Here is a 144179-nt window from a genome sequence, read left to right as displayed (position 1 = left end):
ATTGATGGTATGGCAAGAGATCTTCCTTCTTTACCTCGTAACTCCCCAAAAGTTGGTTGATGATCAGCTTAGAGTCGTCGTAGATCTCCAACTGTAGAATCTTCATGTCTAATGCCATTTCGAGACCCACGATCAAATCTTGGTATTCTGCGACATTGTTGGAGCATGTTTCACCTAAAACAAAGGAGAATGGCAAGACTTGTCTTTCTGGAGAGATAAACACAACACATGCTCCCACACTGTTACAACGTGCAGATCCATCAAAGAACATTGTCCATGGTGTCAGTTCTTCAATGAACAAACGTCTTCATCTGGAAACTCATCCAAAAGTTCCCATTCCGCCAGAAGAGGGTGATCAGCCAGAAAATTGGCTAGTGCTTGTCCTTTCACAGCCTTTTAAGGTGTGTATGTGATCTCGTATTGGTTAAACAATATGGACCATCTTGCTAGGCTTCCAGAAAGAACAGGTCGAGTCATTACGAACTTCACGAGATCTACTCGAGATATGAGTTTGATGGTGTATGCTTCAAAATAATGCCTTAGCTTTTTTATCGCATAAAGTAACGCTAAGCATATTTTCTCAACATGCGTATAGTTCAACTTAGCTCCTATTAGAGTTCGATTAAGGTAGTACAAGGCTTGTTCCTTTCCTTCCTCATTCTCTTGAGCAAGTAGTGCTCCAAGTGAACGTTCTTGTGTCGCGATGTAAAGTATTAATGGCTTCCCAAGCATTGGCGCCCCTAACATAGGTGGATTCAACAAGTATTTTTGATGCTTTCAAAAGCATTTTGACATGACTGATCCCAATGAAAAGGGATATCCTTCCTCAATAGGTGACTTAAGGGTTGACACCGTCCGACCAGATTAGAGATGAACCTCCAGATGAATACTAAATTTCCTTGAAGACTTCGAAGCTCCCTCAAGTTCTTTGGCTTGGGCATTTTCTAGATGGCGTCAATCTTTGTATGATCAACTTCAATTCCACGATGACGCACAATGAAGCCAAGAAACATTCCTAAGGTAACTCCAAATACACACTTGAGTGGATTCATCTTCAGGTCGAATTTTCTTAACCTTTCGAAAACAATTCGAAGGTCTTCAAGGTGGTAGTTCCTACTCTTCATCTTCACCTCCAAGTCATCGACGTAGAATTCAACCTTCTTATGAAGCATGTCATCAAAGATGTTTTGCATCGCACGTTGGTAGGTGGCACCAACATTCTTCAGACCGAAGGGCATCACCTTGTAGCAATATATCCCTTTTGGAGTTCGAAAAGCAGTACACTCTTCATCTTTTGGGGACATTCTGATTTGATTGTATCCAGAAGACTAATCCATGAATGACATACTTCATGCCCTGTTATAGCATCGACCATGAGTTCAATAATTGGTAGCGGAAAGTCATCTTTCGGACATGCCTTGTTTAGTTCTCGAAAGTCAACACAAATACGTATTTGACCATTCTTCTTCTTGATAGGTACACTATTTGATATCCATGATGGGTACTTCACCTTTCGAATAAATCCCGCCTCGATAAGCTTGTTGACTTCGACTTCAATTTGTGGTACTAGCTCAGGTAGGAGCATGTGTTGCGACTGCTTCACAAGGCGTGTTCCACTTTTGATCCCCAAATGATGAACGACTACCTTAGGACTAAGACCAGGAATTTCTTTATACAACCAACCGAAGACATCTTTGTACTCAGCCAATAACTTGGAGTATTCCTCCTCTTCCTGAGGCGTAAGAAGTGCACTAATGAAGATGAGGCGTGGATCTTCCGGAGTACCTAAATTGAGTTCCTTAAGCTTATTTATAGTCGATTGTCCTCCATCTTCTAGTTGAGGGGGAGCCTCATGTACTTCATCATCAACGTCAAGGCATGGGCTATCTTCCACAGTTATGTGATAGGATGTTTCCACAAAGTCTGACTTTTCTGTTTGACTTCCTTGGATAGTCGGCATGGCTTCTTTCTCTTTCTCTACTTCTTTACGAGCCTGGAAAGTGTAAACAATGGTTCTCCTTTGCGCCTTCAGTGGACCATCTGTGGATATTGACAAAATAGACTTCCTCTTAATACGTGATGGGAAAGCACTACAGATTTCTTTGTTAGCAACAACTTCAAAATGATCCCGCTCCTCATGGACTTGATCCTTATGTTTTGCCAGTATCTTTCTAGATGGTGACTTCCTTGTGGTTCCCAAGCGATAAAAGACGAAGGTCTTTGAGGTAGTGAAAACTTCCTTTAGATGTTTGGAAGATACACGTTCACCTTTGTGACTTAGCCTTTCAAACACCGAGACCCGAGGGGTTGAGCCTCCAATACGATCGAACACTGAAGTCCGTTGTTTTATTTTCTTGCCATTAACTTCCTTCATATCCTCTACCTAGGTGTATTGTGATGAAGCTATATCTTTGCTTCTCTTAGATGAAATTCTAAGAGGCTCTGCCAAACTAAATCCCAACCCATACTTTGGAGTGGCGACGTAGTGCCCTTGCTTTCTCAACTTTATTTGGGACTCATTGAGCCCATGTATCTTTTCACCAGTGACTTAATCTTTGAGTTCTCCTAGTCTTGATGGATTGGAGAAGTCGTAACCAGACTTTTCAAGCAGTATGAAGGCCTTAGAATCAAAGTGCCCTTTTATCTTATCAGCTTGGAGATTGCCTTTAGTAAACTTGCAATTCACAGATAGGATTTGTGCAATTGGGACAGTCATATGCTCCTTCAAATCTTGTATCGCTATGTCACTCATTTTCTTCTTTACAGTACATTCTTCTAACAGGGGTTGTCCTTTCTTTCGACGCTCACATGGAACATAGCGAGAAACTAGATGCTCCTTATCAATCTTTGTTTGTATGTCACCTTCAGATGATAATAGCTTAATGGAGACTTCTTCAGTTCTCTTCTTAGACAGCTTGGCGGCAGTCCATTGAGCCTCATTTTCTTCTTCAGAATTGACATCAGCTTCGTCGACTGATGATGGTCTCTCTACTTTTGGTTCACAATAATCTAAGTAGAATTTTGCGTCTGCAAAGTATGACTCCGTCTCAGTGAAAGGCTTGATGTCTGCATCAATTTTGATTATCTCTCCATCCCTTCTATACTTCAGACATTGATGCAAAGTAGATGATACCACCCCATTCTCATGAATCCAAGGACGTCCAAGTAATAAGTTGTATGATGTTTTAGCATCTATGACGTGAATCAGGGCGTTCGACTTCATCTCACCAATGGATAATCCCACGTGGATCATACCTATCGCTCGTTGTCCTCCTTGGTTGAAACCTTGGATTGTTAAGTTACTTTTGGATAGCTCATCGATAGAGATCTCAAGCTTTTTTAGCACCATCTTTGGAATGATGTTGAAAGCCAAACTATAATCAATAAGTATGCGATTGAGATGTTGTTACCGAATGGCTCCTATAATGAACAAAGGTCTGTTATGTGGCTTAGACCCCAACAACAAGTCATCATCTGTGAAGGAAATTGTTGCACAACATGTGACAACTTTTCCGTTATCATGATGTTCTTGTGTTTTCATTTGAGCAAGCTCATCGTTGCTTTCCTTTGTTTCATCAGTACTAGAAACTACATGAGTTGCACTAACGTGACCTCCATGAAAGAATTTTCCCGGAAAGAATTCATGCAATGTGATGGGCTTTCGGAACTTCGGCGATAAAGCACCATTAATCTTCTTGCTAATGGAAGATTTGATAATTCTTGGTGGTTGTAGCCTATCCACATCGCTTATTTTTTCTCTTGGCTTAGGAAGTGGTAGCCTTAGAACTTCTTGATGACTTCGTTTCTTGTGAGTGACTAGAGTCCAACCCTCATTGTCTTTGTCTTTGGACTGAGTGTCCAGCTCTAGTGAACCTTCAAGAGTTTTCCTTGGAATATCAACTTCAACAGGCTCGAAATTTCCAAATTGTAAGAAGGCAGTGCTTGACGCGTTCTGCAACTTTGAACACCCCTTTTCTTTGAGCGCGATACTTGCATGATTTGCTTCTGTTGTTTTATCCATGTCTATGATCATTTTTTCTTCACTTACAAGAGTCATGATTTTCTTCTTCAAGATGAAGCATTTCTCTGTAGGATGGCTAATGATGCAATGAAACTCGCAGTATTTCGGGTCGCCAACTTTACCAATTTCCTCTGGTCTTTTTGATTCAGGGAGATCGATAACTTTCTTGGCGAGCAATTCATCAAGGATTGTGGGTACATCTGAATCTGGAAATGGATAAACCTTCGCCTATAATTCCTTCAAGGTGGGACGACGTTTCTCCTCTTTGGGATATTGACTTTGTGTCTTATCCTCCTTCACCTTTTGCTTGGTTGTGACTTTCACGGAAGTTGCTTTCACCGCCATAGATTCTTTGATTTGGTTCTTTGATGCAACATTTTTCTTGAATTCCTTCTGATCAGCAAATGGAGATGCCTTTCCATGACTTGTGATTCTTAACTCCATGTCGTGATCCCGCGTTGCAAGTTCTTCAAAAGTTCGTAGTTTGATCCCTTGTAGGATATACAAAAGGCCCTAGTGCATTCCTTGAATGCACATATCCACATCAGATATTTCTGAAAGACGATCCTTGCAGTCCAAACTTAACGCCCTCCAACGATTAATGTAATCCACTAGGGGCTCGTCCTTCCTTTGCTTAGTTCCTGTCAACTCTATCATGTTTACAGTTCTCCGGGTACTGTAAAAACGATTGAGGAATTCCTTCTCAAGTTGCTCCCGGCTATCAATAGACTCAGGCTCCAAGTCAATATACCAGTCAAATGTGTTCCCTTTTAGAGAACGAATAAATTGTTTTACCAAAAGGTCACCATGCATTCCAGGATTGCTACAAGTCTCGACAAAGTGGGCAATATATTGCCTTGGGTTCCCTTTGCCATCAAATTGATGCAGCTTTGGTGGTTGATAATTGGTTGGCATGGTTAGATAGTCAATCCTCTTAGTATAAGGCTTAGAGTAGTACAACGAACTTTGCGATGGTTCGCCATATTGAGCTCTGATGGTGTTTATTATTATGTCTTGCAATTGTTGGACAGATAACGCCGCAACTGAAGTGGATTGCTTTTCCTTTTGAATGTTGAACTTGGCAAGTGATTCCTCAATAGCCGTTTTTGGCGAGGTGAAGACAGGTGAACGGGGAGGGACGTGGCTTGACTCTCTAGGTGCATAGGCCTCCAATTTGTTCATGAGTTGAGCGATTTGAAGGTCTTTGTCTTCAACAGATTTTTTCAAGACTTTTATAGTCTGTTCCATCTGTCACACCTCCTTTTTACACACCCGAGGGGTATATGGGGAGTTTTTCTAATTTAAGTGACATTATTCGAAATGAGATTATTTTATTTAATTCAGAGTCGCCACTTGAAATATTTTAATTGGTGTCCCAAGTCACCAGTTCAAATCCCCAATCGAGGAAACAATTGACTTTGTTTAACAGTCCGCAAACCAGAAATCCGGGTAAAGAATTCTGTTAACCCAGAAGAAGGTGTTAGGCATTCCCGAGTTCCGTGGTTCTAGCACGGTCGCTCAACTATTATTATTGGCCTAATTATCTGATTTTCAAACATTTTTCAAACTTGTGTGCATTCTTCAACTATTAAATTGCTTTTTAAATCGCTTAATTTATTCATAAATAAAAAATTGAGTTACGCGTACGTATACTCTTTCCCTTTGGTGTGTCAAAAATCATGTCACGCGAACGTGTCCACAATTAATAACGCTTTGTTCATTTATTTAAGAAAAATTTGATTGAGGTTGCACAAACGCATCCCTCGAGTCTTTTTAGAGTTAAATTTGCAATTATGTTACACGAACGTATACATAATCACAATATTAATCTAGATCCAGCCTAAAGCAAACTACGAATATTATAATTCTCCTTCTAAATTTCCGAAAATGTGAAATAAAAGGGGCGACAAAAAAATCATATAATAATATCAGACGCGGATGGAACATTACTAAGGATGTAATTCTTTTCCTTATCGAAGTTGATGGTATATTTGTTTTAGGCTTCTTTTAGTATTAGTAACTCCATTAGCTGAATTTCTATATTTATTTCATACCCGAACCAGCAATCCCTAGATTCCTTATATATATATATATATTATTTTTATTTTTATTTTAAAAAAAAATCACTTGCTACCATGAAAATCTTCAATTTGACATATAAAGGAAGAGCCACTGAGTTTGTGAATAAACCTGAAATTCTTGTTGATGAAAATACAAAACAATACCAAGTAGACCATTCAAATCAAAAATAACAAACCATATGTTTCAACAAAAATACTTTCGCAAAAAAAAAAAAAAAACCTTCAACCTTCATCAACTAGTGATAAAATTTAGATGCATTTGGCGTGGAATAAAAGTAGACATGTATCATCTTTATTAAACTTAGACCAATTTCATATCCCACAACTCGTTTCGTCCTAAAGCTAATTTGAGATTGTTTGTTGCGAGCATACAAATATGAGCTAAAAAAAACTAATAGTTGACTAATGAAGATGAATAAGCTAAATGATTAAGGGCTAATCTCAATTAAACAAATAACAACAAATTCTCATTTAGATACATGAGATGGGCAGTCAAGTAGCTTAATGCAAATACCAAATCATGGTTATTACTATAAATTTCAAATAAAACAAGAGGTGTTGTAGTACTTCCCCATTCTTGAACTACACAATGAGCTCCTTTCTTTTAAACTAATAAACTCAAATAACTTGAATATTCCCATGGATACTTTATGCATAAGCACACTTAAAAATAGTAGGCTTTTAATTAATTACAATTTCCGATGACATATGACGTATTACTACTTAATAAACATTTGATCTACCAAGGCTATAAGAATAAATAAGCACTCAGTTCTTAGTAAATTATTCAAGGCACAAACTGCCAACTAGACATTTCACCCTTGGATTTTACTTAATACATCACAAACAAACCAAACAAATACATTGAGATCCAAATGTACTCAACAGGCCATCTGTTCTTACCCCCCCCCCCCTTTTTAAAAAAAAAATATCCAAGATTCTATCTTTACTAACAAAATTCCATATACATTGCACTTTTAAGGAAAAACTTTCAATTACTATAACTTTAATGAACATCCACAGCCTTCAGTAATGATAATGATCAAAACGAAACCGCATGGTAAAGTTCTGCTAAACAATCCATACATCCAAGTTTATTATGCATAATTTAAATTATAGAGTTCGAGCGAACAATTCCCAATCTATCACAATCCTAAATTAAACGCACTAATAGAAACTTATACATTTCGAGCTAAACCTGACTAACTAATACAGTACGTCACATTTAACAAACAAAATTGAAACGATATTACACAAATCGTCCTAAACTGAGTTTATGCTTTAAGACAACTTCTCATTTTTATTCTGCAAATCCATTACCAACTAAGGTTCAAGAATGTGTACCTGATGATAGCACAGAAAATACCAAAGAAAATGAAGGCTCAGCAGTCAGCAGAAACAAGAAAAACAGCCCAGTTTTAACAAAGAGAAATCAGACTGTTTCAAAATGTCAAAAAACCTCCAGATTCAAAGGAAGATCAATGGAACAGTAGTTCCTTTGTAGTATGCTGTATTTTCTAGGAATTTTTAACTCTCTCAAAATCTCTTCAGTATTTTTTTTAGTATTTTCAGAAAATGTTCTTCTTCATTTCCAGTATTTTTAGAATCTCTCTTGTTTTTGAACTCAGTGTATGTGTCTCTCCGAATGTCTTCCTTCTGTGATTTTCAACCCTCTTAAATGGGCATTTAATTAGTGCATTTTCCACTACAACTTATCTTCTCCATATTTTAAACCCAAATCAAATAAGAAAAACTCAAAATTTTTTGGTCCCCTCCCTTTTCCTCGAAAATCCTCCTTATCTCTCAAAGTGTTGTTCCCCACTTTCTCTTTTTCTATTCTTTTTTTTCCCGTATTTATATCGTGTGTGTATATATCTTGCACAAAAAGCAAAAGATAGGAAGAATTGTGTGAACCACATGTGCTTATACTATTGTCCATTCATGTGCACTGTATTTTTAATTAAATATGTATGTTTGGAATGTGTGGACCCCTCTAGATTGTTGTTGGAATTCCACAAACACACGAAGATAACTTGGAAAGGAACACTTTGAAATTTCATTTCCTAGCATTTCTGCTTTGTGCTTCGTTACTCTTTTTTCAATTTTTATTGTTTTTCTTATTTTGTTTCGTCTCTTTTTTTATTTTATTTATTTTTTGGTTAAAGATAGACCAACATACTAATTATTTAAATAGTAAGAAATAATTAAAAATGAAAATAAAATAGCCATAAAGAATTTTAAAAACTACTCAATACTTATTAAAGGCTTTCAATTTTAAACTAAACTAAGTATATATATATATATATATATATATATATATATATATATATATATATATATATATATATATATATTTTTTTTTTTGAAATCCTTCTTTTAATGCAAAGACTATTTTTATATTTTTCAATTTTATGAAAGGTAAGAAAACATTAAAAGTTTGATATTAAAACCCAATTAGCTAAAATAATATTAATTAACTTTAAATAATAATTATCATAAATAATTAAATACTAAATTAAAAGAAAAATCACACAATTTGACTAAAAATACAAAAATATGTTATTTTTTTTGAATTTTCATTTTTGTAAAACAAAAATTTACTTAATTAATCTAAAAATGTAAAACTAAATTCTAAATGTAGATGCTATATTTTTATATTTTCAATGCATTAATAAAATTAAATATGCACAAAATATGCAAACATTCAAGCAAATTGCACAGTAATTTCTAATAAAAAAAATCTAATTTTGGAAATTCTTTTTGGAGTAATTCATGTGAGGCAAAAATCACGTGCTCACAGCTGTCCCTCTTTGTCCGGAAACACGAAGAGTTTTCGTGCAAAGATAAAGTGAGCGGATACGAGCGATTTTTGCCTGTTTGAATACTCCGTGGGATTCATTTTTTGAAATATTTGACCGAACATCTGCTTCAAAGGTTTACTACATATGCTTGGCTACAAAGGAATCAGGTCAATGTAGTTCGGAAAGTTTTGGTAGCTGGGACTACCATGAAGCTGCGGTTTTACTGTTACTGTTGTTGCTGTTGCTGATACTACCTACTGACCTCCTTATTACACCATGACAAAAATGAAGAAGCTAAATTAAGCTATAATCTATGCTTTACAAAGATTTATTTTCAAACTTGATCTTGTGACTGATGTTGCCTCGTTGACTTGTATTTTCCTTAGAAGTTCCTTTGTGGCTGACTTGAATGGTATTTTTTTTGAAATGCTTTCCCTTCTTCTCCAGGCGGGCACCTGATTGCTGAACCTTTTAAATGTCTTCCTTTGACTATTGTTTCCTTTCCTCTGTTCTCCAGGTGGGCTCCTGGTTATTTGAAATTTGAATTGTATTCCCTTGCTCTCCAGGTAGGTGCCTGATTGCCGAAACTTGAAGTGTATTCCCTTGCTCTCCAGGTGGGCGCCTGACTGCTGAAGCTTGAATTGTATTCCCTTGTTCTTCAGGTGGGCTCCTGACTGCTGAAACTTGAAATGTATTCCCTTGTTCTCCAGGTGGGCTCCTGATTGCTGAAACTTGAAATGTATTCCCTTGTTCTCCAGGTGGGCTCCTGATTGCTGAAACTTGAATGTATTCCCTTATTCTCCAGGTGGTCTCCTAACTGCTGAAGCTTGAATTGCATTCCCTTGTTCTTCAGGTGGGCTCCTGACTGCTGAAACTTGAAATGTATTTCCTTGTTCTCCACGTGGGCTCCTGATTGCTGAAACTTGAAATGTATTCCCTTGTTCTCCAGGTGGGATCCTGATTGCTGAAACTTGAATGTATTCCCTTGTTCTCCAGGTGGGCTCCTGACTTCAACAAAATAGACAAAACAAAGAAAATTTTCTGCCCCAGTTTGGTAGCTGGGCACATATGTGAACGTTAACCCGTCTCATATTACCAAATATCAATAAGAACTTGAGGGTTGAAACTGGAATTGTACTCCCTTGCTTTCCAGGTGGGCGCCTGATTGCTGAAACTTGAATCGTTGTTCCTTGTTCTCCAGGTGGACGCTTGATTGCTGAATCTTCAACTGTTGTTCCTTGTTCTCCGGGTGGACGCCTGATTGCTGATATTTGAATTGCTTTTCCTTGTTCTCCAGGTGGATGCCTGACCGCTGAATCTTTAACTGCTTTTCCTTTGGCTTGTTTTCCCTTGTTCCTCCAGGTGGGTGCCTGATTACCAATACTTGTGCCAATCTTCCTTGAAACTTGATTTGTTTTCCCTTGTTCTCCAGGTGGTCTCCTGATTACTTGATCCTGAACTGCTTTTAATCCTTAACATCCGTGTTGTTCTTCCCTCTTCTTCAGATGCGCACCTGACTTCAACAAAATAGACAAAACAAAGAAAAATTTCTACCCCAGTTTGGTAGCTGGGCACATATGTGAGGGTAAACTGAATCATGTTACCAAATATTACTAAGAATTTGAAAGTTAGGTCCCATTATCCAGGGGGTTTTGACAACTCTTAACTACGACAATTTTAAATCTAAGTTATATTTTCTAAAGGTGTGACTTCCGCTAAATCTTGTTATCTAAGAGGGTCTTAAACTATTCCCCGTTATCCATGAGGGTCCTGAAAATCGAAAGTCAAGTTTTATCCAAAGAGTGACGTTTCTTTACAGCTGAACTATATTACCCTATAACAGAACTTACGCTAAATTTCGTTATCTAATGGCAATCTTAAAACTAGGTCCCATTATTCAGGAAGGTCCTGACAACTCTTAATTAAACGACAATTTTTAATCTAAATTATATCTTCTAAAGGTATTACTTCCGCTACATCTTGTTATCTAACATCAATCTTAAAGCTAAGTCCCATTATTCATGAGGGTCCTGAAAACTCCTAATTGAATCCTATCTCCAACATGCGAACTTTAAAACCATCTTATATTCCTTGGGGTATATTTATGCTAGATTTTACTACTCATGACTGTTTTAAATTTTAAACTAGGTCCCATTTTCCAGGAGGGTCCTGAGAATTCTACGATCAAACCTGCATGGTACTTGCTTTCCTTACAGGGTGCTTCCTGAAGCAAATGCCATATTTGCCCCTGTTTCAAATAAAATGTGGCGATTAGTTGTGGCATTCTTGCTGGGGGTGGTTTTCTCTTTGCTAGGCTTTGCTTCGTTCCGACTGCCTTGAACATGGTCGAAGGATTGTTTTGACCTTCTGACTGATCCTTAACTGCAAGATCCCCAACTGTTGTTCTCCATTTCTAACCTTTCTGTTTGAACTCATATATATCCCATGACATTACTGAACCATTCCACTGATTCAACTTTTGCTTACACCCTATGTCTCATTTTTCATCATATTATCTCTGGCATGTCCTAGCCGCATCTTGCTTTGTGCAATTTCGAAACTGGTAGTAAACTTTGAAATTCCTTCTTATTTGTTGAAACAAGGCTAAACTTGGAAGAGCTTTAGAGGAGTAAAATTAACAACAATGAAATGCAATGATTTTGAGAATTAAGAATAAAGAAGAGAATCCAAATTTGGATGACTGTTGGAGATAGGAAAAAGGAACTTATCTGAGTGGAGTCACTGGCACCAATGATCATGGTATGCATTTTGGATTAATCAGCCCAGTCTATTTAACCAATCTCCTTTCCAATTGTTTTACTTTGTTCTCCAAGATTTCCACAACCCAATTTTACTTTCCGCCAACTTACGGACCTTGTTCGACTTGCAGTGCCCTGAAGGGTTTTCACCGACAAACCTCTCTCATTCGTTTGTTCCTCAATTCCTTGTCGCCTCATGGTGCCCGTGAAGGTTTTTTCCGATAAGACTCTCTTATTTTTACTTTCTCTCAGCTTTCGTCGCCTCATGGTGCCCATAAGGGTTTTCAACAATATGACTCTCTTGTTTTCATTACTTTTCATGCTTGGACCAGAGTGTTACCCTGATATGAATCACCTCTATTTGCTCAGCTCGACATCTCTCGAAGACTGATCGTAAGGTCTTTCTTTGGACCGTAATGTGGGATTTTGGATGGGGTTAGAAAGAAAGGGTATCAAAGGCTCAAAACAATTTGACATGGGTTTAAAATTACAACTTTTGGAATCACATTTCTTATTACAAATCACAACTTCTGCCCCAGTTTCTTGCTTGGGGATCTTTTGATATTTTATTTTACTATGACCGAACCATGAGGCTGCCTACGTATCCTTAACAGGAATCAGGTCAAATGTAGTTCACACATGAATTTCCTTGTTGTTCTACTTTTTTTCTTTTCTCTTTTTCTTTTCTTTCTTTTTCTCTTTTTTTTGTTATTGATTCCAAAAGAGGGGTATGAAAGAAATAAATAAATATCAAAAGGGGGAACAAAAGGTAAAGTGTTTAGTTAGTAGAACGAATTGCCTTCGTCATTTCAATCTTCAAAACAATGCCCGGTACAAACAATCAACAATTATAACAAAGAAATCATACATAATATCTCTTGACTGCATCGGAATTGATGGCCATGTCTATGCATTTTCCTTCGATATCTGTTAAACATAGAGCACCATTGGACAATACTCTGGTTACAATAAATGGCCCTTGCCAATTCGGGGCGAACTTGCCTTTTGCTTCAACCTGATGTGGAAGGATACGTTTCAGCACTTGCTGACCCACTTCAAACTTTCGAGGACGCACCCTTTTGTTGTATGCTGTTGCCATTCTCTTTTGATATAACTGGCCATGACATACTGCTGCCAATCTTTTTTCATCAATCAAGTCCAACTGCTCCAAACGGGTTTTGACCCACTCATCATCATCAATCTTAGCCTCAGCGACAATTCGAAGGGAAGGGATTTCAACTTCTGCAGGTATTACTGCTTCAGTGCCATATACCAACAAATAAGGAGTTGCACCTATCAAAGTACGGACAGTAGTGCGATATCCCAACAACGCAAATGGTAATTTTTCATGCCATTGCCTCGAACCTTCTACCATTTCCCGAAGTATCTTCTTTATGTTTTTGTTGGCTGCCTCGACTGCTCCATTCGCCTTGGGACGATATGGGATAGAATTGCGATATGTAATCTTAAACTGTTGACATACCTCTTCCATCAAGTTACTATTAAGATTAGCACCATTATCTGTGATGATAACCTTTGGGATTCCGAATCGACAGATGATATTTGAGTGAACAAAATCGACCACTGCTTTCTTGATCACCGATTTGAAAGTTTTGGCATAAACCCACTTGGTGAAATAATCAATGGCTACCAGAATGAACTTGTGCCCGTTGGATGCTGCTGGCTCAATTGGTCCAATGATATCCATGCCCCAAGCAACAAAGGGCCATGGTGCCGACATTGTGTGCAATTCCGATGGTGAAGAATGAATCAAATCTCTGTGTATCTGGCACTGGTGACATTTGCGCACAAAATTGATACAATCTCGCTCCATGGTAAGCCAATAATAGCTTGCTCGGAGAATTTTTTTTGCCAGCACATATCTGCTCATATGTGGTCCGTAGACTCCCGAATGTACTTCGGACATGACAGTCGTAGCTTGTCTAGCATCTATGCATCTTAATAATCCAAGGTTTGGTGTTCTCTTATACAAAACTCCTCCACTAAAGAAGAATCCATTTGCCAACCGTCGAATTGTTCTTTTTTGATACCCCGTGGCTTGCACTGGATATATCCCCATTCTAATGTACTCCTTGATATCGTGGAACCATGGTTCGTCATCAAGTTCTTCTTCAATCATGTTACAATAAGCATGCTGATCTCGGACTTGAATATGCAGAGGATCGACATAAGCTTTGTCCGGATGGTGCAACATTGATGCCAGGGTAGCCAAAGCATCAGCGACCTCATTATGGACCCTTGGAATATGCCTGAACTCCACTGATCGAAACCGTTGACAAAGATTATGCAAGCATTGTCGGTACGGTATGAGCTTCAAATCTCGCGTTTCCCATTCTCCTTGAATTTGATGTACCAGAAGATCTGAGTCTCCCAAGACCAAGACTTCCTGGATATCCATGTCTGCAGCTAGCCTTAGACCCAAAATACAGGCTTCATACTCAGCCATATTGTTGGTGCAATAAAACCGAAGCTAAGCTGTAACAGGATAGTGATGCCCTGTTTTAGAAATAAGCACAGCTCTTATTCCAACTCATTTCATGTTGGCAGCCCCATCAAAGAAAAGTTTCCAGCCTAGTTTTTCAATTTGCTCCAGTTCATCGATATGCATCACTTTTTCATCGGGAAAATAAGTTCTCAATGGCTCGTAATCTTTATCGACCGGGTTTTTGACCAAATGATCGACCAATGCTTGGGCTTTCATCGCAGTCTGAGTCACATAGATGATGTCAAACTCTGTGAGCAAGATTTGCCACTTCGCAAGTCTTCCTGTCGGCATAGGCTTTTGAAAGATATACTTCAATGGATCCAAGCGTGAAATGAGGTAAGTAGTGTAGGATGACAAATAATGTTTCAATTTCTGAGCCACCCAAGTTAGGGCACAACATGTCCTTTCCAGATGAGTGTACTTAACCTCATAAGCCGTGAACTTCTTGCTAAGATAGTAGATGGTATGTTCCTTTCTGCCGGTGATGTCATGTTGCCCCAGTACACAACCAAATGAATTTTCCAAGACTGTCAAGTAAAGAATCAAAGGTTTCCTGGTTCTGGCAGAACCTTGACAAGTATCCTTTTATCTTATCAAATGCTTCTTGACACTCATCAGTCCACTTGACCGCAACATCCTTCTTCAGCAATTTGAAAATAGACTCACAAGTTGTCGTGAGCTGAGAAATAAACTTGCTGATGTAGTTCAACCTCCCTAACAGACTCATCACTTCAGTCTTATTCCTCGGAGGTGGCAATTCTTGGATGACTTTGATCTTTGATGGGTCCAACTCGATGCCTCGCCGGCTGACTATAAATCCCAACAGCTTTCCGGATGGAATACCAAATGCGCACTTCGCAGGGTTAAGCTTGAGGTTGTACCTGCGAAGTCTCAAGAAGAATTTCCTCAAATCCCCAACGTGGTCGGCTTGACGCTTTGACTTTATGATCACATCATCCATGTATACCTCAATATCCTTATGTATCATATCATGAAACACTGTAGTCATTGCTCTCATGTAAGTTGCCCCGGCGTTCTTCAAATCAAATGGCATTATCCGGTAGCAATAAGTTCCCCATGGCGTGATGAATGCCGACTTTTCTGCATCTTCTTCATCCATTAGAATCTGATGATACCCGGCATAGCAATCCACAAAAGATCCTATCTCATGCTTGGCACAATTATCGATCAAAATGTGGATATTGGGTAGTGGGAAGTTGTCCTTCGGACTTGCTTTGTTGAGATTGCGATAATCGACGCATACTCTGATCTTGCCGTCTTTCTTTGGCACAGGCACGACATTAGCCAACCAAACAGGATATCGAGTGACCCGAATGACCTTTGCATCCAACTGTTTGGTGATTTCTTCTTTAATTTTCACACTCATATCAGTTTTGAATTTCCTCAACTTTTGCTTGACGGGAGGAAACACTGGATCAATGGGCAATTTGTGGACCACTAAATCAGTGCTCAAACTCGGCATGTCGTTATATGACCATGCAAAAACATCTTTGAATTCGATGAGTGCTTTGATTAACTCTTCCCGGATCTTTGGCTCGAGGTGGACACTTATTTTAGTCTCTCGGATATTATCTATGTCTCCTAAATTGACGGCTTCTGTATCATTCAGGTTGGGTTTGGGTTTTTCTTCGAAGTGAATTAACTCCTTACTAATCTCTTCGAAGGCCTCATCCTCATCGTATTTTGATTCGTAATCACAATCTACTTCTTGAACTATTATTTTGGAATCAGATTGATTTTTATGATTGGGCTGAGAATCCCTTATACATGCCATATCATTAGATCCAGCGTAAAAAGAACTGTACAGAAAAAAAAAGCAAAAGAAAAACTATCAGGAATGATAAAGAAAGGGAAACTGCATTTCATTGAATGATGAAAGATAAAAAGGTTTGCACACTTCAAACATACTGAAAGATAAAAATTTGGATTACAACCCTGGAATAATCCAGACAAACTGAAGGAAAATCAAAATAAACTACCAAGACTCCTTTCGAATGGGGAGAGGAGCGGCTTTCCAATTATTAAGCTTTGTTTCTGGCCCAAGAAATTGAATTTCTGCGTTGCTAGGACCTTCACCACTTTCCACCATGTTCACACCATCAAACAACTTTTCAAATATTTCAATTAACTCCTCATCAGGATTAATCATAAAACTGGGAATTGTTGTTACTGGGCGACTTCTGGTACCGGACTTGACAAATGATTTGGAAAGACGTGGGACTCGCTTTGGAAGGACCCATGTCTTCTGTTTTAGATTTTTGGCCTTTCTTATGTCTGCGACAGTGGGCTTGAATCCCAGACCAAACGTTCCCAAGTTTTCAGGAAGGGACACCGGCTATATGATGCCTTGCAAAGATGAGCCCAAACTTTTACTGAGTACAAAACCATTCTTCAAGCTACCATGACTGATGCGGCAGTTATCTTTGGATTTAGAATGTATTTCCCCTTCGAAACTTTCTCTACTAATATCATGTTAGAAACCTAGTAGACCCATGGTCCCTGGTCATCTTTCACTTCAATGACCGGTACAATGGCATTGCTGCGAGCACATAAACTATCTTCCCCATGCACCACTATTTCTTGTCTATCCCATTCAAATTTGACTACCTGGTGTAGTGTTGATGGGACTGCTTTAGCTACATAGATCCATGGTCGACCCAACAGCAAATTATAGGAAACAGCTATATCCAGCACCTAAAACTCCATTGTGAACTCAACTGGCCCTATCGTCAGCTCTAGGACTATGTCCCCAACCGAATCTTTACCTCCGCCGTCAAATCCCCGCACACAAATATTGTTCTTATGGATCCTCTCATCTTCTATTTTCATCTTGCTTAGAGTGGAGAGAGGACAGATGTTTGCGCTTGACCCGTTGTCAACCAATACCCGGGTCACCACAGAGTTCTCATATTTTAATGTGAGGTAAAAAGCTCTGTTGTGCTCAGTACCTTCTACAGGCAATTCATCATCGGAAAATGTGACTCTGTTTACTTCGAAGATTTTGTTGGCTATTTTTTCTAAGTGATTCACAGAGATCTTATTGAGAACGTGTGCCTCATTCAAGATCTTCATTAAAGCTTGACGGTGTCATCCGAATGGATCAATAATGACAATAGGGAAATTTGAGCAGGCGTCTTTCTTAATTGTTCCACGATAGAGTAGTCATGTAGCTTCATCATCCTCAAGAATTCTTCTACTTCTTCTTCAGTTACGGCTTTTTTACTAGCGCTGGATTATTTTTATCTCTTCTTAACTCCTCGGAAGTAAAACACCTTCCCAAGTGAGTCAAACCTTGTACTTCACAGATTTCTTCTTTGACTTCCTTCCCTTTGTACATCACTGTTACCCGTTCGTAATTCCATGGAATAGTCTTGTTGTTGATTATTGGTAACTGGGTTACCGACTTGATGATAACATGGTCTGCATGAGCACCTTCCACGATTATGACGGGTTTGTTGGTCGCTCCTTGTACAATCACCTTCGCCCCTTCCTGTTTTGTCGCAACTTTGCTTAAAGACCCATTTTCAACTGCCAGAGATGGCTCAACACTCTTTTTTCTTGGCTTGATCTCCAACTTTTCACTTGTTGATTGTTCATCTATCTTGACTCCACTAGACCGAATCATCATGACGGTCTGTGATAGCTTCTTGGGCTCTCCCTCCGCATGCACTATTTCGATCATATTTGCCTCCTGGTGGGCTGACATTGGATTCTTGTTAATATTGGGCACCTCGGGAGCTTGAACTTCAATTATATTGGTATCAATAAGCTCATGTATCGCACTTTTCAAGTGCCAGCATTTTTCTATATTATGACCCGGAGTACCAGAACAATACTCATAGCTGACAGTATAGTCAAGATTCTTTGGAGGAGGATTTGGCAGTTTGGACTGTATCGGCCTTAGCATATCTAGCTGTTTTAGCATGTGGAATGGACTGGTGTATGATTCTCCCAACAGAGTAAAGGTTTTCTTTTTCTGCAACCTTTCACCCTTGAATGCTTGACTAGGCCAGAAACTTGGTCCGGGAGTGCTTTGGTAGGCTCATGGATGTGGATAAGTATTTTGTAGGACGGGAGTACGCCATTGAGTGTGGTCAGGAGGTTGGTTGCATGCTTGTGCATGGTGGACGGAAAAATGAGGTCTGGTGGGGAACAGTAGTGTTGGGATGGATTGTGGTGATAAGTTTGTTGGTAGGATCGAGGTTGATTGTAGTGGTAAGGCGAACCTCTGGATCCGGACCAAGTTCCTGAATCAACCATTGCTGCTTCATCTCTCTTCTTCTTCCGAATCCCTCTTATGCCGCCCTGAATAGCCTAAGTAGTCACTTTGATAGCCAAATAGCTCATGATTTTATTTGACTTGAGGCCTTCTTCTACCATGCCCCCCATCTTTACTACTTCGTTGAATCACTTTCCCACAGCTGAGACCAAATGGCCATAGTAAGTAGGTTCCAAAGCCTGTAGGAAGTAATCTACCATCTCACTTTCCTTCATTTGGGAATCTACTCTTGCTGCTTGCTCCCTCCATCGAAAACCATATTCTCTGAAGCTTTCATTGTGCTTCTTCTCAAGTTTAGTCAAGGGCAGTCGATCTGGAATGATCTCAAGATTGTATTGGAAGTGACAAGCAAATGCTTGCACCAGATCATCCCATGTGTACCATCTCCCATGGTCTTGGCGGGTATACCATTCCAATGCTGATCCACTCAAACTCTGACTGAAGTAAGCCATTAACAATTCATCTTTTCCTCCAGCTCCCCTCATCTTGCTGCAAAAACCCCTCAAGTGGGCTACTGGATCACCGTGCCCGTTATATAGATCGAACTTGGGCATCTTGAAACCTGCCGGTAATTGCACATTCGGGAACATACATAGGTCCTTGTAGGCCACACTGACTTGCCCTCCCAACCCCCGCATGTCTCTGAATGATTGTTCTAAGCTTTTAACTTTCCTGAACATCTCCTCATGTTCGGTATTTTTGACTGGTTTATCAGCTTCTATCGGGAAGTCAAAGCGAGGAGTATAGGAATGGGTTTCTGGAGCTTTGAAAGTGGGCTCCGGGGGGTAGTATTGATTGTTCTGGGCCTGGAACATAGGCTCGCTAGGAGATTTGTGGAGTATAGCTGGTGGAGGTGCTACGAAGACAGGAGTTACTGGTGGAGGAGGGTATGGAATTGGTTTAGGAGGTGGAGATTGTGGTGTATGAGAAGTGGTGCCCCGGTAGTGTTGGTAAATGGGCAAGCTCAGGGATAGATCGGTAGTTGGATGATCCTGAGTTTGAGCCGGTGGTGGAGTGAAGGTAGGGTTAGCCGAGTAAGCGAATGGTGGTTGTCCTTTAGCCCAAGCCTGATACATTTCAGCCATTTGTTGTTTTAATTTGTACATCTCTTCTTTTATGGCGTTAACGTCCAACTCTTCTCCTTCAATGACACTGGTGTCTACATCTGGGATAGACATGATTATTTCTCCTTTGGATCTAGTTTGGTAGGGGTGGGTTGCCAGTATGCTTAGGTGTACTAACTGCTTGAATTCTGAATAACAACAACCAAACTTGTTAGTGATCAGAGTTTTAACAAATAAACAACCACACATAGGGATGCAATGCACCTAGGCAATTAGTCATTTCTACCATGCATTTGCTCGGTTGCTTGTGTTATCCCAACTTTTCCCGACCTTTCCCTTTTATTGTCACTCACGCCTATCTTTTATTTCCCTCCCCTTTTTTCATTTTATTCCTTTCTTTTGGTTGTGGTCGAATCTTATGAAGATTGCCTACGTATCATGACCCTGCATGAATCAGACCGAGCGTAGTTCTGGTGGAAACAATTATTATTATCTCTATTTATTTTAACAAACAAAACAGTACAATGACAGAAATGACATTACATTTGGACAACACTTTAAGAAAATGGTTTAAAAGACTCGACATGGACTCAAACTAAAACATGACTATTATATGAAAAGTTCCAACAACTATGACTACGCTTCACTCCACAATCTTTTGCTTTCAATCACTGGAACATCTGCTCACGGTGGGGCTTGACCCGGCTGTCCTCCTAGTGTACGGTACATCCTCTCTAACTCCATTGCAAGATGACGGGCAAAAATAGGTGCATGCTCTAAAAACCTTTCATAATCCATCCCTTGGCAGTTTACATAACTTTGAGAGGTGTAAACAGCCAAATCATGGATTTGTGCTCTGAAGTCCTGGAGATTTTGGTCTTGATTTTGTAACTGTTGTTGGCGAGTGGTGGCTATATCTCTTATGTGGACCTCGCGATCTAAAGTCAACTCCAATTGAGCCCGAAGTCTGGCCTGATCGAGTCTTGCTTGTGCTCTCTCCCTGTCAATATCTGTATGCTGATATTCTCTATTGTACCTTCTCATTTCTTCCAACTGTGCATGGAGTTGAACTTCTGAATTATGACGACCCGAACCGTCGTCTCATGAGTTACTGTCTCGTTCATCCCATTTTCTGCTTCCTCATGTTTCATTATCAGTATTGGGTGCATTAGAATTTATTTGGAGCGATTTTGATAAGAAATGAGACATTTAGTCTCTTTTAAGAAGGTTTAAGTTGGAAAAGTCAACCGGATGTTGACTTATGAGTTAGAGGGCCCGGATATGAATTTCGACAGTTTGGTTAGTTCCGGGAGGTAATTTGTGACTTAGGAGCAGGACCGAAAGTAATTTTGGAGGTCCGGTGTTGAATTAGGCTTGAATTGGCGAAGTTAGTATTTTGGCGAATTCTGGTTGATAGGTGAGATTTTGATCCGGGTGTCGGAATGAAATTCCGAGAGTTGTTGTAGCTTCATTGTGTCATTTGGGATATATGTGCAAAATTTCAAGTCATTCGGACATCTTTTGGTCGGGTTTTTGATCGAATATGTGTTTTAGAAGTTTTAAAAGAACTTAGGCATGAATTCGATATAATTTGATGATTTTGGCATTAGTTGAGGTGTTTTGACTATTGGAGCAAGTTTGGATAATGTTTTAAGACATGTTGGTGCTTTTGGTTGAGGTCTCGGGGGCCTCGGGTGTATTTCGGAAGGTTAACAGATCGATTTAGGCACGAAAAACAATAAAGTTGCTGCATTTTTTTACAGCACTGTGAACAGTAGTTATGAACAGTACCGATGAACAGTACCCATGAACATTGCCCCGTAACAGTATCCGTGAACAATGCCATGAATAGTACTCCGTAACAGTATCCGTGAATAGTGCCGTGAACAGTACCCCGTAACAATATCTGTGAATAGTGCCGTGAACAGTACTCCGTAACAGTATCCGTGAACAGTACCCGTAACAGTATCCGTGAACAGTAACACGAGGTGAACAGTAATTCCGAAAAATTCTGGGCAGAATGTTTACATTTCATTCGCGAAAAACACCCTATTTCTCCACCATTTTTAGTCATTTTGAGAGCTTTTGGACGGGGATTGAAGGGAGTTTCAACTAAGATCGATTGGAGGTAAGTTTTATGAGTTAAATACATGATTTTATTGAAGAATCATCCTAGAAATCCATGAAAACATAGCCAAATTATAAGAAATTAGGGCTTGAGATTGAAATTCTAAATTTGGGATTTGAGGGGTCAAATGGACTCCGATTCTTGTGAATTTGGTATGTATAGACTCGTGGCGAGATAAGGAACATTTAGATGTAAAAATTTCTAGATTTCAAGACGTGGGCCCGGGGCTCAAATTTTGCAAATTTCGTGATTTTTGATATTTTTCGAGTCTTTTCGATTGGGTTATATTCCCTTAGCCTATTGTGATGTATTAGTTGTGGTTTTGACCAGATTCGACGTGCGAGGAGGTCGATACGAAAGGAAAGGGCATCGCGGAGTAGTATTTGGCCAACTAGAGGTGAGTAATAGATGTAAATGATGTCCTGAGGGTTTGAAACCCCGGAATTTCATATCGTAACGCTATATTGAGGTGACTTACATGCCAGATAACGGGCGTGGGGTAGAGCACCATTGGGGATTGTGACTTGGTTCGTCCCGAGAGATATTTTACTACATTTTTGGTTGAGACGTATACTTTATTATTGTGAATTGGGCTTGTTGCCATGCTTGGGGCCTTGTGCCGACCTGTAGAACCCTTAGGGGATTTTTGACTGGTTTTCCTCACTTATTTTGTTAAAGAATTTATATCCTCAGTCATGTTTCCAATTGTAGGCTTCTTGCCAATTATTTGAATCCTTCAGGGATTGATATCACTGCTTTCGCATATTTTGCATATCATTTGACCTCAGTCCAAGGTTTTAAATACTGTTTTGCAAACTCAGCCATCTTTCTAAGATTTGAAAACTTAAATGATATTTCTAAATGATATTTCGGGCTGAGAACTACTGTTTTACAAATGCCCAAGGGGCTTATGATGATTTCTGGACTGAGCATGGATCGGGCTGCGCGCCGCAGCAGTGTTATATTGATATTGAGGCCGAGAGCCTGGTTGATTACATTGATATTGAGGCCGAGAGCCTGGTTGATTACATTGATATTGAGGCTGAGAGCCTGGGTGATTATACTGAGATTGATATGAGGTCGAGGGCCTAGATTTGATGCCAGGAGATGACTTGATATTGCGCTTGGGCTGTAGGAGCCCCTCTGGAGTCTGTACACACCCCCAGTGAGCGCCGTCGACGATAAATAAATATGGATGGCTCGGGCTGCACGCCGCAGTGGGTACCAGAGGGTACCGTCATATGCATTGCATTGCACTCATGCATTTATTCTTTATCTGCATTATCTGCCATAATAATTATGTGCTCTTATTTCATTGACTGGTTGCTTTATACTGTTCTGAGCCTGAGGGGCTGATACTGTTCTGAGATACTGAGCCCGAGGGGCAGATTTCTACTTATTATTTTGATACTGAGCCCGAGGGGCAGATTTCTAATTATTATTTTGATACTGAGCCCGAGGGGCAGATTTCTACTTATTATTTTGATACTGAGCTCGAGGGGCAGATTTCTAGTTATTATTTTGATACTGAGCCCGAGGGGCAGATTTCTACTTGTTGTTTTGATATTGAGCCCGAGGGGCAGATTTCTACTCGTCATTTTACTGCCAAATTACCTGTTTTACTGGTTTAAAAGAAATTTCACATGATGTTTCACTGAATTGTTATTTTAAATGATTTCACTGCTTCTGTATAGAATGTTGTGTGCTTTAATGTGTTTTCTTACCTTCAGTCATTATTTATATTTATTACTCACTGGGTCGGAGTACTCACATTACTCCTTGCACCATGTGTGCAGGTACAGGTATTCCTGAGGCATAGAGCGAGTTTTCTGTTATTCAGTTTTCATCGGAGTTATCGAGGTAGCTGCATGGCGTTCACAGACCCGTTTTCTCCCTTATCTTCTGTTATTTATGATATCTTTAGACTTTGTTCCTAATTCCATACTTTGTAGAATTTTAGTAAACTCTGTAGTAGCTCATGACTTGTGACACCCCGGTTAGGGCTGAGTTGGGTTAGATTTCCGTATTTTATCTATACTTTCCGCTATTGGATATTATTAAACCATGCTTATACTATAATTGTGTTAATTAATTGTCTTAAAAGGATGAATTGGGTTGAATGGCTGACCTTGTCTTCATGAGAGGCGTCATCACGACCAGGTTCGGGAATTGGGTCGTGACATGAATGTATCCAATGGTCCTTCTCTCTCTAGAATTGAGCCATTTCTTCTTCAAATCTCATTACTTGGCGTTCCTCACTAGATTTGGCCTCCTCATTTAACTGTATGCTTTTTTTCTTAGCTTTGTCTAACGTCTTTTCAGTCTTTGTCAAGATGGAGTCATAATCTTGCATTTTTTCCATTAGATTGGCAATGATTCTCTGATCTTTTCGACTTCTTACTGGCGCTTCGGAGGCTTTCTTCATCTGTTGAAGCTGAGCATGGAGAGTTTTATTCTCGCAAATCAGAATCTTCTTTTCGCCTTCTGCTTCTTGTGCTTGTAAGTCTTTCTCAAAATTGAGGTTCCTCAGGCTTTTTTCTAAGGCATGAATAGTCGCTTTGTACCCCTTTTCTTTTTCACCCCAAGCCAACCGTTCTTGGATTTTGTCATCAAAGACTTGGATATGCGGTCTTTTTATGGGCCTTCTGGGATCGGGTTCTGGCTCATTATCCACACGAGATCTTTTCTCAAACCACCTAGCATAACCTGGATCTACCTCACCTTTTGCAGGATCTAGAACTTGGGTATCATCTTTCAAGTATCGACAACCATTCCAAATCCGCTGGATTAAAGCCTCAGGGAGTGTGGCTTTGGGGTGTAGCTCAATCACTTGCACACTCAAATCTTCATCATCAGGCACTACTTGGTATCTCCCTAGCTGTCTTAGAACTCTCTGTGGCGCATACGGCTGGACACTTCTTAAACCCAACAACAGCAAATAACTCTTTAAGGTTGACATGTGTATCACCTCTTTTACCGGGAGCCATCCCAAAGTCCACTCAATTTGACTTGCCATTAAAGATCTTAAATGGGATATCCAGGCTTCCACCCCTTCTGGAGATTTATAATCTTTTATTCTTTCTTCATAACTCTCGATGAAATTATCTTTGCTTGGACCATACTGCATGAACTTGGGTTGATGTTGGAGATGTTCAGTCAACCACATTTGCAACAAAATATTGCAGACTTACACAAAGTCAACGCCCGATAAATGTCTGAGAGAATGATCGGGGCAAGAGTGTGATGTTCCTTGGTAGTGAGAACTTGTACGACTCTAGCTATGCGCATATCAATCGTCCGCTCTTTGTTTGGGAAGACCATGATTCCCAGAAAAGCCACAATGAAAGCGAAACGACGGTGAATCTGCCAGGTGTCCTTGTTTTGTTTGTTAGTAAGGCCTTTTTCATGAATTTCAAACCCATCCGGCTTTCTGAACCTTGAATATAGGAAGTTGAAAGAACAACACCCTTTGACAACATTGCTTTTTCTGATTTGATTACTGATATCCAGAAGACCAAAGAATCGGTGTACAAAGGGAGCTTTTGGGAATATAAGATTCTGGTTTCTCAAATCTCCGTCAAAACTGGAATATCCAGCTATTTCTTCTAAAGTGGGAGTAAGCTCGAAATCAGAGAAGCGAAAGACATTGTGAACAGGGTCCCAAAAAGTCACTAGTGCTGTAATCAAATCATCACGTGGTTTAACTTTCATAATATCTGTGAGAGCTCCCAAATACTTAATGACCCATTCCTGACCATCTCCTCCTAATTCATACCACCACATCTGGAGTCGAAATAGAAACTCATCTACATCTGTGAATGGTGGGTTCTTAATGGTGCTCATTTTATACCTGTGAGTGATTTTAATTTTAAAAACAAAAATCAAGACTCATTTTGACTTTAAAAAAATTAAAAAAAATCATCACTATAAAAAAAATTCATAAAAATATCCGGCTTTGTCAATACGGCCTTTCAGCACTTCGATGAAGAAGATTTAAAGGTTGTATTTGCTAACCGACCTGAAGTTTTGGGGAAAAAAATGACCAAAGGCGGCTGTTCTTGCAAAAACGGCCTTCCGGCGCCCTTTTGGGGACATTCGACATATTTTGGACAAGAATGGCATCGCCTTACTTATGACAAAACGACGATATTTATGTATCCACATCTTTTGTGATTATTATTTTTATTTATTTCTTTTCCCCTCTTATTTTCAAAAATAGCTGGGCCCGATGTAGGTTGCCTACGTATCTCACATCTGGTGAGAATCAAACTTACGTAGTTCGTAAAAAGACCACTCTTAAAAGAAACACATTTTTTTAAAAAAAATCGCCAGAATTTCAATATTATTTTGGAAATTGTTTTTTTTTTCAAAAACAGACAATTTTCTCTCTCGGTTCTCACATTGATTTTCCTTCTCTAACTTTCCCCATATAAGCCGGTCAACATGCAAATCCGAAACAAATGAATGCACAAATAGCAAGTAAGATGCATCAGGATGGTCTTTTTGTTTCCGGTACACCTGTCCTAGACAGACCCAGCCCCTGTATTGAGTCTCCAAAGTCAAATGCACATGATGCAATCAAACGTTCCTACTAGGGATCCGACATGAAGTTGAGTTATTCTAAGTGTAAAACCTGGGGTACATTGTTCTAAACCCGACTTACCCAAGCGGACAGCTTGAGCCGAAGTAGGGGCAACGTACCGGGAGCACAAAAGTCTACCTGGCCTAGTTACTTGACCCAACCTCATTCTATTTGGTATGACTTCTAACAGAAAAGTGGGCCACGCGCACGTGTGCACCATAAATTCATAAAACTCAGAAAGAAGAAGGGTTTCGTAGCAGTTTATATATACAGTTAAGATAATATTAAAGCGGTAAAAAGCAACGTTTAGTACATTAGGCCCAAACATGTAAAAAGCAGATAATAAACAAAGCCAAATATAACAATTTATCCAAGCTCAAATTCTTGAACCCTGAACCAGAGATTCTGGGTTCGTTCCCCAGCAGAGTCGCCAGAGTTGTCACACCTCCTTTTTACACACCCGAGGGGTATATGGAGAGGTTTTCCAATTTAAATGACATTATTCGAAATGAGATTATTTTATTTAATTCAGAGTCGCCACTTGGAATATTTTAATTGGTGTCCCAAGTCACCAGTTCAAATCCCGAATCGAGGAAACAATTGACTCTGTTTAATAGTCCGCAAACTAGAAATTCGGGTAAAGAATTCTGTTAACCCAGGAGAAGGTGTTAGGCATTTCCGAGTTCCGTGGTTCTAGCACGGTCGCTCAACTATTATTATTGGCCTAATTATCTGATTTTCAAACATTTTTCAAACTTGTGTGCATTCTTCAACTATTAAACCGCTTAATTTATTCATAAATAAAAAATTGAGTTACGCGTACGTATACTCTTTCCCTTTGGCGTGTCAAAAATCATGTCACGCGAACGTGTCCACAATTAATAATGTTTTGTTCATTTATTTAAGAAAAATTTGATTGAGGTTGCGCAAACGCATCCCTCGAGTCTTTTTAGAGTTAAATTTGCAATTATGTTACACGAACGTATACATAATCACAATGCTAATCTAGATCGAGCCTAAAGCAAACTACAAATATTATAATTCTCCTTCTAAATTTCGGACAATGTGAAATAAAAGGGGCGAAAAAAAAATCATATAATAATATCATACGCGGATGGAACATTACTAAGGATGTAATTCTTTTCCTTATCGAAGTTGATGGTATATTTTTTTAGGCTTCTTTTAGTATTAGTAACTCCATTAGCTGAATTTCTATATTTATTTCATACCCGAACCAGCAATCCCTAGATTCCTTTATATATATATATATATATATATATATAATATTATTTTTTATTTTTTAAAAAAAATCACTTGCTACCATGAAAATCTTCAATATTTGATATATAAAGGAAGAGCCATTGAGTTTGTGAATAAACCTGGAATTCTTGTTGATAAAAATACAAAACAATACAAAGTAGACCATTCAAATCAAAAATATCAAACCATATGTTTCAACCAAAATACTTTCGCAAAAAAAAAAAAATCTTCAACCTTCATCAACTAGTGATAAAATTTAGATGCATTTGGCGTGGAATAAAAGTAGACATGTATCATCTTTAATAAACTTAGACCAATTTCATATCCCACAACTCGTTTCGTCCTAAAGCTAATTTGAGATTGTTTGTTGCGAGCATACAAATATGAGCTGAAAAAAAAACTAATAGTTGACTAATGAAGATGAATAAGATAAATGATTAAGGGCTAATCTCAATTAAACAAATAACAACAAATTCTCATTTAGATACATGAGAAGGGCAGTCAAGTAGCTTAATGCAAATACCAAATCATGGTTATTACTATAAATTTCAAATAAAACAAGAGGTGTTGTAGTACTTCCCCATTCTTGAACTACACAATGAGCTCCTTTCTTTTAAACTAATAAACTCAAATAACTTGAATCTTCCCATGGATACTTTATGCATAAGCACACTTAAAAATAGTAGGCTTTTAATTAATTATAATTTTCGATGACATATGACGCATTACTATTAATAAACATTTGATCTACCAAGGCTATAAGAATAAAGAAGCACTCAGTTCTTAGTAAATTATTCAAGACACATACTACCAATTGGACATTTCACCCTTGGATTTTACTTAATACATCACGAACAAACCAAACAAATGCCTTGAGATCCAAATGTACTAAACAGGCCATCTATTCTTACCCCCTCTTTTTTTTAAAAAAACAATATCCAAGATTCCATCTTTACTAACAAAATTCCATATACACTGCACTTTTAAGGAAAAACTTTCAATTACTATAACTTTAATGAACATCCACAACCTTCAGTAATGATAATGATCAAGACGAAACCGCATGGTAAAGTTCTGCTAAACAATCCATACATCCAAGTTTATTATGCATAATTTAAATTACAGAGTTCGAGCGAACAATTCCCAATCTATCACAATCCTAAATTAAACACACTAATAGAAACTTATACATTTCGAGCTAAACCTGACTAACTAATACAGTACATCACATTTAACAAACAAAATTGAAACGATATTACACAAGTCGTCCTAAACTGAGTTTATGCTTTAAGACAACTTCTCATTTTTATTCTGCAAATCCATTACATAAACCAACTAAGGTTCAAGAATGTGTACCTGATGATAGCACAAAAAATACCAAAGAAAATGAAGGCTCAACAGTCAGCAGAAACAAGAAAAACATCCCAGTTTTGACAAAAAGAAATTAGATTGTTTCAAAATGTCAAAAAACCTCCAGATTCAAAGGAAGATCAATGGAACAGTAGTTCCTTTGTAGTATATTGTATTTTCTGGGAATTTTTAACTCTCTCAAAATCTCTTCAGTATTTTTTTAGTATTTTTCAGAAAATGTTCTTCTTCATTTCCAGTATTTTCAGAATCTCTCTTGTTTTTGAACTCAATGTATGTGTCTCTCTGAATGTCCTCCTTCTGTGATTTTCAGCCCCCTTAAATGGACATTTAGTTAGTGCATTTTCCACTACAACTTATCTTCTCCATATTTTAAACCCAAATCAAATAAGAAAAACTCAAAATATTTTGGTCCCCTCCTTTTTCCCCGAAAATCCTCCTTATCTCTCAAAGTGTTGTTCCCCACTTTCTCTTTTTCTATTCTTTTTTTTTTCCGCATCTATATCATGTGTGTATATATCTTGCACAAAAAGCAAAAGATATGAAGAATTGTGTGAACCACATGTGCTTGTACTATTGTCCATTTATGTGCACTGTATTTTTAATTAAATATGTATGTTTGGAATGTGTGGACCCCTCTAGATTGTTGTTGGAATATTTCCACAAACACACGAAGATAACTTGGAAAGGAACACTTTGAAATTTCATTTCCTAGCATTTCTGCTTTGTGCTTCGTTACTCTTTTTTCAATTTTCATTGTTTTTCTTATTTTGTTTTGTCTCTTCTTTTATTTTATTTATTTTTTGGTTAAAGATAGACCAACATACTAATTATTTAAATAGTAAGAAATAATTAAAAATGAAAATAAAATAGCCATAAAGAATTTTAAAAACTACTCAATACTTATTAAAGGCTTTCAATTTTAAACTAAACTAAGTATATATATATATATATATATATTTGAAATCCTTCTTTTAATCTTTTTGGAAATTAAAATGCAAAGACTATTTTTATATTTTTCAATTTTATGAAAGGAAAGAAAACATTAAAAGCTTGATATTAAAACCCAATTAGCTAAAATAATATTAATTAACTTTAAATAATAATTATCATAAATAATTAAATACTAAATTAAAATAAAAATCACACAATTTGACTAAAAATACAAAAATATGTTATTTTTTGTGAATTTTCATTTTTGTAAAACAAAAATTTACTTAATTAATCTAAAAATGTAAAACTAAATTCTATATGCAGATGCTATATTTTTGTATTTTCAATACATTAATAAAATTAAATATGCACAAAATATGCAAACACTCAAGCAAATTGCACAGTAATTCCTAATAAAAAAATCTAATTTTGGAAATTCTTTTTGGAGTAATTTATGTGAGGAAAAAATCACGTGCTCACACCATCATGACAAGCTTCTTATCCACGTTAGTTGCGTCAGTCATTAAGGCGTTGACTTTCGTTGAAACTGGAGAATCCACCAAATCCTCAAATTCCCCAAGGTTGGAGGCTGTTTGAGAAAATTCATCAAACAACAAGAATGGGGTGTTGCCCCCAAAGATTGCGGTTGCAAACGTCATGTGAGATCTGCTCTTCTTTGCCACCTCCAAGGAGGCAAAGTATTCGGTTCTATCCAAGCCACTAGCCTTGAACTTGCTTCGAGTGATTGGGCCAACATGACTGAGCTCAGCAGATACAACAACAATAGCATCTTTGCATGAAACATCACACTTGCGGAAGGCCATTGTAGCAGTAGATTTGAAGTTTGTAGTTTTCAACTTGCAAGAAGGAGAGATGGAGAGCAGAATTGGTCCCACTGGGCGTGCCAAAATTTGTTCGCAATAAATTTTTGTAGTATGAAAAACAAACTGCAACAAAAATTATATAAAGAAAAAGGGATTTTATTGAAAAATATTCATGAGTACAATTCTATGTATCCCTTGATTCTCCTCTCTAAAATTCTCCGTGATTTGAGAGCTTGAGAAACGTCTTTCTCGAATGTAGGATGATGCAGACCTTCTTGTGATGTATTTAATTGCCAAGAACGTCGAGCAGTACTTTGTTGTTTCGGTTTGATCTCCGGGAAGAACTCTGTTGACCACTCCTTTATAGAAGAACTTTGCACTTGATGATTGATCTCTCTGTTTGCGGATGCCTTCACCAATTGCGGAATGCTCTCCTCCAACTCTGAATGTCCTCTAGAGAGTTATGTAACCCCTCTATTTATAATGGTAGAGGATGGACAGTCCAGCTACATATGAACTCTCTTGCTTGATTCTGATTGGTTCATGTGAGTTATCAAACTTATCACATAAGCTGTGTGATAAGCTTGCTTGTGATTGGCCAAGACATGTCATTTTAGACACTTGGCAACTCTTGATTGGTCACTGTTTCAGACTGGGATTGCCACATCATTTCACACGTGACATCATCTTGTTGGCTTTGAGTTGACTGGACATGTCATGTCACTTGACACATGGCATGAGCTTGGGTCTTAAGATGAAATGGACCTTGGGCTTGAAATTGATAAAACGGGCTAATTTAATTTGTAAATTTCAAATTAATTATTTAACCCAATTGAATTTAATTCAAATTTTGTATGAATTAGACCCAATAAATTTTATATGTCTACAACATGGTTATTACTTTATCATATAGTGTAGTGCAAACCTTTATTTTGATAAGTCGAGTAGGGAATCATTTTTTTTCCCTCAAGCAAGGAATTGGCTACGCATCATCTTCTTCATCAATCAAAAATATGATGACCCGGTAAACCTGCTGTGCGGAGGGACAAAAGAATTGAATGTTAAACATGCAGCATCTACATATCAGATTGTGTGTGCAGCAGAAAAATAAATAAAAACGTTGTGTGTGCATGTGCGTTAGGAATATGGCTACCCTTTAATACAATATAATGTTAAATATAAATATAATATAAAGTAAGGAGTAAAGTGAAAATAGTCGTTCTGTTATGAAACTATTATATTGTGGATGCCCATTTATTACTCCTCTATAGATAATCTTTTGGAAGAAGATTATCCATTTAGTATTTTGTTAAAGTTTATCTATAAGCAGCTGATGCAGGCAGGTTGCAAGCAACTCAATAAAATGATTTGCAGCAGCTTCTTATTAAGCAGGCAGGTTGCAAGCAGCTCATGCAGACAGCTGACAAGCAGCTGAAGAAAAGTCTCGCAGCTGCTTCCTGAAAATCCTCGTAGCTGCTTCATTTCTTCTATAAATAGAAGAGTTTTCAGTTCATTATGTACATCAGTTTGAATTCGAATAATATATCAGTTTCTCTCTATACTTGTCTTTACTTTATAGTCTTTATTTTATAACACGTTATCAGCACGAGACTCTGTCATTTTGAGCACTTACTTCGAATTTGATTTTCCTATCTCAGGTGAATGGTAGAGCTTTAAAATTAAGTAAGTTCTAACCAACTGAGGTGTTGAGATGCTGGCAGTAACGTCCCTCCCAGTTGAAGATATGTGTTCCAACTAAAGTCACGCTCTTGGTTACGATGATTTCATGAGCATCATCATCTACCATGTATAAAACACAAGCACCACTTTAAAAGCATTTCATGCTTATCACGTAAGGTTTTTACCTTATATTGAAGTCCTATAACTTGATTATAAAGGCGAGCAAAGACAATAAATTTGCTTGCAACTCTGGTAGAGTTTGAAAGTAATATACAACTACCAGAAATTGTATATGCATATTGTGAGCACGTAATTTTTGCCTTACGAAAACTACTCCTAAAATAAATCAAAAAATAAAATAAATTTCTTTCACTATGTAATTTTTTGAATTTGCGTGATGTTAAATATTTGTGTTATGTCCGTAAATGTTTATTTTATCATAATAAAATGAAAAAATACATGTTTCATGCATATCTAGGATTTAAGTACGCATTTAAGAGATAATTTAAATAAAATCACAAAAAATATGCATTCGTTCTATTTTTAAATGTGTTACTGTGTGATTAAGGTTTTGACTATGTGTTAAATAGTTGTTATAGATTAATCAATATATTTTTGTGAAGTTAAAATTGTTTTATAATTAAAATTGAAATTTAAATTAGAAAAATAAATTAGTTGAAAAAGGAATAAAAAATCGGACCTAGATTTAAATCTAGGCCCAATTACCCCAACAGCCCAATCCAACATCCCCTGTCCGGTCCAATTTAGACCAGACCAAACGACGTCGCTTCTGGATTTTTAATCTGGGCCGTTGATTCATGTCAATCAAACGGTCCAGTTCAGCCCCTTCACAAAAGGAACGACGACGTTTAGGGCAATCAAATCTGAACCGTTCATCCATCCTGATCCTACGGCCTCAAAAACTCACCGAGACCCGATCCATTTCACCCCCGGGTTGACCCCTTTCCCCAACTTAAACCAAACGATGTCGTTTGGTTAAGTGGATTGATCCTAGCCATCCATTCTACTTGATCCAACGGACGATACTAACCCACCCCACCCCTATATAAGTCCCCAAGCCTTACCCGGCCCCCAACTGAACACCCCCCTCCTACACTGTTCATCATCGTCCCCCAGACCCCCCACTCCTAACCCTAGCCGCCTTAGGATTCCACCGCCTGAAACCCGGCGGCATCAACGCCGTCGGTCACCACCTTGACACCCCAGAACCCTCTGAACACCCTCTATCCGTATATGTTACCTGCTTGGTTCGAATCTCCCTGGAGGTTCTCGAATCTTCATTTGAAGATTCGAGCCAAGTTCAGACTTGAACCAATCAACTCCAAATTAACACCATGGCTTCCCCTAACAACCCTTGTTATGGATCTGAAGATAGTTTGGCTCGAATCACTTCAGAGCTTCTCGAATCTTCTTTTGAAGATTCGAGTCAAACAAAAATTACCCAGATCTGTTCCAAAGTGACACCAAATAACCCCTAGGCTTCCCTCACCCTTGTGTCGTACTTGGTTTCTCTCGAATCTAACCAGAAATGATTAGATCCCAAATCGAGCCTTCAGGAAACCTAGAAATACCAAATTTCTGGATTTTTTGTCCAAATTGATTAAAGGATTGAGGTTTAATCGACCTTAGTCGAAGTATTTTCAGTGGAAAATACTTCGACTAAGGTCTGTTTGATTTCAAACAAAAATCCGAAGCTGAATCGAGATCGAGTCTGATTAAAGATTCAGAGGTATTTTTTCTATTTCTTTTGTGTATTCTACGTGTATTGTTGTCTGTTTTAATAGCTTTTTAATTTTTCATATTTGTTTTGATCAATTCTGTCATTTCTGTCTCCTACCTATTTACTTGATCCGAATGTGAATAGTTTCTATTGTTTGTGATTGTTTACAATGTGTGTAATCGACTCGATTAAGTTCGTCGATTAGTTATATTACGAATTTTTCGTTTCTAAAAATGTTGACTGAAACAGTCTGATTCTATTGTTTGGACTAATTATTGACAAATGTTGTAAATAGTCAATTATTTAATGCTCGTCAATTAAATCATGATTGTCTGTGAATCAGTGAATTCAAATGTATGTTGTATATATTATTGTCTGAACATTAAAAGTTTTAGGGCATTGTCAGTATTGACAGTGATCCTGTGTGTGTTTGATTTTGGTTTAACGTTAAGTCCAGTCTGAATGATTTTGATAATTTCAGAAATATGCTGTTATGATGTTAGTTCTGAATTCAGTGTTGTAATGTCCAGTTTGAATTCCAGTTTACAAAAGTTGGTCAAATACAATTGTGTTTAGGAGGTTAATAGGATTGATTTAGCTGTAAATCAGAAAGATAACTGAGTCTGTACAGATTTTAGAATATGTTTTGCTGAAGGTTCTGATTTTTCAGTAATAACATTAAGATTTCAGGGGCACTTATGGGAATGAAACAGTAAAAACAGGGTGTTAGTACTAGTATATTATAATGTAATGTTAGTTGCTATTAGTTAATAATACTAATGGGGAACAAGGGATAATGGGCTGCTGAAAATCAGGGAAAAGGTTTTACATAATGGGATTTTCTGTTTTTAAAAAGAAGAAGGGGGTCCAAGAAGCACTTAAATTGCCTAGGACCAGCCCTGTATAAATACAGGAGCTGGACAGACAGAAAGGGATCAGTTTCAGAAGAGAGGGAAATCAGCTTTTCATAATAGAGGGCAGTCAGTTTTTTTAAGATCAGTTTTAGGAGAGTTGGAGAGACTTGAAGGGATTTTAAGAGAAGAAATCAGATTTAAAAAGGGAAATTTACTCAGATTTTAAGGACTGCGATTTTTTTTTAAGAAAAGGAAAGAGAGGAAGAAAACAGAAAAAGAAATAGTAATCTGAAGCAGATACAAAAGCAGAAACAGAAAAATCAGAAATAGGAATTTGAAACAGATAGAGGAAAGAAACTGAAATCTGAAAAATGTTATTTTTCTAGAATCTGTCCATTGTTTGCTTGTGAATATTGTTCGGTTCAAATCTGAAATTTTTCTCAAGTTTCTGTCACTATTCATCTGGGTTCCTCGGGTCTTATTATTGCTCAAATCTGTGGAAAAACTGGTATTCTGCTGATTTTGTTACTGCTGCTACTGCTGAAATTTTCTCCTTCTGCCTTCGTTTTCCAGGTACATGTCTTTTAAAATCATGTGGTGAAAAGCACCAACATGATGAATAGATGAAGTTTGAGAATTATAATTTTGTCTTCCACGTGTTTAAATTCAGTAGTTCAAACTTCTGTTTTGCTTCGTGTAGGTTAATATGACAATATGCTTGATACGATAACTATTAGCTAATTATTTCCTTTTGAAGTTTTGTATAAATATTGTAACAAAGTTATTTATTTCGAATTTTCATTCAGTATAAGTTGTATTTTAATCATCAAAATAGGGAACATGGCAGAAAACTGGCCATTAATCGCATCTCTTAAAATTGCTAGTATAGACTAGTATGGAAATTTCAAGATAACAGCATTACTAGTCTATGTTGTTAAACATCTGATTTTTAAGGCTAAGATAGTATTGATTGTGTCTTGTTCATATTTAGCATAATAATGTTCATGTTCATAATCAATAGCCGAAAAGATGCATCGATAAAATCTGTTATATTCACGATATTGGCATATGGTGAATGGTGTAGGGGTATATTCATGTTATATGTGATATTGTCTTCTTAAGTCAACGATTTTTTTATGTCGGCCAAATAACTCGTATAGGTTGAGAATAAAAATTGGGTTGATTAAGTATATTTCGAATTCAATCAATAGCAATTAATCAAAAATAATTAGGCCTATCAAATTAAGAACAAGCAATGTAGAAAGAGATTAGATTTATAATGTATAACAAGTTTAAGAGTGTAAATAGTAGCATTCGTTGCAAAAAGAATATTGAGAACTCTTCGAAAATATCATTCCCTTTCAAGAATTGAAATTTTTTTAGTTTCATACGTTATTCACATTTTAGTATACATATGTTGTATTTACTAAAAATAGTGTTAATCATATGTTTATTCTTTTCTTTAAATTTGAATAGTTTGGAGGAATGTAATTCATACGCGAAATTATAATCAATGGGCGACAATCAATAAATTGTGAATTTTTTTAAGAATTAAGAGTATTTTAAATGAAGATTTCTCATAATATAATAAACAATTTGTGGAAAAATCCCTAATATCATTGTAAATATTTTGCGCAATTAGGGATACGTTCGCGTACCCTGATTATATTTTTAAAAAGCAAAAATTCGGATTATGCGTATGCGCAATTTCGAGCGAATATTTAATAAAGGATTTTTCCAAAGGCGTTAAATCAATTTCATAAAAACCCGAGATGTACGGTTCACTATTCAATAAAAATAAATATCCTTGATTAAACACAATCTCGAAAAAATGATTGTTTAAAATATTATCAAAAAATTATTGTGTACACGTACGCGTGACACAATTCCGCATTTTTAAATTTGTAACACGAATATACGTACGCGTAATTCGATTCGAAGAAGGGTCCTTAATCACGATAAGTATAAGCGGTAGTAAAATCAGATAACATAAATATATTTAATAAAATCAAGATGATTAAGCCAATAATAAAAACAGTTAAGCGACCGTGCTAGAACCACGGAATTCGGAAATGCCTAACACCTTCTTCCGGATTAACAGAATTCCTTACTCAGGATTTTTGGTTCGCAGAAAAATAAACAGAGTCATATTCTCCTCGATTCAGGGATTATAATTGGTGACTTGGGACGCCTCAAAATTCCCAGGTGGCGACTCTGAAACAAATAAACAAATCCCGTTTCGACTGTCCTTTAATTGGAGAAAACTCCCCACGCGCCCCGCGGGCGCGGGAAAAAGGAGGTGCGACAGCTCTGGCGACTCTGCTGGGGAACGAACCCAGAACCATTGGTTCAGGGTTTAAAGAATTCGAGCTTAAAATATCTGTTTTTATTGGCTTTACTTACTATATAATTTTCAACTGTTTATATGCTAATATGCTAAATGTTTTTTTTACCGCTTTAATATTATTTGAATTGTGAATATATACAACTGCTACGAAACCCCCTTCTTTCTGAGTCTTCTGAATTTATGGTGTACACGTGCGCGTGACCCACCTTTCTGTTAAAGTCATACCAAATAAGACGGAGTTGGGACAAGTAACTAGGCCGGGCAGACTTTCGTGCTCCCGGTACGTTACCCCCACTTCGGCTCAAACTGTCCGTTTGGGTAAGCCAGGTTTAGAACAATCAACCTAAGGTTTTACACTTAGAATAACTCAGCCATGTACCGGATCCCTAGTAGGAACGAATATTTGCATCATATGCATTTGCCCTTGGAGACTCAACACAGGGGTTGGGTCTGTCTAGGACAGGTGAACCCAAAATTAAAAGACCATCATGATGCATCCTACTTGCTACTTGTGCATTCATTTGCCTCGAACATGCTTGTTGACCAGCTTAAAATAAAATCATGGTAAGAAGCAAGGAATAAAATGGGTTGTTTTAAAATTTTCGAAAAAAAATAGTTTTAAATTTTGAAATAAAAATATTTAATAAAAAAAAATTCGAAAATAATTTTTAGTATAAATTTTCCCAAAATAAATTTTGACTTTATTAAAATTAAATTTCAGATACAAAATGAGCACCACACAAAGCCCCTCATCCACAAGTACGGAGGAATTTCTATGTCAGCTTCAAATGTGGTGGTATGATTTGGGCGAAGACGGTCAAAAATGGGTCGTCAAGCATTTGGGAAATCTCACGGACATTATGAAAGTTGAGCCTCGGGATGATCTGATTACGGCATTAGTAACTTTCTGGGACCCTGTTCACAATGTTTTTCGTTTCTCTGACTTCGAGCTTACTCCTACATTAGAGGAGGTAGCTGGCTATGTTGGTTTTGACGGAAGTTTAAGAAATCAAAGCTTGATATTCACAAAGGCTCCTTCAATACATCGATTCTTCGGTCTTCTGAACATCAGCAGTCAAATCAGGAAAAGCAATGTCATCAATGGATGTTGTTCCTTCAACTTTTTGTATTCCAGATTTGGAAAGTCAGATGGGTTCGAAATTCATGAGAAAGGCCTTACTAATAAGCAAAACAAAGACACTTGGCAGATACACCGACGATTTGCTTTCATGGTGGCTTTTCTAGGAGTCATGGTCTTCCCAAATAAAGAGCGAACAATTGATATTCGCACCGCAAAAATTGTGCAAATCCTCACCACTAAAGAAAATCACACCCTTGTCCCCATCATTCTGTCAGATATTTATCGGGCTTTGACTTTATGCAAATCAGGGGCGAAGGTTTTCGAAGGATGCAAAATTTTGTTGCAAATGTGGGTGATTGAACATCTCCAACAACAACCCAAGATCATACAGTATGGGTCGAACAGAGCTAATTGCATCGAGAGCTATGAGGAAAGAACAAAAAATTACCAAGCTCCAGAAGGGATAGAAGCATGGGTATCTCATCTAAAGGCTTTAACGGCAAATCAAATTGAATGGACTCTGGGATGGCTCCCGATGAGAGAAGTAATACATATGTCAACCTCAAATAGTTATCTACTACTATTGGGATTGAGAAGCATTCAGCCATATGCACCACTAAGAGTCCTAAGACAACTAGGGAGATATCAAATAGTTCCTGATGAGGAAGATTTGAGTATGCAAGTAATCGAATTACACCCAGAAGCCACTATTCCCGAAGCTCTACTTCAGCAGATGTGGAATGGGTGCCGATACTTGAAAAGTGATACTCAAGTCCTAGACGCTACCAAGGGTGAGATAAATCCTGGATATGCAAGGTGGTTCGAAAAGCGGTCCCGCGTGGATGATGTACCAGAACCTGAGCTAAAAAGGCCAACAAAAAGACCCCATGTTCAAAATTTCAATGATAAAATCCAAGAACGGTTAATCTGGGGAGAAAAAGAAAAAGGGTACAAAGCCACTATCCATGCCCTAAAAGAAAATCTAAGAAGCCTCAGTTTGGAGAAAGATTTGCAAGAACAAGAAGCCAAAGGCGAGAAAAAAAGTCTAGCTTGTGAGAATGAAAATCTTCATGCTCGATTCCAAAAAATGAAAAGAGTCTCTGAAATGCCAAAGAGAAGCTGGAAAGATCAAAAAACCATCGCCAATCTCTTCGAAAAAATGCAAGATTTTGACTCCATTCTTGCAGAAAACGAAAGGGCATTGAGCAGAGCAAAAGAAAGGATCCAACAATTAAATGAAGAAGCCAGATCTAACAAGGAACGCCAGGATAGGCAATCCGAAAAAGACAAGGCTCAATTCAAGAAGGAAAAAGACTATTGGATGCGATCAGAAGACCAGCTTCGTGCACAACTAGAAGAGGCAAGAAGATGCAACAGAGAATACCAACAAGCAGACCTCGACAGGGAAAGATCACAAGCAAGATTAGAGCAGGCCAGACTCCGAGCTCTATTAGAATCAGCTTTAGATCGTGAAAACCGTGTCAGAGACATAGCCACCACTCGTCAGCAGCAATTGCAAGACCAAGACCAACGTCTCCAAGGTTTCAGGGCACAAATCCACGACTTGGCAGTCTTCACATCTCAAAGTTATGTAAACTGCCAAGGAATGGATTATGAAAGGTTTACAGAGCATGCGCCCACTTTTGCTCGTCATCTAGCAATAGAGTTGGAAAGGATGTATCGTACGCTGGGAGGCCATCCAGGTCAAGCCCCACATTGAGCAGATAATCCAATATTAGAGAACAAAAGTGGAAAGTGGGGCATTTTGTGAGATGTTATGAATTGTATCTTTTATTCTGATTTAAGTGTGTGTGTTTCAAGCTATTTTCTTAAAGTTTTCGAATGTAATTCCATCTTTGTGTAATAAATAAACATGATTGACTTTGGTCCGAACTACGCAAGGTCTGATTCATGTTTGACATAATACATAGGCAATCTCTAAGAGTCGACCACCACGATAAAGATATCTATAGTAAATAAAAGCGAATGACAATTTTTCAATTTCAATAAAGCTGGGACGATACAAGCAACCGAGCGAATGCATAATAGAAAGGGATTATTTGTCTAGGAGCATTGCATCTCAACGTGTGATTATATATGTGTTAAACTCTCAAAACTAACAAGTTTGTTCATTTTCAGAATTCAACCAGTTAGTTTCTCTAAAGAGTATACTGGCATATTATCACTATCACACAAGATCAAAAGGACCAATACCCGAAAGTATGTCTATCCCAGATGTTGACACAAGTATGGAGATAGAAGAGATGGATGTCGGGAAAATGAAAGAAGAAATGCTTAAGCTCAAGCAGCAAATGGCAGAAATGTATCAAGCTTGGTCTACAGGACAGTTGCCCCCATCTTACCCAAATAACCCTGCTCCATCAATAATCCAAACTCAGGATAATATCACCACTGAATTATCCCCAAGTTTCCCCATTTATCAGCACTACCGAGGCACCACCTCTCAGACACCACAGTCTCCACCTCCAAAACCAGTTCCGTACCTTCCTCCACCTATGACTCCTGTTTTTGTAGCACCTCCCCCTGCTACATTTCACAAATCTCCTAGTGAGCCTACATTTCAGGCCCAAGACAACCAATATTACCCCCCGGAGCCCACCTTCAAAGCCTCCGAAATCAATTCACCTGCTCCTCAGTTTGATCTCCCAACCGAAATTAACAAGCCAGCCAAAAATGCTGAACAAGAAGAGATGTTCAGGAAGGTCAAAAGTCTAGAACAGTCGTTCCGAGACATGCGAGGATTAGGTGGGCAAGTCAGTGTAGCCTACAAAGATTTATGCTTATTCCCTAATGTACAATTGCCATTTGGCTTCAAGATGCCCAAATTTGACCTATACAGCGGGCACGGCGACCCAGTAGCCCACCTAAGGGGTTTCTGTAGCAAGATGCGAGGAGCTGGGGGAAAGGATGAATTATTGATGGCTTACTTCAGTCAAAGTCTAAGCGGATCAGCTTTGGAGTGGTATACACGCCAAGACCATGGAAGATGGTACACCTGGGATGACCTGGCACAGGCATTCGCATACCATTTCCAATACAATCTGGAAATCATCCCAGATCGATTATCTTTGACCAAATTTGAGAAGAAACACAATGAAAGTTTCAGAGAGTATGGTTTTCGGTGGAGAGAACAGGCAGCAAGAGTGGATCCTCCTATGAAGGAGAGCGAAATGGTAGACTACTTCCTCCAAGCCTTGGAACCAACTTACTACGCCCACTTGGTTTCAGCGGTTGGAAAATCATTCAACGAGGTAGTGAAAATGGGAGGTATGGTAGAAGAAGGCCTCAAGACAAACAAAATCATGAGCTATTCAGCAATTAAGGCAACTACTCAAGCTATTCAAGGCGGGGTAGGAGGAATCGGAAGAAAGAAGAGGGAGGAAGCAACCGTAGTTGATTCAGGAATTTGGCCAGGACCCAGGGGTTCACCGCTTTACTATAATCAGCAACGACCTCGCCAATCAGCTTACCACCATGATTCATCCCAACATTACTATCACCCTTCAGAGCCTCATTTCGCCATTAACCACGCTCAAGCATACAATCAGCCACCTGTTCACACCAATTGGCGTGCTCCTGTCACACCAAATACCTACCCCCGAGCTTATCCCGGACCAGGTTTCAGGCCTAGACCAGCATTCAGGGGAGAAAGGGAACAGAAAAAGAAAACTTACACTCCATTGGGAGAGTCTTACACTAGTCTGTTCCACAGGCTGAGACAGTTAGACATGTTGAGACCAATACAATCCAAGCTACCCAATCCTCCACCAAAGAATCTGGATTACACCATTAGCTGTGAATATTGCTCCGGTACACCAGGCCATGATACGGAGAAATGTTGGCATTTGAAAAATGCAATACAAGAGCTGATTGACACTAATAAAATCGAGGTTCAAACCCCCGAAGCTCCAAATATCAATAGAAATCCAATGCCAGCCCATCAAGAGGCTAATATGATAGAAATCATACAAGCTGATGGGGAGACAAAGAAGCCGTCACAAACTGTCATGATGATCAAGTCTCATGAAACCAAGCCAGATAAGCAGTTAATGGAGGAGAAGCCGGTATCTAAGCATAACAAGAATGGTGGTGAACCGTCTATGATAGTCGATGAAGGATCATCGAACAAAGTTGCCGCAAAACAAGAGAGGACAAAGGTGATAGTACCAGGGGTTGCTAACAAACCCGTCGTAATTGTGGAAGGAGCACGTACAGATCGGGTTATTATTGCACCTGTAATCCAGCTGCCGATCATCAACAACAAAACCATCCCATGGAACTATGAACGGATGACCGTAATGTACAAGGGCAAAGAAATCAAGGAAGAAGTGTGTGAGGTGCAAGGCTTGACTCGTTCGGGAAGATGTTTTACTCCCGAAGAGCTGAGAAAAACTAAAAACAATCCAATGCCAACAAAGAGAGCTGTGACGGAAGAAGAGGCGGAGGAGTTTTTAAGAAAAATGAAACTCCATGATTATTCTGTGGTGGATCAATTAAAGAAGACCCCCGCTCAAATTTCATTATTGTCCTTACTGATCCATTCAGAGGAACACCGTCTGGCGTTGATGAAAATCCTGAATGAAGCTCATGTTCCTGAAAAGATCTCTGTAAATCATTTGGGAAAAATAGCCAACAGAATCTTTGAGACAAACAGAATTACATTTGCCGATGATGAATTGCCTGCGGAAGGTACCGAGCATAATAGAGCTCTTTACCTCACCGTGAAATGTGAAAACTCCGTAGTAACCCGGGTATTGGTTGACAATGGGTCCAGTGCAAACATATGCCCTCTCTCCACTTTAAACAAATTAAAAATTAAAGAGGAGAGGATCCAAAAGAATAGTATCTGCGTACGAGGATTTGACGGTGGAAGCAGAGATTCATTTGGCGACATAGTATTGGAACTAACTATAGGGCCAGTTGAATTCACCATGGAATTTCAAGTGTTGGACATGACTGTTTCTTACAACTTGTTGTTGGGTCGACCATGGATCCATGCTGCTAAAGCAGTCCCATCAACACTACATCAGGCTGTCAAGTTTGAATGGGATCATCAAGAAGTAGTCGTGTATGGAGAAGAAAGTTTAAATGCTCACAACAGCACCATTGTACCGGTCGAGAGAACAGAAATTGACCAAGGACCATGGGTATACCAAGTATCAGACACAGTGTTGGTAGAGAAAATTCCAGAAGGAAAATACCTTGCGAATCCAAAGGTGTCCTCTACATCAGTCATGGTAGCTTATGAAATGCTGAAGAATGGCTTTATACCCGGCAAAGGTCTGGGCTTATCTTTGCAAGGAATTGTACAACCAGTATCTCTCCCCGAGAACTGGGGAACATTCGGTTTAGGGTTCACACCTACCGCCAATGACGTGATAAGGGCCAGGAAGTTGAAACACCAAGCATGGTTTCTTCCAAAACCAGTACCACAGCTGTCGAAGTCTTTTGTCAAGACCGGTGCTAAAAATCGCCCGATAACAACAATTCCTAAATCCCAGGTCAATCCTGAGGAAGAATTAATTGAAAGGTTCGAGAAATTGTTTAGTGATGTGAATATGTTGGAAGGCGGAGAAGGGTGTAGCAACGCAGAAGTTCAATTCGTTGGACCAGAAACAAAGCTCAATAATTGGAAAGCCACTCCTCTCCCAATTCGAAAGGAGTCTTGGTAGTTTATTTTGATTTTCTTTCAGTTTGTTTGGGTTATTTCAAGGTTGTAATCCCAAAGTTTATCTTACAGTTTGGTTGAAGTGTGCAAACCTTGTTATTTTTCATCATCCAATAAAAAGCAGTTTCCTTTTTATTATCGTTCCTGATAGTTTTCTTTTCTTTTTCTTCTTTCCTATACAGTTCCTTTTACGCTGGCTCTAGTGATATGGCATGCATGAGGAATCCTCAGCCCAGTCTTAAAAATCAATCTGGTTCCGAAATAATAATTCAAGAAATATATTGTGATTATGAATCAGAATATGATGAAGATGCGGTTTTTGAAGAGATTAGTAAAGAGTTAATTCACTTTGAGGAAAAAATCAAACCTAACTTGAGTGATACCGAGGACATCAATATAGGGGACACGAGTAATATCCGAGAAACTAAAATAAGTGTCCATCTGGAGCCAAAGATCCGAGAGGAGTTAATTAAAGCACTCATAGAATTCAAAGATGTTTTTGCCTGGTCGTATGACGACATGCCGGGCTTGAGCACTGATTTAGTGGTCCACAAATTGCCCACCGATCCAACAGTGCCTCCTGTCAAGCAGAGGCTGAGAAAATTCAAGCCTGAGATGAGTATGAGAATTAAGGAAGAAATCACCAAACAATTGGAAGCAAAGGTCATTCGAGTCACTCGATATCCTGTTTGGTTGGCTAATATCGTTCCTGTACCAAAGAAAGACGGCAAAATTAGAGTATGCGTCGACTATCGCAATCTCAACAAAGCAAGTCCAAAGGATAATTTCCCATTACCCAATATCCATATTTTGATCGACAATTGTGCCAAGCATGATATAGGGTCTTTCGTGGATTGTTATGCCGGATATCATCAAATTCTAATGGATGAAGAAGATGCAGAAAAGACGGCATTCATCACACCATGGGGAACTTATTGCTACCGGGTAATGCCATTCGGTTTAAAAAACGCCGGAGCAACCTATATGAGAGCAATGACCACAGTGTTTCATGATATGATACACAAGGAGATTGAGGTATACGTGGACGATGTGATCATAAAATCAAAGCATCAGGCCGACCACGTTGAGGATTTGAGGAAGTTCTTCTTAAGACTTCGCAGGTACAACCTCAAGCTTAACCCTGCCAAGTGCGCATTTGGAGTTCCATCCGGAAAGTTGCTGGGATTCATAGTCAGTCGACGAGGCATTGAGCTAGATCCGTCAAAGATCAAAGCCATCCAAGAACTGCCACCCCCAAGAAACAAAACTGAAGTAATGAGTTTGTTGGGAAGGTTAAATTATATCAGCAGGTTTATTGCTCAGCTCACAACAACCTGCGAGCCAATTTTCAAATTGTTAAAAAAGGATGCTGCAGTCAAATGGACCGATGAGTGTCAGGAAGCGTTCGATAAAATAAAAGGGTACTTATCAAACCCACCCGTGTTGGTCCCGCCAGAGCCAGGAAGACCTTTGATTCTTTACTTGACGGTTTTGGAAAATTCATTTGGTTGTGTATTGGGGCAGCATGACCTCACTGGCAGAAAAGAACAGGCCATCTACTACCTTAGCAAGAAGTTCACAGCTTATGAGGTTAAGTATACTCATCTGGAAAAGACATGTTGCGCCCTAACATGGGTAGCTCAAAAATTGAAACACTATTTGTCATCCTACACTACTTACCTCATTTCTCGTTTGGATCCCTTGAAATACATTTTTCAAAAGCCTATGCCAACGGGAAGACTTGCAAAGTGGCAGATATTGCTCACGGAATTCGACATCATCTATGTGACTAGAACTGCAATGAAGGCTCAAGCACTGGCCGATCATTTAGCCGAAAACCCGGTCGATGAGGAATATGAGCCGTTGAAGACTTATTTTCCTGATGAAGAAACAATGCATATCGACGAGGTGGAACAAATCGAAAAACCTGGCTGGAAACTTTTCTTTGATGGAGCCGCCAACATGAAAGGAGTCGGAATAGGAGCTGTAATCATTTCTGAAACAGGGCGTCACTATCCTGTTACGGCTCAATTGCGATTTTATTGCACCAATAATATGGCTGAATATGAAGCTTGCATTTTGGGGTTAAGGCTAGCTGCAGACATGGGTATCCGAGAAATCTTAGTCATGGGAGATTCGGATCTTTTGATACATCAAATTCAAGGAGAATGGGAAACCCGAGATTTGAAGCTCATACCATACCGACAATGTCTACATGATCTTTGTCAGCGGTTTCAATCAGTGGAATTCCAACATATTCCAAGAATCCATAATGAAGTTGCTGATGCATTGGCTACTCTAGCATCAATGTTGCACCATCCAGACAAAGCTTATGTGGATCCAATACATATTCAAATCCACAATCAGCACGCTTATTGCAATATGGTTGAAGAAGAATTTGATGGAGAACCATGGTTCCACGACATCAAGGAATATATCAGGATGAGCATATATCCCGCACAAGCCACAGGAGATCAAAAGAGGACCATCAGGCGATTAGCAAATGGATTCTTCTTGAGCGGAGGAGTTTTGTATAAAAGAACACCAGATCTTGGATTATTAAGATGCATAGATGCCAGACAAGCTACAATTGTCATGGCTGAAATACATTCAGGAGTTTGTGGACCCCACATGAGTGGATATGTGTTGGCAAAGAAGATCCTACGGGCTGGTTACTATTGGCTTACCATGGAGAGAGATTGTATCAGTTTTGTACGCAAATGTCATCAATGCCAAATACACGGAGATTTGATTCATTCTCCACCATCCGAGTTGCACACAATGTCGGCACCATGGCCTTTCGTTGCTTGGGGCATGGATGTGATCGGACCAATTGAACCGGCAGCATCCAATGGACACAGATTCATTCTGGTAGCTATTGATTATTTTACCAAATGGGTTGAGGCCAAGACATTCAAATCAGTGACCAAGAAAGTTGTGGTCGATTTTGTCCACTCAAATATCATATGTCGATTCGGAATCCCGAAGGTGATCATCACGGATAACGGTGCTAATCTTAACAGCAACTTAATGAAAGAAGTATGTCAACAGTTTAAGATTACACATCGTAACTCTACCCCATATCGGCCCAAGGCGAATGGAGCAGTAGAAGCAGCCAACAAAAACATAAAGAAGATACTGCGGAAAATGGTAGAAGGTTCAAAACAATGGCATGAAAAATTACCCTTTGCATTATTGGGATACCGCACTACTGTTCGCACTTCAGTAGGAGCAACTCCTTATTTGTTGGTATACGGCACCGAAGCAGTAATTCCTGCAGAAATTGAGATTCCTTCCCTTCGGATCATTGCCGAAGCAAAGATTGATGATGATGAATGGGTCAAAACCCGTCTAGAACAGTTAAATTTGATTGATGAAAAACGATTGACCGCAGTATGCCATGGTCAATTATATCAAAGAAGAATAGAAAGAGCATACAACAAAAAGGTGCGTCCCCGGAAGTTCGAAGTAGGTCAGCATGTGCTGAAAACGCATTCTTCCACATCAGGTTGAAGCAAAAGGCAAATTTGCTCCGAATTGGCAAGGACCATTCATTGTGACCAGAGTATTATCGAATGGTGCACTATGTTTAACAGATATTGAAGGCAAATGCATAGATATGGCGATCAATTCTGACGCGGTAAAGAGATATTATGCATAACTTTTGAATGTTTGTATTTAGCACTATTTCAAAGATTGAAATGACAAAGGCAATTTATTCTGCGGTCCAAACACTATACCATTTGCTTCCCCTTTGAGCCATGCTTGTTTCTTTCCTAACCTCTCTTGGAATCAATAAAAAAAAAAAAAAGAGATCAAAATCTTAATTATTATGCAATGAACTACGTTTGACCTGATTCCTCAAAGAAGGATACGTAGGCACCTCACGGCTCGGTCATAGGGTGCACAACATGCACAATGTGCACGGAAAAGAAATATCAAGAGACCCCAATCAAGAGACTGGGGCAAGAATTGTATTGGAAATAAGAAAAGATTCCAAGAGTTGTAATTTTAAACCCATACCACAGCTATTTAGCTTTTAATACCTTTTCCATTCCTAACCTTATACCAAAAAGACCTTTCGATCAATCTTAGAAAAATGCTGATGCAAGCAAATGAAGTGGTACAAACAAGGAAAGAAAGTAAAAATGAGAGAGTCTTATAGGTGAAAACCCACACGGGCACCATAAGGCGACGGAAGTGGAGAGAAAGTAAAAATGAGAGAGTCTTATAGGTGAAAACCCGCACGGGCACCATAAGGCGACGGAAGTTGAGAGAAAAGTAAAATGAGAGAGTCTTATTGGTGAAAACCTTCGCAGGCACCATAAGGCGAAAAGGAAGTGAAGAAGTGAAAAACGAGACAAATTTATCGATGAAAACTCCTTGAGACAATTGAAAGGAGATTGATTAAAAGACTGGGTTGATTAATCCGAAATGCATACCCTGATCATTGGTGCCAGTAATTCCAATCAGATAAGTCCTTTATTCTTTTTCCAACAGTCATCCAAAAATTGGATATTTCTTTTCATTCTATAATTGTCGAAATCAGCATATTTCGCTACTAATAATCTTACTTTCTCCAAGCTTTGAGATAAGTTTTATTCTAAACAAATAAGAAAAAATGTCAAGGTATACTACCAAGATCCAAGGTTACAAAATACGGCCACGAAAGGTGGGAGATAAAATATGGGTGTAAGAAAGAGGAAATCAAAAGTGGATCAGCAAAGTCAGGAGAGGCATATGATTACAGTTGAAAGGTTTTGAAGGAAAACACACAGAAGGAAATCCTATAGTCAAGGATCAATTACAAAGACAAAACAGTCTTTTCAATCATTCCAAGGCAATAAAGAGAGACGAAGAGAAACATCACCATCGGCAAGAATACCGCAACCAGCCATCCTGTTTTAAACTAACAAAGTTTTCTTTGATTTAAAATAGGGGCAAATACAATATTTGCGTCAGGAAATACCTGGATGAGAAAAGAAGAAGTCAGGCGTCCACCTGGAGAATGAGGACAAAGAATTGAAGAAGTCAGGCGTCCACCTGGAGAATGAGGATGAGAAAAGAAGAAGTCAGGCGTCCACCTGGAGAATGAGGACAAAGAATTGAAGAAGTCAGGCGTCCACCTGGAGAATGAGGATGAGAAAAGAAGAAGTCAGGCGTCCACCTGGAGAATAAGGACAAAGAATTGAAGAAGTCAGGCGTCCACTTGGAGAATGAGGATGAGAAAAGAAGAAGTCAGGCGTCCACCTGGAGAATGAGGACAAAGAATTGAAGAAGTCAGGCGTCCACCTGGAAAATGAGGATGAGAAAAAGAAGAAGTCAGGCGTCCACCTGGAGAATAAGGACAAAGAGTTGAAGAAGTCAGGCGTCCACCTGGAGAATGAGGATGAGAAAAGAAGGAGTCAGGCGTCCACCTGGAGAATGAGGACAAAGAATTGAAGAAGTCAGGCGTCCACCTGGAAAATGAGGATGAGAAAAAGAAGAAGTCAGGCGTCCACCTGGAGAATGAGGACAAAGAAAAGAAGAAGTCAGGCGTCCACCTGGAGAATGAGGATGAGAAAAAGAAGAAGTCAGGCGTCCACCTGGAGAATAAGGACAAAGAGTTGAAGAAGTCAGGAGTCCACCTGGAGAATGAGGATGAGAAAAGAAGAAGTCAGGTGTCCACCTGGAGAATGAGGACAAAGAATTGAAGAAGTCAGGCGTCCACCTGGAAAATGAGGATGAGAAAAAGAAGTCAGGCGTCCACCTGGAGAATGAGGACAAAGAAAAGAAGAAGTCAGGCGTCCACCTGGAGAATGAGGATGAGAAAAAGAAGAAGTCAGGCGTCCACCTGGAGAATAAGGACAAAGAGTTGAAGAAGTCAGGCGTCCACCTGGAGAATGAGGATGAGAAAAGAAGGAGTCAGGCGTCCACCTGGAGAATGAGGACAAAGAATTGAAGAAGTCAGGCGTCCACCTGGAAAATGAGGATGAGAAAAAGAAGAAGTCAGGCGTTCACCTGGAGAATGAGGACAAAGAATTGAAGAAGTCAGGCGTCCACCTGCAAAATGAGGATGAGAAAAAGAAGTCAGGCGTCCACCTGGAGAATGAGGACAAAGAAAAGAAGAAGTCAGGCGTCCACCTGGAGAATGAGGATGAGAAAAAGAAGAAGTCAGGCGTCCACCTGGAGAATAAGGACAAAGAGTTGAAGAAGTCAGGAGTCCACCTGGAGAATGAGGATGAGAAAAGAAGAAGTCAGGCGTCCACCTGGAGAATGAGGACAAAGAATTGAAGAAATCAGGCGTCCACCTGGAGAACGAGGATAAAGAAAAGAAGAAGTCAGGCTTCCACCTGGAGAATGAGGACAAAGAATTAAAGCAGTCAAGACACCCACCTGAAGAACGAGGGAATACAATTGAAGTGTTGAAATCAAAAGTCCGCTCATATGATAAAGGAGCACACTTAGAATCAATAAAACAGAGAAGTCCAACAGAATCCCCAGCAAGAAACAACAAGAGTTCCAAAAGGAATACGGAATAAGCCAAATGCCCAAGAGTCACCAAGATATCAAGACAACAAGAAACGCAAGGGCATGATCTAGATAAGATTTTTATAATTCATGTACCATAGTCTAGTCTAATTTTGTATTTCCTTTAAAGTAAGGTGTAATAAGGAGGTCAGCAAGCAGTAAAAACAGCATGAAGCAGCAGTAACATCACAGTACCACGGTAGTCCCAGCTACCCAAAAATTCCCGAACTACATTGACCTGATTCCTTTATAGCCAAGGATATGTAGGAAACCTTTGAAGCAGAGGTTCGGTCAAATCTTTCAAAAAATGCTTCCCACGGAGTATTCGAACGGGCAAAAATCGCTCGTGTCCGCTCACTTTATCTTTGTACGAAAACTCTTCAAGTTTCCGCACAAAGAGGGGCAGCTGTGAGCACGTAATTTTTGCCTTACGAAAACTACTCCTAAAATAAATCAAAAAATAAAATAAATTTCTTTCACTATGTAATTTTTTGAATTTGCGTGGTGTTAAATATTTGTGTTATGTCCGTAAATGTTTATTTTATCATAATAAAATGAAAAAATACATGTTTCATGTATATCTAGGATTTAAGTACGCATTTAAGAGATAATTTAAATAAAATCACAAAAAATATGCATTCGTTCTATTTTTAAATGTGTTACTGTGTGATTAATGGTTTTGACTATGTGTTAAATAGTTGTTATAGATTAATCAATATATTTTTGTGAAGTTAAAATTGTTTTATAATTAAAATTGAAATTTAAATTAGAAAAATAAATTAGTTGAAAAAGGAATAAAAAATCGGACCTAGATTTAAATCTAGGCCCAATTACCCCAACAGCCCAATCCAACATCCCCTGTCCGGTCCAATTTAGACCAGACCAAACGACGTCGCTTCTGGATTTTTAATCTGGGCCGTTGATTCATGTCAATCAAACGGTCCAGTTCAGCCCCTTCACAAAAGGAACGACGACGTTTAGGGCAATCAAATCTGAACCGTTCATCCATCCTGATCCTACGGCCTCAAAAACTCACCGAGACCCGATCCATTTCACCCCCAGGTTGACCCTTTTCCCCAACTTAAACCAAACAATGTCGTTTGGTTAAGTGGATTGATCCTAGCCATCCATTCTACTTGATCCAACGGACGATGCTAACCCACCCCACCCCTATATAAGTCCCCAAGCCTTACCCGGCCCCCAACTGAACACCCCCCTCCTACACTGTTCATCATCGTCCCCCAGACCCCCCACTCCTAACCCTAGCCGCCTTAGGATTCCACCGCCTGAAACCCGGCGGCATCAACGCCGTCGGTCACCACCTTGACACCCCAGAACCCTCTGAACACCCTCTATCCGTATATGTTACCTGCTTGGTTCGAATCTCCCTGGAGGTTCTCGAATCTTCATTTGAAGATTCGAGCCAAGTTCAGACTTGAACCAATCAACTCCAAATTAACACCATGGCTTCCCCTAACAACCCTTGTTATGGATCTGAAGATAGTTTGGCTCGAATCACTTCAGAGCTTCTCGAATCTTCTTTTGAAGATTCGAGTCAAACAAAAATTACCCAGATCTGTTCCAAAGTGACACCAAATAACCCCTAGGCTTCCCTCACCCTTGTGTCGTACTTGGTTTCTCTCGAATCTAACCAGAAATGATTAGATCCCAAATCGAGCCTTCAGGAAACCTAGAAATACCAAATTTCTGGATTTTTTGTCCAAATTGATTAAAGGATTGAGGTTTAATCGACCTTAGTCGAAGTATTTTCAGTGGAAAATACTTCGACTAAGGTCTGTTTGATTTCAAACAAAAATCCGAAGCTGAATCGAGATCGAGTCTGATTAAAGATTCAGAGGTATTTTTTCTATTTCTTTTGTGTATTCTACGTGTATTGTTGTCTGTTTTAATAGCTTTTTAATTTTTCATATTTGTTTTGATCAATTCTGTCATTTCTGTCTCCTACCTATTTACTTGATCCGAATGTGAATAGTTTCTATTGTTTGTGATTGTTTACAATGTGTGTAATCGACTCGATTAAGTTCGTCGATTAGTTATATTACGAATTTTTCGTTTCTAAAAATGTTGACTGAAACAGTCTGATTCTATTGTTTGGACTAATTATTGACAAATGTTGTAAATAGTCAATTAATTAATGCTCGTCAATTAAATCATGATTGTCTGTGAATCAGTGAATTCAAATGTATGTTGTATATATTATTGTCTGAACATTAAAAGTTTTAGGGCATTGTCAGTATTGACAGTGATCCTGTGTGTGTTTGATTTTGGTTTAACGTTAAGTCCAGTCTGAATGATTTTGATAATTTCAGAAATATGCTGTTATGATGTTAGTTCTGAATTCAGTGTTGTAATGTCCAGTTTGAATTCCAGTTTACAAAAGTTGGTCAAATACAATTGTGTTTAGGAGGTTAATAGGATTGATTTAGCTGTAAATCAGAAAGATAACTGAGTCTGTACAGATTTTAGAATATGTTTTGCTGAAGGTTCTGATTTTTCAGTAATAACATTAAGATTTCAGGGGCACTTATGGGAATGAAACAGTAAAAACAGGGTGTTAGTACTAGTATATTATAATGTAATGTTAGTTGCTATTAGTTAATAATACTAATGGGGAACAAGGGATAATGGGGCTGCTGAAAATCATGTTAGGATCATAAAAGTATTAAAAAGTAGTTTTTAATGGAAACTTTCTAATTTCTTTAAAGGGATAAAGGGTCCATCCAGCACTAAAAGGGTGCAACCAGCCCTGTATAAATACAGGAGCTGGACAGACAGAAAGGGATCAGTTTCAGAAGAGAGGGAAATCAGCTTTTCATAATAGAGGGCAGTCAGTTTTTTTAAGATCAGTTTTAGGAGAGTTGGAGAGACTTGAAGGGATTTTAAGAGAAGAAATCAGATTTAAAAAGGGAAATTTACTCAGATTTTAAGGACTGCGATTTTTTTTTAAGAAAAGGAAAGAGAGGAAGAAAACAGAAAAAGAAATAGTAATCTGAAGCAGATACAAAAGCAGAAACAGAAAAATCAGAAATAGGAATTTGAAACAGATAGAGGAAAGAAACTGAAATCTGAAAAATGTTATTTTTCTAGAATCTGTCCATTGTTTGCTTGTGAATATTGTTCGGTTCAAATCTGAAATTTTTCTCAAGTTTCTGTCACTATTCATCTGGGTTCCTCGGGTCTTATTATTGCTCAAATCTGTGGAAAAACTGGTATTCTGCTGATTTTGTTACTGCTGCTACTGCTGAAATTTTCTCCTTCTGCCTTCGTTTTCCAGGTACATGTCTTTTAAAATCATGTGGTGAAAAGCACCAACATGATGAATAGATGAAGTTTGAGAATTATAGTTTTGTCTTCCACGTGTTTAAATTCAGTAGTTCAAACTTCTGTTTTGCTTCGTGTAGGTTAATATGACAATATGCTTGATACGATAACTATTAGCTAATTATTTCCTTTTGAAGTTTTGTATAAATATTGTAACAAAGTTATTTATTTTGAATTTTCATTCAGTATAAGTTGTATTTTAATCATCAAAATAGGGAACATGGCAGAAAACTGGCCATTAATCGCATCTCTTAAAATTGCTAGTATAGACTAGTATGGAAATTTCAAGATAACAGCATTACTAGTCTATGTTGTTAAACATCTGATTTTTAAGGCTAAGATAGTATTGATTGTGTCTTGTTCATATTTAGCATAATAATGTTCATGTTCATAATCAATAGCCGAAAAGATGCATCGATAAAATCTGTTATATTCACGATATTGGCATATGGTGAATGGTGTAGGGGTATATTCATGTTATATGTGATATTGTCTTCTTAAGTCAACGATTTTTTTATGTCGGCCAAATAACTCGTATAGGTTGAGAATAAAAATTGGGTTGATTAAGTATATTTCGAATTCAATCAATAGCAATTAATCAAAAATAATTAGGCCTATCAAATTAAGAACAAGCAATGTAGAAAGAGATTAGATTTATAATGTATAACAAGTTTAAGAGTGTAAATAGTAGCATTCGTTGCAAAAAGAATATTGAGAACTCTTCGAAAATATCATTCCCTTTCAAGAATTGAAATTTTTTTAGTTTCATACGTTATTCACATTTTAGTATACATATGTTGTATTTACTAAAAATAGTGTTAATCATATGTTTATTCTTTTCTTTAAATTTGAATAGTTTGGAGGAATGTAATTCATACGCGAAATTATAATCAATGGGCGACAATCAATAAATTGTGAATTTTTTTAAGAATTAAGAGTATTTTAAATGAAGATTTCTCATAATATAATAAACAATTTGTGGAAAAATCCCTAATATCATTGTAAATATTTTGCGCAATTAGGGATACGTTCGCGTACCCTGATTATATTTTTAAAAAGCAAAAATTCGGATTATGCGTACGCGCAATTTCGAGCGAATATTTAATAAAGGATTTTTCCAAAGGCGTTAAATCAATTTCATAAAAACCCGAGATGTACGGTTCACTATTCAATAAAAATAAATATCCTTGATTAAACACAATCTCGAAAAAATGATTGTTTAAAATATTATCAAAAAAATTATTGTGTACACGTACGCGTGACACAATTCCGCATTTTTAAATTTGTAACACGAATATACGTACGCGTAATTCGATTCGAAGAAGGGTCCTTAATCACGATAAGTATAAGCGGTAGTAAAATCAGATAACATAAATATATTTAATAAAATCAAGATGATTAAGCCAATAATAAAAACAGTTAAGCGACCGTGCTAGAACCACGGAATTCGGAAATGCCTAACACCTTCTTCCGGATTAACAGAATTCCTTACTCAGGATTTTTGGTTCGCAGAAAAATAAACAGAGTCATATTCTCCTCGATTCAGGGATTATAATTGGTGACTTGGGACGCCTCAAAATTCCCAGGTGGCGACTCTGAAACAAATAAACAAATCCCGTTTCGACTGTCCTTTAATTGGAAAAAACTCCCCACGCGCCCTGCGGGCGCGGCAAAAAGGGAGGTGCGACACATATGACCACCAGAAGTGATAATTTAGGCTTTCTATGGTTACAATTGAAGATAAATTAGAGAAAATTTCTCTACATTACTTGCATGCCTCGATTTGCTCCTGAAGTAGCAATATCTTAAAAGAGGTTATAAGCCGTCACACAATTTGGTATGATTAATTCACATTTAAATAATTATGTTTCGTTCCCTGAAGAATGAGAACTTTTGATATATATTAATCCATTCCCCGAAATGAATGTGACAATATTAATAAAGCTCGTAAATATGAACGCGCTTTTGATGTGAATATATTACAATTCACCTTCACAAGAGGTAATATGTTTGAGGGAATATATACTCAATATTTCGTATTTTAAATTTGCTCCTGAAGAAGTAACACAATTGAAATTTTCTCGTGAAGCAGGAAAATATTATGAAACTGTGTCTTTCTGTGCTTAAACAAAATAATAAGCTATTCAAAGTTATTTTTGAAGCACATTTTCATTCCCTGGAGTGAATGAAGAAATACCACAACTCACCTCCTGAAGAGGTAGAATAACAAAGGATATAAATCTTGTTTTTGTGGCATAAAGATCATTGTTGCACGTACCCGTTGTACGTAAAATATCTTGGAATATTTATTAAATATCATTCCAAGGCAAAAGCATTCTTGTAGAATATTTTCTACTACAACCACATTAATATGTTATGGTTAGTTATCGAGTTCCCCGAAGGAAATAGCAACTTGTGTATCTTTCCCTGAAGGTTGTAATGACTATGTGGTTACGCTTTGATATAAAAATATTCAGATATTAATGGCATTTCTCCCTGAAGGAGACATTTGTCAAAAGGTTGGTGGATACCAAAAGTGTCTGAGCAATATTTGATAATATAAAATGTATCAACAACTCCTGAAGAGCTAACTGTTTGTCTAGAAGACACATGACACCAGTAGTGTCCGATAAATATTAGATTGTGGATAATAAATGAAGTCTCTCGAAAAGCTTATATACAAATATGTCATTCATATTATATGACTATGGTCAAAATATATGTTGTAGTAAACCTGAAGTTTACTAATATAAATGACAATCATATTGAGACTACAAATGATTGGAAGATTGAAAATCTGCATGTTTCCACAATCATAGGGGGTAAAATAATATGTATGTGAGAAGTTACCCGCCTTATTCTTTAATTTTGTACCATATCATGTATCTTAGTAAACTAGAAGTTTACTAATACAAAAGTAGCCACAGTAAATCAGAAGTTTACTAATGCAAAAGTTTATGTCATAGTAAACCAGAAGTTTACTAAGAGATAGCGCATGCCATGATAAACTTGAAGTTTTCATTTGCCATTTTTAAATAAGCTATTTGAGAATTCAGATAAGCATATACTGAAGAACTAGAAGATTCTTCAAGAATTCTCATGTGTTGCTTGTTCTCATAATAAATTGATTATACCAGCTAAAGTTGGGACTAAGACCCCTGATTCTGAAATATATAAAAGGTGAATTTGGGCTCATTCACTTATCATGTGAACCACTTATAGATGCATATATAAGACGGTTACATGTGTGTTCATTGTCAACCTGCAGTTTGGCATTTGAAATTGTTTTTCTCAACTAAGAGCAAAACTTTCAGATTATGAAATCAAGAAAGTTCATCTTGATAATGCTGGTTTGCATCCAAGCTGGTTTAGCATTGAATACCTCCTATTAATGGCTAAACCATTGCTTATGAGAACAAAACTTCATGTGTTGGTCTAAGATTTTCTAAATTGCATATAGCAGCACTTGTATGCATCAGACCAACAATATATGATAAGTCTTCCCCTCACAATTGCTTTAGGATCAAAAACCAAATATTTTTACTATCTTTTGATGTGTAGTATATGATTAATTTCTCTACCACAATGCACAAAGATATGTTTCCCAAAGAAGATTGAGAATATATGTTAGTTTTCTAACATTTGGGGGATAGAATAAACAGCTGAAAATATGCTATATGAATCGAATTATCATTAATATGATCCTCACTTAGAAGATAATTCAAGTCAAATGCCAGAAGCATTTGCTGATCCAAAATCAAATATCATATTTCAGCTGCAAATGCTCCTATTAAAATTTAAAGTCCCTGAAGGATAGAGTTTACTGTACGCATGAAGCGTGGTAGACCAATCGGTTCCAAAGGTAATAATCCTTGAAAAATGATAAGGAGTTAATGATCATAATGAGGAGGAAATGAGCTCTAGAAGAGCCCACGACATAACATTTCATGAAACTCCAGAAGAAGTTCAGGTACCTGAAAATAAAGAAAGTGATGAGATCTCAACAAGTTATGTCGCTTGCGAACCGATACAAAATAATCGTTGACGATATATTTGATACAATATAGTGCACAATACTGTGAAATATTGTGAGGATCGGACCAGTAGTCCAGACACTTGAAGATGTCATACCATTTAGATACACGTCTTAACCTATATGACTTATTTGGCTAAATCTATATGAAGATCCTTGAAGGATTGAAAATGCCCGAAGCATATAATTCAAACTTTTGAGAAATGTACTCGATCAAATTATAAAGATCTTTGTACGGTTTAAAGCAATTTGTGCGTGTGTGGTATAATCGCCTCAATAAATATTTGCTGAAAGAAAGTTACATAAATTATGTTATTTGTCCATGTATTTTTATAAAGAAAATATCATCAAAATTTGTTACACTTGCTGTTTATGTTGGTGACATAAATCTTATTGGAACTCCGGAAGAGCTCCAATAGGGTTTTAAAAATACTTTTACATGGACAAAGTGTACCCATTAAGTACACCAATGAATATTCAATCACTTAAAGTGAATGAGGATCCGTTCCAACCCCTAGAAGAGGATGAGGAACTCCTTGGTCCCGAAGTACCCTGTCTCAGTGCAATTGGTGCACTAATGCATCTTGCTAATGCTACAAGGCCTGACATAGCATTTTCTGTTAATTTACTAGCAAGATATAGTTCTCTTACACGGATTAAGGATCCGGTCTTACCTCCAGAAGAGATGATGAACCCCGTTGTACATAAGCTTCCTAAAGAAGCTTATTCATATGGGACTCCGCCGTAAATATGGTTATCTATTTAGTACTTTATTGGAAATAAGCTTCCTGGAGAAGCTTATCATTTCGGTAGTCCGTTATGGATAAATATTACCCCCGACAGAAGATTATCTATATCTGGTATAGTAGTAGCTTACAAGAAGCTTACATAGCAGCTTCCAGTAGTAGCTGACAAGCAGCTTACACATCAGCTTATAAGTAGCTTACACATCAGCTTCTATTAGCAACTTATACAACAGCTTGCAGTAGCAGCTTACAAGCAGTTTCATTTCATTCTAGAAAAATATGGTTTGGAATGTGACAAAAGATCCACAATTTTCTACAAAGACAATGCTGCATGCATAGCCCAATTTGAAGGGAGGATTTATAAAAGGAGGTAGAACGAAGCACATTTCACCAAAATTATTCTACACACACGATCTTCAGAAAAATGGTGACATTGATGTGCAACAAATCCGTTCAAGTGACAATCCGACAGATTTGTTCACTAAATCTTTGCCAACTTCAACTTTTGAGAAGATATTATACAATATTGGAATGTAGAGACTCAAATATTGAAACAAGGTTTTTATCAGGGGGAGTGAAATACGGGCTGCACTCTTTTTCCCTTACTAAGTTTTTTTCCCATGAGGTTTTTCTTGTAAGGTTTTTAATGAGGCAGCTAGAAATGCGTATTACTAAATATGTGTACTCTTATTCCTTTACTGGGATTTTTCCCACTGGGGTTTTCCTAGTAAGGTTTTAACGAGACACATTATCTTTTAATGAACATCCAAGGGGGAGTGTTATGAAACTATTATATTGTGGATGTCCATTTATTACTCCTCTATAGATAATCTTTCGGAAGAAGATTATCCATTTAGTATTCTGTTAAAGTTTATCTACAAGCAGCTGATGTAGGCAGGTTGCAAGCAACTCAATGAAATGATTTGCAGCAGCTTCTTATTAAGCAGGCAGGTTGCAAGCAGCTCATGCAGACAGCTGACTAGCAGCTGAAGAAAAGCCTCGCAGTTGCTTCCTAAAAATCCTCGTAGCTGCTTCATTTCTTCTATAAATAGAAGAGTTTTAAGTTCATTATGTACATCAGTTTGAATTCGAATAATATATCAGTTTCTCTCTATACTTGCCTTTACTTTATAGTCTTTATTTTATAACACGTTCATATTATATTCAATGTCTCGTTTTAGTGTTAGGCAGCCTTCACGACTTTAACTAGTATGTTGGTGTTGTCCGTTCACGAGTTCAATTGCCAGTTCTTTAAGTGCTCTGATTCAGTTTGTCAACTTTATGGTTGCTATAGTATTTTTGAGGTCTGAATAATCTAGATTCATGCTAAAAAATCCCACGTAGGCATCATTCATTACAATTCTCTTTATTTTGGAAGATTTTGGAATGGAGCATGAAAAATAATTCGGAGGGTCAAATTAAAAAAATCTAACATATTCTTGGAAGTCCAAATGATATTAATTTTCTTGGGTACTTAGTCCCGATGATACTAAAAGTACTTATTCAAACTAAACTCAAAATATTACAAATATTTTTCCAACAAAATTTTCATTCTTTTTGCAATTTTTACTCAGTAATCTTAAGGAAAAGAATAATTCTAAGCTCGTAGAGAAAAATTTAATCATCTTGTATGGAAGAGAATAAAACAGCAAAGATAAATTAAATAAATTATGATTAAGATAATTTGAAAAAAGGAGTAAAATTTGGTGTCTATGTTATACACCAAACCTTTGTTTGAGATTTTTACACGGTTTAACTCTTATTAAAAAAATATTTATACGAATAATAGTACTTTTTGCTTTATTCAAAAAATAGCATATTCATTTACAATTATAGCATTTTAAAAGTTTTTTTACTTTATTTATTGGTCTTTAATTTCTTAAATATAAATCGTTCAATATAAATTCATAATTTAAGGGATTATTTTGTTATAATTCTATAAAACAAGTAAAGACAAGAGATATAGAGAAAAAGAAAGGAGAGATTCTTATTTCTTTCATGTATTTAAGCGTAACAAATGATGTATCTTTTCTCAATCGAATTCATAATCTTATTTGTAGTCGCTACTCGCTCGTGACTTGTACTACCGGAGTACCTAGGGGTGGGCATAAAATCTGAAAAATCGAATTCCGAACCGGACCGAATTAATTCGGTATTTCGATTTCGATTTTTTCGTTATTTCGATCTAATTCGGTATTACAATTTCGGTATTTCGATACGATCTTCGGTATTAGAATTTTGAAATTTTGATATACCGAAATACCAAATTTTTAAAGACATTTTCTTACTGCCCAGCCCAGCGCCCAAGCCCAAACCTTTTTTGATTAAATTCCCAGCCCAACTGCCCAAGCCCACTCTAAAGATTAGGGCATTACTCATTAGGTTAGCTGGTTAGGCCATTAAAGATTTAGCATTAGGCAGTACAATTGAGTCTAGGCGAATTGGCGATTCCGACTTCCGAGCTCCGACTCCTCACTCCTCACTTCTCATAAATTCCGGGCAAACGAAGACGCTGCTGTTGCGAACTTGCCGATAGTTTCAATTTTCAAAGGTATGTTTCTACTTTCTAGACTCGACTTGTTTCTGTAGAGATTGAACATAATTGATGATTTCATCTAGCATTCCGATGGAGAAAAGGGGAAAGTATTGGATACAAATAGAGAAACTGAGGAACCAGAGCTTCTCTCTTGTTCTCACTTCTCCGTCTACATTTTATCAATCTATATCCCACTCAGAAGATTAACATTGACACTCAGATTAAGGGATATTTCTTGAAAAATCTTGCTGCTTTTTTTATCAAAATCATGTATGGGAAGGTGAGGATGAATCTTTGTGAATGAAACTTGAAATTTCGTGTTTGGTAGGCAAAGTTTTGTTCTGGGTTTTATTGAGTATGATCGAAGATGGTCTAAAAAGTAAAAATCGATTTTTTTAAAGATTTTGGGGGTTTCAACCTTTTGGATGATCATTGTAGCTTCTGTTCTAAGATTTGTGTTTGTTCATGAGATAATGCTGAATTGTACTGTAGGGATTTAAGATGTGGGTTTCCAGAAACTCCTCATTCTGATGTCTTAGAATTCTCCTTTGAATTATTCCCTGAAGCAGCTCTTTGGCTTTTCTCACTAATCTATGAATACAATATTAAAAACAAAATTAAAAATTGCTGAATAATTCTCCTTTGAATTATTCCCAGTAGAGTGCAAGCATTGTGGTCAAGTCTATAATCTTAATCCAAAGAGGAATGGAACATCTGGTGGTTTAAGGAAGCATATTAAGCGTTGTCTTGCGCGTCTTCCTGGAATCTTTATTTAAGAATTAAGACTAAGTTGATTCGAGACTATTAGTGTAAACTTGAATTGAGGGATGCCCTCTCTGTTTTGTACTTTGTTTATTTGGCTGCAATTGTGTTAGAGACTTAGAGTCTGAGCCTGTTAGACTTATTTGGCTGCTACTGTCTTAAATGTTGTGTATTTGTGTTTATGGTTTGGCTGTTCAGGTGTTCTTGGCATTGGCAGTGTGTAAATGTAATTGGCACATTGCAATTGGCTGTTCAGGTGTTCCTGATGTTGCTGCTGCATGTTAGTTACAATTGCAGCTTGGCAGTGTGTAAATGTTTGGCATTGGCAGTGTGTAAATGTTAGTTACAATTGCAGCTTGGCATTGGCAGTGTGTAAATGTTTTGTTGCATGTGAATATTATCTAATTCTGATTTCTGCAGATGCTTGTTACATGGCCTCATGGCAGATATTGTTGCTGTGTTGCGTATGAAGATGGTTGCAGGCTGCAGCAGAAGTGTTGCAAAAATTCCATTTTGTCCTTAGTTCCTATAGTAGCAGCAGTTTTTTTTTTTTTTTTTTTTTTTTAAATTTTCCTGTTAATGCATTTTTTTATGCGTGGTTAATGTTCCTTGATTTTCCAATTTCCAATTTCAACTTGTAGCTGAGCACTTTCTTGCACAGATCTCAACTGCTAAAGTGTCCAATTTTGGAGCTTAAAAATATACTCCTACTTGGGTCTCTGCAATTGCTTAAGAATATAGATGTTATGAAATTTCAAGCAGATTGCTGTACATGAATAATTATTCATTCATGTCTGGTGCTACGAACTGTTTCTGCCACTTTTGTTTCTCGACAAAAAATGTTTGTCAGTTGTGTTGTTTCCCGTTTGGTGCTACAAAATGGAACCAAAATAAGTTTATTATTTAGCGATTATTAAACCGAAGCCGTACCGAACCAAAATAAAATGTACCGAACCAAAATAAAATATACCGAACTGTACCAAAATAATTTGGTACGGTATTTGGTACACACAATTGATAAACTGAATACCGAACTGAAATATGCCCACCCCTAGGAGTACCGGTCCTTGAGAGGTTGTATAAAATTCAGTCATGTATTTCTTGCTATGAATAATCTATCATTTTTTATTGCCTTGTTAATTGTATGTTTGGCTAACCTAGCATTAGAGTTAGGTGCCATCACAATCTAGTAGAATTTTAGATCGTTGACGACAATGTAATGCCCAAACCCTTTATTTATAGGATGCATTAAGGTAATACAAATGAATCTCATCAATATGGTATTAACTATTGAAATCAGGGAGGAAGATCATGATATTATTGATATCGCTTTATACGTTTTTCTAGGAATTGAATGCTTTGAATTTTTTATCAAACATGATTATTGATCCATATGTATAGATTTATGCTAAGAAATATATTTATTTAGCTGCAGTGCCATGTAATATACCTTCTGCTGCTAGGTTTTTGAAACTTTTTCTTAAACATTGTCTATTTGTGTCTCTACTCTCTAGGCCCATTCCTGTCATTGAACCCAAAGGCCCGAATAAATAGCCACACGGCGAAACGGGTCAGGGTCGGGTCTCCACGGGAAGAAGATACGGAAGGAGAGAAACTGCGATAGCATCAACCATCTCTACAGCGCAATCTTACCTCCTAAAAGGGTCTCAACCCTGCTCAAATTTCCAAGTTTCAAGAAAATTTCTTTTGTCTTCTTCATCACTTTAGTCAATTTTATCGTACGATAATAAAATATCTAAATTGAACCAACCTTGTTGTTTGCAATCACATACCTTAAAAAATAGCTCCATTTTTTTCTTATTTCTCTCTGAAAAAGTATTAGTACTAGTTATATGACACGAGGGTCTAATTATTTAAATTTTGATGTAAATTTAAACGTAAAATATTTAAACTAAAATTTATATATTCTCTTACGCCGTCTTCTCCTACAACAGGCTCCCGTCCCAGCTGCTCTGAGTTTTACACTTCCCTTTGTAACAGAGTTAAAACGAAGAAAGACAATGGCTTCAAAGCCCTTACCTACTCGTTCAACCTTCATTGATAAATCTGTAGTAAGTACCCTCTTTCCCCCCACTAATTTTTTTCTTCTTTTTTATGTGCCAAGATATTTATTTATGTCATGAAATTCACGCATGTATATTTAATGCAAAAAAGATTGTATTTTTTGATTTTAATCAGGTTCCTGGTGATGTGATTTTGGATCTTTCTAAGTTGACTGACCAAACCATTAAGCTGGGTGGCGGCCTCCATCAGGTTTTGTTTCAGTAGGGTTAATTTCTTATGGATGCTTTGATTATTTTTCGTGTAGCTACTGTGATTTTCTGAACTCTGCTTGTTGTGGCACATGGGTTTTGATACATTTTTGTTTTTTCGTTCAACACTTATTAGCAATTAGTAAAAGAACTAATTTTCTTCCACCATTTTCCCTTTTATATAGCTCAAACAATTTCATTTATATAACACCAAGACTGTTTGAAGAATATGTTCAAATTGTGTATATGACTCAACTCGTGTCAACAAGAGTCATCTAAAGTTTGTCCAGCTGCCTATAGAACATGGTCTTATCTCGTTGCACAAAAAAATACATATAAAAAAAGGTTCCATTTATACTTTATACATCGCTCTTACCATTTTTGCCTTCAGCAAATTGGGATTTCACTACTCAATGCAACCAAATGCTAAAAACTATGTACATTTATAATGCTTTAGTTCTTCTCAAATTCAGGGTGTCCGCGAAGCTGTCAGTGATTCTGGATCATTTATATACTTGACTTTACACCACGAACTCAAATTTGAAGATATCATTCTTGCTATTTTGGGAAAATCTTTTATTTCTTTCATTCCATATGTACCAAAAAGAGATACATAGGTAACGTATTCAAGCTAGACACTGATCCTCTGAGATCTCCGACTTGTGGTTGCTTCCCCCACTGTTCTGGGACATTTCCTTTATATATGTTAATTTCCCCTGTAGATGATAGTAATTGATTTAGCATTATTTGAGTTATGGTTTGAATATTGGTACTTGAGAAATTTCTATCCTACTTTTAGTATGCTCAAAATTGAAAGTACAATGAGGCAATACAGCAGTATCTTAGATTTTCTAACTGCCGTCAAGATAAATATCTCTGATCTTCTATACATATTTTTCCCGCTTTGGCAGGACCATGACGCTATAACTGTCGTCAAAGCTGGTATTTTGAGGTTTTCAAAGCCAAACAAATACTGGATTGAAAGCTCACACAAGAGAGTGAGTGCAGTGCTATCTTTCTAGACATTTTTTTTTGCTGACGAGATATCCCTATGGGGCCAACCCTTAGGTACAACCACAGCCTTCGAAACTTGGGGATAATGGGAGCCTTAGAAATTATCTAAGTATATACTTCTGTTGTTATTTTCAGTTGATGTTATCGGAAAAATTCCAGGTTATTGCTTTCTTCAGGTGGTTGGCCAATATCTTAATACATTTAAAGTGAAAACTATTTCTTTTCACTACTACATTCTTCTGATGATTGATGGTAAACTGGGCATTGGATTTTCTTACAGGGAAACACAAAGGGGATGAGTACTAAGTAAAACAATGTAGCACTTATTCACTGTTTAGGTTGAATTTTGGAAATTGATTTAACTCATCAGCTTTGAGGTCATACTATAGTCTAAATAGCTGTAATATATAAGTTGCTCTGTTGCTAAAATGAAAATCTCATATAGGGTTTTATGTTTCTAAGCCAATGTGCTTTATGGCTAGATCTGCAAAATTTAATCTCTTAAATCAACTAGTTGCACAAGTCCGTTAATATTCCTATATCTGAGAGATAAAGCAAGATTATCCAATTCAGAATTATCGGAGTCTTTTGTGGTTTTTCTTGTACTCATTTAACTCGGGAAAAAACTTTATAAAGGAAAAAAGAATGAAATTACAAAGTTAAACATATTGTGTTGAACCATGGACTGAAAAGGGAGCCATAGTACTAAATGATTCCATCAGTGATACTTGATTTCTACTGTAGTTTTAACCATCTTCATCTGTTTTTGACATTAGATTAGGATGATCTCTTTTTCTTGAGAAAGTAGATTAGGATGCTCTCTTCTAATCGAGTTGAACTTTCTTTCATTTGCTGATCCACTGAAATATATTTACAGTATATACCTACCGTGGGGGATACTGTTCTTGGAATTGTGGTGGACACAAGAGCGGATGTAAGCATTTTTATTTAAAAACTGCTGCTTATTCTTCTTATTTAAGTTTTATCTCTGCTTATTGTGAGTTCCTTATTTCTGTTTTCTTTTGAATAGTTATAATTACTTTGGTCCTAGCTGTGTCCTTAATTCTACTTACAGCAGAGTGAGCTCTGTAGCGGACACTTCTAAGTTGTTGAATACAATCTGCATTTTTTTTTGAGAAGGTAAAATATTTGTATATTAATAACAAACTACACAAAGGGTGTGTAGTCCCCCATATTTACAAGAATCAAAACAAACTCCTAGTCCTTAGTCTTCTCATAAGGATTCTAATACATCAAAAATAGATTCAGGTTTTTCTAAGACTTCTTGTTTACACCAAAGATAGAACAGGACAAGACATTTCATTTTCAATTTTTGGATGCTATTGACCTTGTCCTCAAAACATCTTTGATTTCTTTCTTCCCAAATTGTCCACCAAATGCAAGCAGGGACAATCCTCCTATCTCTTTCTTGCCAGAAGAGATACCCTCACTGGTCCAGCATGCTAGTACCTCAAGTATTCTTATTGGCATAGTCCACCTGATGCCCCTCAAACTAATGAATATCCTCCATAACTGAGTTGTCCATCTACAATGTAAAAAGAGATGATTTGTTGTCACTGCCTCTTGTCCACATAAGTAACACTTGGAACAAAGTTGATAACCTCTCATGATAAGGTTATCCTGAGTTAACACTGCTTCTTTTGCCAATAACCATGTAAAGCAGGCAACTTTGTACGGAATCTTAACTCTCCATATCATCTTCCATGGCCAACACCCAGTCTGATTATTTGAAAAATTGAACTCCTTGTAGGCAAATTTAACTGAAAACTTTCCTTGTCTATGCCCTTGCCATATCATGCAGTCTTCTCTAGTTGAAGTCTCTTTAAATTGCTCTAGAGTATTATAGAATTGTGTTACTTTCCCAATCTCCCAATCATTCAGAAGTCTTCTGAAGGTTAGGTTCCAACCTTGGTTTGCCCATACCTCTCCAACTGTTGCTGCTTGCTGTTGATTTAGGGAGTGAATGTCGGGAAAAAGATGTTTCAAAGCTCCTTGACCTAGCCAATTGTCTTCCCAAAAGGATATCTTCATTCTATCCCCAACTCTGACTTTAGACTTGATCATCATTTTAGGCCACAAATTTCTAATAAATCTCCAGAGACTGATCTCATATGGACAATTAACTGCTTTGGTTGTTCATTCTCCTTCCATCTCATATTTTTCTTTAATCACAAGTTTCCTTAGTGGCTCTTCTTCTGCTGCAAATCTCCATAACCATTTCATCATCAAAATTTGGTTCTAGACTTTCAAATTCTTGATCCCAAGACCTCCTTCCTTTTTGCTAGCTAAAAGAGACACCCATTTAACCAAATGGATTTTTTTATTGTCACTCTTACCTTGCCGTAAGAAGTTTCTTCGTAATGCTATCCTTTTCAATACATTTGCTGGAATAGGAAAAAGAGACATCATATAAGTACGCATTGCAACAAGCACATAATTAATTAGAATCAATCTACCCCCATGGACAGGTACTGATTTTTCCAATTTGTTAGCTTCTTCTCACATTTTTCTAACACCCCATTTCATATCCCTTTTGACTTACTCTTGGCCCCTAAAGGCATCCCCAAATAAACTGTTGGCAACTCCCCAATCATTCCTCCAAGAATTCTAGCTAAGCTATGAATTTCTTCCACCTCATAACTGTATATAAAGCTTTCGTTCTAGTTAATGTATAATCCAGATGTGGCTTCAAAAAGAATGAAGATCACCCTCAGCATCATCAGTTGAACTATTCATAAATACAATCTGCATTTATGAACTATTCTTTTTCAGCATCCCACTATCCTTTTCTTTTAAACGAGTTCAGAAGTCAAGGTCCTGATATTCCTTTTTTTCCCGATAAGTAATAACAGTATATTAATATCGTTATCTTTTTGATGAGCTGCCTTTGTTTCTGGGGAACTAGTTACCTGTCTTCTGTTTGCTTTGTATAATTGATTTTTTGCTTTTGTGTAGTGTGTTTCTTCTGCTTCCTGTTTTTGATCAAGTGTAGAATCAGATATGTGGTGCGCTTATCTAAAACATAATAAGCAGCCAATGCATGAATTTTGCCCCTAATGTTTGAGGAGGTTTATGATGTGTTTCGGGATATTTGGTGTAATTTGTTAAAGTTTTATTGAAGCCAACTGTAGGGTTTTAGGTTCTAAACCACCACTAAGGACAAATCAGCGGATGTTGTGCAAAAAGAGGAGGGTAATGATCCAAGTCTGCTGGGGAAAAAGTTTTTTTTTTTTGGAGTGTGTTGATCATTGACCATATAAAATTACATTCATATTACTGTCATGGGGAGTATACAAAATTGACACTAACTAGTTTCAGATTAAGGCATAGCTGTTATTGTTGTACCACTGAAATTTTTCCAGAACAGAGGAAATACAAAAAGAAATAGACATATTGCGATCCTGCAGGCTAAACTGTTGAAGAAGAAAGTGATCTTCATTAGAGGCAGAGTAGAAAATGATAGTGAGAACTTCATCCAGGAACTTGCCCAAATTCAATATTCGCATCTCTAGCGAATTCATTTAAATGAATTTTCTGATAAGAGAATCTAACATGACATACTTAAGACAACCTTAGAAAAGTCCTACACCGTATTTATGATTGCCCATCTACCATTTATTAAATTGATAACACCATTGCAGAGACTTGATCACAACACCTTTTAATGACAGAGTTTAGCATCACCTAACTGCAGATTATGCAACAGCTGAAAACTGCTTGAGTAATTCAATCTTTAAGCAGTAGCAGAAAACTGCTACATAGGAAAGTATATTGTTTTTCCTTTTCTCTTTCTGGAAGTAGTAGTTGAAACTTTGACAACTAATTCAATCTTCATACTTCTAAATTCCAAGTCAGGAGAACATACTCAGAATTCAGGATACCTCATAGACAACACTAAGACTACTGAAATTTTTGTAAGAATAGATCTTCTAACATTTCCTACCAAGTTAACTGCTGAATTTCCAACAGGATATGGTTCAGACAAAATTTCTTTCATTGAGGTTGTGAGAAGGCACGAGAGAAAATATGATATATTGATATTGTATGTGATGCAATACAAGAGGTGCTATTTATAGCTACTCTATACAAAGGGGATACTACTCCTATTCCAATGTGGGACAATTACATAGCTATCTCTAACATTTACATAGCTATCTCTAACACTCCCCTCAAGCCGGAGCATATAAATCATATGTACCGAGCTTGTTACATATATAATCAATGCGAGGACTAGTGAGGGACTTGGTGAAAATATCTGCAAGTTGATCATTCGATCTCACAAACTTCGTAGTAATATCTCCTGAGAGTATCTTTTCTCTGACGAAGTGACAATCAATCTCAATGTGTTTAGTTCTCTCATGAAACACCGGATTTGATGCAATATGAAGTGCAGCTTGATTATCGCACACAAGTTCCATCCGACTGATTTCACCAAATTTCAACTCCTTGAGCAATTGTTTGGTCCAGACTAGTTCACATGTTGCCATAGCCATTGCTCGGTATTCTGCTTCTGCACTAGACCGAGCAACTACATTCTGTTTCTTACTTTTCCAGGACACCAAATTTCCTCCTACTAAAACACAATATCCAGACGTAGAACGTCTATCAGAAGGTGATCCTGCCCAATCAGCATCCGAGTACCCAACGATCTGCTCATGACCTCGATCCTCAAACAGTAATCCTTTACCTGGAGCCGATTTTATATACCGGATAATGCGGACAACTGCATCCCAATGACTATCACAGGGAGAATTCATAAACTGACTTACAACACTCACAGGATAAGAAATGTCGGGCCTAGTCACTGTGAGATAATTTAATTTACCAACCAGCCGCCTATAGCTTGCAGGATCGCTAAGCGGCTCCCCCTGTCCAGGCAGAAGTTTAGAATTCGGATCCATCGGCGTGTCAACAGGTCTGCAACCTGTCATCCCTGTTTCCTCAAGAATGTCTAACACATATTTCCTTTGAGAAATAACAATACCTGAGCTAGATTGAGCAACCTCAATACCTAGAAAGTACTTCAATCTGCCTAGATCCTTAGTTTGAAAGTGCTGGAAGAGATGTTGCTTCAGATTAGTAATACCATCCTGATCATTGCCCGTAATAACAATATCATCAACATAGACTACCAGATAAATACATAGACTTGAAGCAGAGTGGCAATAAAACACAGAGTGATCAGCTTCACTACGAGTCATGCCAAACTCCTGGATAACCGTGCTGAACTTACCAAACCAGGCTCGAGGAGACTGCTTTAGACCATAAAGTGACCGACGCAAGCGACATACAAGGCCACGAGACTCCCCCTGAGCAATAAAACCAGGTGGTTGCTCCATATAAACCTCATCCTCAAGATCACCATGAAGAAAGGCATTCTTAATGTCCAACTGATAGAGGGGCCAATGACGAACTGCAGCCATGGATAGAAAAAGGCGAACTGATGCCACTTTAGCCACTGGAGAGAAGGTATCACTGTAATCTAGCCCAAATATTTGAGTGTATCCTTTGGCAACAAGACGTGCCTTAAGTCGATCAATCTGGCCATCGGGACCAACTTTGACTGCATAAACCCAACGACAACCAACGGTAGATTTACCTGAAGGAAGAGGAACAAGCTCCCATGTACCACTTGTATGTAAAGCAGACATCTCGTCACTCATAGCCTGTCGCCATCCTGGATGAGACAATGCTTCACCTGTAGACTTAGGGATGGAAACCGAGGACAATGAAGATATAAAAGCATAATGGGGAGATGACAGACGATGATAACTCAAACCAACATAATGAGGATTAGGGTTTAGTGTGGTCCGTATACCTTTTCGAAGTGCAATCGGTGTACTAGGAGCAGGATCCGCAGTAGGAGCCGTGTCAGGTGCAGGACGAGAACCAGATGGGCCTGATGTAGGGCGCGATCGACGATGATAAGTCAAGAGTGGTGTTCCTGTGGCTGGGGAACTAGGAGGGATAACACTGGACTCCTCAAAAGTTGGTATGGGTGAAACCTCTGTGGTTGAAGGTGGAGGAGGATTACTAAACTCCTCAAAAGTCGGTATAGGTAAGACCTCAGATATGTCATGGTGGTCAGCAGAAGTGACATCAGTTGTGAAGAAAGGTTTAGACTCGAAAAATGTGACGTCAGCTGACATAAGGTACCTATGAAGATCAGGTGAATAACAACGATATCCCTTCTGAACACGAGAATAACCAAGGAAGACACACTTGAGAGCACGAGGAGCTAACTTATCTTTCCCCGGGGCTAAGTTATGAACAAAACATGTGCTCCCAAAAACCCGAGGTGGAAGAGGGTATAAGGCTGACTGGGGAAACAATATTGAATGTGGAATCTGACCCTTGATGGGAGATGAAGGCATCCTATTAATCAAATAACAAGCTGTGAGAACTGCATCGCCCCAAAAACGCAGCGGAACACGAGACTCAATTAGAAGTGTGCGAGCAGTCTCAATAAGGTGCCTATTCTTTCTTTCTGCAACCCCATTTTGCTGAGGGGTATAAGGACAAGATGTCTGATGAATAATTCCATGAGAAGACATAAACTGCTGAAACTGAGAAGATACATATTCTAAGGCATTATCACTGCGAAAAATGCGGATAGAGACACCAAATTGGTTTTTGATTTCAGCACAAAAACTCTGGAATATAGAGAATAACTCAGAACGATCTTTCATTAAGAAAAGCCAAGTACATCTTGAGTAATCATCAATAAAGCTAACAAAATAACGAAATCCCAAGGTTGAACTGACTCTACTAGGACCCCATATATCAGAATGAACCAAGGAGAAAACAGACTCTGCATGACTCTCAACACTACGCGTAAAGGAAGCTCGGGTATGTTTCCCAAGCTGACACGACTCACAATCTAATCTAGACAAACTGGATAAACTAGGCACCATCTTTTGAAGTTTGGATAAACTCGGATGTCCTAAACGTCTGTGGATTAGATCTGGAGGATCTGTAACTAGACATGTTGTGGAAGGACTGAGCGAGTTAAGGTAGTAAAGACCTTCTGATTCACGACCTGTACCAATTGTCCGTCCCGTACTGCGGTCCTGCATAATAAAAGAATCATCAATAAAATATATACCACAATTGAGGGCACGAGTCAAACGACTAACAGATGCAAGACTAAAAGGACAACCAGGAACATAAAGAACGGAATCTAGGGTGATAGAAGACAATGGGTTGGCTTGTCCAACTCCTTGTGCCTTAGTTTGACATCCATTGGCTAAAGTAACAGTAGGAAGAGACTGTGAATATACAATATTCGACAAAAGTGATTTATTACCAGAGATATGATCAGAAGCGCCTGAGTCCATGACCCATGGTCCAAGAGTACTAGACTGGGAAACACAAGCAAAAGAATTACCAGCAATAGGAGTGTCAGTCTGGGCAACTGAGGCTACTTGTGGAGATGTTTGCTTACTTGCTCGATACTGAAGGAGCTCATTATATTCTTCTTTAGATACAGAAAAGCCCTGGTTACCTGTAGTCTCGCTCTGAGCAACGTAGGCATTTTTGGGTGGACGGCCATTTAAGGAATAACACATTTCGCGAGTGTGTCCAAGTTTGTGACAATAAGAACATTTGGGTCTAGATCTCCCAAAACGACTGCCTCCTCGTCTATTCTCCATAGTTTGAGATGCCCGAACATCCACTGTCTGGGATGCAAGAACAGAGGAATCAAGTATCTGTGATGAAATCACTGGGTGACTTGGTGCTGCAGCAAGGCGAAGTAATCGAGAGAATAATTCATCAACTGTAGGGACAGTCGGACTCGCCAAAATCTGGTCTCGTACTGAATCAAGATCATGAGGAAGTCCAGCGAGTGTAAGAACTAGAAACATTTTCTGTCGCTGCTCTTGTTGTTTTGACACACTAGCAGAAACTGACATCAATGTCTCAAATTCCTCCATGACTGCCTGTACCTGACCCAAGTAAGTAGACATATCTAATTCTTGCTTCTTTAAGTTTGTCATCCGTGATATCACATCATAGAAGCGAGATATATCATTAGTGTATAACGTACGAGCCTTTGCCCAAACCAAATAACATGTCTGGAATGGCCGAAACAAAGGCATCAACTTAGAATCAATAGAACGCCACAAGATGCTACATAATTGAGCATCAATTTTTGCCCAAAGCGCTATCGCCTTTTCATCTCCTTCGCTAGACTGTTTAATCAGATGATCTTGCACACCTTGACCTTTACACCACAACTCGACAGATGAAGCCCAAGCTAAGTAGTTTGAACCTCCCATTAAAGGTTCCGAGGTAATCATAACATTAGAGTTTCCAGAACTCATGCTTTTAGACCCAAAAACATCAATTCCCAAAGACATCTTGTAAATTATTACCAAATAAGAGAAATAATCAACTGTAATCCACTGAAAATAGAGTAAGGAACACTGAACCAGAATGGTAAACTACTGTAGCAGTTGGAAAGTTACTATTGCAGCTGGAAAATATTCAAAGTGGTCGGAATGAAATAAAAACAGTAGGGGTAGGATCGGAATTACCAGAAGACCCAACTGTTCTGAAGGAACTTTTTCAATGGAAGTCAACTTTTTGAAATCACTATTCACGCCGGAAAAATAAAAAAGTTGTCGGAATTTGGTGTAACTTGGATGGGTAGGCTCGGAATTGCAAGGGAAACAATCTGTCCTGAAGAGTCGTTGCCAAAAAATGGCCGGAAGGTGGCCCACGCAACGTTGGAACTTCGCCAAAAAATTTTCTTTGGACAGCTACAGTACCGCCGGAGATTTTCACTGGGATTTGGTCGCCGGACAGTGACTACGCTTGTGGTAGTGTTGGATTTTGTGCACAACACTGACAGAGACGACGCAAAACAACTTTGAAAGTCGCCGGAAAAAAAGGGTTTCGGTGACTGATTTTACTTCCCGGAATCGCTGGAATTTATGCACAGCGATAAATCTCTCACGATAGCTCTGATACCATGTGAGAAGGCACGGGAGAAAATATGATATATTGATATTGTATGTGATGCAATACAAGAGGTGCTATTTATAGCTACTCTATACAAAGGGGATACTACTCCTATTCCAATGTGGGACAATTACATAGCTATCTCTAACATTTACATAGCTATCTCTAACAGAGGTAAAAGGTTGGTCTAAAAAATTTCTCCTCTATTTGCTAGTACGTTTGACGAGAGATTTTGGTATTTTCCTGTCATTTTCATGAAGTCATCAAGATTCGTCACAGATATAATGATGGTCCATGCATAAAACCATAAAATCTGAAAGCTTATTGATTCTTATCTGAAACTATAGATGATGTCATTAAGATCTTTGAATTTTCTTTGTACACTTCAAATTCACTTTTGAGTTTTCTGGCAGAACTTTTTTGTGGACATAAAAGGGCCAATGGTGGCATTCTTGCCCGTGCTAGCATTTGAAGGAGGGACTAGGAGAAACATACCCAAATTTGAGGTGCAATCCTAAGTTCCATGATATTTGCTCATATTCTTTGTTCTTTTCTCCTCTGATTTTCTTTTTTATGGTAAGTAATTGTGCAAGTATTTATTAATTCAAATGGAGATGCTTCTTGCACTTTTATCTGATTGCAAATTTTCACTTTATGAATCTTGATCATTTGAAATTGAATGGCAGCTTTAGTGTTTACCTGAGATAGATGAATTGGAAGGCTCCTTCCAAATGGGGCAAGCTTGACTTTCCTTTAGTTGAAAAGTTGAATTTTTTATAATTGCTGGTTGCTAGTTCAAGAATTGCTTGATGTGGCCTCTTGAATTATAAGAGATCACATTAGTTCATTGATAGCAGTTTAATTTAACACCCTCACCCTGCCTTTAAGTGTGTAGCAGTCATGCTGATATTGTGGCATTATAGGTGTTTTTATTGAAATAAGAGATAATTTTTCCTCGTATGATTTTTGCATTTCCATATTCAAATGAGTTAATTAGTTCATGCAAGAAGAATTTGATTTTCAAATGGACGATATTTTCTCTTAAATTTATTGTTATGCATTCCCATTGTTCAAAATGTAAAATAAGATTCAGAAAAAACTAATAGTGCTGCCAGCAGTGTTGCTCAAGATTATTAGTATTTCTACTCGATGTAAAAGGAGATATTGTGCCAAATGCCTTTGAAAGCAGTGCTTTCCTCCATGGTGGCAAACAAATTACTCGACTACTTAACTCATAAATTAGTGCGAGTGCCTCTCAGTAACTGGCCTTCACATTACCTGTTCACTTGTATAGATAGCTTTATATGGTATTCACATCCAATATGCCTGGGTAAAACATGTTCAGTTTATAGTTATCCTTTCAGAAATCTTCAGTTGGAAAAATGAGTTGGTTCCTGGGATTATTAGCCAAGAAGTGGAGAATAGAAATGAAATAGAGAATAAACAAGAAAAGAAGAATGAATGAAGAAGCAGAAAAGAAGCTCAAAGGAGATATTGCAGAAGACGACTTGCACAAGAAGAAAAAGAACAAAAACTAATCTTGAAGAAAAAAACAATAAAGAAAGAACAAAAGGGAAAAGCAAAGATAGTAGAGTCTTAGCCATTGCAAACCAGAGAAAAGGAACAAGACAAAAGCCATAGAGAGAATGCTCAAGCATATATGGAGGGGAATCCCAGTACTCAGTTCTATTTATACTTTATTCTGTCTCTCCCTCCCCCCACCCCCACCCCCCTTTCTTGACGTCAAATTCAAGCGAGGACCCTTCTCTTCACATTGGTGCATCTCTTTAAGCGATGAAGCAATCACTTTTAATAACACTGGGTTTTGGATTTACCTTTTAACCTCAATGTAAAGTTTGTGATTACCTGGACAAAAAAAATATGATTAGATTAAATCTCGATCGCATGAAAGAAAGTCATATGACATGAAATTTTTATGTGAGTTTGCCTGATCAGAACCATGAATTAGATTTGGTCCAATTTTTTTATCTACTTAAAGGTTGAAATTGCTCCAGTGAGCTAAAAATAAGAAAAGGGAAATAAAAACAACTTGATAGGTGAACTAACTATTATTCCACAAAAAAAAAGTTATCCAGTATAGAGCTTTTCATGTATCATTGTCAGGCTGAGTTTTTGCTTGTAAACATGCCAGCACCATCTTATTGCTATTGTGCAATAGAATGACTTTCTTTCTTTCAACAATAAATTGATATTGTACTAATTAAAGAAAAGGACTATTTGCCTACCGGAACACCAATTAATGTCATGTCCCCATATTAAATTCGAATAAACCATAGGATTTGTCTTAATCATTTTTTTATCATGTGTATATCAGGACCTATTTTCTTATAAGTCATTGTGTTCTTTCAGGTAGGTACTCTAATTTATGCCCGTGTAGTCAAGGCCAACACTGGAATGAACCCTGAGTTATCTTGCATGGATGGTTGGTGCCTTCCTAATTAATTTGCAACATGAGTTCTTGTATATCATAATCTATCTGCTTTTGTTCCTAATTTTCAAATAATTATCTTATTCAATATAGCTTCTGGAAAAGCTGCCGAGTTTGGCCTCATCAAGGATGGCTATATGTTTGAGTCGTCAACTGGTTTATCACGGATGTAAGATTCTGTTTTGGCTTTAACTTGCAACCCAGATCTTTTCTTAGGTTATACTGTAAACGTGCTGATCAGAAAAGAGACGAGCAAAAGTGTGAAGGTCTTGTTGCATGCTATTCAGGTTTAAGCTATTCCTTAGCTACATGTTCATCTTTTTGTATTTTCTTCTTAGGTTGCTGAGTTCACCAACATGTCCAGTTCTTGAGGGTCTGGGAAAGAAGCTAGCTTTTGAGATAGCTGTTGGTTTAAATGGCCGTGTGTGGGTATGAAATTAGTTCACTCTTTTTTGTTGCGGTTGGTCAGGTTCATCTATTTCAAATTGTCAATTAGTGCTTCCTTTTTTCAATTTAGATATTTGTTGTGCTATAGGTAAATGCTGAGCACCAATCCACAATCATTCTTGTTGCAAATGCAATAATGAACTCTGAGTCCTTGACACCAGTGCAGCAAAAGATCATGGTGGAGAGGCTGCTTGATAGAGTAAATTGAACTCGATTCAGCACTTTGACCAAATGAATTCATGTATAATGTGAAGCCAAAAGTAAAATTTAGCTTTTTTCTCGAGGACCATCCAATCCTTCACCCATGTAACTGCACTGAGAGTACAACCAAAGGGTGTAACTTTATGAGTATAATTCGACGACTGTCTATGGTTGTATTTGTTCTTCATATACCAATACCAATCTTGTCCATCATCCAACAGATATATGACTTAAATTTGTGACTGCTCAATTTTGCAATATGAATTATTCCTTTTACGGGATGTATTTACATGGGCCGCTCCATTTCCGTATATAAGTTAGTAACAATTTAGCATATCATTTTTTTGTAAAAATAGCACGGTATAGCCAGTTTTCGGACTGATATTCAAAAATAGCCAGTATTTACGAAGTCAATGAAAAATAGCCACTATTTTGCTGCAACAGAGACCGGTCCACCATAATATACTGGAGTTAGGTGCACCAGTGTATGAACTCCAGCATATTATGCTGGACCGGTATACTTTGCCGACTCCAGTATAATATACTGGAGACTGGAGCACCTGTCTCCAAACTCCAGTATATTATACTGGACAATTATACTTGCTGGAACTTCAGTATATTATGCTGGAGTTCTAGTGTACTTATGCTGGAACTCCATCATATTATGCTGGAGTTCCAATATACTTATCCTGGAACTCCAGTATAATATGCTGGAGTTCAAGCATACTTATGCTGGAACTCCAGTATAATATACTGGCGTATTTTTCGGGTTTTGAATATTGTTTTCGCTCAGATTTATTTTTACATAAAAAGTGACTAAATTTTGATTACTTTTGAAACTGGGCTATTTTTGAACGGCCAGTTGTAAATCTGGTTATTTTTGAATTTATCCCCATTTTTTCGTGGATTAGCATCTCGAACTCAGTTTTCTTTTGTCCAAATGACCAGGCACAAAGTATTGCCCAGTACCAGCTTCACGATGACTGTAAAGTGTTTAGTGATATTAGAATTTTTCAATGACAAAAAAGAAAAAAAGAAAATTGGGTGATATGCAACATCAATCAAGATTATAACAGACTAGTATAATAATGCGTAAAAGCTCGTAGCCTAGAAATATAAATGAGAAATCTTCGAGGAATAGTGGTGCACGAAATTGGATAAATAATGGATTTGTCCCTCTACAGTGACATGAAATTTGATGGATAATGGATTTGTCCTCTATCCTTCTTCACTTAAATAATTAGATTTTTATTTGGCGTATGATTTGAACGGATGACGTGATTTAACACTCATACATCACGCACTATGCATTTACCAGTAAAGTAAATTAATGTGTGCAGTTAATAAGGAGTATTCAATTCTTCGAGTTAATCATAATAAATTAATACAATTAAGTATTATTCCGATACATCTTTATATATACATAAACTTTATGAGAAGTATAATTTTCCCGGTACAAAATAATAAAAATATATTATAATACTTTAGCCTAAATTGACTGCATTTGAATCTAGCATCTACGCATACCTTGTAATGAGTAACTGGTTATTGTTACCCCAAATCCAAATTTATCACATAATTAATTCCTTCTGATATTCCAAGAACTCTTTAGCACTGGCACTTCATTACAATTGAGTTTTCTTAACTCTCTCTAGTTTTAGTATTTTTTAAATGTAGGAAATTGTTTTACATCTTCCAATATATTTGCAGGTAAGAACCAGAAAATTATAGTCTGTTTTTTTTTTTTTTTTAAATATAGTTGTTGCGAGCAGACTTAACAAGAGTTAGAAACATAAAACAAAGGGAGGCCCTTGAGGTCATGTTATCTGCAAAGATTTTGTCTGCTACTATGAAACAGAAAAAGGTCGTAATATTTGCTTCTTGAGATGAGCAAAAACCACTTGTGTGTTCTGACATCCTATCATCATCATCAATAATCATAGGTAATTCGGTGCCCACCACCCCTATTAACAACTTCTCAAAAATGCTGTTTCCTCTTTTTCTCCTCTAAATTTGCTACTTATGTTTTTTTTTCCTTTGAAATTCAGTTCACAGTAGTTGGTTAACATGGCGTCTCAATCAGACGAGAATAACCAGAATCCAGGTACCCCTTTAATTGCTCTTCATTCTTAATTCTTTACTGAATTTGCTGCTTTTTCATTTGGTTATCTGAATAAAGATTGTTCCATAAAAATAAAAATAAAAATAAAAATAAAATTGATCTTTTTGTACTTTATGGTGTTTTTGCCTTTTTATCTTTAACTTGATAAGAGCATGTAATTCTGCTTCTTTTTCTTTTATGGGTGGTTGTCATATTTAGTTTGTTAAGCAATGAAATAGTAACTTGATAGTATTTACATTTAATAACCATTTGTTTAATTTGGAATATTGGACGAATCTTTTGCTAAAAAGGGGAACTTATGTTGTTGTAGAAGCTGCAAGATTTTGGGTTCGGGCTAATCCGTGAAATTATGAGGTCTTTTTCTGTATTCTTGAAAAAATGCTTTAGCAACCAATGGAAGAATATATTGACCTAATTTCTCAAATGAATGGACTGATTTGATATTAATTAGCTGGATATAATACTGTGCATATTCAATAACTAGATAATTTTGTTTTCAGTACGAGTCTTCTGATGGTAGTAGGTTCATTAACTAGATAATTTACTTTTCAATATGAGGCTTCACACAGTTATTGATTAGACCACACCAGCAAATCCTATCAACAAGAGATATGAAGTGGTATGAAATACCCAACAAATTCTGTGGCCCAAGAATGAATCAATAGTAGGAGTACTAAATTACATTTTATTACTAGGAGAGGAAAATATGAGCTGAGGACAGTACACTCTGTTAAGTGAAAGCTTTCCCATCCTATAGAAATTATAAAATGCTGCTTGAGATATTTTCTTCTCACCTGGGGAAATAGTGAACTACAACTAGCTGAATTTAGCTATCTGCATACACATGGGTTGATAGTTGGAGTTGCCACAAAAGACAAAGTAGTTTTGCTTTTCCTATCAAAATCAAGAATACTGTCTTGTTTTGGTTAAATAATGAACTTCCGAGATAGACGGAAAGCATGCAATTTCCAGGACCACTTTCAAACGAGGTTTTGTTAATCCAAAGACTCCATGGAATTTTGAGCAACATGTAGCTGATTATCTCATTATCCAGTGCATACATTATGCAGTCTGAAGTAACAACCATCTCCATTGTGCATATTATATATACATAAGATTTTGGGTAATATCTGTACATAAGGTGCAAACAGACGGAGCTAGTGGAACTCAGAGGTTCCTTCAAAAATATTGGTTCCCTTTTGATCTTCTGTTTTTTCCAGCCCATCTTGCATTTAAAGCTAAATTGACTCTTGATTGGAGAGAAGGTATCTGTACACATAAATACCTAACTACTTGAGCTGCTATCATGTAGGTAAACTGAGTTGCGGAGCATGTCCATTTGATATTAACATTTTGTTGTCATGTTCTCTTTTTCATTACTTCAACATGTTGGGTTTCATGGGCTATATCTTCTTCAACCACTAAATGCAGTAACAGACTTCTTAACAGCAATCATCAATATGCATCTTGAAAGTGCATATATGTTGCTGATAAAACAAAAGTGCACATATGTTATGCGCGAAGAAAAATTACAAGATATTGGAATATGTGGTACTCCAAATGTGCTCTAAATTTCTTGTATTCTGAGAACTGATTACTGCGAACTTCTGTCGTGGTTGAGATCTACTAGTTGCCGTGCACTTCAGCCAATTGTTTATAAGCTTATCTACTCAGCACTCTTCTGCTTTGCTCTATGAAGTCCCATTGCTTAATTTTTAAATTTAACAGTGATGTGCTAAAATTTTGAGTTAAATAGAAGTCCTGCTGTATTATAATCCAAACTTTAATATCATGAAGCAACAGCTTCACAACCAACAGCTGAAGATCATCAAGATTCCAAGCCTGAGACTACAAATGGGAGCTCTCCGACTTCTGTGTTTGTAAACTCCGAACCAATTCGGGAGGATCAAGTGCAAAATGCTATGAAGTTTCTTTCACATCCAAAAGTTAGGGGATCTCCAATCATGTATAGGCGTTCTTTTCTCGAGAGAAAGGGTCTCACGAAGGAGGAAATAGACGAAGCCTTTCGTCGAGTTCCTGTAGGCCACTTTTAGATCTCTTACAGTTGATTTTGACTTAAATGTAATTGAAACATCCACATGAAACTTAAGATGTATACCGATCTTGTCTAAATTACAGGATCCTACCCCAACTGTTACTAGCACACAGCCAGTTGCTGCAAATGAAGGTAATTCATATTGTTCTCAAAATGAAATTTGTGTTTGGCCTTTTATTCATTTTCGAGATTGATAATGTTTGGAGCCTATACTTGTCATGTTATTCTTCTGATATTTTTATGGCAGATGGGAAGCTGAAGCCTTCATCAACTAGTGCACCACAGGTTGCATTACAAAATATGCAGCCTGCATCAGCTACGCCGAGCAATAGCATGAAAATGGGGTATCTCTCTCATTTCCATTGGACTCATGCAGTTATTGCTGTAGGTTTACTTGCTGCTTCAGGAGCTGGAACAGCCGTACTCTTCAAGGTAATGCATAGTAAAGAACCTCCAATTTGCCATGCCAGTTGGTACCACATCTGTACTGTCTATCCTATATCAGCCATTTTTAATGTATCTAACTACTGTATGATGCAAAATACTTGTCAAGTAGTTCTTTTTACCCCTTTTGTAAACGACAAGAAGAATTAGAGAAAAGCTGGAGAAGTATTGGTTATTAGTAGAATCACATATTTGAAAGCCATTCAATCAATTTTAATATATATGTGGATATTCTGAATGAGAATTGAGCCTGAATCCTCTATTTCGCTATTCAATCTTACAATTTGATGTGATGCACATTCAAACTTTTTTAGAATTGCTAGGCAGGACCTTTATTTGAAGATGAGTATCTTTTTATCGCATGCTGTCCAACTTAACTAAATGGCCTTAGAAAAGGAATCCGATATCCTTCAACGTAAAGTACAAGATCCTCATCAAATGCGGAATGCTCTATGCCAAACTCAAGTTTTTGCCTTTGAAAAGGGATGCCGCTTCTATAATTTCTTTGTGATTAACCTAGTACCAGACACAACTTTTTCTTGTTTCAAAAACAGTGTTGTTGGCTTCTCGATGCTGCAAGTCCAACAGCTGATTCCACGAATCACTTAATCTCTCAATGCAATTGGGAAGGAGTTTCTTTTCAAATGTAAATTTGCGGACAGCTTGACCTCTTGTGCTTTAATTCCACCAGAAAAAGGAGACTTTCCATACATATTCTTTGTTAATCAACGTGGAAAAAGATACTGGTGGTTAATTATTTCTTGATGTACGTTTCCTTTAGCTCATAATTCTCTTGGTACACTTGTTACTTTTTGATTGCATATGTTGGTCTAGGTTTTAAACCAAAAATTCTCTTCTCCATTAGTTGGGTGTGGATTTCTTTTTCATTATGCGAGACATCTCAAACTTTCACTTGTGCTAGTTTTACTTGGTATTAGCTTTGTAATTGGTTATTTCTAATAGAACAAAGAATGAAGTAAAACCTTGTTTTGATTTTGATTTTCTTTTTTCTTATTCTTAAGAAACCCTGTTGTGAATATTTCTTCAGATTTATTCGGACTCCTCCAATGCATTATTTTATCGGATTCGTCTCTAAACTAGGTTATTGGTGCTTATCACGATCTAATTGGAAATTTTGCTCATGGCCTAATGATTATAATTATCATCCCACTGTTAAGTGACATGTGCTTTTGCAGAAATCCATTATTCCCCGATTGAAGTCATGGATACGCAAGGTTGTAATGGATGAAGAAGATGAAAAAGATATTGTAAAGGGAAAACCAAGTTTAGCGGAAGAAGCTGCTGTTGCTGCGAAAGCTGCTGCAGCCGCTGCTGCTGATGTAGCCCGAGCAAGCCAGGAGATGTTGGCATCAAAATCCGAAGGTTGGTTAATGGAAATCACATAATAGTAACAAGTTAAGAACTGGATATGAAATAAAATGAACTGAAAAATTATTTCTGCATTGGTGGCTGAACTCTTTCATTCTCTTTCTTCTCTGGTGCTTAACTTGTTACCATTAATGACATGATGGTGATTTAACTTGTGTTCCTCCACAGAGAAAAGGTATTTTGAGGAGCTGACAAGTCTGTTAAACTACCAAGTACGTGAGATGAAATCAATGGCAAGTGCTATAGAGAAACTGGAAGGTAGTAATACAGTTGCTTTTCATCACGTACTTCTGTACCCACTCTCACCTTTTCCCTTTTACATTTCATTCACTATTAAAGTGGAAAGTTTCTGCTTATGCCATAGGCTTTTTGTGTTTTGGCCTTTTTTGCTTTTAGTAAACTCATGTAAAATAAAAGGGATGTGTTATGAAATAATAGGGGGCTAGAAAAGAGGTAAACTTTAGCAACACTATTGAGAAGTAAAGAGTTATATGAGCGTTCATAATTGTAAAAGCAATGGGGAAGTTACTGATAATAAATTGTGTATAAACTCTGCAATGTTAGTTTGCTGATTCCACCTTTAGTTGAGGCTGGATTACTTTTCAGCTCTAGATCTTTTTGGCTTGATAACCTTGGTGTTCGAATGTCATTGAACATTGTTTTCATGGTGCCTATACTATTAAGCTACAAAAACTGACTTGTGAACGTGTTCAAAGAATCATTTGAAACTTCCATAAGGACGATCTTCCTAGCTTTTGACCATCAGCGGACCAGGCCGGCTATTGGCCTCTATGTCTCCATAAACGCATTATAGCATGACTTTGTTCTGTAGTTCTTTCCTAAAAGGTTTCAGTTCTTGGTCCCCGCAGTTCTGTCTAAGTTCTTTCTCCACTCCATCGGCATTCCCTTTTATATATACTAGCTTTGTCCTCGTTATAATGTTGTCATTGCCCTGGAATTTTAGCTGTCATAAAATAAATGCCAGGTTCTTTAGATTTCATCATAAATATTTTAAAGTTCATATATCATGCACCCCCTGCCGTTACATGAGGGTGGCCCGCCTCCTAAGAAAAAAAGGAGATAAAAGGGATCCAAGTCATCCTTAGACGGGACGTGGTGCCTGATTGGAGTTGCTCTATACATGCAGGGCAAGGTAATCCTTCTGGAAGAATACCAATTACAGAACTAGATGATCGCAGAATTTCAGTTACTCAATCTAGGGTAAGTTGTATAGCAACACAGAAGTCTGGATCTTGTAATTGATATCTCTGTTGGCTTTTAAGATTCAGTTTCTGATTTGCTCTTATGGTCCAGCAATCTTATTTAAATGGAAAAGTAGATGGTGATGCACGTTCAGGTTCTACTTTCTGTTTCTAGCTGCCAAATTTTGTTAAATTGGTTTTTACTGATTCTTTAAATACTAATGCTACATGATTGGATTATTTTGTGCAGTGAGATCCTTGTCACCACCTGCATCTGTGGAACCATCTGTTGCACCCCATCCCAAGTCTTATATGGAGGTGACTCTTATACTCTCTGGCTTATTAGTGTTTCTCCTAACTATCAGCTCATCTGTTGGTAATTTCATCTTATGTTTTACCAATATATGAAGGGAAAGCATGCAACTTTCTGGCTGGTCAACAATCAGTTAATCATTTCTTAGTTACCTTTTGATTTTCCGGTGGTGCTTTTCAAATCAACTTCTAAAATATATTTCTGCTTAAGATATGGAACGCTATGTAATGGAAGAAAGGAGTGGGTGGCTGGAGGGCGCCTGGACAGTATCTTCAGCCGACCAATTATCGGGGATCTTTTTCTCCCTGTTCAACTCCTCTTTATTTCATTCGTACTCATATGATAAGCTGCTTTAATCATGTAAAACTGTCGGGCTTCTCTTCTTCCAAGCTGGGAAGAGATAATCTTTATTTGAAATCCTAATAGAGGTGCTATATGCATATGGTTGTAACTTGTAGGCAGTCACAATTTATGAGATCTGATTTGGATTATGGACAGCATTTGGTATTTGTAATATTCCACCTTGTAATGTAGTACTTCTATCTGCCTTTGAACAAATCAATGAGTAGTAGCACTGGTTGAACTTTCGTTCTCTTCAATGAAGATGCTAGTAAAATGGGTCAGATGCTTGCTGGAAGAATTAGGGAATCGTCTCTTCTAACTTCATAATCATTTTGCAGATTATGGCTATGGTTCAAAGAGGAGAAAAGCCTTCCAACATCCGGGTAAGCCCAGGGTTCTCACCAGTGGTTGACATACTTTTATCTTGAAAAATAAAGTTTTCTTGAACTTTTGTACATCCATCTTTTGATGCAGGATATAAATGATCAGCCACCAAATCCTAACCAGCCCGTACCTGATCCTCGTGTTGCTCCAAAGCCTAAGGTTTTGTTTCCTTCCTTTTGCTTCTTCTACTAACAATGTCGCAATTGGGTCAAATTTGAAGGTTGGAATTGCGTCAATTTAGCTGTGTGTAGACATAGTAACTAAATTATTGTTCTTTTAAATTCTGCTATTTAATGTTCTTTCTAGTTGTTAGTCTGTGAGTTTGACTTTAAAGAGAGCCATGCGTGGACATTCTGGCAGCTGGACATGAAAAAATAAGATTAACTAATCGAATCTATGATCCTACGAAACTGCTGCTTTTTGATGAATTAATCACTGCAACTAAGGATATTTAGGAATATGTCCCTGCCATTGTATGGATTAAATTCTATGAAAACCTGTTGGTTAGGATACAAGGACTTTGGTTTTCTATTATCTTTTCTAGATAGAACTTTCTATTCAGTACGTTTTATTTTTGGTTTGTCTGGGGTAATATGTGGTTTAAACTTGAGATTTTCTCGAAACGGCAGTAATCACCATATACTATTTTCTGCTTGTCAACAGCCTTGGGAAGTTGGCCAGATTCAAAGTAATTCAACTAATTTGCTTCAATCTCAAGGGAGTGGCGATGGCTTGAATTACGGTTACCAAGACAATCTGACTAATGGAGACAGTTCAGCAGCTTGGTGGCAGCGCAGAAATGCCAGGATAACTGAAATCGAAACTGAAGGTGAACAAAACTTTGGATCTCCAACTGCACCAGTCCAGGAACGACCAATTCAGAGATCCTGGGTTCCTCCCCAGCCTCCTCCAGTCGCAATGGCAGAAGCAGCTGCAGCCATTCGCCAACCTAAAAAGCCTGTGTTTCAGAATGAACAATTGACTGATGATCAGTTGATGGCTCGTTCATCAGAGATAACGGATGAGTTGCAGAGGGTAACAAGAATCTCCGAATCTGGTGGTGCCCCTGAAGCTAATGGCTCGAGTTCTGCTCTGCAGATAAGTGAGACACCAATTGGAGAAGGCGATCAACTTTTGAGCAGCTGAAAGATCATTTGTTTTTCTTGATATAAAGGCTGGGTATTTGGTATCGAGGTTTTCCAAGAGGTTCCTCCCGATCTTGCAGCTACATGTTCTTGGTGAACTCAAGCCTCCGATTCGTGCTTACCCTAAATGAAATCTACAGTTCCATTTATGAACTTTCTGGTATGTGAAAAGATCATCTAAATGTAGCAAAGCCATTATGTTTCTCTTGGTGATCTATTGATACACTAAAATGGCTGCCTAACTTATGTACTAAAAGATAAGTTATATAATTCTACAGTTTGAATGAAGATTAAATAACGTGAATAAATGGTTTCTCTTCAGTCTGTGTATCTCAGTATATACATTATTTTTCTGATGGATTGGTCCCGAGTCCATCTATTCATAAGCAAGAATTATATTCCTAAAAGATGTTCTTTAATTTTGGTAGCATCAATCATGGGGCCCCATCCTTTGGTGAAAGACACTTATCATTACTTAAAAGTAGATCAACATTATCTACTAGCAGCTCATAATCTCCGTGAAGAATCTATCCCTCGCATTACACTTTCTAGATGGGAAGTTCACATGTAATATGATCAGTCACGATAGCCTTTAATTCTTTTCGTTCTTTTTGTGGATTCTGTGTGTGTTGCTTTTAGTGCTTAAATAAGTTTGTTTGTTTTGTAGCACGGGGAATAGAAAGTCCTTTTTTCCGCAGTATGGTAGGGAGAGATTCTCTCTTTACTAGAGCCAAGAACGAGGAGAGGAGAGAAACACTTAAGTCGACTCGGGTTTGAGCTGTGGAATAAGCCAATGATGCTTACATCAGGGTAGACTGCCTATATCACACCCCTTAGAATACGGTCCTTTTCCGGACCATGTATAAACGCGAGATACTTTATGCACCGAGCTGTCCTTTGTTAATTCGTAGTTTATAGCTAAGGATAATGGTGATTTGTGAGAACTTGGCATAACTACTAATAATTCAGATTTGCAAACAAAGGCGAATATAAGAAGATAAGGATAAGATTTGTATGCACATTTTTGTAACTTGGTTTTCCATTTTTTTCAAGAATTTTAGACAAGGGGTGGTTGTCAATAAGATATTCTAAGTCAGTTTTTACCTCTATAGTCTAAATTCCCCTTTACTTGTAAATGTTCTCTTTTTCACTTGTAATCTTGTATATATGTTTTGGTTCCCATTCTATGCTGTTTTTCACTTGCTTTTTAGTTAGGTGGAATACATTTGGATATACTTAAAGTGGACACCATTTTTCATTTAGACACCTAAATTGAAGGTTGTTCCTATTGAGCACTTATACTACACTAAACTTCTTCCAATTAGGCATTTTTTTTTATAATTAGTCAAACTTACAAAGTGTGTACAATGCACTCGCGGCTGACATGGCGAATAACAAATGAAAAAAGGACATATATCATTTTGAGATTAAAAAAAAGAAAGAAAAACCTATTTTAAAATCTATTTAGTAAACAAAATAAAATAACATTCTCAAAAAGAAAAGTTTAATTTACACCCAATCAGAAGATGACACATTATTAACAAAAGAAAAGACAAAAAAGGACACATTGGTGTTCTTGAAATCATTGTTCTTGGTGTTCTTCACTATCTTCATGTCTATTCTTGTTCCAACCATTAATCCAAAATTTCAAGAGAAACTCATCCAAATTTGTTATAACTTTAACTAAAGATTCCCTACCAAGACTCGAAGACAACCCCAATATTAATTTCTCAATTTTTCATCAAATTAAGTAACCCATTTTAAACTTTCAAGCTTACTTAAAGACCCCATTAATGGTGTTTTGACTTCAAATGAAGAATACGGTCCTACTTCGGTTTGAATCAACTGAAACGATTGTTGGTTCAAACTTTCGAGCTAAATTAATGGTGGAGACACAACAATGGTGAAAGTGGGGGAGACGATGGTGGAAGTGATGGTGGAGAGAAAAGAAGAAGAATAAGAAGAAAGAAATAAAAAGAAAAATTGAAGATAAAATCTATTTTTGGGCTTTTCAGGCGCCTATATTTTGAGTGAAACTCACTTTATGTGCCAACGCAGCAAGAAGTGCCTAATTGGAACAAGTTTAGTGTAGTATAAGTGTTCAATAGGAACCGCCTTTAATTTAGGTATCTAAATAAAAAATGGTGTCAACTTTAAGTGACTCCAAATATATTCCACCTTTTAGTTAATAGTACTGTTGAAACCTCAAATCATGGGCAGAGCTAGAGGTGAATATATATATAACATGTTACATAATGAATTCCCTTGGCGTTTTCACTTTTAATTTTTTTTAAACCTCCTTACTGAAAATTCTGCTTCTGTCACTGACTCAAATGATTGTTTAAATTGTTGTGAGTGGGGGTGTTCAAATCGAACCGAAAAACCGCACCAAATCGAAAAGTCAAAGCAAACCGATTAAAAAATTCGATAGGTTTGGTTTGATTTGGTATAGAGTAAAGAAATTCGAACCCAACCGATATATAAATATATAATTTTTATGTATACTTTTAAGACTTATATAAAATTCTCTATAAAAAATTTCTAGAAATATTTGTGATCCTCTCATGGGATGTAATATTTAATAGAACTATGAAGTGCATCTACTGTTATTTACTTTAAATAGTGGTTTGTATCATTACTATCTTATCAAACAACAACAACAACAACAACAACAACAACAACAACCCAGTATAATCCCACTTAGTGGGGTCTGGGGAGGGTAGTGTGTACGCAGACCTTACCCCTACCCTAGGGTAGAGAGATTGTTTCCAAATAGACCTCCGGCATCCTTCCCTCCAAGAACTTCCCACCTTGCTCTTGGGGAGACTCGAACTCACAACCTCTCGGTTGGAAGTGGGGGTTGCTTACCATCAGAGTAACCCCTCTTGTCTCATTACTATCTTATCACGTATTATTGAAATGCATCAATTTCTTTGTTCTTTCATATTTATATGTCAAGATCTATTAAACTCTTACATCTTTTTCGAATTTGAAATGGCATTTTATTGGTAATTTTAGAATTAATTAGAACATATTATTATTTAGGTTTCATACCAATTTTTTGTGTTTAATTATTAAATTCGGTTAACCTTGAAAGCATACGTCGACGAAAATTATTGTTAGATGACTAAGAAAATAATTATCATATAGTATTAAAAAAATGCTTCCATAAAAATATTTTAATAGATTATGTTTGTCAATTTTTACTACATATATATTCACAAAATTCTATCTATAATTTTAACAAATTAAAGTAAGATTGAAAATAATATTCATGTAACGAAAAAATCCGAAAAATCCACAAACCCCCTACCCCCCCCCCCACAAAACCGAACCAATTCAAACCGATATAATAGATTCGATTTGGTTTTAATAAAATCGGAACCAACCCGGCTTATGTACACCCCTGACCATGAGAATAATATATGAGTAGCTCATTAGTTCCGTCTTAATTTACATTATGCGGGGACAATCTTATGGTATTTGTACTTAATGTGAATGATTGTGAAAGTTGAGTAGAATATATACTACAATAGGGAAAATTTTATTTTGTGTCTCATACAACTGACACTAGTTGTATGAGGCAACTTTTTTGTCTCACAGTTTTGTGGACCCAGATTGGGGTCCACAAATTTGTGAGACAAAAAGGAGCCTCATACAACTAGTGTCAGTTGTATGAGACACAAAATAAAACTTCTCCTACAATAGATATAGGATTTGGTTATGTTCCCAAGAAGTTTCTACTCCCTTAGTTTCAATTTATGTGACATATTTTGTTTATCGAGATTCAAATCGTGTGAAGTTTGACCAGTATTTTAAAATATTTTTTTATCACATTGACATGAGAAAAATTACAACTTATAGTACTTTTTGTATAGTTATTGAATATTTAAATTTTAATTTAAAATATTAAGTTGAACTAATTCAATTTAGGTTTAATCAAATTGACGCATCTAAATTGAAATAGAAGGAGAATCATTTATCAAGAAAGTAAAGATTTGATAATATAATAGCCCCTAGCTAAGTCCCTAATTACTAAGATTCACATGCCCTTGCTTCTACTCCGCTGCTTCCTTTCATTTTCGATACCAAAAATGGACTGTGACAGCTTATCGATCGTGTTACCTGTTTTTCAAATCTTCCTTTGCATACTGACTTACTGTGAATTAACGAGTGAAGATCTCCGTAAGTATCACTACCAATGATAACAATCTATGAAATTGTTCGCATCGCAGGCTCAATCATTTTTCCAGCTTGAATCTCATTCAATCCCTATATAAAACCGTATAATTCCATCTCCAACTGCGATTAATCTCATACACTTAAAAGATTGTGTAAAAGTTGTTAATTCAAACTTTTTTTTACCCCAGAATATTACAAAGGAAATATATTAGTACGACTTTAGTTCAAAATTATGACGAAGTCACTTCGCAATTTTTCCAAAATATAGTGGAAGTTTTTGCCAAGATGATGTGGACATTGATGAATGAAAATTAATAATATAGTACGGCTGGTTAAAATATGGTGGAAGATTTTTGCTTTGCACTTTCTTGTAATAAAGGAGTTTTCTTTTCTTTATAACTGTTCCTATTATTGTCCTGTTGGCTCCAACTAGTGTCAGCTTATAAAGTTTTTGGCACTATGCTTATCATTTGCCCCAAAAAATCTTAATTATTTGCTACACTACTTTACTGGTCCATGCTTCTACTAAAAAGGTAGAAACAACAACAAATAATAGAACTCAAGAAATAATAGTATTTCTTTTCTTTTTCCGGGACTACGTACAGAGGAACAGGATAATGCACTTTTTATGCCTTGTTTAAGCACAACTCATCATTGAAAAATTATAGTGTAGATACATAGAAAATTTGTCTATATATTTTATATGTTGAATTTGCTTCAATTTTTTGTGTATTTGCTTTTTTATATTTTTGCTTTGTGATACCCCACTTCAATTAATAGTACTCCATTTCGTTTTCTTTTTCTCTTGACGTACTCCTCAAGTCTTACTTTATGGAAAAGATGTAAAGAGCACCGACCACCGAATTAATGTATAGTCAAGAGGAATAGACAGATGTGTGTTTCAAATTTCAATCAACTTCATTTTCATAGTTTTCCATTAGCTGCTTCAGAAAATAAGTATCAAGTGGGAGCAGTTTAGTCATAAACTTCCGTTAATATCTTGAAAGACTTTTGCACTTCTAGAAGCATAAGGTAAACTTTAATCTATGTTTTGATTATACTAAGAGCATACCCTCAAGAAAAAACTTCCTTTTGTGTTGATTAGATCTTGAAAATTGAAATGAAAAGCAATGCAAACCACGGTTAACAAACAGTATCTTGCGGCAGAATTCCCATCAACGGTCTTGTGGATGTGTGTGTGTGTGTTTTTCTCGCAAGACTAAGGAATAAGAAAATTATCTTACACTTGTCAAATCAGCCAAAAACCAATGTCTGGTGGTTGTATATGGGAATTTGAGGATTAAAATAATGCAATATACGTAATATCAAGACTTCCAATAATATTTAGTTTCAAGACAAATCAGTGCATCTATATCTCTTCTTAATTCATTTTGCTATTTTTTTTCTTTTTCTTTTAACAACCTAATGCAATAAAAATTGTATTGACTTAAACATTTGATTACAAGGAAGTCAGAAGTCATACCACGTGCCTAGAACATCAATATCAACACACACAAATACACACTTTTGTGTTTTTCATCACCAAACGTCTGATCCCTCATATTTGAAAATGATATACACTAATAGCCTAATTATAGTTAGTGCAGTTCATTTAGACATTTGAACTTATTAGGTGTTTGCCCAGATTTTCTTACCATAGTTTGTTTTTCTATTCCATGAAGGAAACAGTAACATATTTGTCATAATTGAGTTTTTTTTCCTAGAAGAAAAATATATATCTTCCATATTTGGCTAGTCCTTTTTCTTGTAATAAAAGGTTTGGAGATCTATTTATTGAAGATCCGTCCTTCTCATTCAGTAGCATCCACAATGTAGCCATATGGAGCTTGAGAGTCGTGTTTAGGGGGAGAACTTTACGGCACAAGTATTGGTGTGTCACTTGTGTTTGCCTCTTCGTGAGGTTGTTCTCTCGATATTTTGTACTATCTTTTTATATAGTGGATTGCTCATCTCCGCCTGTCAAAACCACATTAAATATTTGTGTTTCTTTTGGTATATTTCTCTTTTATTATTTGATAAGTCTAGTTCATATTGAACACTTAAACCTAACTCAAAGTGTATCTATTGGACACACATTGCTGACATGACACACTATGTGTGAGACACCCTATTTGAGCGCGTGAGGCAATTTTCTTTGAACAAAAAAATTTACTCCTTCCTCCTCACATTTTCTCCCGCCCTCTCTTCCTCCATCCATTCACTTCCTCCTTTTTCTCCAGCAGCACTGCTACCACCCACCAAAATCATAAGCGGCCCCTCGAATCGAACTTGATTTTAAAACCCTTACCAAATACAGACTGTTATAAGGAAAAATATTACCAGAATAAGAATTTTAATTTTATTTTATTTTTCAATTACAGTAATAATTAAGTAAATTGGAGGATGTTTACTTTGGGTTTCAAATCTTGCAAGTTTTGCACTTTTGGGGATGTCGTTAATGGTGGCATGAATATTTGGGGTGTTAAAATGGGTAGACTATTTTGACAGTGAAATAACTGGTGAAATTTGGGAGAAGCAATGGCCGACAGTAGAGACGAAGAGGGGTGATGAGAGAGGTGCTTTTTTCTTTTCAATTTTAAAAGTGATTTGCCTGTTTTGCCATGTCACAGTGTCCGAAAGGCACGCACTTCTTGTTGTGGAAGATTGACTCTGAGGTGTTGGTAAATATATTTTGAGTTGGGTTCACGTGTTCAATATGAACTAGACTTAGGCCGTTTGGCTATGAGTTTTCTCAAAATAAATTTCGGATTTATTTTCAATTTATTTTCAAAACTCATGTTTGACTATAAATTTTGCTCATATTTTGGCAAAATTCTAAAATCACCCCAATTGCTGATTTTGGAGCAAAATTCCAAAACTTGGGAATTATATACATATTTTTCCAAAATAAAGTTGACAAATATGTTTTGAAAACGTATGTCCAAACACATTTTTATCTTTAAACCAAACTTCACCCAAATCAAAATTTTCAAAACAAATTTGAAATCTATGGCCAAACGTTAGCTTAGTTTAAGTGTCAAAATGAAAAAAAAAACGAACAAGTTCGAGGGGCTACTTATGTATTTGGCCTTATTTTTATGAGAAATTTTCATAAAGCACTATCTTTTAGTGGTAATTAGCTATCTATAGATACCATTTGCTATATTACGGATTGTAGATACGTTTTCTGTTGTTATAAGATGTATTAGATGTATTTAAGCTACTGTATTCATATTAGATGTATTTAAGCTACTGTAATCATGAATACAGTAGCAAAAATAGGCGTGAATCAGGGAAGTTCAGCTAATCAGTTGTTGTATTCGAGTGTATTTGACTATATTCATGGCATGAAACATGAGATTACAGCTGGACAGATTATTGTATTTGATTGTATTCATGGCGTGAAATAGGGATTACACTGTTTTTAAACGGAAAGTGAATCAATTAACATAATAAACTCCTAATATAGCTCAACAAACTCAATTATAACACACAAATTTGGTATTTCCTTGTATAAAAAAAATTCTCAACCGAAAAATACCCCAAAAATATAGCTATCTTCAGTGAAATTATATAATACATCTGAATACATAAATTATATTAATTAAAAAAACATATGAATATATTCATGGCATATAGCGAGACAATGAATACAATGAAATACATAGAATACAGCGGGATACATTGAAATACAATGAAAAAAAGACAGTGAATGCAATGAAATACATGGAATACAACGAAATACATTGAATTACAATGAAAAAAAGACAATGAATACAATGAAATACATGAAAATACAGCGTGATAAATCAAGTTGCTCAGCCCTAAACTCTGTCGCCTTTGTTCAAGAACAAACACTAATTTCCGGTGAATCTCATCCTCCCCACTTCCACCAACACCCTTATTTTCTTTAAACACATCACCACTCTCTTCTTGTTCTTGGTTAGCCTAAGACCCATCATCAAGAACCTGCGTTTGTATACCCTCAACACTTTCTATGTCTTCATTGATTAGTGATTGATCAGTTTCAGAAGAAAATTTCCACAAATCAGAAGATGATGGCTCTGAATCTTTGCCATTGTTGTTGTTACCTGTGGAGAAGAAATGGGAGTTGTTGGGGAAGAAACATGGCTTCAGAATGGGAAAAGAGGGTATAGTGAAAATGAGTTTGAGGTTTAAGAAGTGGGTTTTGGAAGGAAGCAGGGTTAAGAGTAGGAGGTGTGAGGATTTGGAGATGAAACGAGAGAGCATTGTGAAGAATTGACAAACAGAAACAGAGGAAGATGGCGGCGAGCGGAGCCCTCAGTTGTGTTTTCAGGGAATGAGGGAAGAGAATGACATGTATCAAAGTAGAGAGAGAAAGAAAATAGTGTAACTTAATAGCGTATTTAGTGGCTTAGGGGTAGGAGGTAACCAAAATTAGATATTTTGCTGTAAACATTAAAAAGTATCTATAAAATATAATTTTTTTAAATAATATTTATTTAAAATAAATAAGGTGTTAACCTTTGGTATAGGAGGTAAAAATTCTTATTTTTATCTAATTGTCAATTAGTGTTTATAATAGAGATTTATCTATAATTACCTTAGTAATTGTGCAAATAATTTTTACGTCATTAGTGCATAGAATTTAAACACTTGAGGTGATTTTGCATTATATTTTACTTAAGACTTGACAAACCTATATATACCCTCTAGGTACGGCAAAAGAAAAACAATCAGAAAGTGTATCATTATGAACGAGTCTTGACTCTTGAAGGAAATAAATAATTGAGAAGGTGGAGTTCATCCACCTGAAATATGTGTATGAAAATGGATATGTCGTTTTGGGATGCTTGTGCTTGATCATGTCTGTGTCTTGTTTCTATTTGCTTAAAGCGATTCTTTGAATATAATTACAAGTAATCTTTTGTCAAGTTTACCAATAAAAGAGATTTGTGATTTTCAGGGGCGGCTCAACATTTTTAGTGGCCTAAAGCAAAAATTTGATGATAGGCCTTAATTTTTTTTTTTAAAATATTTTTTATTTGAAGTATATTTTTCTAACTTAATTAGATGAAAAATTATTAGTAATTTTCTTTAATCGAGTAATTTTATTCGAGTTATTTTAATAATTCTTTTTCTACTGATAATACTGCTAATCTGATTCAGTTAGCTTCTCGTGAGACATTGATTATATACAAGATTTTATCAGTTTTAATTTGGTAAAACTTCTTTGCCGGATGCAATTGTTATAGTATATTTTATTTTATAAGGAATATAAGCATTAAAAAAAATCAAGTCACGTTATCTTATTAAGTATATCGATTAGAGTTTTATCTTATACTTATAATATTTTCTTTAATGCTATATAAATTTTGACCATAAATTTTGCTCATATTTTGGCAAAATCCCAAAATCACCCCAATTGCTGATTTTGGAGCAAAATCCCAAAACTTGGGAATTATATACATATTTTTCCAAAATAAAGTTGACAAATATGTTTTGAAAACGTATGTCCAAACACATTTTTATCTTTAAACCAAACTTCACCCAAATCAAAATTTTCAAAACAAATTTGAAATCTATGGCCAAACGTTAGCTTAGTTTAAGTGTCAAAATGAAAAAAAAAACGAACAAGTTCGAGGGGCTACTTATGTATTTGGCCTTATTTTTATGAGAAATTTTCATAAAGCACTATCTTTTAGTGGTAATTAGCTATCTATAGATACCATTTGCTATATTACGGATTGTAGATACGTTTTCTGTTGTTATAAGATGTATTAGATGTATTTAAGCTACTGTATTCATATTAGATGTATTTAAGCTACTGTATTCATGAATACAGTAGCAAAAATAGGCGTGAATCAGGGAAGTTCAGCTAATCAGTTGTTGTATTCGAGTGTATTTGACTATATTCATGGCATGAAACATGAGATTACAGCTGGACAGATTATTGTATTTGATTGTATTCATGGCGTGAAATAGGGATTACACTGTTTTTAAACGGAAAGTGAATCAATTAACATAATAAACTCCTAATATAGCTCAACAAACTCAATTATAACACACAAATTTGGTATTTCCTTGTATAAAAAAAATTCTCAACCGAAAAATACCCCAAAAATATAGCTATCTTCAGTGAAATTATATAATACATCTGAATACATAAATTATATTAATTAAAAAAATATATGAATACATTCATGGCATATAGCGAGACAATGAATACAATGAAATACATAGAATACAGCGGGATACATTGAAATACAATGAAAAAAAGGTAGTGAATACAATGAAATACATGGAATACAACGAAATACATTGAATTACAATGAAAAAAAGACAATGAATACAATGAAATACATGAAAATACAGCGTGATAAATCAAGTTGCTCAGCCCTAAACTCTGTCGCATTTGTTCAAGAACAAACACTAATTTCCGGTGAATCTCATCCTCCCCACCTCCACCAACACCCTTATTTTCTTTAAACACATCACCACTCTCTTCTTGTTCTTGGTTAGCCTAAGACCCATCATCAAGAACCTGCGTTTGTATACCCTCAACACTTTCTATGTCTTTATTGATTAGTGATTGATCAGTTTCAGAAGAGAATTTCCACAAATCAGAAGATGATGGCTCTGAATCTTTGCCATTGTTGTTGTTACCTGTGGAGAAGAAATGGGAGTTGTTGGGGAAGAAACATGGCTTCGGAATGGGAAAAGAGGGTATAGTGAAAATGAGTTTGAGGTTTAAGAAGTGGGTTTTGGAAGGAAGCAGGGTTAAGAGTAGGAGGTGTGAGGATTTGGAGATGAAACGAGAGAGCATTGTGAAGAATTGACAAACAGAAACAGAGGAAGATGGCGGCGAGCGGAGCCCTCAGTTGTGTTTTCAGGGAATGAGGGAAGAGAATGACATATATCAAAGTAGAGAGAGAAAGAAAATAGTGTAACTTAATAGCGTATTTAGTGGCTTAGGGGTAGGAGGTAACCAAAATTAAATATTTTGCTGTAAACATTAAAAAGTATCTATAAAATATAATTTTTTTAAATAATATTTATTTAAAATAAATAAGGTGTTAACCTTTGCTATAGGAGGTAAAAATTCTTATTTTTATCTAATTGTCAATTAGTGTTTATAATAGAGATTTATCTATAATTACCTTAGTGATTGTGCAAATAATTTTTACGTCATTAGTGCATAGAATTTAAACACTTGAGGTGATTTTGCATTATATGATTTAATTAAGACTTGACAAACCTATATATACCCTCTAGGTACGGCAAAAAAAAAACAATCAGAAAGTGTATCATTATGAACGAGTCTTGACTCTTGAAGGAAATAAATAATTGAGAAGGTGGAGTTCATCCACCTGAAATATGTGTATGAAAATGGATATGTCGTTTTGGGATGCTTGTGCTTGATCATGTCTGTGTCTTGTTTCTATTTGCTTAAAGCGATTCTTTGAATATAATTACAAGTAATCTTTTGTCAAGTTTACCAATAAAAGAGATTTGTGATTTTCAGGGGCGGCTCAACATTTTTAGTGGCCTAAAGCAAAAATTTGATGATAGGCCTTAATTTGTTTTTTTAAAAAAAATATTTTTTATTTGAAGTATATTTTTCTAACTTAATTAGATGAAAAATTATTAATAATTTTCTTTAATCGAGTTATTTTAATAATTCTTTTTCTACTGATAATACTGCTAATCTGATTCAGTTAGCTTCTCGTGAGACATTGATTATATACAAGATTTTATCAATTTTAATTGGGTAAAACTTCTTTGCCGGATGCAATTGTTATAGTATATTTTATTTTATAAGGAATATAAGCATTAAAAAAAATCAAGTCACGTTATCTTATTAAGTATATCGATTAGAGTTTTATCTTATACTTATAATATTTTCTTTAATGCTATATAAATTTTGACCATAAATTTTGCTCATATTTTGGCAAAATCCCAAAATCACCCCAATTGCTGATTTTGGAGCAAAATCCCAAAACTTGGGAATTATATACATATTTTTCCAAAATAAAGTTGACAAATATATTTTGAAAACGTATGTCCAAACACATTTTTATCTTTAAACCAAACTTCACCCAAATCAAAATTTTCAAAACAAATTTGAAATCTATGGCCAAACGTTAGCTTAGTTTAAGTGTCAAAATGAAAAAAAAAACGAACAAGTTCGAGGGGCTACTTATGTATTTGGCCTTATTTTTATGAGAAATTTTCATAAAACACTATCTTTTAGTGGTAATTAGCTATCTATAGATACCATTTGCTATATTACGGATTGTAGATACGTTTTCTGTTGTTATAAGATGTATTAGATGTATTTAAGCTACTGTATTCATATTAGATGTATTTAAGCTACTGTATTCATAAATACAGTAGCAAAAATAGGCGTGAATCAGGGAAGTCCAGCTAATCAGTTGTTGTATTCGAGTGTATTTGACTATATTCATGGCGTGAAACATGAGATTACAGCTGGACAGATTATTGTATTTGATTGTATTCATGGCGTGAAATAGGGATTACACTGTTTTTAAACGGAAAGTGAATCAATTAACATAATAAACTCCTAATATAGCTCAACAAACTCAATTATAACACACAAATTTGGTATTTCCTTGTATAAAAAAGATTCTCAACCGAAAAATACCCCAAAAATATAGCAATCTTCAGTGAAATTATATAATACATCTGAATACATAAATTATATTAATTAAAAAAAAATATATGAATACATTCATGGCATATAGCGAGACAATGAATACAATGAAATACATAGAATACAACGGGATACATTGAAATACAATGAAAAAAAGATAGTGAATACAACGAAATACATGAAATACAACGAAATACATTGAATTACAATGAAAAAAAAGACAATGAATACAATGAAATACATGAAAATACAGCGTGATAAATCAAGTTACTCAGCCCTAAACTCTGTCGCCTTTGTTCAAGAACAAACACTAATTTCCGGTGAATCTCATCCTCCTCACCTCCACCAATACCCTTATTTTCTTTAAACACATCACCACTCTCTTCTTGTTCTTGGTTAGCCTAAGACCCATCATCAAGAACCTGCGTTTGTATACCCTCAACACTTTCTATGTCTTCATTGATTAGTGATTGATCAGTTTCAGAAGAAAATTTCCACAAATCAGAAGATGATGGCTCTGAATCTTTGCCATTGTTGTTGTTACCTGTGGAGAAGAAATGGGAGTTGTTGGGGAAGAAACATGGCTTCGGAATGGGAAAAAAGGGTATAGTGAAAATGAGTTTGAGGTTTAAGAAGTGGGTTTTGGAAGGAAGCAGGGTTAAGAGTAGGAGGTGTGAGGATTTGGAGATGAAACGAGAGAGCATTGTGAAGAATTGACAAACAGAAACAGAGGAAGATGGCGGCGAGCGGAGCCCTCAGTTGTGTTTTCAGGGAATGAGGGAAGAGAATGACATGTATCAAAGTAGAGAGAGAAAGAAAATAGTGTAACTTAATAGCGTATTTAGTGGCTTAGGGGTAGGAGGTAACCAAAATTAGATATTTTGCTGTAAACATTAAAAAGTATCTATAAAATATAATTTTTTTAAATAATATTTATTTAAAATAAATAAGGTGTTAACCTTTGGTATAGGAGGTAAAAATTCTTATTTTTATCTAATTGTCAATTAGTGTTTATAATAGAGATTTATCTATAATTACCTTAGTAATTGTGCAAATAATTTTTACGTCATTAGTGCATAGAATTTAAACACTTGAGGTGATTTTGCATTATATTTTACTTAAGACTTGACAAACCTATATATACCCTCTAGGTACGGCAAAAGAAAAACAATCAGAAAGTGTATCATTATGAACGAGTCTTGACTCTTGAAGGAAATAAATAATTGAGAAGGTGGAGTTCATCCACCTGAAATATGTGTATGAAAATGGATATGTCGTTTTGGGATGCTTGTGCTTGATCATGTCTGTGTCTTGTTTCTATTTGCTTAAAGCGATTCTTTGAATATAATTACAAGTAATCTTTTGTCAAGTTTACCAATAAAAGAGATTTGTGATTTTCAGGGGCGGCTCAACATTTTTAGTGGCTTAAAGCAAAAATTTGATGATAGGCCTTAATTTTTTTTTTTAAAAATATTTTTTATTTGAAGTATATTTTTCTAACTTAATTAGATGAAAAATTATTAATAATTTTTTTTAATCGAGTTATTTTAATAATTCTTTTTCTACTGATAATACTGCTAATCTGATTCAGTTAGCTTCTCGTGAGACATTGATTATATACAAGATTTTATCAATTTTAATTTGGTAGAACTTCTTTGCCGGATGCAATTGTTATAGTATATTTTATTTTATAAGGAATATAAGCATTAAAAAAAATCAAGTCACGTTATCTTATTAAGTATATCGATTAGAGTTTTATCTTATACTTATAATATTTTCTTTAATGCTATATAATTTATAAAATAAGCCTAAACTATCATGCCAGAGTGGCTATTGTGTTTTAATCAAGGTTAAGTCAATATTTTTATAAGCTTTTGGATTATTCAAACTCAAGGGTCAATATCAGTAACAATTTTTTTTTTTTTCCTTTTTGTAAAAAAAGTTATATCTTTTAACTTTAAGATAATCAATTTTTTTATATAAAAAACTAATTCATAAAATTATTGCCAATAAAAAATGAGGCCTCCCAAATTTGGGGCCTAAACCCACTGCTTGGGCTGCTTTACCCTTCAGCCGGCGTTGGTGATTTTGTTGGTGGATAACGTAAGAAATTACGTATGATGACAATATATTGTAAGTTAATTTGTTATTGACAAGTTGGAAGTGAGATTCTTCCCACGTAGGAAGAAAGAAGTTCCCTTGGAGCTTTTTAAGCACTTGTCCCTTTTATGTCTTTGATTTAGGACACATATTTTTAAGTGTGTGCAATTAAGTACACTATATATTTATATATTCTTGGACTTGGAACTTGGGCGTGGGCCGAGTCAGATCCTAAAGTTAATTATTTTATTTTGTGACAGGAAAATCAAATTTATTTGAATTTTAAATTCAAAATTCAAATAAATAGTTATGTCTGTTTGTGAAACAAGACATTTTTTCTAAAAGGGTCTGTTGGTTGCTTATAAATACACAAGAATTCCAACAAAGTGGCATAGAAAAATCACAAGTGTTATTACAGGCTTTGTTGTACCCTGAAGAGAATCATTTTGTATTTTCCTAAATTAGTATACAAACGATAACTCTTTAAGGACAGTCTATTTTCACGCCTAAAGTTTTGTTTATTATTTTTCTAACATATATATGAAGAAACTATATCACCACCGCGTATATGCTAATCTCTTGTCAAATTCTGGAAATGGAGAACATGGTAAGAAGTGCTTTATTAACAGACTCAAATTCGAATTCGAAACATATTGAGTATAAAATATAATATATATATATATATATATATATATTGTCACGACCCAAATTTACGTGATCGACAGCCGGCGCACTACCCGACCCGAGTGAACCAACCCATATGATGCACCCAAATCATATGCATGAAAACCAATTTATCTGCGGAAGCTCCTTGAAAATCATGTATATTTTTCAAGTTAAATGATAAAATATTTTCCAATTCAAAATCACACATAACACATTTCATGATAATAATAATGAAACTAAGTAAAATAATTATATTTTCATGAATGTCATGTACAACCCCGTTACTATAACCTTTCAAAACTATCCATGGAGCCTCTATACCAAAGAATAGAACCAACTGTTGGAGTAATTCCAACAAAATAAAATAAGAAAGAACATGATAGCTACCACGAAATGAAAGTGGTGCTTCATAATACCTCGGAAAGAGAGTCATCCTGGCCAGGCCACATGCCACGTATCATACATCATCATGAAACATGTAAAGTAAGCAGGGCCCTGGAGGGACCCCCTAAGGGCTGAGTACACCACAACGGTACTCAATAAGTGTCATAGACTCTCTCTACTTAAGTTCTTGGGACATACTTTATAAAAATGATGCACCAATATTTGATATAAAACGATAAGAAATTTTATCAATTCATGACCCTTGTTATTTTAAATAACAACCAAGTGAATATAACTCACAATATAAACTTTTAAATCATTTACATCAATCCAAGATTTTGGATAAATCGTACAAAATCATTTCATATACTTTAAGTCATCGAAATTGCTTTCGGCTCCTTAGGCCTAAACATAAGAAAATCATCCTTACCTTTCACTGGGAGTAACATAACATCACCGACATAAGAAGGTCAACTAGGTTATGTACCTAGCGGCAAGTATCATATACCCTACTTGCTCAGGTCGTCTCATCGTAGTGCCGTACGAATCGACTCAGCCATGCTAATAATAGCACAAAATAGTACTCTCTCGAGGGAGAGCACTCTGCCGTAGTCTATACCACAAAGTGTCCATCTACGCCTACACTGGCACGTATAGTTTCATGACGACGAACACAATATATCCGAAGTCAATCTCGGTGAACACAAGTAACTCCCTTTGATACTTCAAAAATAGATTCATAGCATAGTAGCTTCAAAGGATCTATTTTCTATCAAATCATAGTATTTATATAAAATCTAAATCATTTGAATAAAAATTAAATAAACAGCCTTTTACATGCTAAAACTTTTAGCAATTTAACATCAATTTTTAAAAGATACCACAAGGGCTATTCTGCACATCAATTTCCAAAAGAAATACTTTCCATGAAAACTTTTCTTTAGCACTCAAATATGTATACTCTTGTCAATACATAAGTTTTGATAAAAACTTATAACATTTACCTTGAGTGTCATTTAGCCAACAAGATTTAAAGTAAAATTCTACAAAACGGCATGACACTACATATGCAACATAATATTTTAGTACATGGAGACATCCGTACTTGTTTGTCTCCACAAGTACGAAAGTACATTTGCAAACAACTTAAGTATTAACTTGAAACATGCTTTTAGAGAAAGTCCCTCAAGAAGAGTAAGTTTTAATCAATTTACCTCGTTTTCGCTTTATTAACGTTCACAAGCTTTCAATCCTCTTCCATCATTCCAATGTTGATAAAAAAGCTCAACATCACCAACAAGTCGATATCTACAATTAGATATCCTAATTATATCAAAATATCACCTAAGATATTAATCAATATCCATATATGGCTTATAAATTGGCTACAAGCCTCCAACAACTCCAATCACCAAATAGATTTACGAGCTAGACCATTCAACTCCATTCTTATATTTTAATACCCATTTAATGTCATTAATGATACTACATCAATTGTCCAATGCCACCAAGTCACTATTCATCATCTTCCATGATCAAAACTTTCATAATATACAATTCGGATGATTACTTAGTTGATCATTTTCATCTCTTGCTAACAAATAATTTCATAGGTTCATTGTATTCAATCAATTTCATCGCCAAGATTCACCATTCATCTTCTCTCTTATTTTCTCAAAAGTACTATTCATGCCATGAACTAGAGTTTTATAATCCAATCTTCCAACTAATAAAACTTGTAACAAATACTTCAAATACTTCTAACTACTTATAGTAAACGAGTTTGAAGCATTGAAATTACCTCTAGTAGATCAATCTTGAAAAATCATAACTTTGGTGATTTTTGTGTTCTTGAGTATTTGATGATGAAATCTAGAATTTGGATGTTAAAATGATGTTAGAACTCATGTATATTGAGTAAGATCAACCCAAAACATCATTAACAACTTACCTCGGTTGATTGGACTTGATTTGAGCTCAAAATCGTCCCTTCACCTCAAGAACCCTAACCCCCAAATACTTAAAGTACTCTCCTCCCCTGACCTTGTATTTATAGGTCCAGATTTCTGGGTTTCGGACGCGGACTCGGATGCTTCGCCCGCAGCTCACTCCTCTTCGAAGCTCGGATGCTGACCTGGACGCTATGGCAACACTTCACCGCCAGCCCCTCTTTTCGGACGTGGCCTCGGAATTTGGTCATAACTTCTTGTAGAAAAGTCCAAATGACGAACGGTTTGAAGCTTAAGAAACTATATTCAAAGGCCATTCATTTTATAGGTTGTACATCACATAACTCCTTATACATATGTCGGTATGCTCGTCCAAAGTTAGGTCTTGTGCGTACTCATTTGGAACTTTAGTCTACTATATAATTTCCATCTTAATTTACCCCAAGAGCTCTCCTTATGACCTATATCACTTCAAATACACATCGTACACTTATTATCATATTCAATTAATATCCATCATATTAATAGTCCTCGTCTGCACACAAAATAGTACAATTAGCATACGACAACTTTTTTAATAGCGCTTAAGTACTTCGAAATTTTCCGGGGTGCTATATATATATATATATATATATATATATATATATATATATATATATATATATTCTCTCACACAACCTATCAGAGAAGAATATATAAAGTGTGTGTTCAGTTTCTTCAAATTGTCTTTTTTTTCTTTACATTTTATAATCAATATGAGAGAACAACCATTAGTCCATTACCACTTAATTCAGATAGTTCATTAGTCCATTACCACTTAATTCAGATAGTTAATATATATATATATATATATATATATATATATATATATATATATATATTACCAAGGCAGTTTTGGCTCTTTTAACGAAGATCTTTTATTCACCAAAAGTTTATTAGGCACGAAGAGAATTAAGTCAACAACTCGTTATGTAACTTATGTTGCGAATCATAGCCAATATATATCTCAAAAGATTTCCCTTGTGAGTTGTGAAGATAACAAACAGAAAAGATGTAACGTATATCTTTGGTTGTTTTATTGATCTATTAAATATGGTATTAGAGACTACCTTTAATTTCCTGACGGGTTAGTAGTACACTCATGTCAAGTGATCAACTAACAATTGATAATGCATTATATTGGTAAATAAAATGCAGAGGAGGATGCCAAAATTGACACCTCTAAAGTGTAAACACTAAAGAAATTATTTGCTAGTGCCTGCTGACGCTGCTTTCAGTTCAGACTATAGATATTGGAGCAATACATGGTTGCAATTGTACATGATGCACATACCATTTTCATATCAGATCAATTATCGTCGGTACTTTGTATCTAATTACTGATTTGATCTGTAAACATCAAGATGAAAAATTAAATATCCAAAGCTGTAAAGATATTTATTTACACATGCTTAAATCACTATTTGCGATATAACCTGATTATACATAGGCATAGATAACAAAGAGTAGAAAACTTTATACAGATATTTACACATGCTTATTAATCACCAATTTACTACCCATAGTTAAAAGCTTAACTGTTTTATAAGTAATAATGATGAATGAATATTCCATATATCCGCGGTTATTAACCTCGGAAAGGCGGTAAACTCCTATTCAACCCATTCACGTTACCAAATCTTGCCTGTATGGCAAGTACGACTTCCGTCTAATATCACCTCCGTTCTTCGGGCAACGCACCGCCGGAAAACCTTCACCGACGGGAACTCCGGCAACTTTTCCTGCGGTTTTAGCAGAGCCAGCCGTCGTATTCTCTGCTTTCTCTTCTCTCTTCTTATTAAACGGAGTCGTCAAAAACACGAAAGTATCTTTACCGTCGCTGTTACTCCGGTGAAGGAAGTCCCGTAACTTCCACCGCTTAGAGGAGGAGCCGGTGGAGTTGCTCTTCTTACACTGTCCAGTTGGAGAATCTTCCGCCGCTCTCGGCCTCCACACGCAGTAAGTTCCCGGAGGAATGCTTTCTAAGTTGTCGGCTTCCGACGGCGTAGTTTCACGCTCCGCAATGAAAAGCTTCCTTAACGGAAGTCGAATTGACGCCGTCGGAGCCGAAACCTTTTCATTTTTGAATGGAACATCGTGTGAGAATAAATCTGTGTTAAAAATTGGACGGATCTGACCGTTGCAGAAGATTTCATCAGCAGAAATAGGTGAAAGTTCAGATTCTGTATTAACAAAAGCAAACTCAAAATCATCATCACCGTTCTCTTCTTTTTCCAGTACTTCAGCTTTCTCATTCAAATTCTGTACTGCACAGCTGAATGTCTCATGATTGAAGAAAAAGTCGGAATCTGTTTCATCTTCAGCGTTGAATTCTTTGATAACTCTAGCAGCAATTTCAGTGAGATTGGTGTTGGAATTATAACTCGGAGACTTGAGGGACAACATCGGACTCGCTTGCATTTCTGATATATACGTATTGCAACACGTACTTTTCCTTTAAACCTTCTTCCGAACTAAAATTTCCTTTGTTTTACTCTCTTTCTCTTCAGTGCGTTGTTTCAGATTATATAGGCTACTGGAGATAAAGACGACGGTAGATAAATAATTAATACGTAGTACTGACAGAAAAATATTACTATTAGATAATTCATGCACCAAATTATGTTAATATGACAAATTTAAGTAATAAATTAAAATGATACTTAATAATATAGTAATAGTAAGTAACAATGCTTAAGTAATAAAATAAAACTTAATTACTATATTTAGAAGACGTAGATCGTAATTTTTTTTTTGTTTTATTCGATACATCCATTGTATGTATGGTGGCAAATAGGGGTCGGGTCGAATATATATGAGGGGTCAGAGATGAGTAATGCACAAATGGATAATTTATCTCACCCGACCATATAAAAAAATAGGTTAACAGACGAATAATATGGATATTCATATTATCCATGAAACTTTTTGAATATGAGTACTTTTGGGAGAATTCATAGTCTCCCAAACTTGAGGAACCCCCAATTTAAGGCTTTACAAATGTAAAAGTTAAACCCACTGATTATCTATTTTTTAAATGGATAATATGGTTCTTATCCATATTTGACCCGTTTTTAAAAAGTTTATTATATAATCCATTTTTAGTGAATACTAATATTAATAAATAATTATTTTCTTTTAACCATTTTGCAACCACTAATAGTATGTAAGCACTTCACAACTCTTGAAGAATAATGGTTTAAACAAGTCATAATAAAATACTAAGTCTAAATTTTAACTATATAAATTTGTGGCAAATTAATTATAATGTTCAGATGGATTAATTATCTATTTCTTTTTACTAATTATAAAAAAGAAATATACATATTCTTACTTGTTTTTGGTGTGTCAGTGAGTGACGATTATTGAACCTTTATATATAAGTTAAATTAAATATATTTAAAATATAAAAAATGCTCTTACTACTGAGCTGTTTGATTTAATATCAAATGGTCTCTACATTTAGTCGTGTCAATGGTATCTATCTATCTATTTATATATATATATATATATATATATATATATATATATATATATATATAAAATTGTGGGAATGAAAAGGATGATGTGGCATGTCTCAAATGCTAGGCTTTGTATTTATCTTTTTTCTCCTTTTTTTGGCTTTTTTTTTGTTGCTTTTTCCTTATTTATGCTATTGTAAAAATTAAAGTCTAATAATTATTACTCCACCATTTCACAATTGCAAGCACTGATTCATCTACTAATCTAATACTCCCTCCGGTCCAAAATAAGTGATTTTTTGGCTTTTTTTTGTGGTCCAAAATACGTGATTTTTCCAGATTTCACAAATGAATTAATTATTTTTTCCTACATTGCCCTTGGAGTAATTAATGTTTGAGTATGAGTAAGGAGTATTTATGTGAAGAGACAATAAATGTTAATATGGTCAATTTCACTGCTAATTAATGTTAAAAGGTGAATTTCTTAATATGTGTGAAAACAACCAAAAAATCACTTACTTTGGATCGGAGGGAGTACTATTTATTATTCTAACGTTTCATTTAACTAATTAAAACACGGTTTCATTATCTAATCTATTCATATTCCCTTTTCTACCAATTCACCGCACTAATGATTTTCAATAAATTTTTCACATATCTTGAATTGTGAGTATCTCTAAAACATAAGTTTTCTCACTTTAGATATTAGATAGGAATAGGCAGAGAAGAGAAACTAACATGCATGGGGAAGGAAGAAGAACGAGGGAATCCACTGCCACACTCCTTTTTGTTTTATACTACTAACTAATATTATACGTACATAAGATTATGAATACTTACATTTTATTCATTTTGAGTTTTCCTTAGTAGAATATCTTAATTTTTTTCCTTAATGTTTAGTTCAGTTGTTGCTCCTGTTGTTCCTCAGGTACAAAATACATTGTGTTATGGCATAGATATTTAAAAAAGATCTGAATGTTGTAAAATCTTCACTAATTTAATGGTGTTCATTTGTGTTGCCTATGATCAGGTGACATAATCCAAATAAGCACAGCGGGTTAACATTATGTAAGTACTTTCTCTTAAGCAAGTTGTAAGTTCTTATTTCTCTTTTATTTTTCCTCTTTTGAGATCTTGATCTACTTTGTTTTTTGTTTCAGTTTGATTCGCTCTCAGAGAGAGAGACTTATTGTATGTTTTTTATCTACTTTTTCTTAAGCATGTTTGTATGTTCTTATTTCTCTTTAATTTTTTATTTTTTATTTATTTGTAGTTAATCTTTCAAATTGAATCATGTAAGTTGTGATATTAGTTTTTTCAATATAACACAATATATCTTCCTATTTAAGTAAATGATAATGCAAATTATTATTAATTTTCTTAATTAATTATTTAATTTTCTTTCCTTACATCAAGACAAAAATTAATTAAGCTTGCAATCCAAACCCTTCATTTCCACCAATGAGGTTCTTGGGTATTGATAACAAGTATTAAATATTGAAAAAGAATTACATGCAATGGACATTTTTCTTAAAATGAAAGAATGATGATAATAATAGTTATAAGTATACATCATAAAATTGAAGATTCTGTATTTGACATGTACATAATAAGAACAACTATGAGAAGGCAGCTCTAAGAAAAAAATTTATGTTAGTGATATAACTATAGTTTTATACACATGCACTTTAAATTTTTTAATCTCTCCTATCTCAATCGAACTTGCAAAATTAATTTTATAATTATAATTATACGACATGACATTGAAGATTCTATGTTTGACACGTTCATAAAAAGAACAACTATGAGAAAAAAAATCTGATGAAAAGATTTAAAATTGTCACATAAAACTAATTTTATAATTATATACAAAAAGAAATTAATCTCTTCTATCTCAACTAGAAAAAATAATAATTTTGTGTTTTCATTATTCTTTTTTTTACCGCGGCTAAGCGCGGATATATTTATTAGTTAAATATATAAAAGCTAACTAATTTTTAAAGTTAAAAAGATGTCAATCTTCTCGAGATTGACAAAAACCAAAGTGTAAAACAAGTTTGACGGTCAACATACTATCTACATTTTAATCACGTTTAGTGTTGATTTGGTTGGCTGCATAAGAAATTAATTTTGATATAAGAAATTAAATCCCATAATATACATATTATTATCACCTTAATCATCAGAATATTATAATCTTTGAAGTAAGTAGACCAATAATGTATGTATCGATTTTCTTTTTAACAATAGATATGCTTAGATTAGTTGTTTAGTTTCATGGTGGAAATCAGAAAAATTGACTTTTGAGGTGGTTGAGGTAATGCATGCCGAAGATAAGCTGTAGTACGTATGTATCGAAAATTTTAAACGAGAATACGTAACAATCACACGTGTAAGGCTTTGCAAGGTCACACGACAAAGTTCTACAGAAATGGACCTATTATCTTGATATAATTAGTTTCTTTTATAGTCTATGTTTTGGATCGTTACATGCACTACTAACTTATTTAAGTTACAGTAGTTTGAAGTCAAAATTTATTACTAATAATGTAAAATATTAAAAAAATTAAGAAAAAATGATTTTATTTCAATGAACGTGGTTGGAATTCGTTGAAAACACATAGAGGAGGCGATACATAAAATTTGAGCAAGATTGAAGGTGATTTGGACTGGTTTGGTGTCAAAATTCATAGTAAAATCAAGTTTAAATTTTTTTTCTAATATACATGTATCAAACATATGTCACGCATATATCTCACATACAAGTATACATGAATATACTAAATACACAAAATTATGTAATGTCTACCAAATCGTTTGGGTTTCCAAAATCCCACATGTGCAGAAGATTTATTGTGGCCCAAGCTGTGTAGGCCCTTTTATCTGTTTTTGCATTCAGGTCCAGCTATTATCAGTAGAAGCTTTCTTAGTTTTGCCCTTCGTCCAAGGCAATTAAGTAAAAAAACTAAAAAACAAGTTTAAACGAAATTATGTTATAGACATTAGATGACGAAAATACGTGATATCATAATGATGCATGTTTAATATCCTCAGAATTATTACAATAGCATATAATTTTAGGAAAAAATAAACGGGATCAACAGTCATTTTCTCTGTGTTAATTGGAGAAGTTTCTTGTTACTTTGCGTCTGTAACTAAAAACCAAAGCTTAATGAATCACTTTTGAGTTTTACAGACGTCCTAGTCAGAGTGAAAGATCAGCCCAAACATTCTGTCCTGGAGACCCAATATAATACAAATGCACTGCTGAGTCTTTAGTAAAAGGATCCTTTTTCTTCTTCTATGATGATAACTAACTAATGAAATGAGCAAAACTTAGGAGTAGAAGGCAACTAAAAGGTAGTCAAGGCCTAGTTACTACTTTGGGTAGTGAACAAGTGCACCTTGGTCAGGGGCGGATTCAGGATTTTAGGTTTATGGGTTCCTATATAAATTTCGAGTTAATATACAATATTAACTGGATGAACGGACTGTGTTCCAAGTTAAATATTCTTATATGTTATGAATATAATTGTAATTAAAGTGAATGTCTATCTTGTAGAGAGTTTTACGTTGTGGCTAAGTCATTTTCCCCCTATCAAGAGGGGTCTTAGTCCATTATAAATCATCCCAAAATTCAATAAGAATTAATCTCGCTTTCTCTGCAATATTGTTCTTCTTCTTTTATTGTTTCATTACACGTTATCAGCACGAGATTCTACCATCTCAAAAGCTCTTTGAGAAGATTAAGGTATAACTTTTCTCCTCTTTTTAATTATGACTGACAATATGAAAAGAAAGTTCACTGCCCTTGAAATTTCGGGCAAGAACTATATGACATGGGTGTTGGATGCTGAAATCCATTTAGATGCAATGTATCTTGGAAACGCCATTAAAGATAAAAATAAAGCATCTATCCAAGACTGTGCTAAGGCCTTGATTTTCTTGCGCCATTGGTCACGCCCACTATTCCTTATAAAAAGGACAAGTGGTCGTTGCAAATATAACCCGGGTATTTAGCCTAGAGTCGAATCCCACAGGGAATTAACCTACCAAGTACTTTTGTCAGACTCACGAAATTCTCCGTAATCAACTTCCTAGATATTTTGAATAACACTTGGTGATATTTCTACTAACTATAATTGAATAAAATTAAGTAAACTAAAAGCTAACTATGACTGAGTTGTAAACAAATAAGAGAAGGATCTAAGGTTGTGATTTCCCCTATTGATGGAATCCCTTACTGTTATGTTTCGTATAGATTTGCCCAATCGTCTCTATCGATCATGGGCACTCTTACTACCGTAACTCTCTCCTGAGTAATTATGACAATTTACTAGACGCACTCTCTCGAGTTACGCTAGCTGGCTTTTATTACAGCTCACTTAGATCGCACCCAAAGTTTCGTTATCCCTAATCCCACCTTTAAACCCTCAGTTATTGATTCCTCATATACTTTGGGAGTGGTGTTGTTTAACAACTACCTAAATATGCACTCTCTTCCGAGTAATAAATATTAAATAGGCACAACTAATTGAGGATCTTATCAATTAACTACAACAAGAACGTAGTTGAACAAATAGAGATTAAACTGCGCAAACTATATTAACGCCACAAAAAGTTCATCCCTCAACAGGTTCCATCAAAACCTTAGATTAGGAATTTAGCTACTCATACTCATAGTAATAATTTTCCAAATAATTTGCATAATTAAATTACAAAGCAAAGATGAAGGAATGAAGAATTCGACGCTAATCTCCTCCGAAAATTGCTCCAAACGTTTTCTCCCTTCCGAAATAGGCTCCCTAGGTCTAAGATATGTCAAAAGTTCTCAAAATAGCATTTTTATATGTATTTATACCAAGTAGGGTCGGGCCCAGATGAAACACCCTTTCCTGCGCGAACTAGGGCTTGGCTCTGTAAAATTTGTACCGGCATGCTAATGGCCTTTATCAGCTGCTTCTCACTTTTCTTGTCAGGCCCACTTTTGTACTATTGCACCGCGCCATGCGGCGCCCCATGCGGCACGACAGTGCAATTTCCTCAGAGTGAACTTATTTCGTCCTCTTTTAACATCCAGATTTGGTACACGACCTCCGAACACTATTCCGGCTTAATGTATTGGCCTTTTACTCAGACTTCAAAGCTCCGGATTGATCAATTTAGCTCAAAATTAACTCTTGAGCCCAGGATCACTTCCTGCAAGGCATAAAACACGTACTAAGTGTAATTCACTATCATTTGAGCTCAAACATATGTAAAAATGCAATAATTGGAATGTAATACTATGGCTAAAACACGGATTTCTAGTCTAACATCAATACCCCACACTTAGACAATTGCTCGACCTCGAGCATTTGAACTACACTACAACTAGGGATAACCTTTCATCAAACAACCTCCCTGATATATCATGCCAAGAATAATTAAAGTAGACTGAGCACCTTATCATAACATCCCACCCTCAAGATTCGACTCAAAAGTACCATGCATTAGTCACTCGCCCACTTACTCTAACATAGAGGTCAATGACATTACCTTTCCTTCATGAATCAAGTGCCCTCACACAACAAAAGAGAGTAGTTCCACAGAATAACATTTAAAAATACTTAGGAACTCAGAATAGAAAGAATTCACTCACTCTCAAAAATAATATTCATATGCCACAAAAGATGCACCATAGGCTTGCCCGTAGTGTACTACTCTACTAATCGAGCTCATTCAATCTAGGATCAAGTATGACTTTAATTGGTCGTAATGTAGGCTGCGAGACGGGTAGGATACATTTAGATATAAGAGTGACTACACCTCCCTAAGCACTTTAATACATACAGTTTAACATTAAAGCCCATACTTATGTCAACCCATAACTCCACCTTCACATTAATATATATTAACTCCCTACGTCTTTAAGCACAATTACGTCAAGAGCCACCACTATCAAAGAATATATATATATATATATATATATATATATATATATTATTTTCACTACAATACAACTATTTTTTTTCTTTTCTTTCTTTTTCAATTCAAGCGGCTCTTACTTTTTTTTTATTTTCAACACAATGCACCTTTCTCCCTATTCCATTAGTTCCACTCAAAAGACAAACCCATCCCACACTTTAACTTTTACAAAGTTCATACAATTCAAGTGCTCATGAGAGGTGAAAAGGTTCAAATAGATGGTTAATTCAAACAATTGGGTAAGGCTTGTAATATGGTTGCCAAAGAAACAGGATTACAGGCTCAAAGGGGTTAACTACGATACATCAATTAGGCGGGTAAAATATGTATATATGGCTCAACAAAGAAACGCCTATGCCACTTCCAAAATTGAACAAAACTACTATTTCGCTTTGCAAATACACAGGGCAAGTTCTAGGCATCAAATGCCACGCACAGAATAACACAAAACCTTACACACATATGGCACATAACTCACTCAGGATTGGACTAATCAAGATACTCCAGTCAAAGCAGTTAAGCACATTTTTAATCATACGATTTAGGGCACTTATTTAAGAGTCAAGAATTGAGCCTAGGTGTCACAACTAAGGCACTTACCACTCTCAAGGCATATGTAGTTAAGGTAAATTGATCATTTATATTAGCTTCTTGACTAAAGATTCTTAATTCCTAAAAATAAAAAGATCTAACTAGAACCGGTTCAAGCAAAACCCTTGGAAAAGAACTGCAACACAAAGAAAAACCAAGGGGTAATTGTTATACTACCTAAAAAGAAAATAAAATAAAAGACATATTTTTGGATTTTCACACACACACACACACATACATACATAATATATTTCTTTCGACTCATCTCCCTCAAGAAACCAGTCGACGAAATGTATCGCCGGAAAGAGTCGACTAAACACTTAATTACTAGCTATTATAGACCAATAGAATTCAGAATTATAGTTTACAGACCACAATATCTATGAAAGCAAAAACAAATCAAACAAAAATAATTGGCAAAAAAATCAACAACAAGTACAATGAAATAGGAGCACCCCACCCCACACTTAAGAAACTGCATTGTCCCTAATGCAAAACAGACAAATCAAGAGTGAAAAGAAGGTGACTCCCTGAGGCCCAAGGCCTAATCATCAGAACCCTCGAAGGTGCGCAAATACTCCTCATCATCTGAGGGAATGGAGTTCACATCTTCATCGGGTGGTAGATGTCCTCCTCTCGCCAACCCCAACCATTACTGAGTGATATTATAAAGGGGGTGATCTTGCTACAACTCTTCCAAGTCGGCCTCCCCCTGAGCAGCACGAAGGCCAAGTCAGCAAACAGTAGTTGTAGTGTCTCCTCAACGCGGGCCATCCTCTGGTCCGAATTAACAGCAGTAGTAAGGGGTTCTATCACTGACGTAACATCATAGGCCCTAATAGGGTAAGCCACTGGAATAGTCCAGTCATAGTGGTACTCCTCCTCCTCGGTGCGCTCGCAACAATCGAGTGATCATACTCGGGTAATGTGGACGGTGAGCCCCAAGTGGTCGCACTTTAGCCATATGCTCAAGCATGATTTTACCAAGATCGAACTGCATCCGGGTCAACATGGCATAGATCAAACACACTTTCAGTCGGGGGACATCAGTGTCACTTTGAGTGGGCGTGATCTTGGCATTAATCAACCGCAAAACAACCCTGGCTGGCCGCTGGAATGTTGCCTTCTTCATGACCTTGTGGAATTCATTCGCATCCCGTGTCCAAGCGGCAGAAGAGTCAGCACCACATAATAGGCGGCGGATAGCCAGATAGTCTGGCCGATAGAGAAACCTTTGAAAGAGCTTGTGGGAATGCTCTATGAATCCCATAATCCGATTGATCATCCGGGAGGAGAATAGAATCACTTTACCCCTTACCTGTGCTTCATAAACCACATCTAGGCTGGCTTCAGGTTGCCAGTTAGCATAAAACTCTTTGACTAGGTTCACATTCACCGCATCACCCGGACGGAATAGACTGTCGAAACCCAAAGTCCGAATGTTGTTGTAAATTTCACCATATTTACGGACCAACTTCACATCGTCAATAGCAACCTCAGGGTCCAGGTTGACCGACAGGACAAATGTCTGAAACCAGTGTTGAGCATGGGCGGGGACAACCCGTATACCATATTTGCATGCTGGCACCTCATCCGCATCAGGGTCAATGCGCTCCTCTTCCTCCTCTACCGGGACGAGGGGAGGTGCCCGTCTACCACCACAACGGATACTAGAAGCAACCTCAGAAGAACTAGTGTTAGATCATTTGCTCAGGCGATGAGACATTATACCTGCACAAGACGAACAGTATTAGCCACAACACGAAAACCAAAACAAGCCCAAACGGGATAACCACCCCATACTTATGTTATTAGCATATTCACAAGTAAATGTATATCAGAGACTCAGACTACCCCAATAGAAGTGCGCCAGAAGCAATCAACAATCCCCCCAACCATCAACATAATAGTACAACCACAAAACCACGGAGTATGCTAGCTTAACATATAAAATTAATAAGCTAATCTAGTAACTAAGAAGAGAAATAAAAGAAGTTATACTAATGCACTACTAACAAACTTCCTAAAGTACAACACGACACTACACAAGCACAAAGCATGAATCGAATATTCCAATTAGCCCCTAGCACCACATTATCTCATAGCAATTATCCGCCACTAAGCTACAATGTCACTTTCTATGTCATTGAGGCATTTAATCAAGCACATGGCATTCACCTAAGTTACCTCATAATTTCAACTTTAATTCTTTCAAAATTACTACACAACCATACCAATCAACCATCCTACCACCACCACAACGTAACAAGGGCACAAAGTGCTCCAAATTTGCACAAATATTCCACCAATTTTCGGCCTTTAAGGCACCTCCACCCTACTTCACCATTAAATTTTTTTATAAGCATCAAAACATAATAAAAATCTTCCACAAGTATAAGCACAATGGAAACCCAACAAATTTAGCACCAATCATGGCCAAAACAAGCAAATAAATTGAAAAACTTTTTAGCACCACTACATTACATAGGGTTTAGTTCAGATTAAACTATACTACTCACTACAATAAGTTACTCAAAGAAAAGAGAAGAGAGTAGAGAAACTTACCTTGAGGATGAATGGAAAGGATGAGAGGTGTGTGTGGAAGAGAAATTTGAGAAGAAAAGAGAATGGGGGATTTGGGGAAAGGGCTGGGTCATTTATTTTGTGAAGAATCAGAGAAAAGAAATAAAGCGAGGGGGGAGGGGGTTCTGGTGAACGGGCTGGTTAAGACAAATATTTTTTTTTAAAATATTTACACAGCCGCGTCGCAGGGTGCGGCGCCCCATGCGGTGAAGTAGTGTTAATTATCAGAAGCCATGCACTTTGGTTTCTCAGACCCGTTTGGCCTGGTGCGATGCATGGCACGACACCCCATGCGGCGCAGTAGGCCATTTTTCACAGAATTCACTTTATTTTCGACATTTAGCTTCCAGATTGCACCCTGACTCTATTATGTACTTATTTTATGTCCAATTCATGCTTGTACCTGCCCAATCAAGTATCACAACTCCTATATTCTAATAATACTAAACTATAATTATGGGTTAGTGAGTTTAAAAATTGGGTTTTCTCCCAACAAACGCCTGATTTAACGTCGCGACACGACGTAGATGAGCGCATTTAAGGCTCGCTTGACCTCTGAGGTTCAGTCAGATGGATCACTAACACTTCCTTGGTTTCATCCATGCCCACATATGGTTTCAATCTTTGCCTATTGACTCTAAATGTGTGAGAATCCTTCTATGAGACAATCTCTATGGCACCTGAAGGGAGCACTTCGACCACCCGAAATGGTCCGGAACATCGTGACTTGAGTTTACCCGGAAATAACCTTAATCTTGAGTTATAAAGCAACACTATGTCTCCGGGATTGAAATTTTGCTCAACAATGTTCTTGTCGTGCAACCTCTTCATTCTCTCCTTGTACAACCTCGTGCTCTCGAAAGCAAGAAATCGGAACTCATCTAGCTTATGCAATTTTGTGACTCTATTTGTTCCCGCAACCTCAATGTCTAGATTTAGCTGTTTCATTGCCCACAAAGCTCTATGTTCTAGTTCTACTAGAAAGTGACATGCCTTCCCGAACACCAACTTGTATGGTGACATACCAATTGGTGTTTTGAAAGCGGTTCTGTAGGCCCAGAGTGCATCATCTAGCTTTTTTGCCCAATCAGTTCTTGTGGCATTCACAGTCTTGGTCAACACACTCTTTATTTCTCTATTTGACACTTCGACCTGTCTACTGGTTTGAGGATGATATGGGGTTGCCACCTTGTGGCGCACATCATACTTTGCTAGCAATTTCTCAAAGGCTCGATTGCAGAAGTGAGTGCCTTCATCACTGATAATAGCTCTCAGGATCCCGAAACGGGTGAATATATTCTTCTTCAAAAACCCCACCACCACCCTTGCATCATTAGTGGGGAGTGCTGTAGTTTCCACCCATTTGGACACGTAATCTATAGCAACAACAAGTATGTACTTATTGCCAAAGGAGCTGACGAAGGGGCCTATGAAGTTTATCCCCCATACATCAAACACTTCAACCTCTTGAATTGGGTTCATAAGCATCTCATGGTGATAGGAGATGTTCTCGGTTCGCTGACATTCATCACAACCCTTCACCCATTGATGTGCATCCTTAAATATGATTGGCCAGTAGAACTCGGCTTCTAGAACTTTTACTATTATCCTGACTCCTCCAAAATGTCCGCCATATGCCGATGCATGACATGCCTGCAAAACAAAAGATTGTTCTATCTCGGGGACACACCTCCGGATCATATTGTCAACACAAATTCTAAACAGATAAGGTTTATCCCAGTAATACATGCGGCAGTCACGGTAAAACTTTTTCTTTTGCATAAAGGAAAGGTCATAGGGAACTATACCGCTTGCTAGGTAATTTTCAATGTATGCATACCATGGCACTTCCTCAAGGCTTGTGGCGAATAACTGCTCATCTGGAAAGGTTTCCAAAATATCCTCTGCCTCAACTGAGTTTTCAGCTCCTTCAAGTCACGATAGATGATCAACGACCTAGTTTTTCGTACCCTTACGGTCACGAATCTCCAGGTCGAACTCTTGCAGTAGCAGCACCCAACGAATCAGGCGCGGGTTGGACTCCTTCTTTTCAATCAAGTACCTAAGAGAAGCATGATCAGTATATATAATTACCTTAGATCCAATCAAGGTGATCTGAACTTGACGAATGCGAACACCATAGCCAGCATCTCCTTTTCAGTCATAGTGTAGTTCAACTGGTCTCCACTCAACATTCTACTGGCGTAGTAAATTGGGTGCATTATCTTGTCTTTCTGCTGTCCTAGCACTGCCCCCACTGCATAGTCACTAGCGTCACACATGAGTTCGAATGGTTGCTCCTAGTCGGGGGAAACAATGATAAGTGCTGTGACTAGCCTCTTTTTCAACTCCTCGAATGCTACCCTGCAATCATTAGAAAACACAAAAGGTGATCTTTTTCTAACAACTTACACAGAGGGTTGGCAATTTTTGAGAAGTCTTTGATGAATCTCCGGTAGAAACCGACATGCACGAGGAAGCTCCTGATTGCCTTGATAGATGTGGGGGGTGGCAGCTTTGCTATCACATCAACTTTAGCATGATCTACCTCGATTCCCTTGCTTGATACCAGGTGCCCCAAGATTATACCCTCTTGTACCATGAAATGTCACTTTTCCCAATTAAGTACAAGGTTAGTCTTGATACACCTTTTCAACACTCGGGTCAGGTTTGTAAGGCACTCATCGAATGAGTTTCCTACCACTGAGAAATCATCCATGAACACCTCCATTATGTCTTCAACCATGTCAGTGAACTGGCCATCATGCACCTTTGGAATGTGGCGGGTGCATTCCATAGGCCAAAAAACATCCTCTGGAAGGCATAAATCCCATATGGACATGTGAACTAGGTCTTCTCTCTATCCTCTGGTGCAATAGAGATTTGGTTGTACCCTGAGTACCCATCCAGAAAATAGAAGTAGGATATCTCTGCCAGTCTGTCAAGCATTTGATCAATGAAGGAAAGTGGGAAGTGGTCTTTCCGGGTGGCCAGATTCAATTTCCTATAGTCCATACAAATTCTCCAGCCTGTGACGGTTCTTGTAGAGATCAGTTCATTGTTATCATTTTTTACAACTGTCATACCACCCTTCTTAGGAATACATTGCACTAAGCTAACCCAGTTGCTGTCAGAGATGGGAAAAACGATTCCCGCATCTAACCACTTAATGATCTCCTTTTTCACCACTTCCTTCATGTTGGGGTTCAGCCTTCTTTGGTGTTCCCTAGAAGGTTTGTGCCCCTCTTCCAGCAGAATTTTATGTATGCAATATGCCGGGCTGATTCCCTTAATGTCTGCCATGGTCCACCCAATGGCACGCTTGCACTCCTTGAGTACCTGCAAAAGCTGTTGTGCCTGCACATCTAACAAACTAGACGAGATAATAATAAGTAATGTGGAGTTAGGTCCTAGGAATGCTTACTTGAGATGAGCGGGCAGTGGCTTCAATTCCAACTTTGGTGGTTCTTCTATGGATGGCTTGGCTGGAGGAGTTTCTCTTTTTTCTAAGTGCAGGGGATCAAATTCAAGTGATCTCTCCCAAAAGCCTTTGCCCACAAGAGCCAACACCCATTCTGCCAATTCTTCTCCATTCACCTCATCTAAATTCATAAGACATGCAACAAGAGGATCCTCAATAGTCAATGTCTCATCATCCTCTTCCACGATTACATCCACGACATCAATAAGAGAACAATTGGCAAATTCACTTGGTCGCCTCATATATTTCTGCACGTTGAATGCTATCTCCTCATGGTTCAACCTCATCTTAAGCTCCCCAGTTTCACAATCAATGAGGGCTCACTCTGTGGCCAAGAACAGCCTTCCCAAAATTATGGGAATTTCTTCATCCACTCTACAATACAGAATCACAAAATCTGCAGGGAACACAAATTTCCTACCTGTATCAACATGTCATCCAAAATACGTAGGGGTCTTTTCATAGTTCTGTCATCCAGCTGCAACAACATAGATGTAGGTCTAGCTCTTCCAATCCCAACCTCTTATAGATCGCCAGGGGAATAAGATTTATGCTAGCCCCCAAATCACAGAGTGCCTTGGCAAAGGCAAAATTACCAATGATGTAGGGAATTATGAAACTCCCTGGATCAGACAACTTTTCAGCAACTGGTCTAGTCACCACAGCACTGCAGGTCTGAGTTAGAGTCACTGTGGCCAAGTCTTGGAAGTCAAAATTTCGGGACATCAAGTCCTTCATCATTTTTGCATAACCAGGCATCTCCTTCAAAGCATCAACCAATGGAATATTTACCTAAATTTGTTTCAACATCTCCAAGAATCTCTTATATTATTCATCTTTCTGGTATTTGGCCAGCCTCTGTGGGAATGGTACTGGCGGTCTCTTCTTCCCAGTGATTTGGGTTTTCTCTTTGTCAGACACCACCTCAACTACCGGTTCCTAGGCTGTCTCAGTTTCTTTCTCAGCCTCAATCTGTGTGTTGATTTCTTCCTGGGCAGGCTGTACTGCCACCTTTGTCAGTTTTGCTGAATCATCTAGCTCAATGGGTAATGGTACAAGTGTCTCAGCCTGTCTGCATTCTCAAGCCCTCTCTTGCTCCAAGTCTAGGTCTCTACAATTACGTAGACTCACTGCCATCAGCTTCTTTGGGCCTTGATCTTTTAGATTTACCTTAGTGTCTGCAGGCAATGTCCCATGAGGACGATTATTCAAAGACATCGAGATCTGACCCATTTGCACTTCAATATTATTTATGGCTGATTCATGTGCATCTACTCTTTCACTCATTTTTGCATTTGACCTAATAACCTGCTGCATCATTGCCTCGAGTCTAGATAACCCATCTTCCTGTCTCCTACCATGTTGTTGCTGAGGAGGATGATAACCATACTGCTGATTTTGGTTGTTGTACCCCTATGGCCTTTGGTAGGGCGCCACATTATCGTGAGGTCGCATAGCTCCCATATTTCCATTGTTGTGTTGTGGCTGGACTGGCCTGTATGGCTGATTCTGTTGGCCCCAATTCTGACCACCCTATCTCTGCCCCCATAATTAGACACATAATTCATGTTCTCAGGGTAATGATGATTGTCACACCTCCTTTTTACACCCCGAAATGGGTGTAAGAGAGTTTTTCCAATTTAAGTGACATTAATCGAATTAGGATTATTTATTAGTTCAGAGTCGCCACTTGGGATAATTATATGGTGTCCCAAGTCACCGGTTTATTTTTAAATCTCAAATCGAGGAAAATTGACTTTTATTTATGGTCTGCGAACATAGAAATCCGGGTAAGGAATTCTATTAACCCGGGAGAAGGTGTTAGGCATTCCCGGATTCCGTGGTTTTAGTACGGTCTCTCAACTATTATTAATTAATTACATGTTTTAGACCTATTGTGCATTTTTAAACTTAATAACGCTTTTAATTATTTAGAACTGCTTTTTAGGATTTATGAAATTTTTCTTGAACAAGTTACGATTGTCATACACTTGCTGTTTGGAACACACTGCAAACCGTGCTACATGAAATGCACCCGCGATTCGCGACATATTTAATTTATTATTATTAAAAGTTTTTATGATCAGTCACATGAAATGCACACCCGAATTGGAGATTACGTATCACAACTACGTCATGAGAACCGTAACCGTAACTATGATAATTTTATTATAACGCGCCTAAAGTAACTAGCGCATTTAAATTATTTTCCTAATCTTTGAGATTGTTCGGATGCCAAATTTATGGGCGGGATATTATTGGTGAGCAAATAGGCTAGCTAACATGATCTATTATTTGGTCAGATTCCTTATGGTTCAAGATGGCCCATTATTATTCCTTGCCAAGAAAAAAACAACTCTTATTTTTTTATCTACCCAATTAAAAGCATTTGTTCAAGAACCCAAAACTACATGCATCACAATCGAAATAAAATTAATTAAACAATTTAAAGGAAAACTAAGACATGCTACTCAAACAACGTAGAATCACAAATCGACCAACACACGCACCAAGCTATCATAACACAATGAAATGAGAATAAAAATTGAGAAATGAACCTTTTATTGATGAACAAAGCTCAAAATTGCAAATCAATAGGGCTAAGCAAAACAACAATCCTTGGATCGAAACACCAAAATTACAAACCGGATCCTCAATCGGCAACGGGCACCCGAACTAGAAATGGACTGTCTCTATCATCTATTTCTTGAGAAGTGGGCAGAACTCGGTGAGAACAATTATCAAATACTTAGCCTGCACTACTGCCAAATATTTCGAATAGCCAGTAGTTGTCAGAAGAGAAAGCAAATCACAATTTTGAGTAGAGCAGTCATTGACTACCTTGACTTCGTAATTCTCGTGCTCTATGATCGAGAAGGTCTTAGATTCAGATGAAAGTATATAGAGAATGAGGGACGGTGTTTTGCACTTCCGAATGTACTGGTATGATTTCAAGGCTATCGACGGTTAAGGAATTTGGATCTTCTATCCTTCCACTGATTTTGTCAGGTGGCTGAGCTTCTTCTTTTCGATTTTTTTGGTCAGCTCTCAAGCTTTGGAAGGAAAATAGGATCTTTTTATTTTTTGGGGTAAGCTGCCGATTTTTGCCTAGAGTTAGAGTCTAGGTCCCTTTATTTTAGGAGTTAGGGGTTATTTATAGGGGTAGGAATTAGGTTAGGTCAAATAGGAAATGAGTATGAGCTCAATATTTTGGGCTATCTGAAATTGGGCCCTTTCAATTAAGACCAAACAAAATTAGCCCCAAATTTCGTACTCTTTCTTCTAGAACAAGACCAAGATACTACACCATTTACTAATTAATCCTACTTAAATAAAATAACTATAAAAATAAAACTAAAATAACTATAAAAATAAAACTATCTGTTAAAACAAACCTATTTTTGGTATTTTTTTTAAATATCATACTAAAAGATAAAAAATGAAAAAATTATTGTAAAATTAAGATAATATTCCTGGAACTATTTTTGTATTTTTGAATTTTATGTAATTAGATAAATTAAAAGTAACTAGATAAAAATATTAATTAGCTAAATAAGAGAAAATATTTTTTGTAATTTTTATTTTTGTGATAAATAAAGTAAAGAGAGCGATACTAAACCTAAACTAAATATTTATGCTAAAATGTGTAAAATCTTGGGGAGTATAAAAAATTATATGTCTACAATGATGATCACTTTCCGCATTCTACTGGATACCAATTGACTGACTAATGCAAGATGTGCATAATCCCCCATTGGTTGTATATACAATGTGCACCTGCTGCTTCTGCCCTGACTCTTCCACATTTCTAGTGAGTATGCTCATTTGTGTCATTAAGGTGGCAATATTTTCAGCAAGAGTGTTGGCTGGATATAAGGCCACTGAGTGAACTACTGGAGTGATAGGTGCATTCCTGGTTGTCCACCCCGAATTCTGTGCCATCTTGTCAAGCAGGATCTGGTTTTCTCTCCATGATTTGCTCAAGAATGCTCCACCAGCTGAAGCATCAACATTAGCCTTCATGCTATCTGTCAGACCCATGTAAAACCGCTGCCCCAACATCTGCTCTGGAATACTGTGGTTCGGACATATAACCAACATCCCTTTGAATCATTCCCATATTTCTTGCAATGTTTCCATTGATTTCTGTCTGAAACTCAATATTTCTTTAGTTTGCTGCGCAGTCTTGTTGGGTGGATGAAACTTATTCACAAATTGCTTGACTAACTCCTCCCAAGTTGTGATGGAATTAATAGGGAGTGAATTTAGCCAAGTCTGGGCAGCTCCTGTCATTGAGAATGGAAACAACAACCGCTTTATTGCTTACTGAATTACGTTGGGCTGCCTTTGAGTTTTGCAGATTGACAGGAAATTCTTCAAGTGCTGTTGAGGATCTTCAATGTATGACCCCGAAAATAGTCCCTTGTTTTGCAACAAGTGCACCATGTTATTTGTTATTTGAAAAGATTCAACCTGTATCTGCGGGACTAATATCGCTGTGGCCAAATTCTCTATTGTGGGTTGCGCCCAATCATATAGAGGAGCCTTTGACACAAGAGGCACCACTACCTGCGCAGCTGGGTTTACCACATTATCCCCGTTGTTATTTCTATTGTTTACCAGCTCTGCCATGTCTGGTTCAGGTTGTTCAGTTGATTGTTGTTGTTTTTTTTTTCCGGTTGGCCCAATTCAAGGCCTTGAAAACTTTTTCGGGATATGATAATGCTTCTAACACTTCACCAGTTCTCGATGAGTTTCTAGGCATGCACCTGTACAACGAAGTTAGTAAACATTAAAATTTCAATGTATGGATTGAAAATAAAGAGAACAGACTACACTAAGAATTTTTGTATTTCTTTCAACTGTAATTGATAACACCGTTAGCTCCCCGATAATGATGCCAAAATTTGGTCACACCCACTATGCCTTATAAAAAGGACAAGCGGTCGTTGCAAATATAATCCGAGTATTTAGCCCAGAGTCGAATCCCACAGGGAATTAACCTACCAACTACTTTTGTCAGACTCACGAAATTCTCCGTAATCAACTTCCCATATATTTTGAATAACACTTGGTGATATTTCTACTAACTATAACTGAATAAAATTAAGTAAACTAAAAGCTAACTATGACTGAGTTGTAAACAAATAAGAGAATGATCTAAGGTTGTGATTTTCCCTATTGATGGAATCCCTTGTTGTTATGTTTCGTATAGATTTGCCCAATTGTCTCTATCGATCATGAGCACTCTTACTACCGTAACTCTCTTCCGAGTAATTACAACAATTTACTACATGCACTCTGACGAGTTACGCTAGTTGGCTTTTATTACAGCTCACTTAGATCGCACCCAAGGTTTCGTTATCCCTAATCCCACCTTTAAACCCTCAGTTATTGTTTCCTCATATACTTTGGGAGTGGTATTGTTCAACAACTACCTAAATATGCACTCTCTTCTGAATAATACATATTAAATAGGTACAACTAATTGAGGATCCTATCAATTAACTACAACAAGAACGTAGTTGAACAAATAGAGATTAAACTGGGCAAACCATATTAACGCAACAAGAAGTTCATCCCTCAACAGGTTCCATCAAAACCTTAGATTAGGAATTTAGCTACTCATACTCATAGTAACAATTTCCCAAATAATTTGCATAATTAAATTACAAAGCAAAGATGAAGGAATGAAGAATTCGACGCTAATCTCCTCTGGAAATTGCTCCAAATGTTTTCTCCCTTTCGAAATAGGCTTCCTAGGTCTAAGATATGTCAAAAGTCCTCAAAATAGCGTTTTTATATGTAATTATACCAAGTAGGGTCGGGCCCAGACGAAACACCCTTTTCTGCGCGAACTAGGACTTGGCTCTGTAAAATTTGTACTGCTGTGCTGCACCATGCGACGCGCTAATGGCCTTTATCAACAACTTCTCACTTTTCTTTTCAGGTCCACTTTTAAACTGTTGCGCCGCTCCTTGCGGCGCGACAGTGCAATTTTCTCAGAGTGAACTTATTTCGTCCTCTTTTAACATCCAGACTTGGTACACGACCTTCGAACACGATCCCGACTTAATTTATTGGCCTTTTACTCAGACTTCAATGCTCTGGATTGATCAATTTAGCTCCAAATTAACTCTTGAGCTCAGGATCACTTCCTGCAAGGCATAAAACACGTAATAAGTGTATTTCACTATCATTTGAGCTCAAACATATGTAAAAATGCAGTAATTAGAATGTAACACTATGGCTAAAATACGAGTTTCTAGCCTAACATCAGCCATTACCTTGATGAAGTGTTGAAAATAGAATATCTCACAGCCAAAGATTCACTTGTTTTGTGAAATGGTTTAAAGAAAAGATATGAAAACTTAAAGTTGGTCACTCTTCCATAAGCACGATATGATTGGGCTCATCTGAGGCTCCAAGACTTTAAGTCTATTTCTAAATATAATTCTGCGATGTTCAGAATTACTTCTAAATTGAAACTTTGTGGAGATACTATCACTGACTCTGATATGCTTTAAAAACGTTTACAACTGAGAAATCACGAAAATCGACTCACTGGGTATACACCATTGCCTGAAGTGGATGAGGTGTATTCCCATTATGCTAAGCATGGAAAAGGCCGTGGCCCTATTCGTGGTCGTGGTCGTGGCCGTGGCCGTAGACAAGGAAGAAATTTTCCTGGTGTTAATCACCCCCAAAGAAAAATAACCACCAAAAGTGGAAAGGGAAAGATGAGAAGCCAAAGATAAATGGTTTAGAAACCGAATGTTATCGTTGAGGTGGAAAAAGGGCATTGAGCAAATATTTATCGTGTACCAAGACATTTGGTTGGGCTTTATCAAGAATCTCTAAAGAATAAAGACCCTGAAGCCAATTTTGTCTCTAATAATGATTTTGATATCACCTACTTGGATGTGACAAATTTTTTTGAGCACCCTGATGGAAAAATAAACCACTTGATCGGTGATGGATCCGTGGTTAAAGATGATTGAGTAGTTTAATTTTTATTTTTGCCTATTCGTAGTAGTTAATGAATAAACATCATGTAATTATAGTTCTTTACATGAGTAGTAGTCGTTAGTATCAGTTAGTATTATTTGATTTATGAAATAGCGTTAGTTCGTTTTGATTAAATAGAGTTCTAATATTTGTTTTATACAATCAATTGAGTGTTCTAATATTTTCTAATTCAAATTAATGTTTCCGATCTACTGAACTGCTGAGTTTGTCTACAAAATTAAAGAATAAATGGATTGAATATTTCCAGTTGAGAAATTACGAGTGCTGCTGATGCTACTAATACTACGCCTCAATCTCGAGCTATACATACATTAGGCTCAGGAAGGAAATCTCAGTAAACAAAAAACGAGCTTATTTGCTTATTTGCTAAAGTGGTGGTAGCAAAGTAAGCTAATATATGGCGGTGGTCTAGCGTATTAGTTTATTTGTTTATTTCAGGTAGTCCCATTGAACCTTTAACAAACTCTCTTCATGGCAATGTTTGCACATCTATCGACTTTTGGAGTTAAAACAGAAAGGAAAATTCGTTCAATTTTCCTCTGTTAAAGTAAATGTTTACTCTTTTATACAATGTGTGCTCGTAAAATTAATTTTTAAATTAGTTTTTTTTCTTCTTCCACAATTGCAATTTTACACTGTGTTAATCGTATTATTTAGATGTATGGTATTTAATTCTACTAAATGTCCTTATCTTTTTTATTATTATCTCCCTTATTAAATGCTTGAACAAATTCATGAATATATTTAATCGATAAGGATATACTAATATTTATTCGTATATTTCTTTTGTATGTCAAACCATGTGAAGCAAATATGGATACCTCACAAAGCAAACTTGGATCAATATTTAATTGTAAAAATATTTGTTTAGTTGATTCATATACGACACATACTGTCACACCTCCTTTTTCCGCACCCGCGAGGGTGCAAGGGAGTTTTTCCCAATTAAAGGACAATCGAAACGGGATTGGTTTAATTATTTTAGAGTCGCCACTTGGGAGATTTAGGGTGTCCCAAGTCACCAATTTTAATCCCGAATCGAGGAAAAGAATGACTCCATATTACAGTCTGCGTACCAGAAATCCGGATAAGGAATTCTGTTAACCCGGGAGAAGGTGTTAGGCATTCCCGAGTTCCGTGGTTCTAGCACGGTCGCTCAACTGTTATATTCGGCTTGATTATCTGATTTTATACAAGTGTGAACTTATGTGCAAAATTTAACTTTTAACCGCTTTTATCATTTACTGTTTTTATCAAGAATTGCAACGTTGTGAAAATGTATCTCGAACCGCGTTACAATCAATGTACCCGTGGTCGTCGACACACTTTGACTCCGTTGAGATTTGGATTTGGGTCACATCAATGTGCACCCGAGTTTAAGGAAATTAAATTATTAAAGGCGCGCCTAAAGCGACTAGCGTATTTATTTTGGGTAGGACCGTGGAATTTTACTAAACGGTCCATCCCGAAGCCTAAACAATTTTTAAAGCAATATTTATTGAGGGCCCCGCAATTTGTATTTTTATTTGGCGAGGCTCACCTCGTTCTTTATTTCTAATGAATTTGCAACGTCATGGACATGCATCTCGAACCACGTCACAGTCAATGTACCCGTGATTAGAGAGGCATTTCGAATCCGTCGAGATTTGGATTTGGGTCACATAAATGTGCACCCGAGTTTAAGAAGGTAAAGTTTATTAAAGCGTATCCTAAAGAGACTAACGTGTTGTCATTTTAGGAAGGTTGTGAAATTTGCTAATCAGCCCGTCCCGGAATCTAAGTGTTTAATACATATATTTTGTGAGGGCCCCGGAGCTTGTGCATTTTTCGAGGCTCGTCTCATTTTTATTAAAGGCAAGCCTAAAAACAATTATGATTTACTACCCATGACGTCATCTGAGGTTAAATGAAAACAACGATTCTAATAAATAATAATATCCATGGTAAAATGAAAAAGCGATTCAACCAAGACGACTCACAAACCGTTCATACATTCTCACATTCACTTTAAACATGCAGTAACTATCCATAAAAATAAACATTTTTAACAAAGCAACGAAAATTGCATTGTCGACATTCATCAATATCAAATACTCTCATTCGCCTTGAATCATAACATGCGAAACGAACAAAATGAAACAAGGATGAAGAATAATAACCTTTGAACCTCGACGACCTCAGAACGACAAACACGACTCCGACGGAACTCAAGTCGGATCTCACTGAACAACGACGGAACCTCGGACAAACACCTCGACGTACCGGACCTCGATGAACCAAAGACGACCTCGATGGAAATAGAAAGCTCGGACCCACAACTGTCAACAACCAAGGATTGTCTGGTTGCTGCTGTATTTTTCCGGCGCAACACCTGGTACATGAAGCTGTAGCAGGAGGGGTCGTTTGGGCAGTGGTTAATGGCTGGAGCTCGGACGTGAGAGAATGGCTGGTTTTGGGTTATGGTCACCGGACGTGATGGAGAGCTTGACAACGCAGCAACAACTGCTCGAGTTTCGGCGAGGGGGTAGTGACGACGCGAGGGAAGGTGCTGGGTTGGGTGGTTGTCGACAGGCCTGTTTGGTGGTCTGTTTGGTGCTGGTGTTTGGGTGGTGGTGTCGGGCAGTGGTCGACGATGGATCTAGGAGGAGGAGGAGTGGTCGTGGGCTGGTAGTTTGGTTTTGGTTACGACGGGGGAGGCGAAGTGGTCGTGGGGCTGGTTGGTTCGGCAGGTGGTCGACGAAAGGAGCTGGTGGTTATGGTCGCCGGTGGTTCAGACGTTGGGGGTGCAGCTGATCGGAGGTGGTCGTGGTTCGTTGCTGGGGTGCGAGGGTGGTTTTGGGTAGGTCTCAATAGGGTTTTTGTTTAGGGTTTTCGTCAGGAAGAAGGGAGGAAGACGATGAACAGTCGGCGAGGTTTGGAGTGTTGGTGGTGGTATTTCAAGTAGGGTTGCTGTTAGGTTTTTGGTCTTGAGGAAAGGAGGAAGACGATGAAACAGTCCTCCTCCAAATTTTCCAAGTTCCCCTCCAAAAATGTTTGTCCGTGTATTTAGTATCCCTTTGCTAGAAAAATGAGCCCCACGCGTGGTGGGGTTCGAGGCTTGTGTTCCCCACGCGTGGTGGGGTTCCCCGTGTATGGGATTCCGTCCGTGTTCCCCACGTGTGTCCCCTCATGTGTGGTGGACTCGGATTATTATGGGCTAGGTCCGAAATTAGGCCTAAAAGCGGGTAATTTGAACCCGAATATTATTCTTTTGCCCGGACCCGATTAAGAACACAACGTTGTTCGACTAATCCTATGTAAGCAAAATAACTACAAAAATAAGACTAATATTTAAACAAAACTATATATATTTTTTAATATATTTTTCAAGATTTAAAATAGCTACAAAATATTAATAAAACTATTTTTTTGTAATTTTCGTTTTTATATAAGGATAAAATATAAAGTAATATTTTTTGTATTTTTCAAAAATTAAAATGACTACAAAACATTAATAGAATTATATTTTTTGTAATTTTCGAATTTATATAAAGTACCAAAATAAAGTACAATTTTTGTATTTTTTCAAGTTTATGAGAAATACATAAACTAAAATTTATATATGTATTTTTGTGATTTTTTCTTTTTGCAACGAAATAAAGTAAAATAGTTAAAATGGCTATATTAGACCCAATTTACATATTTATGCTAAAAATGTGAAAATTCTCGGGGAGGGTCAAAAATCCGGTGTCTACAGCTGCCCCTCTTTGACTGGAAACACGAAGAGTTTTCCAACAAAGAACGACTAGACATGTTTTTGACCCGACCATTATTTGGAGGGACTACACTAAGGAAAGGGAGGGAATGTGACCGAGCCCTGGTATCTGAGCTGCCTACATATCCTTGGTTATACAGGAATCAGGCCACGTGTAGTTCGGGAATGAGAGATGGTAGATTGTACCGAGGTGAAGAGCCGATCGAGGTGTTGTTCCGTTGAGGTTCCGGTCCGCGGTCCTGCCATTACAATGAAAACTGAAAAAGACTAACTAAGCCTATCAACTACTAGTTACAAGGATTCCTATCTTTAAGTCTTCTGAAACTTGATCTTGAGTCTTGAATGGTGCTTCATACAGACTTTGGATTTGAACCTTGACTTGCTAGTTGTAGGTGTTAGTTCTTGAGCAGACCACATCTGTTCTCCACTTCCGTACTCTGGGTTCCTTTTCTTTTTTTTTTCTCTTTTTTTTTCTATGTTTGCCTTTTTTCTCTTCTTGTTTTTGTTTTTGTGACCAGCTTCTGTTGATCATCCCAGACTATTGACTCGCATTCTTGAGGCGAGCTTCTACTATTTCTAACTTGGATTGAATGCTGGGGATTTCTGTTTTAACCTTCTGCTTTCCAGTGGGTCACTGTTTGATCTTGAAAAATGTTCCTCTGTTCTACAGGCGGACTCCTGACTTCTTCGATCTTCGACATACCACAAACTCCGTTCTACAGGCGGGTCCCTGACAACCAAAACAAACAAAACAAACAAAATTTCCTAACCCAGTTTGTACTGGGAAGATTTGTGAGTCGTTAGCAAAATTGTAACTCACTTACACTACTGATGCAATGATGGGAGTAAACTAAAGACTAGGCTAGGATGTGCATCTCCTATGAGTAAAACCAAAACTCTTGCTAGCAAATGTGTCTGCTAAAATAAACCTCAATGACTCAAACTAGAAAGTGCTTCTTCTATGGTTGAATCGGAATGAGCTAAACTAGGAAGTGCGTCTCCTAAGGGTGAAAACTTCAGTGACTAGAACTAGGAAGTGCGTCTCCTATGAATAAAATCTTGATTTAGGAAGTGTGTCTCCTAAAAAACTTGAAAGACCTTGATTAGGAAGTGCGTCTCCTACGGGTAAACTTCAAAAAACTGGACTAGGAATTGTGTCTCCTATGGTCGAACTTAAAATGAATCAAACTAGAAAGTGCATCTCCTAAGGGTGAAAACTCAATTCTGGAAGTGCGTCTCCTAATAATGAAAACTTAATTCAGGAAGTGCGTTTCCTATGCATGAAATTAAACTTAGGAAGTGCGTCTCCTAGGGGTAAAATAGTCTTAGGAAGTGCGTCTCCTATGGGTGAAACCTTAATGATTTTGAACTAGGAAGTGCGTCTCCTATGAATGAAAATAATTTAGGAAGTGCGTCTCCTATGCGTGAAATCTTAATTTAGGAAGTGCGTCTCCTATGGGGTAAAAGTAAACTTAGGAAGTGCGTCTCCTATGGGCAAAATTAAACTTTAAGGAAGTGCGTCTCCTATTGGGTACAATAAACTTAAGGAAGTGCGTCTCCTATTGGTAAAATAAACTTAAGGAAGTGCGTCTCCTGTGGGTGCAATAAACTTAGGAAGTGCGTCTCCTATTGGGAAAAACTAAACTTTAGGAAGTGCGTCTCCTATTGGTAAAACTATTCTTAGGAAGTGCGTCTCCTATTGGTAAAACTTACTTAGGAAGTGCGTCTCTTATGGGTACAACTATACTTAGGAAGTGCGTCTCCTGTTGGTGAAATAAACTTAGGATGTGCGTCTCCTGTTGGTGAAATTATTCTTAGGAAGTGCGTCTCCTATTGGTGAAATTATTCTTAGGAAGTGCGTCTCCTATTGGTGAAACTTATCTTAGGAAGTGCGTCTCCTATTGGTGAAACTTACTTAGGAAGTGCGTCTCCTACTGCTAAAACTAAACTTAGGAAGTGCGTCTCCTATTGGTGAAATTACTCTTAGGAAGTGCGTCTCCTCTTGGTGAAATTTACTTAGGAAGTGCGTCTCCTATTGGTGAAATTAACTTAGGAAGTGCATCTCCTATGGGTAGAATGAACTTAGGAAGTGCGTCTCCTCTTGGTGAAACTTAATCTTAGGAAGTGCGTCTCCTATTGGTGAAACTCAACTTAGGAAGTGCGTCTCCTATTGGTACAATGGACTTAGGAAGTGCGTCTCCTATTGGTGAAACTTCTTAGGAAGTGCGTCTCCTATTGGTACAATGGATCTAGGAAGTGCGTCTCCTATGGGTAAAACTTAACTTAGGAAGTGCGTCTCCTATCGGTGAAACTTAACTTAGGATGTGCATCTCCTATGGGTAGAGAACTTAGGAAGTGCGTCTCCTCTTGGTGAAACTTAATCTTAGGAAGTGCGTCTCCTATTGGTGAAACTTATCTTAGGAAGTGCGTCTCCTTAGGAAGTGCGTCTCCTATTGGTGAAATTATTTTTAGGAAGTGCGTCTCCTATTGGTGAAACTTGCTTAGGAAGTGTGTCTCCTATTGGTGAAATTATTCTTAGGAAGTGCGTCTCCTATTGGTGAAACTTGCTTAGGATGTGCGTCTCCTCTTGGTGAAACTTACTTAGGAAGTGCGTCTCCTATTGGTGAAATTAACTTAGGAAGTGCGTCTCCTACTAGTAAACTTAACTTAGGATGTGCGTCTCCTTTTGGTGAAACTGACTTAGGAAGTGCGTCTCCTTAGGAAGTACGTCTCCTATTGGTGAAATAACTTAGGAGGAAATGCATCTCCTATGGGTGAAACTAAACTTAGGAGAAAATGCATCTCCTATGGGTAAAACTAAACTTAGGAGGAAATGCCTCTCCTATGGGTGAAACAAAACAAACTTAGGAGGAAATGCATCTCCTATGGGTAAAACTAAACTTAGGAGGAAATGCCTCTCCTATGGGTGAAACAAAACAAACTTAGGAGGAAATACATCTCCTATGGATAAAACTAAACTTAGGAGGAAATGCCTCTCCTATGGGTGAAACAAAACAAACTTAGGAGGAAATACATCTCCTATGGATAAAACTAAAACAAACTTAGGAGGAAATGCATCTCCTATGGGTAAAGACGTGGAAGGTATTCCCTTGTTATACAGGTGGGCGCCTAATGGTAAAGACATAAAAGTATTCCTCTCGTTATTCAGGTGGGCGCCTGGTTAAGACATGAATTGTATTCCCTTGTTATACAGGTGGGCGCCTAAAATACGAAATGAACAGACAAAAAGTATTCCTATCGTTATACAAGTGGGCGCCTGGTATGAAATTTAAAGACTGAAATGTATTCCTCTCGTTATACAGGTGGGCGCCTGACATGAAATAAACAACTTTTAAAATAAACGCCATTCCTCTCTTCAGGCGGGCTCCTGATTTCGACAACTTTGAAAATAAAATGCCATTCCTTTCTTTAGGTTGGCGAGATTTAAACAACTTTAAAAATAAACGCCTCTCCTCTCTTCAGGTGGGCTCCTGATTTCAACAACCTTTTAAAATAAACGCCATTCCTCTCTTTAGGCGGGCTCCTGATTTCAACAACTTTGAAAATAAAATGCCATTCCTTTCTTTAGGTTGGCAAGATTTAAACAACTTTAAAAATAAACGCCACTCCTCTCTTCAGGCGGGCTCCTGATTTCAACAACAACTTAGGAGGAAATGCATCTCCTATGGGTAAACCTAAAACAAATTTAGGAGGAAATGCCTCTCCTATGGGTAAAATAAACTTTAGGAGGAAATGCGTCTCCTATGGGTAAAATAAACTTTAGGAGGAAATGCGTCTCCTATGGGTGAAACTAACTTAGGAAGTGCGTCTCCTATGGGCAAAACTAGACTTAGGAAGTGCGTCTCCTATGGGCAAAACTAGACTTAGGAAGTGCGTCTCCTATTGGCAAAACTAGACTTAGGAAGTGCGTCTCCTATTGGAAAAGACGTGGAATGTATTCCCTTGTTATACAGGTGGGCGCCTGATGGTAAAGACATGAAATGTATTCCCTTGTTATACAGGTGGGTGCCTGAAATATGAAATGAACAGACAAAAAGTATTCCTCTCGTTATTCAGGTGGGCGCCTGTCTTCAACAACAACTTTGAAAAATAAAATCCTATTTGAGGGCGGATGAACCCAACATATCCTATTTGAGGGCGGATGAACCCAAAATATCCTATTCGAGGGTGGATGAACCCAAAATATCCTTAAGACTTGAAAATGTCTTACCTGGAAAACTTGGTGGGGATTATTTACTTACCTGTTGGGGGGTAAAATGTTATCAGCTGGGGGTACCTGACTTCTAGAAAGTTTTCTAAATGGAAGGAAAATTTTCTGCCCCAGTTTGATAATATCCCTTGTGGCATGCGTTTCTGCATCAATGCCATTTCCTTTACCTGTTTCAAATCAAACAAAATTTGTTAATTTAAAACATGGTGGTTGGCTGTGATACTCCTATTGGGATGACTTTCCCTTTCTCCTTCATTGCGCTGTGTTCCACGACTTGTTGGGGATGATATTATGTGCTGGGGATAATCCCTTCCAGCTGGGGATATCCCTCTTCTTTTGTGGCATAGCTTGGAAAATGGCATTTCCCTGACCTTTTAGTCTAGTATGGATTTCGCCAAATCATGCTCACTGCTCTCCTTGCTTTGTTCACGGGCCTTGTCTTTGAGGTTTATAACCTTGGTTTTGGCAAGGATATCCCTCTTGACGCTCGTCAATCCTTTTGTCAATTCCCTTTTGCTGGGGATATCTTTATTGACACTGGCCTCGCGCTTGTTCCTTGCTGACTATACCATTTGGATGTACTAGTCAGATCTCATCTTGAAAAGCTGATGGCATATTTGAAGTCATTTCATACTTGTTCTGGCCCGACAGACTCTATTGGGGAATTTTTCTATGAAAGGAGAAAGATAAAAGAAACAAAATAAAAGACAAAGGAAACGAATGACTCTTTTACAAAAGAAACTATAAATAAAAATCTATCAAACGTAGATACCGACTCTAATGGCCATGACATGCGTATGTGGCCTATCCTCTACCGTCAATCATCTTTCAAGATCTTCAATTGGTGATTCCCCATATGATTCTCAATCTTATTCGACTTGTAGTGCCCGAAGGGTTTTCACTATCAAGCCTCTCTCATTTTGGTTTTCTCTCAGCTTTCATCGCCTTATGGTGCCTGTGAAGGTTTTCACCAATAAAACTCTCTCATTTGTATCACTTTCCAGCTGGGGATTCGGAGTGTTGCCGGTGTGATTCGGAGTGTCGCCTTGGCATCCTTTGAAGACTGGTCAGAAGGTCTTTCTTTGGACCATAATGTGGGTTTTGGATAGGGCTAGAAAGAAAGGGTATTAAAGGCTCAAAAAAACATTAATTTTGGGTTATTAGTTACAACCTTCGGAATTAGCTTTATTTACAACAAACGCAACCTTTGCCCCAGTTTCTTGCTTGGGGATATTTTAATTGATTTGTTTTCATTTTTCAAAACTATGACCGAGCCGTGAAGCGCCTACGTATCCTCTTTGAGGAATCAGGTCAAACGTAGTTCCCAATTCCTCTTTTCATTCCGACTTTCTTTTGTTGTTGTTTTTTTGTTATCATTTTTCTTTTCTTTTTTTTTTCCTCCTTCATTTTTCTCTTTTTTCGTTTTGTTGTTGTTTTTTCCATGCCATATGCTTGCGTTTTCTAGTCGTTTTTACTAATTCCGAACGAGGGGTACGAAAGAAAACAATAAGGCTCAAAAAGGGTTAACGAATGATAAAATGTTTAGGTAGCAGAACAAAATGCCTTCGTCATTCCAGTCTTCAAAACATGCCAAGTGCAAACAACACAATTTGAACATAGATTTATAGTCTCTTCCGATGGTGCCGGACTTGACAATTATGTTAAACATTTTATTTTTCCTTGTCATTTCAAAGCACCGTTGGGTGACACTCTCACCCTCATTATCTTGAACGGCCCTCATGCCAATTTGGCGAATCTTGCTTTTAACGGTTTTTCTTTGTGTTTCACTTGCCCCAGTTCCACATGACTCGGGCTCTGAATAATCTCAAACCGTTCTTATTTCCTTTAAATGGTCTGATCACCTTTTCGGGGTTTTATGATTAACTTTAAATGCTAGGCCCAAACTGTGCGCGCATGTCATGTCACTAGAATCGGCGTTGAATAAAAATGATAAAATGACTAAACAGAAAGATGACTGGGAATAATCAAAGACTGATTTTTTTGCATTGGACTGAACAAACGGTTTTAAAAACAAAGCAAACCGGAATAAAATCCTAAACAACTTGGACAAAACTTAAACAAACCGCTATGACAAAACGGAAAGATAAGCGGAAAGATATTGACACAAAACAAATCCGAATTACAATCCTAATAATCCGAACAACGGAAATGACAACAAAATAGACCATCAAAGATCCTCTCCGGTTGACCCAAAATGGAGTGTCTTTCCAACTATCCAAGCACGGCATCTCCGGCTGACCCAAAATGGAGTATCTTCCAACTGCAAAGCATGACATTTTAGCCATTGAGCTCTATATCAACATTGCCAAGACCATCCCCAACTTCAGTATTATCAACATCAATCAACAAGTTCTCAAGATGATTCGCCTGCTCCCTGTCACTGTCGTCGATCACAATTGCCCCTTCCTGAATCATTCTTTCGATTTCCTTTTTCAAAGAACGACAGTCTTCAATGCTATGTCCTTGGACATTAGAGTGGTACATGCATCGTACAGCAGGATTGAACCCTTTTGCATATGGATCTGGAGTATAGCCAAGGAGCGGCTCAATCAGTCCTGAAAGCTTTAGCTTTTCAAACAAACTTGCGTAGGACTCCCCAATTGGCGTGAAATTGTTTCCTTGCCTTTGTTTTCCCCCATGCCCCTGTTTTCTAGGGTCGTTGGGTGCTTGAAAACGTTGTGAAGGCAAGAATGCATTACGTGGTGCTGGCTCTCGCCAGCGGGGGTGACCTGATAGTTGACCCTGCGACCGGACTTTGTTCGGAGGATAATATTGAGGCGGATTATATGGAGCTCGGGGGCAGGCTTGGGCATGATGGGCTGAAAAGAGTGGCTCTGATGGTGGGTAGTATGGTTGTGGAAGGTTGTATGGAGTGTGTGGATAATTTGGATGACTGGGCCTGGGCCGGTAGTGAGGGGAAGGACCTCTGAATTTGGACCCAGTACCTGCTTCGACTGATGCGACCTCGAGCGCACCTCCCGCGCCGCTCTGAATAGCTTGGGTCGTTGCCTTGAGCGCTGAGTAATTTAGGATTTTGTCAGACCTTAGGCCCTCCTCTATCATGACCCCTATCTTTACCACTTCATTGAAGGATTTCCCAACCGTTGTCACCAAGTGACCAAAGTAAGTTGGATCAAGTGTTTGCAAGAAGTAGTCCACCATTTCTCCCTCTTTCATGGGAGGATCAACTCTGGCCGCTTGTTCTCTCCAGCGGAAACCAAACTCACGAAAACTTTCCCCAGGCTTCTTTCCAGTCCTCAGCAATGTGAGACGGTCAGGGACTATCTCGAGATTGTACTGGAAATGACCTGCGAAAGCCTGCGCCAGATCATCCCAAGTGTACCATCTGCTGGAATCCTGCCTGATATACCATTCTAGTGCCGATCCACTCAGACTTTGGCCGAAATAAGCTATCAGCAGCTCATCTTTGCCACCTGCCCCTCTCATTTTGCTACAGAATCCCCGCAAATGTGCCATGGGATCACCGTGCCCTTCATATAAATCGAACTTAGGCATCTTGAAACCAGCCGGGAGTTGGACGTCCGGGAAAGGGGCATAGATCTTTGTAAGCTACGCTGACTTGGTTGCCCAATCCGTGCAGGTTCTTGAAGGACTGCTCCAGGCTTTTGAACTTTCTCAATACCTCATCCTGTTTGGGGGTTTTAACCGGCTTTTCAATCTCTGCCGGTACCTCCAAGTGTGGGCTGTAGGCCTGTGGTTCGGGGGCATGGAATATGGGCTCAGGGGGATAGTATTGCGTATCGTGAGCCTGAAATGATGGCTCACTGGTCGTTCTTTGCAGGGTGGCTGATGTGGGTCCCACAAAAGTGGGAATATTTGGTGTTGGGAGAGGTTGATGGGATGGTGGAGCTTGGGAATCATGGGGGCTTCTCTCCTGAAGACAACGGTGATTTGGGAGGCTTGTTGAAGGGTCGGAGTGGGGGTATTCGGGCACGTGCCCTAGTGGCTCAGGGCTCTTTTGTGCTTTGGCTAAAGCTAGCTGCATTGCATTCATCTCTAGTCCCATTCTTTCTATCTTTTCCATCGCTTCCTTTAACAACTGGCTCATCGGCCTTTCTTCCTCGGTACTATTCTCTGAAGTAGTCATGCTTGTTGTTATCGGTCCTTTTGATCTAGTTTGGTAAGGGTGTGTTGCCAGAATTCTTTAACAACTAACTGTTTGAGATTCGAAAAACAACAAACTTGTTAACGTTTAGAGTTTAACAGATTTGATAACAACACATTGAGGATGCAATGCACCTAGGCAGTTAACCGTTTCTAACATGCTTTGCTTCAAACAACATGCGTCATCCCAGCTTGCTTATTTGCCCCTTTTAAGTACTTTGGGAACCCCTGTATTTTATTCTATTTTGTATTTTCTTTTTCTTTCGATTTTTCATTTTTTTTCCTTTTCTCTTTTTCGATTTTTTTCATTTTTCCTTTTTGATTTTCCATTTTTTTTGTTGTGGTCGAATCTTATGGAGATTGCCTACGTATCATGACCCCGCATGAATCAGACCTTGCGTAGTTCGGACCAATAAATGATAAATAAACATTTTTTTTCAATACATTCCACACATTCTAGTTAAAGTTTTATAAACAGCCAGTTTCTTTCCCCGTTTGACAAATGCAACCAAACGGCTATTTTTGCAAATGTGGCCCCTTCCAAACTCACATGAATTTTGAGGTCGGGGAGGATTATTTTGACACTTTTACAAACTCGTCCGTTCTTTTACGAAAATAGTCTTTCGACAACTGAAAGATACTCTAAGGCTATTTCGGCAAGAACGGTTTAAGACACGGCCGAAGCTGGCTCGGCTTATCATGACAAAATTCAAACGGTATTCACCTGACCGCAGGCTCTTTGTTTTTTTCCTTTCAAATTACAATAAAAACCTGGTGTTGCAAACACGGCCCCTCAGCGCCTCGGGGACGAAGATTTATAGGGCTGCGTGGGTCAACTAGACCAAAATTTAAAAAAAATGACCCGAAGGTGGCTGTTTATGCAAAGTCAACCTTCCGGCGTCCCTTTCGGGAACATTCGACTATTTATGACAAAACAACATCACCCAAATTCTTTATGACAGAATTGAAATTTTGACATTTTTTTTAATTTGTTTTTGGCTATTTTAGCAAAAGGTGGGTTGGACATCACCCGACTTATTTATGACATATTTTTTTATTTTATTACTTATTCGTTTTTGGCTTTTTTAGCAAAAGGGGGTTGGACCCGATGAGGGTTGCCTACGTATCTTACATCCGGTGAGAATCAAACCCGCGTAGTTCGGGCAAATAAACTATTTTTGAGAAGACCATTTTTCATTTTCTATTCTTTATTATTATTATTATTATTTTTTTCTTTTTATCACAACAAATAAACAGACTATTATTTTTCATTCATAACAAACAAACGAACTAACGTAAAACATAAAACATTCACTCTTTGTTTTTTTCAAAATTTCGGCAGAGTTTCACCACTTACTTGGACATTTGTCTTTTTTTAAAAATAAATAGTTAGACCTCTACACTGTTATTTTCTAATTTGTGGAAAATGATGACAAATACAAAAAATCTTTTTGAATTTTCATTACAAAATCTTTTGAATTTCCATGCTTTTTTTTAATATATATATATATATATATATATATATATTTTATATTTATTAATTTTTCAAAAATGTGGCATGGGGGACATAGGGAATTCCAAGACTTCTTGGATTCCGCAAATGTTCCCCATGTGCTTTTTCCCAAAAATGACGCATGGGGGACATAGTGGATTTCAAGACTTTTTGGATTCCACAAATGTTCCCCATGTGCTTTTCTCAAAAAATGAAGCGTGGGGGACATGTGGAATACCAAGGCTTCTTGAATTCCACAATGTTCCCCATGTGCTTAATTAATATAATAGCATGCTTATCAAAAATCGTGCAACTTTCTTATTTAATGTGATCAGCATGATAAGGAGTGTCATTTGTCCGCAAATATCATTGGTCCGCCAAATGACCCATTCACCCTTGAATAAATACAACATGTAGCACATAGGATGCCAAAGATGGTCTATTATTTTCAGGTTGCTTGTCCTAGACGGACTCAACCCCTGTGTTGAGTCCCCTAAGTCAAATGCACATGATGCAAATAAACGTTCCTACTAGGGATCTGACATGTGGCTTTGTTATACTAAGTTCATAACCTGGGTATTTGTTCTAGACCTGGCTTACCCGAGCAGATAACTCGAGCCGAGGATGGGAGCTGTGTACCGGTAACCAAAAGGCCATCCGGTTTTGCAACTCCGCCGAGTCCTCGTTCTATTTTGGTATATGACACTAACAGAAAGAAGTCACGACCAGCGTGCACTCCTCAAGAGAGAGAAGAGAGGGGTTTCGGCACAGTTTATATATACAGTCCAAATAGTATCAAAGCGGTAAAAGCAGCATTTAGCACAATAGGCTCAAACATGTAAAAATCAGATAAAACCAAATATAACAATTTATCTAAGCTCGAATTTCTAACCATGAACCAGTGGTTCTGGGTTTTTGATCCCCAGCGGAGTCGCCAGAGCTGTCACACCTCCCTTTTCCGCACCCGCTAGGGGGCAAGGGAGTTTTTCCCAATTAAAGGACAATCGAAACGGGATTGGTTTAATTATTTCAGAGTCGCCACTTGGGAGATTTAGGGTGTCCCAAGTCACCAATTTTAATCCCGAATCGAGGAAAAGAGTGACTCCATATTACAGTCTGCGTACCAGAAATCCGGATAAGGAATTCTGTTAACCCGGGAGAAGGTGTTAGGCATTCCCGAGTTCCGTGGTTCTAGCACGGTCGCTCAACTGTTATATTCGGCTTGATTATCTGATTTTATACAAGTGTGAACTTATGTGCAAAATTTAACTTTTAACCGCTTTTATCATTTACTGTTTTTATCAAGAATTGCAACGTTGTGAAAATGTATCTCGAACCGCGTTACAATCAATGTACCCGTGGTCGTCGACACACTTTGACTCCGTTGAGATTTGGATTTGGGTCACATCAATGTGCACCCGAGTTTAAGGAAATTAAATTATTAAAGGCGCGCCTAAAGCGACTAGCGTATTTATTTTGGGTAGGACCGTGGAATTTTACTAAACGGTCCATCCCGAAGCCTAAACAATTTTTAAAGCAATATTTATTGAGGGCCCCGCAATTTGTATTTTTATTTGGCGAGGCTCACCTCGTTCTTTATTTCTAATGAATTTGCAACGTCATGGACATGCATCTCGAACCACGTCACAGTCAATGTACCCGTGATTAGAGAGGCATTTCGAATCCGTCGAGATTTGGATTTGGGTCACATAAATGTGCACCCGAGTTTAAGAAGGTAAAGTTTATTAAAGCGTATCCTAAAGAGACTAACGTGTTGTCATTTTAGGAAGGTTGTGAGATTTGCTAATCGGCCCGTCCCAGAATCTAAGTGTTTAATACATATATTTTGTGAGGGCCCCGGAGCTTGTGCATTTTTCGAGGCTCGTCTCATTTTTATTAAAGGCAAGCCTAAAAACAATTATGATTTACTACCCATGACGTCATCTGAGGTTAAATGAAAACAACGATTCTAATAAATAATAATATCCATGGTAAAATGAAAAAGCGATTCAACCAAGACGACTCACAAACCGTTCATACATTCTCACATTCACTTTAAACATGCAGTAACTATCCATAAAAATAAACATTTTTAACAAAGCAACAAAAATTGCATTGTCGACATTCATCAATATCAAATACTCTCATTCACCTTGAATCATAACATGCGAAACGAACAAAATGAAACAAGGATGAAGAACAATAACCTTTGAACCTCGACGACCTCAGAACGACAAACACGACTCCGACGGAACTCAAGCCGGATCTCACCGAACAACGACGGAACCTCGGACAAACACCTCGACGTACCGGACCTCGATGAACCAAAGACGACCTCGATGGAAATAGAAAGCTCGGACCCACAACTGTCAACAACCAAGGATTGTCTGGTTGCTGCTGTATTTTTCCGGCGCAACACCTGGTACGTGAAGCTGCAGCAGGAGGGGTCGTTTGGGCAGTGGTTAATGGCTGGAGCTCGGACGTGAGAGAATGGCTGGTTTTGGGTTATGGTCTCCGGACGTGATGGAGAGCTTGACAACGCAGCAACAGCTGCTCGAGTTCCGCGAGGGGGTAGTGACGACGCGAGGGAAGGTGCTGGGTTGGGTGGTTGTCGACGGGCCTGTTTGGTGGTCTGTTTGGTACTGGTGTTTGGGTGGTGGTGTCGGGCAGTGGTCGACGATGGAGCTAGGAGGAGGAGGAGTGGTCGTGGGCTGGTAGTTTGGTTTTGGTTACGACGGGGGAGGCGAAGTGGTC

At 37.2% G+C, this 144179-nt stretch overlaps 5 protein-coding genes across 8 annotated transcripts; 2 read left to right on the top strand and 3 right to left on the bottom strand.

The window, feature by feature from the left end:
* Positions 1–4534: 4534 nt before the first annotated feature.
* On the bottom strand, positions 4535–5269 carry LOC138870912 (uncharacterized). The gene has a single exon (XM_070148753.1). The coding sequence runs from the start codon at positions 5267–5269 to the stop codon at positions 4535–4537; it is 735 nt and encodes a 244-aa protein (XP_070004854.1).
* A 55770-nt stretch (positions 5270–61039) lies between these two features.
* Positions 61040–77606, top strand: LOC104241767 (uncharacterized). Of its 3 annotated transcripts, XM_070150346.1 has the most exons (11): positions 61040–61201; positions 63463–63612; positions 63904–64020; positions 64148–64222; positions 65133–65219; positions 66113–66169; positions 74634–74726; positions 76591–76663; positions 76763–76838; positions 77008–77098; positions 77205–77606. In XM_070150346.1, exons 3-11 carry the CDS (start codon positions 63970–63972, stop codon positions 77322–77324), a joined length of 723 nt encoding a protein of 240 aa, XP_070006447.1. In that variant the 5' UTR covers positions 61040–61201; positions 63463–63612; positions 63904–63969; the 3' UTR covers positions 77325–77606. The 3 variants fall into 3 exon arrangements, with proteins under 3 accessions (XP_070006447.1, XP_070006448.1, XP_070006449.1); XM_070150347.1 differs by lacking the exon at positions 63463–63612 and having other exon boundaries at positions 61066–61201; XM_070150348.1 differs by lacking the exon at positions 61040–61201 and having other exon boundaries at positions 63532–63687.
* Positions 77607–79121: 1515 nt separating this feature from the next.
* On the top strand, positions 79122–87035 carry LOC104241766 (peroxisomal membrane protein PEX14-like). Of its 2 annotated transcripts, none has more exons than XM_009796702.2 (13): positions 79122–79260; positions 79366–79421; positions 81243–81478; positions 81579–81627; positions 81743–81927; positions 83136–83322; positions 83497–83586; positions 84476–84549; positions 84643–84685; positions 84781–84848; positions 85524–85568; positions 85660–85728; positions 86233–87035. In XM_009796702.2, exons 2-13 carry the CDS (start codon positions 79385–79387, stop codon positions 86713–86715), a joined length of 1566 nt encoding a protein of 521 aa, XP_009795004.1. In that variant the 5' UTR covers positions 79122–79260; positions 79366–79384; the 3' UTR covers positions 86716–87035. The 2 variants fall into 2 exon arrangements, with proteins under 2 accessions (XP_009795004.1, XP_009795002.1); XM_009796700.2 differs by having other exon boundaries at positions 81237–81478.
* Positions 87036–106316: 19281 nt separating this feature from the next.
* LOC104241666 (uncharacterized) lies at positions 106317–107111 on the bottom strand. Its single transcript, XM_009796610.2, has one exon. The coding sequence runs from the start codon at positions 107109–107111 to the stop codon at positions 106317–106319; it is 795 nt and encodes a 264-aa protein (XP_009794912.1).
* Positions 107112–120139: 13028 nt separating this feature from the next.
* On the bottom strand, positions 120140–121060 carry LOC138870910 (uncharacterized). Its single transcript, XM_070148752.1, has 2 exons — positions 120717–121060; positions 120140–120665 (listed from the first exon to the last, which is right to left on the bottom strand). The coding sequence occupies exons 1-2, from the start codon at positions 121058–121060 to the stop codon at positions 120140–120142; spliced, it is 870 nt and encodes a 289-aa protein (XP_070004853.1).
* Between the last annotated feature and the right edge of the window lie 23119 nt (positions 121061–144179).

The sequence above is a fragment of the Nicotiana sylvestris genome, chromosome 6 (assembly GCF_000393655.2).
Source record: "Nicotiana sylvestris chromosome 6, ASM39365v2, whole genome shotgun sequence".
In the NCBI taxonomy this organism is placed as follows: domain Eukaryota; kingdom Viridiplantae; phylum Streptophyta; class Magnoliopsida; order Solanales; family Solanaceae; genus Nicotiana; species Nicotiana sylvestris.
The sequence above is the reverse complement of the archived record's forward strand: the minus strand, read 5'-3'. Positions and strand labels throughout refer to the sequence as shown.

Bases quoted from the DNA above. Each gene is read 5' to 3' on its own strand.
- LOC104241767 (XM_070150346.1), top strand. From the start codon at position 63,970: ATGGCTTCAAAGCCCTTACCTACTCGTTCAACCTTCATTGATAAATCT. The intron at 66,170-74,633 runs GTAAGCATTTTT...GTTTTCTGGCAG, and splicing joins TGGTGGACACAAGAGCGGAT to AACTTTTTTGTGGACATAAA. The intron at 76,839-77,007 runs GTAAGATTCTGT...TTTTCTTCTTAG, and splicing joins TCAACTGGTTTATCACGGAT to GTTGCTGAGTTCACCAACAT.
- LOC104241666 (XM_009796610.2), bottom strand. From the start codon at position 107,111: ATGCAAGCGAGTCCGATGTTGTCCCTCAAGTCTCCGAGTTATAATTCC.
- LOC138870912 (XM_070148753.1), bottom strand. From the start codon at position 5,269: ATGGAACAGACTATAAAAGTCTTGAAAAAATCTGTTGAAGACAAAGAC.
- LOC104241766 (XM_009796700.2), top strand. From the start codon at position 79,385: ATGGCGTCTCAATCAGACGAGAATAACCAGAATCCAG. The intron at 79,422-81,236 runs GTACCCCTTTAA...AATATCATGAAG, and splicing joins CGAGAATAACCAGAATCCAG to CAACAGCTTCACAACCAACA. The intron at 85,569-85,659 runs GTAAGCCCAGGG...CTTTTGATGCAG, and splicing joins AAAAGCCTTCCAACATCCGG to GATATAAATGATCAGCCACC.
- LOC138870910 (XM_070148752.1), bottom strand. From the start codon at position 121,060: ATGAGGTTGAACCATGAGGAGATAGCATTCAACGTGCAGAAATATATG. The intron at 120,666-120,716 runs GTAAGCATTCCT...TATCTCGTCTAG, and splicing joins CCACTGCCCGCTCATCTCAA to TTTGTTAGATGTGCAGGCAC.